The sequence below is a fragment of the Chiloscyllium punctatum genome, chromosome 26, assembly GCF_047496795.1.
Source record: "Chiloscyllium punctatum isolate Juve2018m chromosome 26, sChiPun1.3, whole genome shotgun sequence".
NCBI lineage: Eukaryota > Metazoa > Chordata > Chondrichthyes > Orectolobiformes > Hemiscylliidae > Chiloscyllium > Chiloscyllium punctatum.
The window spans coordinates 915,835-1,043,234 of NC_092764.1; the positions used below are offsets into that span (position 1 = coordinate 915,835).

At 54.2% G+C, this 127,400-nt stretch overlaps 2 protein-coding genes across 2 annotated transcripts; one reads left to right on the forward strand and one right to left on the reverse strand.

Annotated features, from left to right (window-relative positions):
- Positions 1–34,499: 34,499 nt before the first annotated feature.
- LOC140496231 (CCAAT/enhancer-binding protein gamma-like) lies at positions 34,500–40,968 on the reverse strand. Its single transcript, XM_072595730.1, has 2 exons — positions 40,919–40,968; positions 34,500–39,737 (listed from the first exon to the last, which is right to left on the reverse strand). Exon 2 carries the CDS (start codon positions 39,643–39,645, stop codon positions 39,172–39,174), a length of 474 nt encoding a protein of 157 aa, XP_072451831.1. The 5' UTR covers positions 39,646–39,737; positions 40,919–40,968; the 3' UTR covers positions 34,500–39,171.
- Positions 40,969–41,961: 993 nt separating this feature from the next.
- On the forward strand, positions 41,962–117,114 carry LOC140453227 (uncharacterized). Its single transcript, XM_072547803.1, has 16 exons — positions 41,962–41,988; positions 68,390–69,034; positions 69,144–69,320; positions 69,368–69,548; positions 69,634–69,726; positions 69,894–70,018; positions 70,688–71,317; positions 71,475–71,999; positions 72,311–72,375; positions 78,329–78,421; positions 78,479–78,746; positions 79,207–79,287; positions 79,671–79,733; positions 82,591–82,641; positions 91,427–91,552; positions 116,998–117,114. The coding sequence occupies exons 1-16, from the start codon at positions 41,962–41,964 to the stop codon at positions 117,112–117,114; spliced, it is 3,267 nt and encodes a 1,088-aa protein (XP_072403904.1).
- Positions 117,115–127,400: the final 10,286 nt, after the last annotated feature.

Sequence of the window (127,400 nt, forward strand, 5' to 3'; positions counted from 1 at the left end):
GTACATGCATGTGTGAAAGTGATCTGTTATACTGTACACGCGTGTGTGAAAGTGACCTGTTATACTGTACACTCATGTGAAAGTGACCTGTTATACTGTACACGCGTGTGAAAGTGATCTGTTATACTGTACACGCGTGTGTGAAAGTGACCTGTTATACTGTATACGCGTGTGTGAAAGTGACCTGTTATACTGTACACGCGTGTGAAAGTGACCTGTTATACTGTACATGCGTGTGTGAAAGTGATCTGTTATACTGTATACGCGTGTGAAATGGACCTGTTATACTGTACACGCCTGTGTGAAAGTGATCTGTTCTACTGTACACGCGTGTGTGAAAGTGAGAAGTTATACTGTACACGTGTGTGAAAGTAATCTGTTATACTGTACACACGTGTGTGAAAGTGATCTGTTATACTGTACACACGTGTGTGAAAGTGATCTGTTATACTGTACACGCATGTGAAAGTGACCTGTTATACTGTACATGCATGTGAAAGTGACCTGTTATACTGTACACGCATGTGAAAGTGACCTGTTATACTTTACACGCGTGTGAAGGTGATCTGCTATACTGTACACGCGTGTGAAAGTGACCTGTTATACTGTACATGCGTGTGTGAAAGTGACCTGTTATACTGTACACGCGTGTGAAAGTGATCTGTTATACTGTACATGCGTGTGTGAAAGTGACTTGTTATACTGTACATGCATGTGTGAAAGTGACCTGTTATACTGTACATGCAAGTGTGAAAGTGACCTGTTATACTGTACACGCGTGTGTGAAAGTGATCTGTTATACTGTACATGCTTGTGAAAGTGACCTGTTATACTGTACACGCGTGCGAAAGTGACCTGTTATTACTGTACATGCGTGTGTGTGATCTGTTATATTGTACACGCGTGTGAAAGTGACCTGTTATACTGTACACGCGTGTGAAAGTGATCTGTTATACTGTACACGCGTGTGTGAAAGTGACCTGTTATACTGTATACGCGTGTGTGAAAGTGACCTGTTATACTGTACACGCATGTGAAAGTGACCTGTTATACTGTACATGCGTGTGTAAAAGTGATCTGTTATACTGTACACGCGTTTGTGAAGGTGACTTGTTATACTGTACACATATGTGTCAAAGTGATCTGTTATACTGTACATGCGTGTGTGAAAGTGACCTGTTATACTGTACAAGCGTGTGTGAAAGTGACCTGTTATACTGTACACGCGTGTGTGAAAGTGACCTGTTATACTGTACACGCGTGTGAAAGTGATCTGTTATACTGTACACGCGTGTGTGAAAGTGATCTGTTATACTGTACACGCGTGTGTGAAAGTGACCTGTTATACTGTACATGCGTGTGTGAAAGTGACCTGTTATACTGTACATGCATGTGTGAAGGTGACTTGTTATACTGTACACATATGTGTCAAAGTGATCTGTTATACTGTACTCGCGTGTGAAAGTGACCTGTTATTACTGTACATACGTGTGTGTGATCTGTTATACTGTACACGCGTGTGAAAGTGACCTGTTATACTGTATACGCGTGTGTGAAAGTGACCTGTTATACTGTATACGCGTGTGTGAAAGTGACCTGTTATACTATACACGCATGTGAAAGTGACCTGTTATACTGTACATGCGTGTGTGAAAGTGATCTGTTATACTGTACACGCGTGTGTGAAGGTGACTTGTTATACTGTACACATATGTGTCAGTGATCTGTTATACTGTACACGCGTGTGTGAAAGTGATCTGTTATACTGTACACGCATGTGAAAGTGACCTGTTGTACTGTACATGCGTGTGTGAAAGTGACCTGTTATACTGTACAAGCGTGTGTGAAAGTGACCTGTTATACTGTACACGCGTGTGTGAAAGTGACCTGTTATACTGTACACGCCTGTGTGAAAGTGACCTGTTATACTGTACATGCGTGTGTGAAAGTGATCTGTTATACTGTACATGCGTGTGAAAGTGACCTGTTATACTGTACACGCGTGTGAAAGTGACCTGTTATACTGTACATGCCTGTGTGAAAGTGACCTGTTATACTGTTCACGCCTGTGTGAAAGTGACCTGTTATACTGTACACGCGTGTGAAAGTGACCTGTTATACTGTACACGCGTGTGTGAAAGTGATCTGTTATACTGTACACGCGTGTGTGAAAGTGATCTGTTATACTGTCCATGCGTGTAAAAGTGACCTGTTATACTGTACATGCGTGTGTGAAAGTGACCAGTTATACTGTACACGCGTGTGTGAAAGTGATCTGTTATACTGTACATGCATGTGTGAAAGTGATCTGTGATACTGTACACGCGTGTGTGAAAGTGACCTGTTATACTGTACACGCATGTGTGAAAGTGGCCTGTTATACTGTACATGCATGTGTGAAAGTGACCTGTTATATTGTACACGCGTGTGTGAAAGTGACCTGTTATACTGTACACGCGTGTGTGAATGTGACCTGTTATACTGTACACGTGTGTGAAAGTGACCTGTTATACTGTACACGCGTGTGTGAAAGTGACCTGTTATACTGTACACACGTGTGAAAGTGACCTGTTATACTGTACATGCATGTGTGAAAGTGATCTGTTATACTGTACATGCGTGTGAAAGTGACCTGTTATACTGTACACGCGTGTCAAAGTGACCTGTTATTCAGTACATGAGTGTGTGAAAGTGATCTGTTATACTGTACACGCGTGTGAAAGTGACCTGTTATACTGTACATGTGTGTGTGAAAGTGATCTGTTATACTGTACACGCGTGTGAAAGTGACCTGTTATACTGTACACGCGTGTGTGAAAGTGATCTGTTATACTGTACACGCGTGTGTGAAAGTGATCTGTTATACTGTCCATGCGTGTAAAAGTGACCTGTTATACTGTACATGCGTGTGTGAAAGTGACCAGTTATACTGTACACGCGTGTGTGAAAGTGATCTGTTATACTGTACATGCATGTGTGAAAGTGATCTGTTATACTGTACACGCGTGTGTGAAAGTGACCTGTTATACTGTACACTCATGTGAAAGTGACCTGTTATACTGTACACGCGTGTGAAAGTGATCTGTTATACTGTACACGCGTGTGTGAAAGTGACCTGTTATACTGTATACGCGTGTGTGAAAGTGACCTGTTATACTGTACACGCGTGTGAAAGTGACCTGTTATACTGTACATGCGTGTGTGAAAGTGATCTGTTATACTGTATACGCGTGTGTGAAGGTGGCTTGTTATACTGTACACATATGTGTCAAAGTGATGTTTTATACTGTACACACGTGTGTGAAAGTGATCTGTTATACTGTACACGCGTGTGAAATGGACCTGTTATACTGTACACGCCTGTGTGAAAGTGATCTGTTCTACTGTACACGCGTGTGTGAAAGTGAGAAGTTATACTGTACACGTGTGTGAAAGTAATCTGTTATACTGTACACACGTGTGTGAAAGTGATCTGTTATACTGTACACACGTGTGTGAAAGTGATCTGTTATACTGTACACGCATGTGAAAGTGACCTGTTATACTGTACATGCATGTGAAAGTGACCTGTTATACTGTACACGCATGTGAAAGTGACCTGTTATACTTTACACGCGTGTGAAGGTGATCTGCTATACTGTACACGCGTGTGAAAGTGACCTGTTATACTGTACATGCGTGTGTGAAAGTGACCTGTTATACTGTACACGCGTGTGAAAGTGATCTGTTATACTGTACATGCGTGTGTGAAAGTGACTTGTTATACTGTACATGCATGTGTGAAAGTGACCTGTTATACTGTACATGCAAGTGTGAAAGTGACCTGTTATACTGTACACGCGTGTGTGAAAGTGATCTGTTATACTGTACATGCTTGTGAAAGTGACCTGTTATACTGTACACGCGTGCGAAAGTGACCTGTTATTACTGTACATGCGTGTGTGTGATCTGTTATACTGTACACGCGTGTCAAAGTGACCTGTTATTCAGTACATGAGTGTGTGAAAGTGATCTGTTATACTGTACACGCGTGTGAAAGTGACCTGTTATACTGTACATTTGTGTGTGAAAGTGATCTGTTATACTGTACACGCGTGTGAAAGTGACCTGTTATACTGTACACGCGTGTGTGAAAGTGATCTGTTATACTGTACACGCGTGTGTGAAAGTGATCTGTTATACTGTCCATGCGTGTAAAAGTGACCTGTTATACTGTACATGCGTGTGTGAAAGTGACCAGTTATACTGTACACGCGTGTGTGAAAGTGATCTGTTATACTGTACATGCATGTGTGAAAGTGATCTGTTATACTGTACACGCGTGTGTGAAAGTGACCTGTTATACTGTACACTCATGTGAAAGTGACCTGTTATACTGTACACGCGTGTGAAAGTGATCTGTTATACTGTACACGCGTGTGTGAAAGTGACCTGTTATACTGTATACGCGTGTGTGAAAGTGACCTGTTATACTGTACACGCGTGTGAAAGTGACCTGTTATACTGTACATGCGTGTGTGAAAGTGATCTGTTATACTGTATACGCGTGTGAAATGGACCTGTTATACTGTACACGCCTGTGTGAAAGTGATCTGTTCTACTGTACACGCGTGTGTGAAAGTGAGAAGTTATACTGTACACGTGTGTGAAAGTAATCTGTTATACTGTACACACGTGTGTGAAAGTGATCTGTTATACTGTACACACGTGTGTGAAAGTGATCTGTTATACTGTACACGCATGTGAAAGTGACCTGTTATACTGTACATGCATGTGAAAGTGACCTGTTATACTGTACACGCATGTGAAAGTGACCTGTTATACTTTACACGCGTGTGAAGGTGATCTGCTATACTGTACACGCGTGTGAAAGTGACCTGTTATACTGTACATGCGTGTGTGAAAGTGACCTGTTATACTGTACACGCGTGTGAAAGTGATCTGTTATACTGTACATGCGTGTGTGAAAGTGACTTGTTATACTGTACATGCATGTGTGAAAGTGACCTGTTATACTGTACATGCAAGTGTGAAAGTGACCTGTTATACTGTACACGCGTGTGTGAAAGTGATCTGTTATACTGTACATGCTTGTGAAAGTGACCTGTTATACTGTACACGCGTGCGAAAGTGACCTGTTATTACTGTACATGCGTGTGTGTGATCTGTTATACTGTACACGCGTGTGAAAGTGACCTGTTATACTGTACACGCGTGTGAAAGTGATCTGTTATACTGTACACGCGTGTGTCAAAGTGACCTGTTATACTGTATACGCGTGTGTGAAAGTGACCTGTTATACTGTACACGCATGTGAAAGTGACCTGTTATACTGTACATGCGTGTGTAAAAGTGATCTGTTATACTGTACACGCGTTTGTGAAGGTGACTTGTTATACTGTACACATATGTGTCAAAGTGATCTGTTATACTGTACATGCGTGTGTGAAAGTGACCTGTTATACTGTACAAGCGTGTGTGAAAGTGACCTGTTATACTGTACACGCGTGTGTGAAAGTGACCTGTTATACTGTACACGCGTGTGAAAGTGATCTGTTATACTGTACACGCGTGTGTGAAAGTGATCTGTTATACTGTACACGCGTGTGTGAAAGTGACCTGTTATACTGTACATGCGTGTGTGAAAGTGACCTGTTATACTGTACATGCATGTGTGAAGGTGACTTGTTATACTGTACACATATGTGTCAAAGTGATCTGTTATACTGTACTCGCGTGTGAAAGTGACCTGTTATTACTGTACATACGTGTGTGATCTGTTATACTGTACACGCGTGTGAAAGTGACCTGTTATACTGTATACGCGTGTGTGAAAGTGACCTGTTATACTGTATACGCGTGTGTGAAAGTGACCTGTTATACTATACACGCATGTGAAAGTGACCTGTTATACTGTACATGCGTGTGTGAAAGTGATCTGTTATACTGTACACGCGTGTGTGAAGGTGACTTGTTATACTGTACACATATGTGTCAGTGATCTGTTATACTGTACACGCGTGTGTGAAAGTGATCTGTTATACTGTACACGCATGTGAAAGTGACCTGTTGTACTGTACATGCGTGTGTGAAAGTGACCTGTTATACTGTACAAGCGTGTGTGAAAGTGACCTGTTATACTGTACACGCGTGTGTGAAAGTGACCTGTTATACTGTACACGCCTGTGTGAAAGTGACCTGTTATACTGTACATGCGTGTGTGAAAGTGATCTGTTATACTGTACATGCGTGTGAAAGTGACCTGTTATACTGTACACGCGTGTGAAAGTGACCTGTTATACTGTACATGCCTGTGTGAAAGTGACCTGTTATACTGTTCACGCCTGTGTGAAAGTGACCTGTTATACTGTACACGCGTGTGTGAAAGTGACCTGTTATACTGTACACGCATGTGTGAAAGTGACCTGTTATACTGTACATGCATGTGTGAAAGTGATCTGTTATACTGTACATGCGTGTGAAAGTGACCTGTTATACTGTACACGCGTGTCAAAGTGACCTGTTATTCAGTACATGTGTGTGTGAAAGTGATCTGTTATACTGTACACGCGTGTGAAAGTGACCTGTTATACTGTACATGTGTGTGTGAAAGTGATCTGTTATACTGTACACGCGTGTGAAAGTGACCTGTTATACTGTACACGCGTGTGTGAAAGTGATCTGTTATACTGTACACCCGTGTGTGAAAGTGATCTGTTATACTGTCCATGCGTGTGAAAGTGACCTGTTATACTGTACATGCGTGTGTGAAAGTGACCAGTTATACTGTACACGCGTGTGTGAAAGTGATCTGTTATACTGTACATGCATGTGTGAAAGTGATCTGTTATACTGTACACGCGTGTGTGAAAGTGACCTGTTATACTGTACACTCATGTGAAAGTGACCTGTTATACTGTACACGCGTGTGAAAGTGATCTGTTATACTGTACACGCGTGTGTGAAAGTGACCTGTTATACTGTATACGCGTGTGTGAAAGTGACCTGTTATACTGTACACGCGTGTGAAAGTGACCTGTTATACTGTACACGCGTGTGTGAAAGTGATCTGTTATACTGTACACGCGTGTGTGAAGGTGGCTTGTTATACTGTACACATATGTGTCAAAGTGATGTGTTATACTGTACACGCGTGTGTGAAAGTGATCTGTTATACTGTACACGCGTGTGAAATGGACCTGTTATACTGTACACGCCTGTGTGAAAGTGATCTGTTATACTGTACACGCGTGTGTGAAAGTGAGCAGTTATACTGTACACGTGTGTGAAACTGATCTGTTATACTGTACACACGTGTGTGAAAGTGATCTGTTATACTGTACACACGTGTGTGAAAGTGACCTGTTATACTGTACATGCATGTGAAAGTGACCTGTTATACTGTACACGCATGTGAAAGTGACCTGTTATACTTTACACGCGTGTGAAGGTGATCTGCTATACTGTACACGCGTGTGAAAGTGACCTGTTATACTGTACATGCGTGTGTGAAAGTGACCTGTTGTACTGTACACGCGTGTGAAAGTGATCTGTTATACTGTACACGTGTGTGAAAGTGACCTGTTATACTGTACATGTGTGTGTGAAAGTGATCTGTTATACTGTACACGCCTGTGTCAAAGTGACCTGTTATACTGTACATGCGTGTGAAAGTGACCTGTTATACTGTACATGCGTGTGTGAAAGTGATCTGTTATACTGTACACGCGTGTGAAAGTGACCTGTTATACTGTACATGCGTGTGTGAAAGTGACCAGTTATACTGTACACGTGTGTGAAAGTGATCTGTTATACTGTACACGCGTGTGTGAAAGTGATCTGTTATACTCTACACACATGTGTGAAAGCGATCTGTTATACTGTACACGCATGTGAACGTGACCTGTTATACTGTACACGCGTGTGAAAGTGACCTGTTATACTGTACATGTGTGTGTGAAAGTGATCTGTTATACTGTACACGCGTGTGAAAGTGACCTGTTATACTGTACACGCGTGTGTGAAAGTGATCTGTTATACTGTACACGCGTGTGTGAAAGTGACCTGTTATACTGTACACGCGTGTGTGAAAGTGATCTGTTATACTGTACACGCGTGTGTGAAAGTGACCTGTTATACTGTACACGCGTGTGTGAAAGTGATCTGTTATACTGTACACGCGTGTGTGAAAGTGACCTGTTATACTGTACACGCGTGTGTGAAAGTGATCTGTTATACTGTACACGCGTGTGTGAAAGTGATCTGTTATACTGTACATGCGTGTGTGAAAGTGATCTGTTATACTGTACACGCGTGTGTGAAAGTGACCTGTTATACTGTACACGCGTGTGAAAGTAACCTGTTATACTGTACACGCATGTGTGAAAGTGATCTGTAATACTGTACACGCATGTGAAAGTGACCTTTTATACTTAACATGCGTGTGTGAAAGTGACCTGTTATACTGTACACGCGTGTGTGAGTGATCTGTTATATTTTACATGCGTGTGTAAAAGTGACCTGTTATACTGTACACGCGTGTGTGAAGGTGACTTGTTATACTGTACACGCGTGTGTGAAAGTGACCTGTTATACTGTACACGCGTGTGAGTAATCTGTTATACTGTACACGCGTGTGTGAAAGTGACCTGTTATACTGTACAAGCGTGTGTGAAAGTGACCTGTTATACTGTACACGCGTGTGAGTGATCTGTTATACTGTACACACGTGTGAAAGTGACCTGTTATACTGTACATGCCTGTGTGAAAGTGACCTGTTATACTGTTCACGCCTGTGTGAAAGTGACCTGTTATACTTTAACACGCGTGTGTGAAAGTGACCTGTTATACTTTAACACGCGTGTGTGAAAGTGACCTGTTATACTGTACATGCGTGTGAAATTGACCTGTTATACTGTACATGCGTGTGTGAATGTGATCTGTTATACTGTACACACATGTGTGGAAGTGACCTGTTATACTGTACACGCGTGTGAAAGTGACCTGTTATACTGTAAAAGCATGTGAAAGTGACCTGTTATACTGTACACGTGTGTGAAAGTGATCTGTTATACTGTACATGCGTGTGTGAAAGTGATCTGTTATACTGTACACGCATGTGAAAGTGACCTGTTATACTGTACACGCGTGTGTGAAAGTGACCTGTTATACTGTACACGTGTGTGTGAAAGTGATCTGTTATACTGTACACGCGTATGTGAAAGTGACCTGTTATACTGTACACGCGTGTGAAAATGACCTGTTATAATGTACCTGCGTGTGTGAAAGTGATCTGTTATACTGTACACGCGTGTGTGAAAGTGACCTGTTATACTGTACACGCGTGTGAAAGTGACCTGTTATACTGTACACGCATGTGTGAAAGTGATCTGTAATACTGTACACGCATGTGAAAGTGACCTGTTATACTTAACATGCGTGTGTGAGTGACCTGTTATACTGTACACTCGTGTGAAAGTGACCTGTTATACTGTACACGCGTGTGAAAGTGATCTGTTATACTGTACACGCATGTGAAAGTGACCTGTTATACTGTACATGCGTGTGTGAAAGTGACCTGTTATACTGTACACGCGTGTGTGAGTAATCTGTTATACTGTACACGCGTGTGTGAAAGTGACCTGTCATACTGTACATGCGTGTGTGAAAGTGATCTGTTATACTGCACACGCGTGAGTGAAAGTGACCTGTTATACTGTACACGCGTGTGAAAGTGATCTGTTATACTGTACACACGTGTGAAAGTGACCTGTTATACTGTTCACGCCTGTGTGAAAGTGACCTGTTATACTTTAACACGCGTGTGTGAAAGTGACCTGTTATACTTTAACACGCGTGTGTGAAAGTGACCTGTTATACTGTACATGCGTGTGAAAGTGACCTGTTATACTGTACATGCGTGTGTGAAAGTGATCTGTTATACTGTACACACATGTGTGGAAGTGACCTGTTATACTGTACACGCGTGTGAAAGTGACCTGTTATACTGTACACGCATGTGAAAGTGACCTGTTATACTGTACACGTGTGTGAAAGTGATCTGTTATACTGTACATGCGTGTGTGAAAGTGATCTGTTATACTGTACACGCATGTGAAAGTGACCTGTTATACTGTACACGCGTGTGTGAAAGTGACCTGTTATACTGTACACGCGTGTGTGAAAGTGACCTGTTATACTGTACACGCGTGTGAAAGTGACCTGTTATACTGTACATGCGGGTGTCAAAGTGATCTGTTATTCTGTACACGCGTGTGTGAAAGTGACCTGTTATACTGTATACGGGTGTGAAAGTGATCTGTTATACTGTACACACATGTGTGAAAGTGATCTGTTATACTGTACACACATGTGTGAAAGTGATCTGTTATACTGTACACGCATGTGAAAGTGACCTGTTATACTGTACACACGTGTGAAAGTGACCTGTTATACTGTACACGCATGTGAAACTGATGTGTTATACTGTACACACGTGTGTGAAAGTGATCTGTTATACTGTACATGCGTGTGTGAAAGTGATCTGTTATACTGTACACGCATGTGAAAGTGACCTGTTATACTGTACACGCGTGTGTGAAAGCGACCTGTTATACTGTACACGCGTGTGTGAATGTGACCTGTTATACTGTACATGCGTGTGTGAAAGTGATCTGTTATACTGCACACGCGTGAGTGAAAGTGACCTGTTATACTGTACACGGGTGTGAAAGTGATCTGTTATACTGTACACACGTGTGTGAAAGTGACCTGTTATACTGTACACGCGTGTGAAAGTGACCTGTTATACTGTACACGCATGTGTGAAAGTGACCTGTTATACTGTACACGCGTGTGAAAGTGACCTGTTATACTGTACACGCGTGTGAGTGATCTGTTATACTGTACACGCATGTGAAAGTGACCTGTTATACTGTACATGCGTGTGTGAAAGTGATCTGTTATACTGCACACGCGTGAGTGAAAGTGACCTGTTATACTGTACACGCGTGTGTGAAAGTGACCTGTTATACTGTACACGCGTGTGTGAGTAATCTGTTATACTGTACATGCGTGTGTGAAAGTGACCTGTTATACTTAACATGCGTGTGTGAAAGTGACCTGTTATACTGTACATGCGTGTGTGAAAGTGACCTGTTATACTGTACACGCGTGTGTGAGTAATCTGTTATACTGTACACGCGTGTGTGAAAGTGACCTGTTATACTGTACATGCGTGTGTGAAAGTGATCTGTTATACTGCACACGCGTGTGTGAAAGTGATCTGTTATACTGTACACACATGTGTGAAAGTGATCTGTTATACTGTACACGCATGTGAAAGTGACCTGTTATACTGTACACACGTGAGAAAGTGACCTGTTATACTGTACACGCGTGTGTGAAAGTGATCTGTAATACTGTACACGCATGTGAAAGTGACCTGTTATACTTAACATGCGTGTGTGAAAGTGATCTGTTATACTGTACATGCGTGTGTGAAAGTGATCTGTTATACTGTACACGCATGTGAAAGTGACCTGTTATACTGTACACGCGTGTGAAAGTGACCTGTTATACTGTACACGCATGTGAAACTGATGTGTTATACTGTACACACGTGTGTGAAAGTGATCTGTTATACTGTACACGCGTGTGTGAAAGTGATCTGTTATACTGTACACGCATGTGAAAGTGACCTGTTATACTGTACACGCGTGTGTGAAAGCGACCTGTTATACTGTACACGCGTGTGTGAAAGTGACCTGTTATACTGTACACGCGTGTGAGAGTGACCTGTTATACTGTACATGCGTGTGTGAAAGTGACCAGTTATACTGTACACGGGTGTGAAAGTGATCTGTTATACTGTACACACGTGTGTGAAAGTGACCTGTTATACTGTACACGCGTGTGAAAGTGACCTGTTATACTGTACACGCATGTGTGAAAGTGATCTGTAATACTGTACACGCGTGTGTGAAAGTGACCTGTTATACTTAACATGCGTGTGTGAAAGTGACCTGTTATACTGTACACGCGTGTGAAAGTGACCTGTTATACTGTACACGCGTGTGAGTGATCTGTTATACTGTACACGCATGTGAAAGTGACCTGTTATACTGTACATGCGTGTGTGAAAGTGATCTGTTATACTGCACACGCGTGAGTGAAAGTGACCTGTTATACTGTACACGCGTGTGTGAAAGTGACCTGTTATACTGTACACGCGTGTGTGAGTAATCTGTTATACTGTACATGCGTGTGTGAAAGTGACCTGTTATACTTAACATGAGTGTGTGAAAGTGACCTGTTATACTGTACATGCGTGTGTGAAAGTGACCTGTTATACTGTACACGCGTGTGTGAGTAATCTGTTATACTGTACACGCGTGTGTGAAAGTGACCTGTTATACTGTACATGCGTGTGTGAATGTGATCTGTTATACTGCACACGCGTGAGTGAAAGTGACCTGTTATACTGTACACGCGTGTGTGAAAGTGACCTGTTATACTTTAACACGCGTCTGTGAAAGTGACCTGTTATACTGTACACGCGTGTGTGAAAGTGATCTGTTATACTGTACACGCGTGTGTGAAAGTGACGTGTTATACTGTACACGCTTGTGAAAGTGACCTGTTATACTTAACATGCGTGTGTGAAAGTGACCTGTTATACTGTACACGCGTGTGTGAGTGATCTGTTATATTTTACATGCGTGTGTAAAAGTGACCTGTTATACTGTACACGCGTGTGTGAAGGTGACTTGTTATACTGTACACGCGTGTGTGAAAGTGACCTGTTATACTGTACACGCGTGTGAGTAATCTGTTATACTGTACACGCGTGTGTGAAAGTGACCTGTTATACTGTACAAGCGTGTGTGAAAGTGACCTGTTATACTGTACACGCGTGTGAGTGATCTGTTATACTGTACACACGTGTGAAAGTGACCTGTTATACTGTACATGCCTGTGTGAAAGTGACCTGTTATACTGTTCACGCCTGTGTGAAAGTGACCTGTTATACTTTAACACGCGTGTGTGAAAGTGACCTGTTATACTTTAACACGCGTGTGTGAAAGTGACCTGTTATACTGTACATGCGTGTGAAATTGACCTGTTATACTGTACATGCGTGTGTGAATGTGATCTGTTATACTGTACACACATGTGTGGAAGTGACCTGTTATACTGTACACGCGTGTGAAAGTGACCTGTTATACTGTAAAAGCATGTGAAAGTGACCTGTTATACTGTACACGTGTGTGAAAGTGATCTGTTATACTGTACATGCGTGTGTGAAAGTGATCTGTTATACTGTACACGCATGTGAAAGTGACCTGTTATACTGTACACGCGTGTGTGAAAGTGATCTGTTATACTGTACACGCGTATGTGAAAGTGACCTGTTATACTGTACACGCGTGTGAAAATGACCTGTTATAATGTACCTGCGTGTGTGAAAGTGATCTGTTATACTGTACACGCGTGTGTGAAAGTGACCTGTTATACTGTACACGCGTGTGAAAGTGACCTGTTATACTGTACACGCATGTGTGAAAGTGATCTGTAATACTGTACACGCATGTGAAAGTGACCTGTTATACTTAACATGCGTGTGTGAGTGACCTGTTATACTGTACACTCGTGTGAAAGTGACCTGTTATACTGTACACGCGTGTGAAAGTGATCTGTTATACTGTACACGCATGTGAAAGTGACCTGTTATACTGTACATGCGTGTGTGAAAGTGACCTGTTATACTGTACACGCGTGTGTGAGTAATCTGTTATACTGTACACGCGTGTGTGAAAGTGACCTGTCATACTGTACATGCGTGTGTGAAAGTGATCTGTTATACTGCACACGCGTGAGTGAAAGTGACCTGTTATACTGTACACGCGTGTGAAAGTGATCTGTTATACTGTACACACGTGTGAAAGTGACCTGTTATACTGTTCACGCCTGTGTGAAAGTGACCTGTTATACTTTAACACGCGTGTGTGAAAGTGACCTGTTATACTTTAACACGCGTGTGTGAAAGTGACCTGTTATACTGTACATGCGTGTGAAAGTGACCTGTTATACTGTACATGCGTGTGTGAAAGTGATCTGTTATACTGTACACACATGTGTGGAAGTGACCTGTTATACTGTACACGCGTGTGAAAGTGACCTGTTATACTGTACACGCATGTGAAAGTGACCTGTTATACTGTACACGTGTGTGAAAGTGATCTGTTATACTGTACATGCGTGTGTGAAAGTGATCTGTTATACTGTACACGCATGTGAAAGTGACCTGTTATACTGTACACGCGTGTGTGAAAGTGACCTGTTATACTGTACACGCGTGTGTGAAAGTGACCTGTTATACTGTACACGCGTGTGAAAGTGACCTGTTATACTGTACATGCGGGTGTCAAAGTGATCTGTTATTCTGTACACGCGTGTGTGAAAGTGACCTGTTATACTGTATACGGGTGTGAAAGTGATCTGTTATACTGTACACACATGTGTGAAAGTGATCTGTTATACTGTACACACATGTGTGAAAGTGATCTGTTATACTGTACACGCATGTGAAAGTGACCTGTTATACTGTACACACGTGTGAAAGTGACCTGTTATACTGTACACGCATGTGAAACTGATGTGTTATACTGTACACACGTGTGTGAAAGTGATCTGTTATACTGTACATGCGTGTGTGAAAGTGATCTGTTATACTGTACACGCATGTGAAAGTGACCTGTTATACTGTACACGCGTGTGTGAAAGCGACCTGTTATACTGTACACGCGTGTGTGAATGTGACCTGTTATACTGTACATGCGTGTGTGAAAGTGATCTGTTATACTGCACACGCGTGAGTGAAAGTGACCTGTTATACTGTACACGGGTGTGAAAGTGATCTGTTATACTGTACACACGTGTGTGAAAGTGACCTGTTATACTGTACACACGTGTGAAAGTGACCTGTTATACTGTACACGCATGTGTGAAAGTGACCTGTTATACTGTACACGCGTGTGAAAGTGACCTGTTATACTGTACACGCGTGTGAGTGATCTGTTATACTGTACACGCATGTGAAAGTGACCTGTTATACTGTACATGCGTGTGTGAAAGTGATCTGTTATACTGCACACGCGTGAGTGAAAGTGACCTGTTATACTGTACACGCGTGTGTGAAAGTGACCTGTTATACTGTACACGCGTGTGTGAGTAATCTGTTATACTGTACATGCGTGTGTGAAAGTGACCTGTTATACTTAACATGCGTGTGTGAAAGTGACCTGTTATACTGTACATGCGTGTGTGAAAGTGACCTGTTATACTGTACACGCGTGTGTGAGTAATCTGTTATACTGTACACGCGTGTGTGAAAGTGACCTGTTATACTGTACATGCGTGTGTGAAAGTGATCTGTTATACTGCACACGCGTGTGTGAAAGTGATCTGTTATACTGTACACACATGTGTGAAAGTGATCTGTTATACTGTACACGCATGTGAAAGTGACCTGTTATACTGTACACACGTGAGAAAGTGACCTGTTATACTGTACACGCGTGTGTGAAAGTGATCTGTAATACTGTACACGCATGTGAAAGTGACCTGTTATACTTAACATGCGTGTGTGAAAGTGATCTGTTATACTGTACATGCGTGTGTGAAAGTGATCTGTTATACTGTACACGCATGTGAAAGTGACCTGTTATACTGTACACGCGTGTGAAAGTGACCTGTTATACTGTACACGCATGTGAAACTGATGTGTTATACTGTACACACGTGTGTGAAAGTGATCTGTTATACTGTACACGCGTGTGTGAAAGTGATCTGTTATACTGTACACGCATGTGAAAGTGACCTGTTATACTGTACACGCGTGTGTGAAAGCGACCTGTTATACTGTACACGCGTGTGTGAAAGTGACCTGTTATACTGTACACGCGTGTGAGAGTGACCTGTTATACTGTACATGCGTGTGTGAAAGTGACCAGTTATACTGTACACGGGTGTGAAAGTGATCTGTTATACTGTACACACGTGTGTGAAAGTGACCTGTTATACTGTACACGCGTGTGAAAGTGACCTGTTATACTGTACACGCATGTGTGAAAGTGATCTGTAATACTGTACACGCGTGTGTGAAAGTGACCTGTTATACTTAACATGCGTGTGTGAAAGTGACCTGTTATACTGTACACGCGTGTGAAAGTGACCTGTTATACTGTACACGCGTGTGAGTGATCTGTTATACTGTACACGCATGTGAAAGTGACCTGTTATACTGTACATGCGTGTGTGAAAGTGATCTGTTATACTGCACACGCGTGAGTGAAAGTGACCTGTTATACTGTACACGCGTGTGTGAAAGTGACCTGTTATACTGTACACGCGTGTGTGAGTAATCTGTTATACTGTACATGCGTGTGTGAAAGTGACCTGTTATACTTAACATGAGTGTGTGAAAGTGACCTGTTATACTGTACATGCGTGTGTGAAAGTGACCTGTTATACTGTACACGCGTGTGTGAGTAATCTGTTATACTGTACACGCGTGTGTGAAAGTGACCTGTTATACTGTACATGCGTGTGTGAATGTGATCTGTTATACTGCACACGCGTGAGTGAAAGTGACCTGTTATACTGTACACGCGTGTGTGAAAGTGACCTGTTATACTTTAACACGCGTCTGTGAAAGTGACCTGTTATACTGTACACGCGTGTGTGAAAGTGATCTGTTATACTGTACGCGCGTGTGTGAAAGTGATCTGTTATACTGTACACACATGTGTGAAAGTGACCTGTTATACTGTACACGCGTGTGTGAATGTGACCTGTTATACTGTACACGCGTGTGTGAAAGTGATCTGTTATACTGTACACACCTGTGTGAAAGTGATCTGTTATACTGTACACGCGTGTGTGAAAGTGACCTGTTATACTGTACACGCGTGTGTGAGTGATCTGTTATATTTTACATGCGTGTGTAAAAGTGACCTGTTATACTGTACACGCGTGTGTGAAGGTGACTTGTTATACTGTACACGCGTGTGTGAAAGTGACCTGTTATACTGTACACGCGTGTGTGAGTAATCTGTTATACTGTACACGCGTGTGTGAAAGTGACCTGTTATACTGTACAAGCGTGTGTGAAAGTGATCTGTTATACTGCACACGCGTGAGTGAAAGTGACCTGTTATACTGTACACGCGTGTGAAAGTGATCTGTTATACTGTACACACGTGTGAAAGTGACCTGTTATACTGTACATGCCTGTGTGAAAGTGACCTGTTATACTGTTCACGCCTGTGTGAAAGTGACCTGTTATACTTTAACACGCGTGTGTGAAAGTGACCTGTTATACTGTACATGCCTGTGTGAAAGTGACCTGTTATACTGTTCACGCCTGTGTGAAAGTGACCTGTTATACTTTAGCACGCGTGTGTGAAAGTGACCTGTTATACTTTAACACGCGTGTGTGAAAGTGACCTGTTATACTGTACATGCGTGTGAAATTGACCTGTTATACTGTACATGCGTGTGTGAAAGTGATCTGTTATACTGTACACACATGTGTGGAAGTGACCTGTTATACTGTACACGCGTGTGAAAGTGACCTGTTATACTGTACACGCATGTGAAAGTGACCTGTTATACTGTACACGCATGTGTGAAAGTGATCTGTTATACTGTACACGCATGTGAAAGTGACCTGTTATACTGTACACGCGTGTGTGAAAGTGATCTGTAATACTGTACACGCATGTGAAAGTGACCTTTTATACTTAACATGCGTGTGTGAAAGTGACCTGTTATACTGTACACGCGTGTGTGAAAGTGATCTGTTATACTGTACACGCATGTGAAAGTGACCTGTTATACTGTACAGGCGTGTGTGAAAGTGATCTGTAATACTGTACACGCATGTGAAAGTGACCTGTTATACTTAACATGCGTGTGTGATAGTGATCTGTTATACTGTACATGCGTGTGTGAAAGTGATCTGTTATACTGTACACGCATGTGAAAGTGACCTGTTATACTGTACACGCGTGTGTGAAAGTGACCTGTTATACTGTACACGCGTGTGAAAGTGACCTGTTATACTGTACATGCGTGTGTGAAAGTGACCAGTTATACTGTACACGGGTGTGAAAGTGATCTGTTATACTGTACACACGTGTGTGAAAGTGACCTGTTATACTGTACACGCGTGTGAAAGTGACCTGTTATACTGTACACGCATGTGTGAAAGTGACCTGTTATACTGTACACGCGTGTGAAAGTGACCTGTTATACTGTACACGCGTGTGAGTGATCTGTTATACTGTACACGCATGTGAAAGTGACCTGTTATACTGTACATGCGTGTGTGAAAGTGATCTGTTATACTGCACACGCGTGAGTGAAAGTGACCTGTTATACTGTACACGCGTGTGTGAAAGTGACCTGTTATACTGTACACGCGTGTGTGAGTAATCTGTTATACTGTACATGCGTGTGTGAAAGTGACCTGTTATACTTAACATGCGTGTGTGAAAGTGACCTGTTATACTGTACATGCGTGTGTGAAAGTGACCTGTTATACTGTACACACGTGTGTGAGTAATCTGTTATACTGTACACGCGTGTGTGAAAGTGATCTGTTATACTGTACACACATGTGTGAAAGTGATCTGTTATACTGTACACGCATGTGAAAGTGACCTGTTATACTGTACACACGTGAGAAAGTGACCTGTTATACTGTACACGCATGTGAAACTGATGTGTTATACTGTACACACGTGTGTGAAAGTGATCTGTTATACTGTACATGCGTGTGTGAAAGTGATCTGTTATACTGTACACGCATGTGAAAGTGACCTGTTATACTGTACACGCGTGTGTGAAAGCGACCTGTTATACTGTACACGCGTGTGTGAAAGTGACCTGTTATACTGTACACGCGTGTGAGAGTGACCTGTTATACTGTACATGCGTGTGTGAAAGTGACCAGTTATACTGTACACGGGTGTGAAAGTGATCTGTTATACTGTACACACGTGTGTGAAAGTGACCTGTTATACTGTACACGCGTGTGAAAGTGACCTGTTATACTGTACACGCGTGTGTGAAAGTGACCTGTTATACTGTACACGCCTGTGTGAAAGTGACCTGTTATACTGTACACGCATGTGAAAGTGACCTGTTATACTTAACATGCGTGTGTGAAAGTGACCTGTTATACTGTACACGCGTGTGAGTGATCTGTTATACTGTACACGCATGTGAAAGTGACCTGTTATACTGTACATGCGTGTGTGAAAGTGATCTGTTATACTGCACACGCGTGAGTGAAAGTGACCTGTTATACTGTACACGCGTGTGTGAGTAATCTGTTATACTGTACATGCGTGTGTGAAAGTGACCTGTTATACTTAACATGCGTGTGTGAAAGTGACCTGTTATACTGTACATGCGTGTGTGAAAGTGACCTGTTATACTGTACACGCGTGTATGAGTAATCTGTTATACTGTACACGCGTGTGTGAAAGTGACCTGTTATACTGTACATGCGTGTGTGAAAGTGATCTGTTATACTGCACACGCGTGAGTGAAAGTGACCTGTTATACTGTACACGCGTGTGTGAAAGTGACCTGTTATACTTTAACACGCGTCTGTGAAAGTGACCTGTTATACTGTACACGCGTGTGTGAAAGTGATCTGTTATACTGTACACACATGTGTGAAAGTGACCTGTTATATTGTACACGCGTGTGTGAAAGTGACCTGTTATACTGTACACGCGTGTGTGAAAGTGATCTGTTATACTGTACACACATGTGTGAATGTGACCTGTTATACTGCACACGCGTGTGTGAAAGTGACCTGTTATACTGTACACGTGTGTGTGAGTGATCTGTTATATTTTACATGCGTGTGAAAGTGATCTGTTCTACTGTACATGCATGTGTGAAAGTGACCTGTTATACTGTACACACATGTGAAAGTGACCGGTTATACTGTACACACATGTGTGAAAGTGATCCGTTATACTGTACATGCGTGTGTGAAAGTGATCTGTTATACTGTACACACGTGTGTGAAATTGATCTGTTATACTGTACACGCGTGTGTGAAAGCGATCTGTTATACTGTACACATATGTGTGAAAGTGATCTGTTATACTGTACACGCGTGTGAAAGTGACCTGTTATACTGTACACACATGTGTGAAAGTGATCTGTTATACTGTACTCGCGTGTGTGAAAGTGATCTGTTATACTGTACAGACGTGTGTGAAAGTGATCTGTTATACTGTACACGCGTGTGTGAAAGTGATCTGTTATACTGTACACGCATGTGTGAAAGTGACTGTTATACTGTTCACGCGTGTGAAAGTGATCTGTTATACTGTACAGGCGTGTGTGAAAGTGACCTGTTATACTGAACAGGCGTGTGTGAAAGTGATCTGTTATACTGTACACGCGTGTGTGAAAGTGACCTGTTATACTGTACACGCGTGTGTGAAAGTGACCTGTTATACTGTACACGCGTGTGTGAAAGTGACCTGTTATACTGTACACGCATGTGTGAAAGTGATCTGTTATACTGTACACGCGTGAGTGAAAGTGACCTGTTATACTGTACACGCGTGTGTGAAAGTGACCTGTTATACTGTACACGCGTGTGAAAGTGATCTGTTATACTGTACACGCGTGTGAACGTGATCTGTTATACTGTACACGTGTGTGTGAAAGTGACATGTTATACTATACACGCGTGTGTGAAAGTGATCTGTTATACAATACACGTGTGTGTGAAAGTGATCTGTTATACTGTACAAGCGTGTGTGAAAGTGATGTGTTATACTGTACACACGTGTGTGAAAGTGATCAGTTATACTGTACATGCGGGTGTGAAAGTGACCTGTTATACTGTACACGCGTGTGAAAGTGATCTGTTATACTGTACAGACATGTGTGAAAGTGATCTGTTATACTGAACATGTGTGTGTGAAAATGATCTGTTATACTGTACACACGTGTGTGAAAGTGATCTGTTATACTGTACACGCGTGTGTGAAAGTGATCTGTTATACTGTACACACGTGTGTGAAAGTGACCTGTTATACTGTACACGCGTGTGTGAAGGTGACTTGTTATACTGTACACGCGTGTGTGAAAGTGATCTGTTATACTGTACATGCGTGTGAAAGTGATCTGTTAACTGTACATGCGTGTGTGAAAGTGACCTGTTATACTGTACACGCGTGTGTGAAAGTGATCTGTTATACTGTACATGCATGTGTGAAAGTGATCTGTTATACTGTACATGCCTGTGTGAAAGTGACCTGTTATACTGTACACGCATGTGTGAACGTGATCTGTTGTACTATACACACGTGTGTGAAAGTGACCTGTTATACTGTACACGCGTGTGTGAAAGTGATCTGTTATACTGTACACATGTGTATGAAAGTGATCTGTTATACTGTACATGCGTGTGTGAAAGTGACCTGTTGTACTGTACACGCATGTGTGAAAGTGACCTGTTATACTTTACACACGTGTGTGAAAGTGACCTGTTATACTGTACACGCATGTGTGAAAGTGATCTGTTATACTGTACACACGTGTGTGAAAGTGACCTGTTATACTGTACACGCGTGTGTGAAAGTGATCTGTTATACTGTACATACGTGTGTGAAGGTGACTTGTTATACTGTACACATATGTGTCAAAGTGATCTGTTATACTGTACATGCGTGTGTGAAAAGTGACCTGTTATACTGTACACGCGTGTGTGAAAGTGATCTGTTATATTGTACATGCGTGTGTGAAAGTGACCTGTTATACTGTACACGCATGTGTGAAAGTGACCTGTTATACTGTACACGCGTGTGAAAGTGATCTGTTATATTGTACATGCATGTGTGAAAGTGACCTGTTATACTGTACACGCGTGTGTGAAAGTGACCTGTTATACTGTACACGCGTGTGTGAAAGTGATCTGTTATACTGTACACACGTGTGTGAAAGTGACCTGTTATACTGTACACGCGTGTGTGAAGGTGACTTGTTATACTGTACACGCGTATGTGAAAGTGATCTGTTATACTGTACATGCGTGTGAAAGTGATCTGTTAACTGTACATGCGTGTGTGAAAGTGACCTGTTATACTGTACACGCGTGTGTGAGTGATCTGTTATACTGTACATGCATGTGTGAAAGTGATCTGTTATACTGTACATGCCTGTCTGAAAGTGACCTGTTATACTTTACACACGTGTGTGAAAGTGACGTGTTATACTGTACACGCATGTGTGAAAGTGATCTGTTGTACTGTACACACATGTGTGAAAGTGATCTGTTATACTGTACACGCGTGTGTGAAAGTGACCTTTTATACTGTACACGCATGTGTGAAAGTGACCTGTTATACTTTACACACGTGTGTCAAAGTGACCTGTTATACTGTACACGCGTGTGTGAAAGTGACCTGTTATACTGTACACACATGTGTGAATGTGACCTGTTATACTGCACACGCGTGTGTGAAAGTGACCTGTTATACTGTACACGTGTGTGTGAGTGATCTGTTATATTTTACATGCGTGTGAAAGTGATCTGTTCTACTGTACATGCATGTGTGAAAGTGACCTGTTATACTGTACACACATGTGAAAGTGACCGGTTATACTGTACACACATGTGTGAAAGTGATCCGTTATACTGTACATGCGTGTGTGAAAGTGATCTGTTATACTGTACACACGTGTGTGAAATTGATCTGTTATACTGTACACGCGTGTGTGAAAGCGATCTGTTATACTGTACACATATGTGTGAAAGTGATCTGTTATACTGTACACGCGTGTGAAAGTGACCTGTTATACTGTACACACATGTGTGAAAGTGATCTGTTATACTGTACTCGCGTGTGTGAAAGTGATCTGTTATACTGTACAGACGTGTGTGAAAGTGATCTGTTATACTGTACACGCGTGTGTGAAAGTGATCTGTTATACTGTACACGCATGTGTGAAAGTGACTGTTATACTGTTCACGCGTGTGTGAAAGTGATCTGTTATACTGTACAGGCGTGTGTGAAAGTGACCTGTTATACTGAACAGGCGTGTGTGAAAGTGATCTGTTATACTGTACACGCGTGTGTGAAAGTGACCTGTTATACTGTACACGCGTGTGTGAAAGTGACCTGTTATACTGTACACGCGTGTGTGAAAGTGACCTGTTATACTGTACACGCATGTGTGAAAGTGATCTGTTATACTGTACACGCGTGAGTGAAAGTGACCTGTTATACTGTACACGCGTGTGTGAAAGTGACCTGTTATACTGTACACGCGTGTGAAAGTGATCTGTTATACTGTACACGCGTGTGAACGTGATCTGTTATACTGTACACGTGTGTGTGAAAGTGACATGTTATACTATACACGCGTGTGTGAAAGTGATCTGTTATACAATACACGTGTGTGTGAAAGTGATCTGTTATACTGTACAAGCGTGTGTGAAAGTGATGTGTTATACTGTACACACGTGTGTGAAAGTGATCAGTTATACTGTACATGCGGGTGTGAAAGTGACCTGTTATACTGTACACGCGTGTGAAAGTGATCTGTTATACTGTACAGACATGTGTGAAAGTGATCTGTTATACTGAACATGTGTGTGTGAAAATGATCTGTTATACTGTACACACGTGTGTGAAAGTGATCTGTTATACTGTACACGCGTGTGTGAAAGTGATCTGTTATACTGTACACACGTGTGTGAAAGTGACCTGTTATACTGTACACGCGTGTGTGAAGGTGACTTGTTATACTGTACACGCGTGTGTGAAAGTGATCTGTTATACTGTACATGCGTGTGAAAGTGATCTGTTAACTGTACATGCGTGTGTGAAAGTGACCTGTTATACTGTACACGCGTGTGTGAAAGTGATCTGTTATACTGTACATGCATGTGTGAAAGTGATCTGTTATACTGTACATGCCTGTGTGAAAGTGACCTGTTATACTGTACACGCATGTGTGAACGTGATCTGTTGTACTATACACACGTGTGTGAAAGTGACCTGTTATACTGTACACGCGTGTGTGAAAGTGATCTGTTATACTGTACACATGTGTATGAAAGTGATCTGTTATACTGTACATGCGTGTGTGAAAGTGACCTGTTGTACTGTACACGCGTGTGTGAAAGTGACCTGTTATACTTTACACACGTGTGTGAAAGTGACCTGTTATACTGTACACGCATGTGTGAAAGTGATCTGTTATACTGTACACACGTGTGTGAAAGTGACCTGTTATACTGTACACGCGTGTGTGAAAGTGATCTGTTATACTGTACATACGTGTGTGAAGGTGACTTGTTATACTGTACACATATGTGTCAAAGTGATCTGTTATACTGTACATGCGTGTGTGAAAAGTGACCTGTTATACTGTACACGCGTGTGTGAAAGTGATCTGTTATATTGTACATGCGTGTGTGAAAGTGACCTGTTATACTGTACACGCATGTGTGAAAGTGACCTGTTATACTGTACACGCGTGTGAAAGTGATCTGTTATATTGTACATGCATGTGTGAAAGTGACCTGTTATACTGTACACGCGTGTGTGAAAGTGACCTGTTATACTGTACACGCGTGTGTGAAAGTGATCTGTTATACTGTACACACGTGTGTGAAAGTGACCTGTTATACTGTACACGCGTGTGTGAAGGTGACTTGTTATACTGTACACGCGTATGTGAAAGTGATCTGTTATACTGTACATGCGTGTGAAAGTGATCTGTTAACTGTACATGCGTGTGTGAAAGTGACCTGTTATACTGTACACGCGTGTGTGAGTGATCTGTTATACTGTACATGCATGTGTGAAAGTGATCTGTTATACTGTACATGCCTGTCTGAAAGTGACCTGTTATACTTTACACACGTGTGTGAAAGTGACGTGTTATACTGTACACGCATGTGTGAAAGTGATCTGTTGTACTGTACACACGTGTGTGAAAGTGACCTGTTATACTGTACACGCGTGTGTGAAAGTGATCTGTTATACTGTACACACATGTGTGAAAGTGATCTGTTATACTGTACACGCGTGTGTGAAAGTGACCTTTTATACTGTACACGCATGTGTGAAAGTGACCTGTTATACTTTACACACGTGTGTCAAAGTGACCTGTTATACTGTACACGCGTGTGTGAAAGTGATCTGTTGTACTGTACACACGTGTGTGAAAGTGACCTGTTATACTGTACACGCGTGTGTGAAAGTGACCTGTTATACTGTACACGCTTGTATGAAGGTGACTTGTTGTACTGCACTTGTATGTATCTGTCTGAAGTTGAGAGTGTAGTGTTGGAAAGGCACAGCAGGTCAGACGTATGCCCGAAATGTCGATGTTCCTGCTCCTCGGATGCTGCCTGACCTGCTGTGCTTTGCCAGCACCACTCTCCCCACTCTGATCTCCAACATCTGGAGACCTCACTTCTGCCCTGTATCTGTCTGAAGCCGTTTAAACACAGTGGCTCCAAGAGCAGGTTAGGGGTTAGGAATACCGTGGGGAGTAACTCACCTCCTGACTCCCCAAATTCTGTCCACCATCTACAAGGCACAAGTCAGGAGTGTGATGGAATACTCCCCACTTACCCTGGATGGGGGCAGCTCCAACAACACTCGAGAAGCTCGACACCATCCAGGACAAAGCAGCCCCTGCTTGATTGGCACCACATCCATTAGTATCCCCTCCCTCCACCTCTGATGCTCAGTAACAGCAGTGTGTACTATCTACAAGATGTCCTGCAGAAATTCACCAAAGACCCTCAGACACCACCTTCCAAATCCTCAACCACTTCCATCTTGAAGGACAATGGCAGCAGATACATGGGAACATCACCCTCTGCAGGTTCCCCTCCAAGCCCCTCACCCTCCTGACTTGGAAATATATTGTTATTCCTTCAGTGTCACTGGGCCAGAATCCTGGGATTCCCTCCCTAAGGGACATTGTGGGTCAACCCACAGCACATGGACTGCAGCGGTTCAAGAAGGCAGCTCACCCCCACCTTCTCAAGGGGGCAACTAGGGATGGGTAATAAATACTAGACCCAGCCAGTGATGCCCACTTCCAACAGGCAAGTAAAACAAGATAATGGCCCAGTCACACCATCTCCTGGGTGAGACTTTCTGCTTTCCGAGTATAACTTCATGGAATTTCCCGTTTGAAGATTCTAAAGTGAATGCTCCCTTTCCCAGTTTGCTCCTGTTGTTGGTCCCACAATGCAGCGCTGACTGCTGCCTGTCCCCATCTCTCTGTCTCTGGGAGGAGCTGTGATCAGGCCTCAGCTGCTGTGTTATACCGGGAGGAGTCCCTGCAGCTTCATGTTGGGCAGGTGAGTTCCTGTTCTCATCTGGGTGGACTTGGCTGTAGGTGAAGGGTGCTAGAGACCATTTCCCATTCCTCTCAAACAGCAACATGTACTGAACCCCACTCTGTGCAGCAGCAACATTGAATCAGCGACTAATGTGTTTTTGAAGTGAGTTTCAGATCACCAGCAAAAGCTGAGCCTGAACCAGTTAATCCCTGTCCCCAATAAACCCTTCACTATGAAGATTAGTTTCCAGGGTGACTGTTCCCATGTACATTAAAGAACAAAGTTAATGATTAACCATTTTTACAAGCAGCAGACTTGGACTCTCAATGGAGTGAGCTCAGACTAAACTCTGACATTGAAGGGCTGTGTGGGGGAGGGAGGAGTCTCCCTGTCCCACTGGGTGCACAGCACCATCCAGGACCCCAGGTGGCCTACCTTTCCTTCCCCCCCCCCACCCCCCAACCCAGAGATTCCCCCATCAGGCCCTGGCACATGTAATTTCTTAATACCATAATTTTTGGAACCGCCACATTAGACTCAAACCATTAGCCCTGTTTCTCTCCTCACCCATTCTGCCCGACATGCTGAAGTTTCTCCAGTATTTTCTATTCCAGTTTAGTTAGTCCCCTCCTTTCAATTTACTCTCTTGAAAACAACTCTCAAAAATCTGGTTTAATATTCCAGGTTAGCTTACTGTTATTTTAGTTTTGTCTTTATCTGCTTTTTGGAGGCTCTCTCCTGACTTCTAAAGCACTTCCAGTTCTCAAACTTACGCCTGTAATTTGCAACATTATAAGCCCCTTCTGTTAACACGTTATTCTTAACCTCCCAAATAAGAAATGGGTGGATCTTTGGTTTTTTGTTTCAGATGGCAGGGAATCAGCTGCAGGGAATTTTCCATTTTTAAGCCCCATTCATACCTCCAGTACCATCTCACACAGTGTGGGTCGAGGTCTCTGAACTGGTTTCAAATTTGGGGTGCTGATCCCAAAGCCCAGTGTGCTCTTTTCCAAGAGTAATTTTCCATCAGAAATGAAATCCAATGCATTATTTTATCTGGTCCATAGCATCTGGAGGAGCTTGGATGCTGTAGATCTCAAAAGAAGATTAGGAACTTGTGTCCTGACATAATACAGAATACTCAATGGTTGCAAACTGCTTTTCTCTCCTACATTTGGGGTGAGAAAATTGAGAAATACCTTTATGAGACAGAGGGTACCTGTGTTGGGTTGCTGTGTTGGATACCTGTGGGTGAAAGTATAGACAAGAGGTCAAGGCAAACTCTGCAATCTGTTGGAGGATATGCAGAAAAGGATAAACAACTTGAATAGCAATGCCTATTGGATGATGAAGATCACAGTCAGCTACAGGATGTTACCATGTGTGGGTATGATAGTGAGTTAGTTGTTTGAATAAATCTGAATGTCAATTCTATGTTGTTGGAAAAACCCATTAAAGTCAATAGAAAACCATGTTTCCCTGAATAGTTCCACACAAGTGTCTCTTTGGATGATAGTAAAGTGAAGCAAAGTAACAAGGGAATATTTTTAAAATGTAACAAATATAAAATGGTTGACCTGTGACTATACTACGTAATACTTGGGAAATATCTACCAAACTGATAGATAGGGTCCATCTCTTTACTTAATAGCACAAGCTAAGAAAAAAGGCCAACATTCCATGTGCCAAATGTTCAAATACCTGGGTGAATTCTGGGCCATTAGCTGGTACCTCATTCTTGTAATGTTATTTTTAAAAGTTTTAATGCCCTCATCCATCAGGAGGTAATGGTGCCCAGTGACTAGCAACAAGTTCTGACAGGAAGCAGGCATTCTCTCCATAGTGTCAGCAGCAAAGGAAGGTGGCAGCCATGTTGGGACCCGATAATATCTTCCCAGGGAGTAAAGTGGACATCTGTCTGAGGCTATTTCACCCATTTAATTAATCTGATATTATTAAATTGGAAAAGGTGCAGAGATGATTTACCGAGATGTTACCTGGACTGGAGGGTTGAGTTATCAGGAGACTGCATAGGCTGGAACTTTTTTCTGTGGAGCGTAGAAGGATGAGGGGTGACCTGATAGAGGTTTATAAAATCATGAGGAACATAGATAAAAGGGCTTTTCCCAGGGTGGAGAGTTCAAAACTAGAGGGGCATAGGTTTAAGGTGTAAGACTTAAAAAGGACCTGAAGGGAAACTTTGTCACACAGAGAAGATTTATGTGTGGAATGAACTGCCAGAGAAAATGGGAGCTGTTGGTATAATTACAGCACTTAAAAGACATCTGGACAGGTGCATGAATGGGAAAGTTTTAGAGGGATATGGGCCAAATGCAGGCAAGTGGGACTGGTTTAGTTTGGGAACAGCATGGATAAGTTGGACCGAAGGGTCTGTTTGCATGCTGTATGACTGTCTGTTTGTTACTTACCACAAAATTCCTTAGTTCCACTGGACCATCAGTTTACTAATTACCTCCAAACTTCTTTTTGTATCTGTTACCATGAAAACAGATAGAACGTATTTGTTCAATGTCTTATTCCCTGTGAGAATTTCTCACAGGAGAAATGCCTGTAAATGACCTGTGTTTGGATAATTGATTCCTTTTACATACCTGTGCTCATTTTTATAACTAGCTGTGCAAAGTATAAACCTCTTGAAAACTAATTAGTATTGATTTTGATAGGACTCCCATAAAGCCCTTTGGACTCTGAACAATGGGACAAGAATAATCTTTGAGAGGGTGAATGCTGCCAGGACATTAGACTTGATTGAGTTCTGTATAAGCAACATGTACCTTAGCTCAGAACACTTTTTAAAACTGTCCAAGAGCTAAGCCTCAAGGAACAGAACTTTGTCTTTTGACAGACCTCTGCACAGAACATTAAATTCAGCAATTTAAAATGATAATTCCTGCCCCTGATTTTTATTCTCAGGAATTGGAGCACGCACAGGCCATTCTAGAACATGGTTGATCTTCCAACTCAGCACCATATTCCCATAACCCACCATGTCATCAGGAAACTATCAATAGCATTAACTCAACGACTGAGCTCCCACACCCACTGCATGTCTACACTCTCCATAAAAACGTAGACATACACATGGAGAGCAGTGAGTGGAGGGGGGCATAGATTAGGTTATTATATTTTACATTAGGATTAAATCTTAGCACAGCATCGTGGGCCAAAGGGCCTGTTTTGTGCTGTACTTTTCTATGTTCTATATCTGAAAAAGGGTCCCCACACCAACCCCAGGGGAATACCACATTGAACTCCTCTCCAATCTGAGAAATGCCCATCTTTACCTCCCCTCTGTTTCCGATCTTTTAGCCAATTTCTAATCCATGCTGCCAAAGAGCCATCAATCCCAAACGTTTCTCATTTGCTAACCAAGCTGCCATGTGGCACTGTATTAAATGCTTTCTGAGAGTCCAAATATACAGCATCCCCAGCACTACCCTCATCCACTGCCTGTGTCACCTCGTCAAAGAACTCAGTTAAATTTGTCAGACATGACCTGCCCTTGACAAAGTCATGTTGACTGTTTAGTATTAACTCATTTTTCTCTAAATGTATTTTAACTTCTCCTGTATTATGGCCTCCATCAGTTTCCCACAATTGGTGCTAAGCTGACAGGTCTGTAGTCTTCTGAGTTTATCCTTTGTCCCTTTCTTAAACAACGGTGTCATATTTGCAATCGTCCAGTCCTGGCCACCTTGACTAATCCTGATTTCAGAGCAGTCTGGAAAGGTTCTGTCAACAAGCTCCACAGTTTGCTCCCTTCCGTCTCTCAGCAATCTCGGACATATCCCACTCAGACCTGGTGACTTCTCTACCTGGAGTGTGCAGCATTTTTAACACCTCCTCTTTATCTACCACTGTGCTGCTCAGTTGCTCAACACCCACATTTTCAACTGAGCCACTGTCACCATCTTCAAATTTGGTAGAGACAGAAGCAAAATATTTATTTCGTACCTCTGCCGTACCATTTGCTTCAGTGAGTAGCTTACTATGCTTGTTCCTTATCCCATTCTATCTTTCACTTACCTTTTACTATGAATATGCTTCAGAATATTTTACTAGTTGTTTGTGTACAGCCTGCTATTCTTTCCCTTATTCCAGCCTTAGCCTCTCTCCTGCATTTCAGATTTGCTTCCGAATTTCTATTCCCATGTGCACCATAAGCCTCCTTTCTCTTCTGGATCTTTCTCATCAATATCCTTCGTCATCCAAGGCACTCTCACTTTGGATACTCAGTTATTTCTCATCAGTATGTGCTGAGCTTACAACCCATCCATCTCACTGTTGAAATTCTCCCATTTTCATTTGCTGCTTTATCCACCAAAATATGTTTCCAATCATGTTCCAGTTGAACTTGTAGACCTCTAAAAATCTGCCATTTTCCTGTCTAAGATCTTAATCATTGACTGAATTTTATCCTTCTCCAACTTAATATTAAACCTTATTACATTATGATCGCTATTTCCTAAATGCTCTGACATTCTCCACCTGGCCTGCCTCATTTCCAAGGATTAGATCCAGTACAGCCCCCTCTCTGGTTGGACTGGAAATGTATTGCTCCAGGAAGTTCTCCTGCACATATTGCAGAAATTGCTCCCTTTCCCTGATCCACATTCTACCTTTTCCCAGTCTACCCCAGGGCAATTGAAACCATCAACTATTATAATCCTACTTGTCCTGAAGATTTTCATAATCTGACTACAAATGCCTCTTCTATTTCTTCCCTTCTTGTTTCTAACCTTCAACCATATAGATTCTAACTCAGGAACTGTATCTCATTCAAGTGCATTTAACCAAAACAGCTGCACCTTTTACCCCTCCAGTTTCACCGAAAGCCTCATACCCCAGGATGGTAAGGATCCAGCTCTGTTCTGGTTTGAGCCATGTTTCTGTCAATGCTATCGTGTCACATCCTCCAAAGTAATCTCTGTTTCCAGTTCCCCAATTGTGTTCACTATACTCCGTGCATTTATTTATTCATTTCTTTGTTCACTGTCAACACTGAAGCCTTCCCTCACTTCCTCCTTCCCCATCTTTCCTCTTTTGCCTTGTCTGATACCTTTAAAACTAAGCTCACTTGTCAACTCACCCTCCATACCTTATAAATTTAAATCCACCCCTGCTCCACTATTTATTCTCTCAGCTGGGAGATTAGTTCCTTTTCAGCTCAGGTAAAATCCATCAGTTCTGAACATCTTTCTCCTTTTACAAACATGATGCCAATGTCCCTAAATTCTAAGCTTTCTACTCTACCCCTCAAGCCACACACACATTCACCTTCCTATGCTGCCTTTGCTTAAATGGCAGATTATTCCAGCTTTATCCATCCCCACATCCAACAGACTTAAGCAAGAGATCCAGACCTTTACAAAATCTTTAGCTTGATATCCCGTTCTGTATCACTGTTAACAGTATCCTAAACTCTTCTTTCCAATGTAAGTCAACCTTCAAATCACTCCACTCCCCTCCTGTCCTCTCAAACCCTTTCCTAAAATATCAGTCTCTTTCTCCAGTATTAGAGTCTCCTCAAACCTCACCACTTGACAGTCTCTTTGACCTCCTCCTCCATCTCTTACATTCCTTAGCTTCCTGCTTACTGTCCACATGTCTCTGGAATTTGTTGAAATGTTACCATATTGGACCAGTGCTGTTAAATTGCAAATCATTTTTTAAACACAATAGCAATGCAAGACAGACAGGCTTATCTCATGGATTGAATTCTTCACATTCTTCAGATTGTCCTTGGGTTTGTCCGAATGATGTTTGTGCTTTTAATATCCATGTTACAGACTTCACTGCATTGTAACCAAATCTAACATGTTGAGGATCACACTCCAGGATGCTTAATCTGCCAGCTCGATCATCTTGTGATGAAATAAACTAAGTCCCTTCAGAGGATTCATGAATCTGTAATCCTGAGATAAGGGAGGCTATACGTGATTTCTTGTCACTGAATTGCATACCTTGCCAGGGCTCATGAACTCAAATTCCAGCCTCACTAGCTGTGGGACAGAGTTCAGGCCTCCTTGTTGTCCAACGTCAGTGCCCATAAAGCTGCTCGATTGTTGGCTAAAAACCCAACTGGATCCTCAAAACCTCGACCTCAGCACCAGGCCAGGCAGTTGCAGTCCTGTTCCAAAGGAGTAAACCTGAAATTCCTCAAGGGAACTCAGCTGGGTAACATATGCTCACTCATCCACATTCCCCACCAAAAAAGTCCAATCAACTGCTTGCTGCTGGTGAGGCACTGGGTCACAGCTCCAAAAACCAGCAAACCAAATAGGGAGGGTCTACTTGGAGTTGAAGCAGGAATGGAATCTGGATCATGAGCACCCTCCAGGTCCCTGTAAACCCCATCTACCTCAGCCCAAGAACTGCAAGGGCAAGGCCAGGGATTCATAGAGAGGCTGCCATTTGGCCACCTCCACCTGGATTCTATCTGGGAAGAGGAGTCTTCCCACTCCACACCAACTATGGCAATGCCTAATGCCAGGCCTCCTGCCACTGCTGGGTGGTATTAACCCAGGTACAAGCAAAGGCTCACCACACAGAGTTCATCCATCAAGTGGGCCACTAGCATTTGGAAAGAAAATTCAGTGAGAGTCCTCCTTATGATCATCAACATTCAGTGCCTGGACCCAGGGGCCAGTGAGGACCACCTTCTAGTTGCAGCCACCATGTGGCACGATCGGAAATCACTTGACTCCAGGTGGTAGCCCTACAGGTTTATTTGAAATCACAAGTTTTTGGAGGGCTGCTCCTTCGTCAGATGAAGTCATCAGTGCTCCGAAAGCTTGTGATTTCAAATAAACCTGTTGGACTATAACCTGGTGTCAAGTGATTTCCGAGTTTGTCCACCCCATTCCAACACTGGCACCTCCATACCTTATGGCACTGAAGAATCTAGTCTTGGATTCACCAGCGGTCGGTAGGTAGTACAATCTCCATCCCCACGGCCCTGAATCCCAAGGGAAAGCCCCAGAACTGGCCTGTCATTACCTGAGTGGGAGTACATGGGACTTTCAAACATAAGAATCAGAAGCATAAGGCCAATCAGCCCCTCAATCCTGCCTCATATTCAATATGATCATAGCTGATCTCAATATTCCACAACCCCACCTTACACTCCTTTCTTCATCACAAACTATCAGAAAAATATCCAAAGCCATCACTTCCACCACCTCCTCTCAGAGACTCAAGGTTGGCTTTCCAGTCAGTGGTGGGACTACCATCACCTCCTTTAAATCCAAACCCCCTGATACAATACTCTCCTGGCCCAGCCTCCCACTCTCTAACTTGAGACCATTCAAAACTCTGCTGTCCCTAAGTCACACCAAATCCCATTCACCATTCACTCCTGTGTAACCTCCTCCAGTCAGACAGCCCTCAGAAGTCTCTGTGCTGACCTGTTTCCAGCTTCTTGTGAATGAATGACTGTGATTGTGCTGCTTCAGAAGATTGTGAAGGAGTTTGACAGGGTCAATGCTGAGAGGATGTTACCCCTTATGGGAGAGTCAAGGACCAGAGGGCACAGTCTCAGAATAAAGGGGCACCAATTGAAGACAGAGATGAGAAGGAATTTCTCCTCACAGAGGGTAGTGTCTGTGTGGAACTCCTTGCTACAGGGAGCTGTGGGGAGAGAGTCCTTGTGTATATTTAAGGCTGAGATAGAGATCCTGGGTCAGTCGGATTGGGAGAAAAGGGCAAAGCAAATGAAAGGAATGTGAGATTAGTCTGATTGGCCAGTTCCTGTTTCTATTTCTGATCATCTTTATTGGCCATACCTTCAGCTGCCTATGGCCTGGCTCTGCAACTCCCTCCCTGAACCTGTCGTTTTACACAGTTCTTAAAATCTACCTCCTTTGGCCAAGCACACGGGCAGCTTTGCCAATATCTCATCAACATAGAGACACATTTATATCTGTTAACACTCTTAGTACAATTTACTATTGCAACCTCTTACAATGATCATGGGTTTGGACTGCAGCACTGTGCATCATATTGCATTATTTTAGAACAATTCCACTGTAAATAATATTAAAGATGGAACAAAGAAAATACAATAAAGGAAGAATTAAAGTTTTAATTTCCATTTGTACGATTGAAGACTGCATTATTGGCTGTTAATGATTGCAGTGTATAAACAGTGTAGAGATTCAAATCTTTCAGCATGAAATATCCTGAGCATTTCATTCTGGTATGAAACATCACATCAACATCTGATTTTACTTTTAGTAACATCTACACAGAAAAGCTTTTGGTTCTAAGACAAGGTTTAAAACAACCCGCTATTAAAAAGGAGTATTTTCTGACATCATTAAATAGTCAAGGATACCAAACCTTATCCTCACAAAGGAAGGGACCATTATATAAAATATTATATACAGTTTTAAGGCAACACTGCCTCACAGACGGCTCCTGCACTGGGGTGAAAACATACAAACACTCAGGGAAATACTATCGAAACATGACAGTGTGAAATGGAACTACAACGGGGTAAGTGTCAGTTGGGCAGACGAAGCAGCTCAATATTCTAGCAATGTTTTTGGTGAAAGTGGAGTGGGGGGGGGAAGGGAAGACTCTGTGATGGGAAGGGGAATCGAGTCAACGAGAGGTGAAATGGTCCTGGGCTGTGCATGGATGTTCGATGGGTGACAGTGTCAGTGGTGAGCCTGCAGGAGGGATGGCAGGAGCAGCACGGCATCATTGTTCCTGTTCAATGGTGATTTTGAGAGAACATTCCAGGAATGCCTGAGGCCTCTCACTCCTGGGAGGAGTCTCCCTCAGTTTAAATCCAAAATGACCTACTGCCAAAAAAAAAAATTGACTCTTTAATATATCAGGACACATTCTCCTAGCCACCCCCCCTGGTTACGTCCTCCATCTCTGCTGTTAACATTATGCTGTGGTTGGCAGGTTTCGCCTGGATATCCCTTGGGATCTTCATACAACATAGCCCTGTTCTTAGCATGACCAAGTTGTCAGCATGGCCTGGTCCTTTCTGTTCATTGACCTAAATTAATGACGTCCATCCCTGGCTCCCAATATTCCTGCTGCAATCAGGGAGAGGAATGGCATCGAAAGGCTGCAAGTAGCATTCCAATTGTGACAAACCCATCATAATCCATATATCACCCTCTAAAGTGCCACATCCTCTGTGGTGTGAGCACACAGCCTGTCCTGTTATTTAAGATGTAAAATGAATTTTAGTATATTGATGGCTGTCACCTTGCAAACACCAGTGAATTCAGAGTGTCTCTTCTATATTTTGATTTTGCAATGAGAGTAAATAGTGTTTTTTTGGGAGTATATCTTTTTCCACCAGCTTCACTCTACCACAGTGATGATGGAGACAAATGTTTCCTTCACAAATAACCCAACAATGAACAGCACTGGGCTGTGCTCACTCTGCAACTGAAGACAAACCATCAGCAAGCTCAAAAAAGACAGGACATTTATAAAATGTACAATACGTATTCAACAATTGTCTTTACAAAATGTCATTCTCAACAACCTTAAGATTCCCCTTAATGCAGCAGAAAATGTACAGGGTTTATCTTTTCAACAAGACTTTTTAAAAACATTTCAAATATAGCAACGTCATTTTATCATAGGGCCCTATAGAGAGAAATGCAAATATTTCATCGATACATTATAGAACACATCTCCTCCCTCTTCTTATGGATAAAATGTGTCCAATCCTACAACTGGGTTTTTAAAAAAAATGCAATAGTTTTACTGGTAATTTCGTAACAGTCATTCACTCTATATGTATAAAAATACTGCGGCAGATTCAGCAAGGACACCACATTTAACCACTCAAATCTCCAATATTCTTCACTGCTTCGAATTACTGATTAAAAAATGATTCGTAAAGATCCTGGAAAATTAGGACACCATAGTTTTTTTTAATCTTACATTTTATAGAAAGGAGAAGTCATTCTATAATGAATATTTCTCATTATCTACGTTCTCTCAATTTGCCCCAATTATAATCTTCAAGCAGTGTTCTCCAATTGGGAACCATTCCTTTAGATCAGAAAAATTGCACAAGTCACTCTGCTATTTGGGAAATGAGAATGAAAACCAAGACATTCCAGGCCAGAGTTTGCTAACAGCAGCTGATGGGAAACCACTCAAATCTAGAATTCAAGGTAAGGTGATTAATTGTTCTTTGTAATTTCAATCAGACAGGACCAGCAAGGATTTGAAATAGTCCTCCATCTCCAACCTGAAGAGGTTGCTTGAAGAGGTCATTCTAAAGTAGTGAAAAGCTTAATGTCTATGGGCACAGTACATCTTGTATAGAAAGTGAGGACTGCAGATGCTGGAGATTAGAGTGGTACTGGAAAAGCTCAGCAGGTCAGGCAGCATCCGAGGAACAGGATCATGTTTCAGGCATAATGAAGGACTGATGCCCGAAACATCGACTCTCCTGCTCCTCAGATGCTGCCGAGCTTTTTCAGCAACACACTCTCAACACTGTACATCGTGCAGACATTTGATAAAAGTTCCCCAAAAGAAACTGAGCTAATATTGAAGCTCATGGAATTGAAGTTAATTTCTGGACCTGGTTGAGACAGCAGCCACAGAATAGGGGGAATGGACGTATGTGATAATTGGAAGGAGGCTGGTGAGACACTTCCCGCAGGGACTGTGGTTGTGGTCTCAATGGGATCTGAATGAGTTTGGTGATGGGCTAGAGGACCATGTCCTGGCAGCAGATTGACAATGGCACAAGGATAGGAAGCACTGGGAGCAGAGAGAGATTGGTCTGAATTGTCAACTCATCCACTTTGAAGCTAAAATGAAAAGAATTCTCAAAATGATGGACAGCTGAAAACAATGAGGAAGAGAGAGAGAGTTAGTGATCCAGGTGCATAAATCATTAAAATGTTATGAGCAGACAAAGAAAATATTGAAACAGGTGATTGAAATGCTGACTTTTATACCTTGAGATCAGAATACAAGGGTTAGATGTCACGCTACTGCTGTTCAGAGCCCAGCTCTGGGTTTGGGATAAATGGAGTGCACGTTTACCAGAATATTACTGTGTACTGAAGGAATGTGTTTGCTGCTGTCATCTTTTTAGACCATACCAGTTGCAAGTCTGAAAGGTGTAGATAAAATGTTACAATGGAGGCCTACCTTCTCAGTTACTGACGTGGAAGAATTCTCTGACATCATTTCACAGAAAACCAGGGAACTCTTGTCTCAACGAAGACAGCTTACTAACAGCATATTACTGAGCCCAATGTAGTTTAAAGAAATCACAATGGATGCATGAAATCTTCATTTTGAGACATTTGTGCAAATTCTTTTAGTGAGGGCTACACAGCAGGTAGTAAATGATAGCGCATGTGCAGGAGGATTATATTCTGAGACCTGCCTGTCTCTGGTGCAATTCAGCAGCCAGAATATCCTTAGAAACAAGAGGGGGCCAAGGGGAAAGGTGCAAAGAGCTGATACAGAGAATGTGGTGTCCATGTAACAGGTAGGAACACTCTTCAATGCAATCTCACAAACTGTGAGCTTAATGTAATGGGGTGTGGGGGTCAAGGTGCGAGCAGCTGGAAACAAGCACAGTGTTTATCAGCAACTACAGTACAGTGCCAGGTAACTGCACAAAAGGGACAGACGGCAATCCAATGGGATGTCACTTGCTGATGCATCATAGCCATGTATAAGAAGCCAGTGATGAGCAAGAACTGGGGGGGGAAGAAGAGGTGGGTGACAGCAATTCACAGTAACAAAAAGAACAGAGCTAGCACATGACAAACAGTGACAGATTGCTGAACAGGAGGCTGTGATCAAAAACTGCAATCCAGACTCTGGAATGTTAATCTGAATGGACGCAATTCAAGCAAATCCCAATGAGAGGCAACATTTAAATACTGTGAATTGGCTCATTATTACATCCCCTGTACTGTTACCTACTTTTTAAAGTTGAACTCAAATTCTGAAACAGCCCTGAGGAGACTCTCTGGGACAGAGTCAGTACACTCCTATAACGTAAGCAGCAGTTGCTGCTCATCTGAGACTGAAGGGAAAACCAAACAAGCAGCAGGGAGCAGACAGAAAAATAACAGCAAGGAGAGGGTTTCACTCACACCACCTCCCCACACCCCAAGACGGCAAAAACCCCACAAGTCTCAAACCCCTTCCAATCCTTGCAGACACTGATTGTGAGACAAATGGGTTACCCACAGTGGTAAAGTGCACCCTGGTGTCTGGTTCTGTCAGGATATTGCCATGAGCTGTTTAAAACAGCACCTCTCAAGGTCAGCAGACCCATGCTCAGTACCAGACCCTGACATTCCAGCTCTGTATTCCACCAGCCAGTGAAATAAACAGTGAAACTGCAGCTTAGCAAACTTGATACTAGAAACCCACAACCTTTTCTACAACATTACAGCTCAACTTGAACAAACACAGAGAATAATTGGGAGACAGGGGCAAAGGGGTTAGGGAAGAGACCCAGGAGCAAGATGGAACAATCCTGCATAGAGTGAGCACTGGTTGAGGGCACTGTTAGTTTCGGTGGAGTCCATTGTATAAATTGCTGTTTTTCCTCTGCTTTCAGAGCTCTGAATACTCTCCAAATACAGACTCATTGAATGTAATGCTCTTACCAACAGCAGAAACATATGCATTTTAAAAATTTAAATTAAAATAGACAATTCAAAGCAAACCCCCTTCCCACAAGATCTGGGTGTAGTTTACAGGCACCTCCCTGTTTACTGGCCCAGGGTGTTAGCCTCCTGCCCAGAGCCAGTGGATTCAGTGAAAGGTGGGTGCCCACTGTCAGAGAAACTATGGGCATGCTCAAGAAACAAATCCTTTAAAACACTCAGCTCCTTGCTGAGCAGCTTGATCTTTGCTTCCAGTCGCTCATTCTCCTCCTTCAGCTCATTGACTCGCTGCTGCGTGTCCTGAGCTTTCTGCTTGCTCTTTAACCGGCTCTTCCTCACAGCCATGTTGTTGCGTTCCCGGCGCTGTCGGTACTCTTCGCTCTCCTTGTTGTAGCTCACACTCTTCTTGCTCTGCTTGCTGGGTGCCATGGCCTTGCCAGCCCCCGAGGGGCTGACTGGATGGAGCTGTGGCACTTGCTGCACACTGCTGCCGTTACTGCCCTGGAGTGGCACTCTGCTCACTCCATTCTGAGCCACGTTCTCTTTGGGATGAGTGGAAATGACAGGCCGTGCACTCATTTGGGTCAACAATCCCTTTGATGACGTGGCCTCTCTTCACGTTGGGTTTCCAAGGTCTCTGGAGTAAGTGATTCACAGCAGGTCGACAAAACCTAGAATCAAAAGCAGGATATAAGTAACATCACAGAAACTGACAAAACTCCAAACGGAATTGAATTTCTAGAACACGTCCCACTTTTACTGATAATGTTTATAGTTTTTGCCATTGAAAAGCTTTGCAATCTTTTATTTAATTACTGTTACTATAAAATTGTTGTCATTTGGGAATGGCACGTGCCTGAGCTGGGGACGCTCGGGTCGGGGGCTCACCCCAGCTGGGGACGCTTGGGCAGGGTGGGTGGGGCGGGGGTAGGTTGATAGCAATAATAGAGACAGAGATAGAGTCATCTTAATTTCAATCCCATGTGTTTTGTAAGAAAATGATCTCTGTCCAAGGTTCTGTCTCGTGCTGGAGGATGCTGGGATTATCTAACTCAAGAAAAGCTCAACAACCAAAATGTTACCACCATTTTTCTCTTCACAAATAAACTGATTGTTTCTGAATCACTAGAGCTGCACGGTTGATGGTTACAGCAGATTGGGTGAAGACCAACTGGGGAAGCTTTGCACTGTGTCCACTTGTTGGCCAATGGACAGGAATATGAACGAGCACTGTCATACTGACCACAGCTGTGTTTTCAAACTGATTTCAGAACATGCTGGAGGAAGCTGGGAATAGAGTGAAGGCATGCACACATCAACAGATGATGAGAACAAGGGTCAAAAGACAGGAAGAACAGGACTGCTTCTTAGTGAAACAGTGTTCCCAATTTGTAATAAATCAGCGAAACTTTAACAATTCTTTCTCACATTTCCCCACGTCTCCTGCACAAAATCTTAATCTGTGTCCCCTGTAGTATAACAGCAATTCCTCATCTCTCTCAACTGAACTTGTTATAATCTCATAAAGAAAACACTTGCTACTTAACCTGTGCAGTGATGTCATGACTCATCCCTGGAGCAGGTGGGATTTGAACTCTGCTCTACTGCGTCTCAAGAATCTGGTTTCCTTCATCAAATCCCACTCCAACCTCCTGTGCTGCATGGAGAATAACCCCAGCTTCTCCAACCGAACCCGCTCCCAAACAGCCTCGCGTCTTTCTGAAAGTGCAGTGACCTGAACTAGGTGCAATATCCCAACTCGGACCTAACCAAACTTTTATAAAGATGCAGCAAAATGACCCCACTTTTGTACCCAACATTTCTACTTGAAGATCCCACTTGCTTTGCTCACCATCTCATTACATCCTGCCACCTTCAAAGATCAATCAAGGTGTGGGCTGTGTGAAAGACACAAAGAAAAACATCAGTGCAGAAAGTGCAGAATTGTTAAAAACTCAGCAAGTTAACTAATGTATTCAGGGATCTCCTGCCCAATCCAGGTTCTGGACAAGAGCTTCTGTTGTATCAAACACAGGGTATAAATCAGAGAAGATTTAAATCAAAACAATTATTTACGTAAAGGACGAGACGGATCACGGATCAGCTGAATCTTCGGTGGAAGTCACACCAGCCACTAACTGAACGCTGTTCTGAAGAACACACCCACCAGGGAGCACATCACAGAAGGAACACACATTAAAGGGACATCCTTGAGGGCACATCCAGCAAGGGCACACTGGCAGAACTCGGGAAAATGCAATCACTTGATGGGGTTATGCATAGGGAGAGGTGACGATATGTAGGCAGACTGTGGAAAGATGTAACAGACCGAGTTGTTGCAGTGGGTGATTTGACTATTGTCCTTAGTGCCAGGGACCTAGACAGGGCTGAATCCAGCAGGGTTTATTGTAATAATATGTAGATAGTCCAACTCCAGAAGGAGTCATACCAGGCTTTATATCGGGAAAGGTGCCTGGCCAGGTGATCAAAGTTTCAGTGGGGGAGCATTTTGGAAACAGTGATCATAATTCTGTAAGTTTTAAGATGGTTCTCGATAAGAACAAGACTGGTCCCTGGGGGAAGGTTAATTACAACAGTATCAGGCAGGAACTGGAGATGGGGGTGGGGGTGGGGTTGCAGTTTGAAGGTAAATTCACATCTGACATGTGGGAGTCTTTCAAAGACCAGGTGATCAGAGTTCAGGACTAGGATGTTCCTGTGAGGATGAAAGATAAGGGTGGCACAATTTGGGAATCCTGGATGACAAGAAATATTGCACTTTAGTCAAAAAGAAAAATGAAGTGTACATAAGGTTTAGGAGACTGAAATCAGACAAGGCATTTGAGGAAAATAAATACAGCAGGAAAGAACTTAGATAAAGAATTAGGACGGCTAATGGAGCTAAATCGGGACAAGTGGAAGGTAATGTGTTTTGGGAGGTCAAATGTAAGTGGGAAATATCCAGGTCATTCTGGTATAACACGTCTTCTGTCAACATGAATTCACTATAATACGGTTGACAAATTGTGGACACAGTTTGTATAATGTCAACTTTCTCCTGAACAAGTAAAGCGATTTTCTACAGTGATCTTCTACAGTGCGAGGTTGCAGAGCAATGTAACCATCACATTATTGCAGAACACACTGTATAGGAAATGGTAGAATCCTTAAGAAGCACTGATATACAGAGAGATCTTGGGGTGCAACTCCATAGCTCCCTTAAAATGGCAACACAAGTGGGTAAGGTGGTAAAGAAGGCATGTTTGTCATCATCAGACAGGGCACAGAGTATAAAGGTTGACACGTCACACTGCAGCTATATAAAACTTTAGTTCAGCTAGATTTAGAGTGTTGGGTGCAGTTCTGGTCACCATGCTATAGAAATGATGTGGAGATTTTAGACAGCATGCAAACAATTTCCCAGGGTGTGGCCTGTATTAGCCATAAGGAAAGGTTGGACAAACGGTGTGAAAACAGGGGCTGAGGAGCAACCTGATAGTAGTATACAAGATAGAGGCATGGATAGGCTGGATGGTCAGAGTCTTTTACCCCCTCCCCACTCCCAGAGTGGAATGGGAGGGTGGGGTACCATCGGTTTACAGTGAGAAGGAGGAAGTTTAAAGGACATATGCAAGGCAAGTTTTCCTTTTATACAGAGAGTGGTAGGTACCTGGAACGTGCTGCCAGTAGAGGTTTTAGAAGCAGAGAGGATAGTAATGTTTAAGAGGCATTTAGACAGACATGAACAGGCAGGGGGGAGAGAGAGATATGGACCATATGGAGGCAGATTGGATTAGTTTAGAATAACATCACAGTTGGTATAGTAATAACAACAACAAAAAAGTTACAGTCAATTGTCACTCTCCCAGTTAGATGTTTAACCAGGCAGCAGTGCCAGAACCAGTGATTCCAACATCTTTCCACAATGAAAGATCACTGTGTCAGGTCCTGCTTTCAATGACTGCGGACTGGGTCTGAGTTACCTGCCACGCTCACACCAGTGTCCTGTACCACTGATAGAGGGACAGCAAACAAGGCATTTTCCAAACTATGGCAACAGCCTCAGAGTTTGTACTGCTCTTCAATATCTGGGAAGGAATTTCTGCAATAAATCAAAACAACTCATTCCAAACCAGAGACTGGGAGCGACATCCAGCAATAAAGCAGGTCTCAACAAGAAGCAGATAGTTACAGTGAGGAGGAAGACAACGAATTACTAAATTAGACAAACAACCAGGAACAAACCCTCCTTCAAATTTACCCTGCTTCCTCATTCTCCTGCCAAGTTTTTTCCTACTCTGCTGCAAATGCCAAGTTACAATCGGGGCACCGATCATGCCTAGAGGGGTGCAATTCCACGCTGGGCAGTCATTGCCCACTGGCCTCAGTTATGGAGGAGAATATCCTACAGCTGACTTGGTTTGTGGGAGACTGGCTGGGGTGGTTTTGGAGGAATAGGAGCAACTTCACAGCTGGTTCACCACATATCACTGGATGATTAGTGCACAAACAGAACACTTAGTGAACCCAATTTTGCTAAGGCAATGGACAGTCACCAACTCTTGTCCAAACCCCCCCCCCCCCCCCCCCCCCGCCCAGGTTTGAACTTGGGATCCAGCTGCCTCTTTATGTAAAAGATTGTGTGTTCTTGTTCTATTTGAGCTTCTCACTGCAAACTCAAGGCTAGCATTTCCCAGGGCCCAGCCATTGAGGCAGCTCCACACTGTCTAGAGTGGCCATTGATTGGTTTAATATCTTGTCCAATCACCTACGTCTTTCTAAAAACTAAAAGACTGTGAATGCTGGAAATCAAAAACAAAATCAGAAATTGCTAGAAATCTCAGCAGGTCTGGCAGTATCTGTGAAGAGAAAGCAGAATTAACGTGTTGGGTCCAATGATGAAGGGCTTTTGCCCGAAGCGTCGATTTCGAAGCTCCTTGGATGCTGCCTGAACTGCTGTGCTCTTCCAGCACCACTAATCCAGAATCTGGTTTCCAGCCTCTGCAGTCGTTGTTTTTACCGCCTTCAGAACCAAACCAGTTCTGAGGAAGGGTCACTCCACCCAAAATGTCAACGCTGCTTTCTCTTCACAGATAATGCCAGACCTGCTGGGTTTTGTGCCAGAATTTGCTCCCCTGTATCCAGGCCAATATTTATCCCTTTACAAACACAAAACAATAAAACATAAGACCATAAGACTTTTCAGAATTAGGCACCTGGCCGATTGGGTTTGCCCTACTATTCATTCATGGCTGATAGGTTTCTCAATGCCACTCTCCTGCTTTCGCCCTGTAACCCTTGATTCCCTTCCTAAACAAGAACCTGTCGGTCTTAAATGCACAATGAATTGACCTCCACAGCCCTCTACAGCAATGAGGTCCACAAAGGAACCACCTTCTGGTTGAAGAAATTACTCATTTCAGTTCTAAAGGGTGGTCCCTGTGCTCTCAGGTGCTCATCTCTCCTACTAGGGAAAGCATCATCTCCACATTCACTCGATCTAGGCCTCTTCATTTTTTGTAAGTATCTATAAGAATCCCCCTCATCCTCTCAACTACTCCTTATAAGACAAGCCCTTCATTCCCAAGATCAATATTGCAAATCTTGCCTTGAACACCATGGGCTCTTATCTTATTCAGCAGCCTCCTACGTGGCACCTTGTCGAAGGCCTTTTGGAAATCCAAATGGATAATGTCCACTGGCTCTCCTTTATCTATCTCGATCATTACATCTCAAAGAATTCTAACAGATTTGTCAGACATGACCTCCCCTTGACGAATCCATGCTGGCTCAGCCCTATTTTACCATGCACTTCCAAGTACACTGTAATTAATAGACTCCAAGATTTTATCAATGACCAAGGTCAGGCTAACCAACATGCCTCTCGCCCTTCTTTAGCAGCCATTTTCCAGTCCTCTGGGACCCTCTTTACTCCAGTGATTCCTGAATGGTTCTCATTAATCCCATCGCTGGTTGGAGGAGGTTGTTGGCTACAAATTGTTGGCCACATTTCATACAATCCAACAGAACCGACATATCAAGAATATCTAGTGGACTGTCTCAGGGGTCGGTGCTGGGCCTATTACCATTTATCGATATCAATGATTTGGATGAGAATGTACAAAGCATGATTAACAAGTTTGCTGATGACACTAAAAGAGAGGGTATCGTGGACAGTAAGGAAGGTTATCAAAAATTGCAGCAGGACTTTGATCAGCTGGGGAAGTGGGCCGAGAAATGGCAAATGGAGTTTAATATAGATAAGTGTGAGCTCTTGCATTTAGGAAAACCAAATCAAGACAGGAGTTTCATGGTGAGTGGTAGGGCCTTGAGGAGTGTAGTGGAACAGAGGGACCTTGGGGCTCAGGTGCACGGTTCTCTGAGTCCCAGGTAGCCAGGGCAGTGAAGGAGGCTTTTGGCACACTGGCCTTCATCAGTCAGGGCATTGAGTATAGAGGTTGGGAAGTTATGTTGCAGTTGTACAGGACATTGGTGAGGCCACACTAAGACTGCTGTGTTCAGGTTTGGTCACCTTGCTATAGGAAGGATGTTATTAAACTGGAAAGAGTGCAGAAAAAAATTTACAAGGCTGTTGCCTGGACTCAATGGTCTGAGTTATAGGGAAAGGTTGGACAAGCTAGGACTTTTTTCTTTAGAGCATAGGAGACTGAAAGGGGATCTTATAGAGATGTAGAAGATCATGAGAGGCATGGATAGGGTGAATTTGGGAAATCAAGGACTAGAGGGCATCAGGTTAAGGTTAGAGGGAAAGAATAAAAGGGAACTTGGGGCAACTTTTTTTTAAACAGAAAGGGTGGCACACATATGGAATGAGCCAGGGGAAATTCCTAATGAAAAGCTGATGCTCGAAATGTCGACTCTCCTGCTCTTAGATGCTGCTGACTGGCCGTACCTTTCCAGCACCACACTTTTTGATTCTGATATGGAATGAGCTGCCAGTGGAAGTGATTGAGGTGGGTACATTAACAATATTTAAAATGTATTTGTACAAATACATGGATAGGAAAGGATTAGAAGCATATGGGCCAAGTGCAGGGAAATAGGGTTAGTGTGGATGGACATTGGTCAGCATAGACCACTTTGGACTAAACAGTCTGTCTCTGTGCTGTAGGACTCTTGACTCGATCTCAGCTATAAACCCTCTCTAGGACAACCTGATGTTGAGCAAGGTGCTAGAGAAATGTGTGTATCCTAACGTCCAAATAGAATAGGTCATGGTGATCAGTGTTGTGAAGACACCATTTACACTGTGTTAGTCTTATTCCCTTATATTAATGCTACTCTGCCTGCCAGGTTTCAAGTTCACCACCTACATTAATTTCCAGCCTGTATAACCGTGTGATGTCGAAATCAACACTCCAACTTGTTCCTTCCCAGGACCTCAAACTGCTCCTCTCCCTCAGGCAACCGTCCCCTCCCACCGTCTAGAAGCTTCAAAACCTCAAGCTTGGCGCCACCTCATCAACTTCTCCCCATTTCTATCAATCACTTTCCCTTCAACTCTTGTCAATCTCAGTGCTGCAGTGTCAGCCTCAACCTGATCAGCACAAACCAATCAAAACACTGTACTGGGTAAAATATAGGGCTTTCCTGATGAAGGGCTTTTGCCCGAAACGCCAACTCTCCTGCCCCTCAGATGCTGCCTGACCGACTGTGCTTTTCCAGCACCACACTCTTGACTCTGATCTCCAGCATCTGCAGTCCTTTCTCCTGGGTGAAATAGAGACTGGTACAGCAAAGTTTGAAAGCACAAGCGCCAACCAGAACCAGTCCATGTCAGCAGCCACCCCCAAACATCATGTTGCTGACTGGAACTTCATCGTCTAGCTCCTTCAGCTCCCTAAAACCTCGCCACATCCCCACCAAGACGCTACTTTGAATGTGCCATGCTGACCAAGCAACCTGCCCTAGCAATTCTGGGCAGGAGTGAAAGGAACAGGGTAGTCATTATGGGGGACTTTAACTTCCCCAACATTGACTGGAAATGCAGTAACTCTAGTACGTCAGATGGATCAGTTTGTCCAATGTGTACACGAGGGTTTCCTGACACGGTATGTTGAAAGACCAACAAGAGGGGAGGCCACACTGGATCTGGTGCTCTATAATGAACCAGGCCAGGTGTTTGATTTAGTGGTTGGTGAGCACTTTGGAGAGAGTGACCATAATTTGGTTACGTTTAGTTTAGCGATGGAATAGCATAGGTACACGCCACAAGGCAAGAGTCATGGATGGTGGAAGGGCAATTATAATGCAATTAGACAAGACTTAGAAGGCATAGAATGGGGTAGCAAAATGCAGGGGATGGGGACAATCGAAATGTGGAGCTGGTTTAAGGAACAGATGTTGCGTGTCCTTGATAGGTATGTCCCTGTCAGGCAGGGAGGAAGTGATAAGGTAAGGCAACTGCGGGTTTACTACAGAAATTATTCCTCTTGTAAAGCAGAAGAGGAAGGCTTATGTGACATTGAGGCGATGGAGAGCTGGGACGGATTTAAAGAGAGAGTTAAGAAGAGCAAGGAGGGGACATGAGCAGTCTTTATTCTACTGCTAAAGGAGAATCCTAAAGCTTTCTATAGGCATGTGAGGAATAAGGTAGGAATAGGACCAAAGATAGAAGTGAGAAGTTGTGTGTGGACCTTGTCGAGATTGGAGAGGTGCTAAACAAATATTTCTCATCCACTTTCACTCAGGACAAGGAGAATACTGTAGAGGAGAAGACTGAGATTTGGGCTATTAGACTTCACAGGATTGAGGTTAGTAAGGAAGGGGTGTTATCAATTCAAGAAGGTGTGAAAGTAGATAAGTTCCCTAGACCGGATGGGATTTAACCGAGGCTTCTCTGGGGGAAGCTAGGGAGGAGATGGTAGAGCCTTTGGCCTTGATCTTTCTGAGTCGTCATTGTCTACAGGTTTATAAGCATGTAGCAAGCAACAATTTGATTTCAGATAGTCAACATGGTTTCGTTAAGGGCAGGTCATGTCTCACAAACCCCTGGAGTGTTTTGAGAAGGTGACCAAACATGTAGATGAGGGTAGGGCAGTTGACTTCAGTAAAGCCTTTGATAAGGTTCCACATGGTAGGCTATTGGAGAAAATGCAGAGGCATGGGATTGAGGGTGATTTAGTAGTTTGGATTCGAAACTGGCTTTCTGTAGGAAGGCAGCGAGTGGTGGTTGATGGAAAATATTCAGCCTGGAGTCCGGTTACTAGTGGTGTGCCACAAGGATCTGTTTTGGGACCACTGCTGTTTGTCAGTTTTATAAATGACTTAGACACAGGCACAGGTGGATGGGTTAGTAAATTTGCAGACGACACTAAAGTCGGTGGAGTAGTGGACAGTGCGGAAGAATGTATAGGTTGCAGGGGGACTTGAATAAACTGCAGAATTGGGCTGAGAGGTGGCAAATGGAGGTCAATGCAGCTAAATGTGAGATGATGCACTTTGGGATGGATAACAGGAAGGCAGAGTATTGGGTCAATGGATAGATTCTCAGTAGTGTGGATGTGCAGAGGGACCTTGGAGTCCAGGTGGACAGTGCTGTGAGGGATTGAGTTCCGGAACCGCAATATCATGCTGCAACTATACAAAACGCTGGTGCGGCCACACTTGGAATATTGTGTACAGTTCTGGTCACCCCATTACAGGAAGGATGTGGAAGCATTGGAAAAGGTGCAGAGGAGATTTACCAGGATGTTGCCTGGTCTGGAGGGAAGGCTGAGAGACTTGGGTCTGTTCTCATTGGCAAGAAGAAGGCTAAGAGGTGATTTAATAGAGACATACAAGATGATCAGAGGATTAGATAGGGTAGACAGTGAAAGTCTTTTTCCTAGGTTGATGACGTCAGTGTGTACGAGGGGACATAACTACAAATTGAGGGGTGATAGATTTAAGACAGATGTCAGAGGCAGGTTCTTTCCTCAGAGAGTGGTAAGGGTGTGGAATGCCCTACCTGCCAATGTAGTTAACTCAGTCACATTAGGGAGATTGAAACAAATCCTTAGATAAGCTCACGGATGATGATGATGGGATAGTGTAGGGGGATGGGCTTAGATTAGTTCACAGGTGGGTGCAACACTGAGGGCCAAAGGGCCTGTTCTGCGTTGTATTGTTCTTTGTTCTGCAAGTGGTTCAAAGAATAAATACCTTTTTCTTGTGGTAATGTTCAAGCACCTATGAATGTTTAATGAGATTCAAGGCATTATATTATATAACTGGGAATACAGGAAAGGGAAGATTAAAAACATCTTAAAAGAAACAATATTTCAGTTTGAGAGTACATTTCCCAATTGGAAAGCAGTCATGCAGCTTCAGCAGTGCCTCAGCCCCAGACCAGGGTAACTGCACAGTGCAAAGGAGGCTGGAAAGTCCATACAATCAGTACTGCACCACGCTGCGCTATTGTATTTTATGACAATCCCTGGTGTAACCTCTTATTGTGCATGGATTTGAATTCCAAGGATGAGAATCTTACAAATGAGCACAGCACTGCACATGCCTTGAGATTGCTTTTAAACTGGCATTTTTTTAAATGGAGTTTTTAAATCTCTACAGCCCCCGTATTTAAAACAAATAGTTATTCTTGCAATGACAGGTTATTACTGCGTGAAAAGGGAAAACAAACTTGCATTTGCATTGCCCCTTGAATAGGGTAAATCACCCTAAAGCTTTTTACAGACAAGACTATCAGACAATTACTTCACAAAGATTCCCAAGGACAGCAATGAGATAAATAAGTAGTTAATCTGTTTTTGGTGAAGAAGAATTGAAGGGTAGATATTGGTCAAACAGCTGGGATAATCCCAGCTTCATTTTCAAAGTTAGAATGGAAACTCCCAATGTTCACCAAGGTGCCAGACGGAGCCTCATTATCTGTCACACCCAGAACTGGTTTGTTTCCTGGTGTCACTCTTGTCAGGCATATCACCATCACGTAAATCTAAGTCACCATCGTTGTGCTCACTGGAAAGATGTTGGTTTTTAATCTGTGAACATGGTAGAATTCTCAGCAATCTTTCTCTGTTATAGGAAACTACACAACAACCACCACCCTCAAAAAGCCAACAGTCGCAAATAAAAACTCAAACCTTTCCTGCTTCAGCACCTACCTGAACTTGGCCATGTTAGAGACAAGTTGTCAGGGTCTGAATGTTTCACTGCATTCTCAACAGCATCAATTTATTTTAATTTACTCCTGATTGCAATGCATTACAATACCAGCTTATATATACACTTCCTGTCAACAGCTCAGTTGGCTGGCTTGTGATACAGATTCCTGCAATGCCTCAGATTACCATGAAGTTATGATGAGAAAGCTGTACAGTCATACAGAATGGACTATCCAGACATAGGTATCCATACAGAATGGACTATCCAGACATAGGTATCTATACAGAATGGACTATACAGGTATAGGTATCCATACAGAATGGACTATCCAGGTATAGGTATCTATACAGAATGGACTATCCAGGCATAGGTATCTATACAGAATGGACTATCCAGGTATAGGTATCTATACAGAATGGACTATCCAGGTATAGGTATCCATACAGAATGGACTATCCAGGTATAGGTATCTATACAGAATGGACTATCCAGGTATAGGTATCCATACAGAATGGACTATCCAGGCATAGGTATCTATACAGAATGGACTATCCAGACATAGGTATCTATACAGAATGGACTATCCAGGCATAGGTATCTATACAGAATGGACTATCCAGGCATAGGTATCTATACAGAATGGACTATCCAGGCATAGGTATCTATACAGAATGGACTATACAGACATAGGTATCTATACAGAATGGACTATCCAGGCATAGGTATCTATACAGAATGGACTATACAGGTATAGGTATCTATACAGAATGGACTATCCAGACATAGGTATCTATACAGAATGGACTATCCAGGTATAGGTATCTATACAGAATGGACTATCCAGGCATAGGTATCTATACAGAATGGACTATCCAGGCATAGGTATCTATACAGAATGGACTATCCAGGCATAGGTATCTATACAGAATGGACTATCCAGGAATAGGTATCTATACAGAATGGACTATCCAGGCATAGGTATCTATACAGAATGGACTATCCAGACATAGGTATCTATACAGAATGGACTATCCAGGTATAGGTATCCATACAGAATGGACTATACAGGTATAGGTATCCATACAGAATGGACTATCCAGGTATAGGTATCTATACAGAATGGACTATCAGACATAGGTATCTATACAGAATGGACTATCCAGACATAGGTATCTATACAGAATGGACTATCAGACATAGGTATCTATACAGAATGGACTATACAGACATAGGTATCTATACAGAATGGACTATCCAGGTATAGGTATCTATACAGAATGGACTATCCAGACATAGGTATCTATACAGAATGGACTATCCAGACATAGGTATCTATACAGAATGGACTATCCAGACATAGGTATCTATACAGAATGGACTATCAGACATAGGTATCTATACAGAATGGACTATACAGGTATAGGTATCTATACAGAATGGACTATCCAGACATAGGTATCTATACAGAATGGACTATACAGGTATAGGTATCTATACAGAATGGACTATCCAGACATAGGTATCTATACAGAATGGACTATCCAGACATAGGTATCTATACAGAATGGACTATACAGGTATAGGTATCTATACAGAATGGACTATCCAGACATAGGTATCTATACAGAATGGACTATCCAGGTATAGGTATCTATACAGAATGGACTATCCAGACATAGGTATCTATACAGAATGGACTATACAGGTATAGGTATCTATACAGAATGGACTATACAGGCATAGGTATCTATACAGAATGGACTATACAGGTATAGGTATCTATACAGAATGGACTATCCAGACATAGGTATCTATACAGAATGGACTATCCAGGTATAGGTATCTATACAGAATGGACTATCCAGACATAGGTATCTATACAGAATGGACTATACAGGTATAGGTATCTATACAGAATGGACTATACAGGCATAGGTATCTATACAGAATGGACTATACAGGTATAGGTATCTATACAGAATGGACTATACAGACATAGGTATCTTGAGCAGAGACGGCAGCCCTCGAGGTCTCTGGTGACCTCACTTACTTGCACCAATACAAGGCAGGGCAATCTTTTTCCAGGGATTTATATACTACAGGCACATTAGAAATAGATAAAAATGTAAAATATAAAGATTAGATGACACACATTCAGTCTGCTTTTCAACTATTCTTGTGTATGTTTTGATGCTGGCTTGTGGTGTTGGTGGATATTAAATGTATATTACTCCAATTCCCTTGTGAGTTGCCATCTGAACACAAGAACATAAAAAGGGACAGGAGTAAACCATTTGGCACACTGAGCTTCAACACCACTTTCCCAGACCCCTTATCACTGATTCCAAGATCCCTAAACCCTGTCTATCTTGGCCTTGAACATATTTAATAATACCCCTCTGGGGTAGAGTTCCACAGATTGGCAAAAGCTTTCGGGAGAATTTCTCCTTATCTCAGCCCATTATCTGGAGCCTGCTTTCCTCCCTATCCCCCAGTTCGAGATTCCTTGGGCCATGGAATGGAACTAAATACTGTTAATGTGAGAAAGCTCTCTCACTCCTGCTCTTATACCAGAAGGAAAAGCATTAATGAAGCAGCTGGAGCAAGTTGGGTTGAGAAGACTGTTTGCATACCCTCAGAAACTGCTGTCCGTTGGGTGAAAGGGTAATAGAAACAGAGCCAGAAGTGGAAAATGGGATTTGGCTGAATGGCTACTTGTCAGTTGGTACGTACGTGATGGACTGAGTGGCCTGTTGTTGTGCTGCTAATTCCTACAACGCCAGACTGCCCACAGCCCAATCACTACTCCTGTAGCCAGTGCAGGCAGGGAGCTCCTTTGTACTTGATCTCAGACAGTGCCTCAGTGTGAGACACAGTTACTGTCCCCTCCTCACCCCAGGCCATCTTCCCAAAGTGAGAAAGGTACTTTCAGGGTTTCCTGACTAGCAACTCCTTCCAGCTGATAATGGGGAAGAGTTGACTGGGTATAGTTGGAGTGTTCCTACCTCTGATCCAGCTTCAAGTCCCGCCTGGCCTGTATCATATCACATCCAAATAGATCGATTGCCTAGGTATGTTTTACATTCTTTCAATCTTCCACAGATGCTAATACCACTACTGATTTCTAATGGTTTGGAAATGGGAACAGTTTAGATTGGTTCTATCACCACCAGAATGTCCACCACTGAGGCCAATGCATTCACAGCTACTTCCTCATGGTGACAGTGAGTCAGTGTGGCTGGGCACTGACATCTCCAATCTGTTATGTATAGAAATCTCAAACTGGTTAGTCAGCTGAGAAAGCTGCACCCACCACTTCACTATCGTGTAACAGCTTTAAAAACACTCTCTAGACAGCCCACACTTGCAGTGGATAGGATGGAGAATGACACTGCAGGGGAGGTTAATAAAATTCACTGGCAATGTACAAACATATTGTAGTTCCACAACTCTGTACCAGGGAAACTCCAGGGACAACATGGACAACACAATTTCTCCATCGCCCCATGTCCCAGAATGCTATTGTTGGAATGTTTTACAATATCTTGATAGTTTGACAGGATTAGACATTTTCTTAGCTAGATTAATGATGCTCTGAAGAAAACCACAAGACATAGGATAGAAGCAGTCCGCTCAGCTCACTGAGACTGCTCCACCATTCAGCCGACATTACCACGAGACCGGGATTCCAATTACAACATGGAAATTAAATTTAAATAAAAATCCGGAATTAAAGAGTCTAATGATGAATCCATTGCTCTTTCCCTGACAATCAGGTTCACTAATGTCCTTTAGGGCAGTAATCTGGTGTCCATCCCTGGTCTGGCCTACAGAAATGTGGTTGACTCTGAACTGCCCTCTGGAGCAATGAGGGATGGGTAATAAATGCTGGCCTGGTCAGTGACACCCGTGTCCCATGAATGAATAAAAACATTCTTTCAATCAGATCTTTACCAAAAACAAAATGCTGCAAAAATTCACTTTTTGTAGCAGCTTTTTTGTTTCTGATTTCTAGCTTCTGCAGTTCTTTTGGTTTTTGTTCAATAAAATTAAGAGACACTCCCCAATTCCATTTTTTGGTCTTTTCCCCCAAAGCCCTCGATTCCCTCACTGATTAAAAACGTGTCTATCTCAGCCTCGAACATAGGTAATGACCCAGCCTCAACAGCCTTTGGGAGCAAAGGATCCTACCAATTCATCACCTCCTCAAACAAGGCAATCCTCAGCTCAGGCGAGGCAAACCCTGCTTCTGTGATTGTGTCCTCTGATCCCAAACACCCCACAAGGAAGGCATGAAGATTACTCTGAGACATTACACCTGACAGAGCGCGACAGACTGACAGAGCGTGACAGAGAGTGCGAGAGAGAGAGCACGACAGACAGAGAGAGAGAGCGCGACAGAGAGAGAGGGGGCGCGACAGAGAGAGAGGGCGCGACAGAGAGAGAGAGGGCGCGACAGAGAGAGAGGGGGCGCAACAAGAGAGAGGGGGCGCGACAGAGAGAGAGAGAGAGGGGCGCGACAAGAGAGAGGGGGCGCGACAGAGAGAGGGGGCGCGACAGAGAGAGGGGGCGCGACAGAGAGAGGGGGCGCGACAGAGAGAGGGGGCGCGACAGAGAGAGGGGGCGCGACAGAGAGAGGGGGCGCGACAGAGAGAGGGGGCGCGACAGAGAGAGGGGGCGCGACAGAGAGAGGGGGCGCGACAGAGAGAGGGGGCGCGACAGAGAGAGGGGGCGCGACAGAGAGAGGGGGCGCGACAGAGAGAGGGGGCGCGACAGAGAGAGGGGGCGCGACAGAGAGAGGGGGCGCGACAGAGAGAGGGGGCGCGACAGAGAGAGGGGGCGCGACAGAGAGAGGGGGCGCGACAGAGAGAGGGGGCGCGACAGAGAGAGGGGGCGCGACAGAGAGAGGGGGCGCGACAGAGAGAGGGGGCGCGACAGAGAGAGGGGGCGCGACAGAGAGAGGGGGCGCGACAGAGAGAGGGGGCGCGACAGAGAGAGGGGGCGCGACAGAGAGAGGGGGCGCGACAGAGAGAGGGGGCGCGACAGAGAGAGGGGGCGCGACAGAGAGAGGGGGCGCGACAGAGAGAGGGGGCGCGACAGAGAGAGGGGGCGCGACAGAGAGAGGGGGCGCGACAGAGAGAGAGCGCGACTGAAAGCGAGCGTGACAGAGAGAGAGCGAGCGCGACAGAGAGAGAGAGAGCGCGACAGAGAGAGAGCGCGACAGAGAGAGAGCGCGACAGAGAGAGAGAGAGAGAGAGCGCGACAGAGAGAGAGCGCGACAGAGAGCGAGCGCGACAGAGAGCGAGAGAGAGTGCGACAGAGAGAGTGAGCGCACGACAGAGAGAGAGAGAGAGCACGACAGAGAGCGAGAGAGAGTGCGACAGAGAGCGAGCGTGACAGAGAGAGAGCGAGCGCGACAGAGAGAGAGAGCGCGACAGAGAGAGAGCGCGACAGAGAGAGAGAGAGAGAGAGCGCGACAGAGAGAGAGCGCGACAGAGAGCGAGCGCGACAGAGAGCGAGAGAGAGTGCGACAGAGAGAGTGAGCGCACGACAGAGAGAGAGAGAGAGCACGACAGAGAGCGAGAGAGAGTGCGACAGAGAGCGAGCGTGACAGAGAGAGAGCGCGCGCGACAGAGAGAAAGAGAGCACGACAGAGAGAGAGCGCGCGCGACAGAGAGAGAGCGCGACAGAGAGAGAGCGCGACAGAGAGAGAGAGAGAGTGCGACAGAGAGCGAGCGTGACAGAGAGAGAGCGTGACAGAGAGAGAGCACGACAGAGAGCGAGAGAGAGTGCGACAGAGAGCGAGCGTGACAGAGAGAGAGCGCGCGCGACAGAGAGAGAGAGAGCGCGACAGAGTGAGAGCGCGACAGAGAGAGAGCGTGACAGAGAGAGCGCACGACAGAGAGCGAGAGAGAGTGCGACAGAGAGCGAGCGTGACAGAGAGAGAGCGCGCGCGACAGAGAAAGAGAGCGCGACAGAGAGAGAGCGAGAGCGACAGAGAGAGAGAGCGACAGAGAGAGAGAGCGACAGAGAGAGAGAGCGACAGAGAGAGAGAGCGACAGAGAGAGAGCGCGACAGAGAGAGAGCGCGACAGAGAGAGAGCGCGACAGAGAGAGAGCGCGACAGAGAGAGAGCGCGACAGAGAGAGAGCGCGACAGAGAGAGAGCGCGACAGAGAGAGAGCGCGACAGAGAGAGAGCGCGACAGAGAGAGAGCGCGACAGAGAGAGAGCGCGACAGAGAGAGAGCGCGACAGAGAGAGAGCGCGACAGAGAGAGAGCGCGACAGAGAGAGCGCGCGACAGAGAGAGCGCGCGACAGAGAGAGCGCGCGACAGAGAGAGCGCGCGACAGAGAGAGCGCGCGACAGAGAGAGCGCGCGACAGAGAGAGCGCGCGACAGAGAGAGAGAGAGCGCGAGAGAGAGAGAGCGCGAGAGAGAGAGAGAGCGCGACAGAGAGAGAGCGCGACAGAGAGAGAGCGCGACAGAGAGAGAGAGAGCGCGACAGAGAGAGAGCACGACAGAGAGAGAGCGCGACAGAGAGAGAGCGCGACAGAGAGAGAGCGCGACAGAGAGAGAGCGACAGAGAGAGAGCGCGACAGAGAGCGAGCGAGAGCGACAGAGAGAGAGCGAGAGCGACAGAGAGAGAGAGAGCGCGACAGAGAGAGAGAGAACGCGACAGAGAGACAGCGCGACAGAGAGCGAGAGAGAGCGCGACAGAGAGCGAGAGAGAGCGCGACAGAGAGAGAGAGAGCGCGACAGAGAGCGAGAGAGAGTGCGACAGAGAGAGTGAGCGCGACAGAGAGAGAGCGCGACTGAGAGCGAGCGTGACAGAGAGAGAGCGAGCGCGACAGAAAGAGAGCGCGACAGAGAGAGCGCGACAGAGAGAGAGCGAGCGCGACAGAGAGAGAGAGAGAGCGCGACAGAGAGAGAGAGCGCGACAGAGAGCGAGAGAGCACGACAGAGAGAGAGAGCGCGCGACAGAGAGAGAGAGCGCGACAGAGAGAGAGCGAGCGCGACAGAGAGAGAGCGAGCACGACAGAGAGAGAGAGAGCACGACAGAGAGAGAGAGAGCACGACAGAGAGAGACAGCGCGCGACAGAGAGAGCGTGCGAGAGAGAGAGAGAGCACGACAGAGAGAGAGAGCGCGCGACAGAGAGAGAGAGCGCGCGACAGAGAGAGAGCGAGCGCGACAGAGAGCGAGAGAGAGCGCGACTGAGAGCGAGCGTGACAGAGAGAGAGAGCGCGACTGAGAGAGAGAGCGTGTGACAGAGAGAGAGCATGACTGAGAGCGAGCGTGACAGAGAGAGAGCGAGCGCGACAGAGAGAGAGCGAGCGTGACAGAGAGAGAGAGCGCGACAGAGAGAGAGAGCGTGTGACAGAGAGAGAGCGCGACAGAGAGAGAGAGCGTGTGACAGAGAGAGAGCGCGACAGAGAGAGAGCGCGACAGAGAGAGAGCGAGCGCGACAGATAGCGAGCGTGACAGAGAGAGAGCGCGACAGAGAGAGAGCGACAGAGAGAGAGAGAGCGACAGAGAGAGAGCGCGACAGAGAGAGAGCGCGACAGAGAGAGAGCGCGACAGAGAGAGAGCGCGACAGAGAGAGAGCGCGACAGAGAGAGAGAGCGCGCGACAGAGAGAGAGCGAGCGCGACAGAGAGCGAGAGAGAGCGCGACTGAGAGCGAGCGTGACAGAGAGAGAGCGCGACTGAGAGAGAGAGCGTGTGACAGAGAGAGAGCGTGACTGAGAGCGAGCGTGACAGAGAGAGAGCGAGCGCGACAGAGAGAGAGCGAGCGTGACAGAGAGAGAGAGCGCGACAGAGAGAGAGAGCGTGTGACAGAGAGAGAGCGCGACAGAGAGAGAGAGCGTGTGACAGAGAGAGAGCGAGCGTGACAGAGAGAGAGAGCGCGACAGAGAGAGAGCGCGACAGAGAGAGAGCGCGACAGAGAGCGCGACAGAGAAAGAGCGCGACAGAGAGAGAGCGCGACAGAGAGAGAGCGCGACAGAGAGAGATCGCGACAGAGAGAGAGCGCGACAGAGAGAGAGCGCGACGGAGAGAGAGCGCGACAGAGAGAGAGCGCGACAGAGAGAGAGCGCGACAGAGAGAGAGCGCGACAGAGAGAGAGCGCGACAGAGAGAGAGCGCGACAGAGAGAGAGCGCGACAGAGAGAGAGCGCGACAGAGAGAGAGCGCGACAGAGAGAGAGCGCGACAGAGAGAGAGCGCGACAGAGAGAGAGCGCGACAGAGAGAGAGCGCGACAGAGAGAGAGCGCGACAGAGAGAGAGCGCGACAGAGAGAGAGCGCGACAGATAGCGAGCGTTACAGAGAGAGAGCGCGACAGAGAGAGAGAGAGCGACAGAGAGAGAGAGAGCGACAGAGAGAGAGCGCAACAGAGAGAGAGCGAGCGCGACAGAGAGAGAGCGAGAGCGACAGAGAGAGAGCGCGACAGAGAGCGAGCGTGACAGAGAGAGAGCGAGAGCGACAGAGAGAGAGAGAGCGCGACAGAGAGAGAGAGCGCGACAGAGAGAGAGAGAGCGCGACAGAGAGCGAGAGAGAGTGCGACAGAGAGAGTGAGCGCGACAGAGAGAGAGCGCGACTGAGAGCGAGCGTGACAGAGAGAGAGCGAGCGCGACAGAGAGAGAGCGCGACAGAGAGAGCGCGACAGAGAGAGCGCGACAGAGAGAGCGCGACAGAGAGAGCGCGAGAGAGAGAGAGCGAGCGCGACAGAGAGAGAGAGAGAGCGCGACAGAGAGAGAGAGCGCGACAGAGAGCGAGAGAGCACGACAGAGAGAGAGCGCGCGACAGAGAGAGAGAGCGCGACAGAGAGAGAGAGCGCGACAGAGAGAGAGCGAGCGCGACAGAGAGAGAGAGAGCACGACAGAGAGAGAGTGAGAGCGACAGAGAGAGAGCGCGACAGAGAGCGAGCGCGACAGAGAGAGAGAGCGACAGAGAGAGAGAGCGACAGAGAGAGAGAGCGACAGAGAGAGAGAGCGACAGAGAGAGAGAGCGACAGAGAGAGAGAGCGACAGAGAGAGAGCGCGACAGAGAGAGCGCGACAGAGAGAGAGCGCGACAGAGAGAGAGCGCGACAGAGAGAGAGAGCGCGAGAGAGAGAGAGCGCGAGAGAGAGAGAGAGCGCGACAGAGAGAGAGCGCGACAGAGAGAGAGAGAGCGCGACAGAGAGAGAGCGCGACAGAGAGAGAGCGCGACAGAGAGAGAGCGAGAGCGACAGAGAGAGAGCGCGACAGAGAGCGAGCGAGAGCGACAGAGAGAGAGCGAGAGCGACAGAGAGAGAGAGAGCGCGACAGAGAGAGAGAGCGCGACAGAGAGACAGCGCGACAGAGAGCGCGACAGAGAGCGAGAGAGAGCGCGACAGAGAGAGAGAGAGCGCGACAGAGAGCGAGAGAGAGTGCGACAGAGAGAGAGCGCGACAGAGAGAGAGCGCGACAGAGAGCGCGACAGAGAAAGAGCGCGACAGAGAGAGAGCGCGACAGAGAGAGAGCGCGACAGAGAGAGAGCGCGACAGAGAGAGATCGCGACAGAGAGAGAGCGCGACAGAGAGAGAGCGCGACAGAGAGAGAGCGCGACAGAGAGAGAGCGCGACAGAGAGAGAGCGCGACAGAGAGAGAGCGCGACAGAGAGAGAGCGCGACAGAGAGAGAGCGCGACAGAGAGAGAGCGCGACAGAGAGAGAGCGCGACAGAGAGAGAGCGCGACAGAGAGAGAGCGCGACAGATAGCGAGCGTTACAGAGAGAGAGCGCGACAGAGAGAGAGAGAGCGACAGAGAGAGAGAGAGCGACAGAGAGAGAGCGCAACAGAGAGAGAGCGAGCGCGACAGAGAGAGAGCGAGAGCGACAGAGAGAGAGCGCGACAGAGAGCGAGCGTGACAGAGAGAGAGCGAGAGCGACAGAGAGAGAGAGAGCGCGACAGAGAGAGAGAGCGCGACAGAGAGAGAGAGAGCGCGACAGAGAGCGAGAGAGAGTGCGACAGAGAGAGTGAGCGCGACAGAGAGAGAGCGCGACTGAGAGCGAGCGTGACAGAGAGAGAGCGAGCGCGACAGAGAGAGAGCGCGACAGAGAGAGCGCGACAGAGAGAGCGCGACAGAGAGAGCGCGACAGAGAGAGCGCGAGAGAGAGAGAGCGAGCGCGACAGAGAGAGAGAGAGAGAGCGCGACAGAGAGAGAGAGCGCGACAGAGAGCGAGAGAGCACGACAGAGAGAGAGCGCGCGACAGAGAGAGAGAGCGCGACAGAGAGAGAGCGAGCGCGACAGAGAGAGAGAGAGCACGACAGAGAGAGAGTGAGAGCGACAGAGAGAGAGCGCGACAGAGAGCGAGCGCGACAGAGAGAGAGAGAGCGCGACAGAGAGAGAGCGCGACAGAGAGAGAGAGAGCGCGACAGAGAGAGAGCGCGACAGAGAGAGAGCGCGACAGAGAGAGAGCGCGACAGAGAGAGAGCGAGAGCGACAGAGAGAGAGCGCGACAGAGAGCGAGCGAGAGCGACAGAGAGAGAGCGAGAGCGACAGAGAGAGAGAGAGCGCGACAGAGAGAGAGAGCGCGACAGAGAGACAGCGCGACAGAGAGCGAGAGAGAGCGCGACAGAGAGCGAGAGAGAGCGCGACAGAGAGAGAGAGAGCGCGACAGAGAGAGAGAGAGCGCGACAGAGAGCGAGAGAAAGTGCGACAGAGAGAGTGAGCGCGACAGAGAGAGAGCGCGACAGAGAGAGAGCGCGACTGAGAGCGAGCGTGACAGAGAGAGAGAGAGCGCGACAGAGAGAGCGCGACAGAGAGAGAGCGAGCGCGACAGAGAGAGAGAGAGAGCGCGACAGAGAGAGAGACCGCGACAGAGAGCGAGAGAGCACGACAGAGAGAGAGAGCGCGCGACAGAGAGAGAGAGCGCGACAGAGAGAGAGCGAGCGCGACAGAGAGAGAGAGAGCACGACAGAGAGAGAGAGAGCACGACAGAGAGAGACAGCGCGCGACAGAGAGAGCGTGCGACAGAGAGAGAGAGAGCACGACAGAGAGAGAGAGCGCGCGACAGAGAGAGAGCGAGAGAGAGCGCGACTGAGAGCGAGCGTGACAGAGAGAGAGCGCGACTGAGAGAGAGAGCGTGTGACAGAGAGAGAGCGTGACTGAGAGCGAGCGTGACAGAGATAGAGCGAGCGCGACAGAGAGAGAGCGAGCGTGACAGAGAGAGAGAGCGCGACAGAGAGAGAGAGCGTGTGACAGAGAGAGAGCGCGACAGAGAGAGAGAGCGTGTGACAGAGAGAGAGCGCGACAGAGAGAGAGCGCGACAGAGAGAGAGCGCGACAGAGAGAGAGCGAGCCCGACAGATAGCGAGCGTTACAGAGAGAGAGCGCGACAGAGAGAGAGAGAGCGACAGAGAGAGAGAGAGCGACAGAGAGAGAGCGCGACAGAGAGAGAACGCGACAGAGAGAGAGCGCGACAGAGAGAGAGCGAGCGCGACAGAGAGAGAGCGAGAGCGACAGAGAGAGAGCGCGACAGAGAGCGAGCGTGACAGAGAGAGAGCGAGAGCGACAGAGAGAGAGAGAGCGCGACAGAGAGAGAGAGCGCGACAGAGAGAGAGAGCGCGAGAGAGAGAGAGCGAGCGCGACAGAGAGAGAGCGAGAGCGAGAGAGAGAGAGAGAGCGCGACAGAGAGAGAGCGCGAGAGAGAGAGAGCGCGAGAGAGAGAGAGCGCGAGAGAGAGAGAGAGCGCGACAGAGAGAGAGCGCGACAGAGAGAGAGCGCGACAGAGAGAGAGAGAGCGCGACAGAGAGGGAGCGCGACAGAGAGGGAGCGCGACAGAGAGGGAGCGCGACAGAGAGAGAGCGCGACAGAGAGAGAGCGCGACAGAGAGAGAGCGCGACAGAGAGAGAGCGCGACAGAGAGAGAGCGCGACAGAGAGAGAGCGCGACAGAGAGAGCGCGACAGAGAGAGAGCGCGACAGAGAGAGAGCGCGACAGAGAGAAAGCGCGACAGAGAGCGCGACAGAGAGAGAGCGCGACAGAGAGAGAGCGCGACAGAGAGAGAGCGCGACAGAGAGAGAGCGCGACAGAGAGAGAGCGCGACAGAGAGAGAGCGCGACAGAGAGAGAGCGCGACAGAGAGAGAGAGCGCGACAGAGAGAGAGAGCGACAGAGAGAGAGAGCGACAGAGAGAGAGAGCGACAGAGAGAGAGCGACAGAGAGAGAGCGCGACAGAGAGAGAGCGCGACAGAGAGAGAGCGCGACAGAGAGAGAGCGCGACAGAGAGAGAGAGAGCGCGACAGAGAGCGAGAGAGAGTGCGACAGAGAGAGTGAGCGCGACAGAGAGAGAGCGCGACTGAGAGCGAGCGTGACAGAGAGAGAGCGAGCGCGACAGAGAGAGAGCGCGACAGAGAGAGCGCGACAGAGAGAGCGCGACAGAGAGAGCGCGACAGAGAGAGCGCGACAGAGAGAGCGCGACAGAGAGAGCGCGACAGAGAGAGCGCGACAGAGAGAGCGCGACAGAGAGAGCGCGACAGAGAGAGCGCGACAGAGAGAGCGCGACAGAGAGAGCGCGACAGAGAGAGCGCGACAGAGAGAGCGCGACAGAGAGAGCGCGACAGAGAGAGCGCGACAGAGAGAGAGCGACAGAGAGAGAGCGACAGAGAGAGAGCGCGACAGAGAGAGAGCGCGACAGAGAGAGAGCGCGACAGAGAGAGAGAGAGCGCGACAGAGAGGGAGCGCGACAGAGAGAGAGCGAGAGCGACAGAGAGAGAGAGAGCGCGACAGAGAGAGAGAGCGCGACAGAGAGAGAGAGCGCGAGAGAGAGAGAGCGAGCGCGACAGAGAGAGAGCGAGAGCGAGAGAGAGAGAGAGAGCGCGACAGAGAGAGAGCGCGAGAGAGAGAGAGCGCGAGAGAGAGAGAGCGCGAGAGAGAGAGAGAGCGCGACAGAGAGAGAGCGCGACAGAGAGAGAGCGCGACAGAGAGAGAGAGAGCGCGACAGAGAGGGAGCGCGACAGAGAGGGAGCGCGACAGAGAGAGAGCGCGACAGAGAGAGAGCGCGACAGAGAGAGAGCGCGACAGAGAGAGAGCGCGACAGAGAGAGAGCGCGACAGAGAGAGAGCGCGACAGAGAGAGAGCGCGACAGAGAGAGAGCGCGACAGAGAGAGAGCGCGACAGAGAGAGCGCGACAGAGAGAGAGCGCGACAGAGAGAGAGCGCGACAGAGAGAAAGCGCGACAGAGAGCGCGACAGAGAGAGAGCGCGACAGAGAGAGAGCGCGACAGAGAGAGAGCGCGACAGAGAGAGAGCGCGACAGAGAGAGAGCGCGACAGAGAGAGAGCGCGACAGAGAGAGAGCGCGACAGAGAGAGAGAGCGCGACAGAGAGAGAGAGCGCGACAGAGAGAGAGCGCGACAGAGAGAGAGCGCGACAGAGAGAGAGCGCGACAGAGAGAGAGCGCGACAGAGAGAGAGAGCGACAGAGAGAGAGAGCGACAGAGAGAGAGAGCGACAGAGAGAGAGAGCGACAGAGAGAGAGCGACAGAGAGAGAGAGCGACAGAGAGAGAGAGCGACAGAGAGAGAGAGCGACAGAGAGAGAGCGCGACAGAGAGAGAGCGCGACAGAGAGAGAGCGCGACAGAGAGAGAGCGAGCGTGACAGAGAGAGAGAGCGTGTGACAGAGAGAGAGAGCGTGTGACAGAGAGAGAGCGTGACTGAGAGCGAGCGTGCGTGACAGAGAGAGCGTGTGACAGAGAGAGAGCGTGACTGAGAGCGTGCGTGACAGAGAGAGAGCGAGCGTGACAGAGAGAGAGAGCGCGACAGAGAGAGAGCGAGCGCGACAGAGAGAGAGAGCGCGACAGAGAGAGAGAGCGTGTGACAGAGAGAGAGCGCGACAGAGAGAGAGAGCGTGTGACAGAGAGAGAGCGCGACAGAGAGAGAGCGCGACAGAGAGAGAGCGCGACAGAGAGAGAGAGAGCGCGACAGAGAGAGAGCGCGACAGAGAGAGAGCGCGACAGAGAGAGCGTGTGACAGAGAGAGAGCGCGACAGAGAGAGAGTGCGACAGAGAGAGAGCGAGCGCGACAGAGAGCGAGCGCGACAGAGAGAGAGAGAGCGACAGAGAGAGAACGCGACAGAGAGAGAACGCGACAGAGAGAGAACGCGACAGAGAGTGAGCGAGCGCGACAGAGAGAGAGCGAGCGCGACAGAGAGAGAGCGAGAGCGACAGAGAGAGAGCGCGACAGAGAGCGAGCGTGACAGAGAGAGAGCGAGAGCGACAGAGAGAGAGAGAGCGCGACAGAGAGAGAGAGCGCGACAGAGAGAGAGAGCGCGACAGAGAGAGAGAGCGCGAGAGAGAGCGAGAGAGAGTGCGACAGAGAGAGTGAGCGCGACAGAGAGAGAGAGAGAGCACGACAGAGAGCGAGCGCGACAGAGAGAGCGCGACAGAGACAGAGAGAGCGCGACAGAGAGAGAGCGAGCGCGACAGAGAGAGAGCGAGCGCGACAGAGAGAGAGCGAGCGCGACAGAGAGAGAGCGAGCGCGACAGAGAGAGAGCGAGCGCGACAGAGAGAGAGCGAGCGCGACAGAGAGAGCGAGCGCGACAGAGAGAGAGCGAGCGCGACAGAGAGAGAGCGAGCGCGACAGAGAGAGAGCGAGCGCGACAGTGAGAGAGAGAGAGCGCGACAGAGAGAGAGAGAGCACGACAGAGAGAGACAGCGCGCGACAGAGAGAGAGAGAGAGAGTGCGCGACAGAGAGAGAGAGAGCGCGACAGAGAGAGAGAGCGCGACAGAGAGAGAGAGCGCGAGAGAGAGAGAGCGAGCGCGACAGAGAGAGAGCGAGAGCGAGAGAGAGAGAGAGAGCGCGACAGAGAGAGAGCGCGAGAGAGAGAGAGCGCGAGAGAGAGAGAGCGCGAGAGAGAGAGAGAGCGCGACAGAGAGAGAGCGCGACAGAGAGAGAGCGCGACAGAGAGAGAGAGAGCGCGACAGAGAGGGAGCGCGACAGAGAGAGAGCGAGAGCGACAGAGAGAGAGAGAGCGCGACAGAGAGAGAGAGCGCGACAGAGAGAGAGAGCGCGAGAGAGAGAGAGCGAGCGCGACAGAGAGAGAGCGAGAGCGAGAGAGAGAGAGAGAGCGCGACAGAGAGAGAGCGCGAGAGAGAGAGAGCGCGAGAGAGAGAGAGCGCGAGAGAGAGAGAGAGCGCGACAGAGAGAGAGCGCGACAGAGAGAGAGCGCGACAGAGAGAGAGAGAGCGCGACAGAGAGGGAGCGCGACAGAGAGGGAGCGCGACAGAGAGAGAGCGCGACAGAGAGAGAGCGCGACAGAGAGAGAGCGCGACAGAGAGAGAGCGCGACAGAGAGAGAGCGCGACAGAGAGAGAGCGCGACAGAGAGAGAGCGCGACAGAGAGAGAGCGAGAGCGAGAGAGAGAGAGAGAGCGCGACAGAGAGAGAGCGCGAGAGAGAGAGAGCGCGAGAGAGAGAGAGCGCGAGAGAGAGAGAGAGCGCGACAGAGAGAGAGCGCGACAGAGAGAGAGCGCGACAGAGAGAGAGAGAGCGCGACAGAGAGGGAGCGCGACAGAGAGAGAGCGAGAGCGACAGAGAGAGAGAGAGCGCGACAGAGAGAGAGAGCGCGACAGAGAGAGAGAGCGCGAGAGAGAGAGAGCGAGCGCGACAGAGAGAGAGCGAGAGCGAGAGAGAGAGAGAGAGCGCGACAGAGAGAGAGCGCGAGAGAGAGAGAGCGCGAGAGAGAGAGAGCGCGAGAGAGAGAGAGAGCGCGACAGAGAGAGAGCGCGACAGAGAGAGAGCGCGACAGAGAGAGAGAGAGCGCGACAGAGAGGGAGCGCGACAGAGAGGGAGCGCGACAGAGAGAGAGCGCGACAGAGAGAGAGCGCGACAGAGAGAGAGCGCGACAGAGAGAGAGCGCGACAGAGAGAGAGCGCGACAGAGAGAGAGCGCGACAGAGAGAGAGCGCGACAGAGAGAGAGCGCGACAGAGAGAGCGCGACAGAGAGAGAGCGCGACAGAGAGAGAGCGCGACAGAGAGAAAGCGCGACAGAGAGAGAGCGCGACAGAGAGAGAGCGCGACAGAGAGAGAGCGCGACAGAGAGAGAGCGCGACAGAGAGAGAGCGCGACAGAGAGAGAGCGCGACAGAGAGAGAGCGCGACAGAGAGAGAGAGCGCGACAGAGAGAGAGAGCGCGACAGAGAGAGAGAGCGCGAGAGAGAGAGAGCGAGCGCGACAGAGAGAGAGCGAGAGCGAGAGAGAGAGAGAGAGCGCGACAGAGAGAGAGCGCGAGAGAGAGAGAGCGCGAGAGAGAGAGAGCGCGAGAGAGAGAGAGAGCGCGACAGAGAGAGAGCGCGACAGAGAGAGAGAGAGCGCGACAGAGAGGGAGCGCGACAGAGAGGGAGCGCGACAGAGAGAGAGCGCGACAGAGAGAGAGCGCGACAGAGAGAGAGCGCGACAGAGAGAGAGCGCGACAGAGAGAGAGCGCGACAGAGAGAGAGCGCGACAGAGAGAGAGCGCGACAGAGAGAGCGCGACAGAGAGAGAGCGCGACAGAGAGAGAGCGCGACAGAGAGAAAGCGCGACAGAGAGCGCGACAGAGAGAGAGCGCGACAGAGAGAGAGCGCGACAGAGAGAGAGCGCGACAGAGAGAGAGCGCGACAGAGAGAGAGCGCGACAGAGAGAGTGCGCGACAGAGAGAGTGCGCGACAGAGAGAGAGCGCGACAGAGAGAGAGCGCGACAGAGAGCGAGCGCGACAGAGAGCGAGCGCGACAGAGAGAGAGAGCGTGACTGAGAGCGAGCGTGACAGAGAGAGAGCGCGACAGAGAGAGAGAGCGCGACAGAGAGCGAGTGCGACAGAGAGAGAGAGCGCGACTGAGAGCGAGCGTGACAGAGAGAGCGAGCGTGACAGAGAGAGAGAGCGTGACTGAGAGCGAGCGTGACAGAGAGAGAGCGAGCGTGACAGAGAGAGAGAGCGCGACAGAGAGAGAGAGCGTGTGACAGAGAGAGAGCGCGACAGAGAGAGAGCGCGACAGAGAGAGAGAGCGCGACAGAGAGCGAGAGCGCGACAGAGAGCGAGAGCGCGACAGAGAGAGAGAGCGCGACAGAGAGAGAGAGCGCGACAGAGAGAGAGCGCGACAGAGAGAGAGCGCGACAGAGAGAGAGCGCGACAGAGAGAGAGCGCGACAGAGAGAGAGCGCGACAGAGAGAGAGAGCGACAGAGAGAGAGAGCGACAGAGAGAGAGAGCGACAGAGAGAGAGAGCGACAGAGAGAGAGCGACAGAGAGAGAGAGCGACAGAGAGAGAGAGCGACAGAGAGAGAGAGCGACAGAGAGAGAGCGCGACAGAGAGAGAGCGCGACAGAGAGAGAGCGCGACAGAGAGAGAGAGAGCGTGTGACAGAGAGAGAGAGCGTGTGACAGAGAGAGAGAGCGTGTGACAGAGAGAGAGCGTGACTGAGAGCGAGCGTGCGTGACAGAGAGAGCGTGTGACAGAGAGAGAGCGTGACTGAGAGCGTGCGTGACAGAGAGAGAGCGAGCGTGACAGAGAGAGAGAGCGCGACAGAGAGAGAGCGAGCGCGACAGAGAGAGAGAGCGCGACAGAGAGAGAGAGCGTGTGACAGAGAGAGAGCGCGACAGAGAGAGAGAGCGTGTGACAGAGAGAGAGCGCGACAGAGAGAGAGCGCGACAGAGAGAGAGCGCGACAGAGAGAGAGCGCGACAGAGAGAGCGTGTGACAGAGAGAGAGCGCGACAGAGAGAGAGTGCGACAGAGAGAGAGCGAGCGCGACAGAGAGCGAGCGCGACAGAGAGAGAGAGAGCGACAGAGAGAGAACGCGACAGAGAGAGAACGCGACAGAGAGAGAACGCGACAGAGAGTGAGCGAGCGCGACAGAGAGAGAGCGAGCGCGACAGAGAGAGAGCGAGAGCGACAGAGAGAGAGCGCGACAGAGAGCGAGCGTGACAGAGAGAGAGCGAGAGCGACAGAGAGAGAGAGAGCGCGACAGAGAGAGAGAGCGCGACAGAGAGAGAGAGCGCGACAGAGAGAGAGAGCGCGAGAGAGAGCGAGAGAGAGTGCGACAGAGAGAGTGAGCGCGACAGAGAGAGAGAGAGAGCACGACAGAGAGCGAGCGCGACAGAGAGAGCGCGACAGAGACAGAGAGAGCGCGACAGAGAGAGAGCGAGCGCGACAGAGAGAGAGCGAGCGCGACAGAGAGAGAGCGAGCGCGACAGAGAGAGAGCGAGCGCGACAGAGAGAGAGCGAGCGCGACAGAGAGAGCGAGCGCGACAGAGAGAGAGCGAGCGCGACAGAGAGAGAGCGAGCGCGACAGAGAGAGAGCGAGCGCGACAGTGAGAGAGAGAGAGCGCGACAGAGAGAGAGAGAGCACGACAGAGAGAGACAGCGCGCGACAGAGAGAGAGAGAGAGAGTGCGCGACAGAGAGAGAGAGAGCGCGACAGAGAGAGAGAGCGCGACAGAGAGAGAGAGCGCGAGAGAGAGAGAGCGAGCGCGACAGAGAGAGAGCGAGAGCGAGAGAGAGAGAGAGAGCGCGACAGAGAGAGAGCGCGAGAGAGAGAGAGCGCGAGAGAGAGAGAGCGCGAGAGAGAGAGAGAGCGCGACAGAGAGAGAGCGCGACAGAGAGAGAGCGCGACAGAGAGAGAGAGAGCGCGACAGAGAGGGAGCGCGACAGAGAGAGAGCGAGAGCGACAGAGAGAGAGAGAGCGCGACAGAGAGAGAGAGCGCGACAGAGAGAGAGAGCGCGAGAGAGAGAGAGCGAGCGCGACAGAGAGAGAGCGAGAGCGAGAGAGAGAGAGAGAGCGCGACAGAGAGAGAGCGCGAGAGAGAGAGAGCGCGAGAGAGAGAGAGCGCGAGAGAGAGAGAGAGCGCGACAGAGAGAGAGCGCGACAGAGAGAGAGCGCGACAGAGAGAGAGAGAGCGCGACAGAGAGGGAGCGCGACAGAGAGGGAGCGCGACAGAGAGAGAGCGCGACAGAGAGAGAGCGCGACAGAGAGAGAGCGCGACAGAGAGAGAGCGCGACAGAGAGAGAGCGCGACAGAGAGAGAGCGCGACAGAGAGAGAGCGCGACAGAGAGAGAGCGCGACAGAGAGAGCGCGACAGAGAGAGAGCGCGACAGAGAGAGAGCGCGACAGAGAGAAAGCGCGACAGAGAGCGCGACAGAGAGAGAGCGCGACAGAGAGAGAGCGCGACAGAGAGAGAGCGCGACAGAGAGAGAGCGCGACAGAGAGAGAGCGCGACAGAGAGAGAGAGCGCGACAGAGAGAGAGAGCGACAGAGAGAGAGAGCGACAGAGAGAGAGAGCGACAGAGAGAGAGCGACAGAGAGAGAGCGCGACAGAGAGAGAGCGCGACAGAGAGAGAGCGCGACAGAGAGAGAGCGCGACAGAGAGAGAGAGAGCGCGACAGAGAGCGAGAGAGAGTGCGACAGAGAGAGTGAGCGCGACAGAGAGAGAGCGCGACTGAGAGCGAGCGTGACAGAGAGAGAGCGAGCGCGACAGAGAGAGAGCGCGACAGAGAGAGCGCGACAGAGAGAGCGCGACAGAGAGAGCGCGACAGAGAGAGCGCGACAGAGAGAGCGCGACAGAGAGAGCGCGACAGAGAGAGCGCGACAGAGAGAGCGCGACAGAGAGAGCGCGACAGAGAGAGCGCGACAGAGAGAGCGCGACAGAGAGAGCGCGACAGAGAGAGCGCGACAGAGAGAGCGCGACAGAGAGAGAGCGACAGAGAGAGAGCGACAGAGAGAGAGCGAGCGCGACAGAGAGAGAGAGAGAGAGCGCGACAGAGAGAGAGAGAGAGAGCGAGAGAGAGAGAGAGAGCGCGACAGAGAGAGAGAGAGCGCGACAGAGAGAGAGCGCGACAGAGAAAGAGCGCGACAGAGAGAGAGCGCGACAGAGAGAGAGCGCGACAGAGAGAGAGCGCGACAGAGAGAGAGCGCGACAGAGAGAGAGCGCGACAGAGAGAGAGCGCGACAGAGAGAGAGCGCGACAGAGAGAGAGCGCGACAGAGAGAGAGCGCGACAGAGAGAGAGCGCGACAGAGAGAGAGCGCGACAGAGAGAGAGCGCGACAGAGAGAGAGCGCGACAGAGAGAGAGCGCGACAGAGAGAGAGCGCGACAGAGAGAGAGCGCGACAGAGAGAGAGAGCGACAGAGAGAGAGAGCGACAGAGAGAGCGACAGAGAGCGAGAGCGACAGAGAGAGAGAGCGACAGAGAGAGAGAGCGCGACAGAGAGAGAGCGCGACAGAGAGAGAGCGCGACAGAGAGAGAGCGCGACAGAGAGAGAGCGCGACAGAGAGAGAGAGCGCGACAGAGAGAGAGAGCGCGACAGAGAGAGAGAGCGCGAGAGAGAGCGAGAGAGAGTGCGACAGAGAGAGTGAGCGCGACAGAGAGAGAGAGAGAGCACGACAGAGAGCGAGCGCGACAGAGAGAGCGCGACAGAGACAGAGAGAGCGCGACAGAGAGAGAGCGAGCGCGACAGAGAGAGAGCGAGCGCGACAGAGAGAGAGCGAGCGCGACAGAGAGAGAGCGAGCGCGACAGAGAGAGAGCGAGCGCGACAGAGAGAGCGAGCGCGACAGAGAGAGAGCGAGCGCGACAGAGAGAGAGCGAGCGCGACAGAGAGAGAGCGAGCGCGACAGTGAGAGAGAGAGAGCGCGACAGAGAGAGAGAGAGCACGACAGAGAGAGACAGCGCGCGACAGAGAGAGAGAGAGAGAGTGCGCGACAGAGAGAGAGAGAGCGCGACAGAGAGAGAGAGCGCGACAGAGAGAGAGAGCGCGAGAGAGAGAGAGCGAGCGCGACAGAGAGAGAGCGAGAGCGAGAGAGAGAGAGAGAGCGCGACAGAGAGAGAGCGCGAGAGAGAGAGAGCGCGAGAGAGAGAGAGCGCGAGAGAGAGAGAGAGCGCGACAGAGAGAGAGCGCGACAGAGAGAGAGCGCGACAGAGAGAGAGAGAGCGCGACAGAGAGGGAGCGCGACAGAGAGAGAGCGAGAGCGACAGAGAGAGAGAGAGCGCGACAGAGAGAGAGAGCGCGACAGAGAGAGAGAGCGCAGAGAGAGAGAGAGCGAGCGCGACAGAGAGAGAGCGAGAGCGAGAGAGAGAGAGAGAGCGCGACAGAGAGAGAGCGCGAGAGAGAGAGAGCGCGAGAGAGAGAGAGCGCGAGAGAGAGAGAGAGCGCGACAGAGAGAGAGCGCGACAGAGAGAGAGCGCGACAGAGAGAGAGAGAGCGCGACAGAGAGGGAGCGCGACAGAGAGGGAGCGCGACAGAGAGAGAGCGCGACAGAGAGAGAGCGCGACAGAGAGAGAGCGCGACAGAGAGAGAGCGCGACAGAGAGAGAGCGCGACAGAGAGAGAGCGCGACAGAGAGAGAGCGCGACAGAGAGAGAGCGCGACAGAGAGAGAGCGCGACAGAGAGAGAGCGCGACAGAGAGAGAGCGCGACAGAGAGAGAGCGCGACAGAGAGAGCGCGACAGAGAGAGAGCGCGACAGAGAGAGAGCGCGACAGAGAGAAAGCGCGACAGAGAGCGCGACAGAGAGAGAGCGCGACAGAGAGAGAGCGCGACAGAGAGAGAGCGCGACAGAGAGAGAGCGCGACAGAGAGAGAGCGCGACAGAGAGAGAGCGCGACAGAGAGAGAGCGCGACAGAGAGAGAGAGCGCGACAGAGAGAGAGAGCGACAGAGAGAGAGAGCGACAGAGAGAGAGAGCGACAGAGAGAGAGCGACAGAGAGAGAGCGCGACAGAGAGAGAGCGCGACAGAGAGAGAGCGCGACAGAGAGAGAGCGCGACAGAGAGAGAGAGAGCGCGACAGAGAGCGAGAGAGAGTGCGACAGAGAGAGTGAGCGCGACAGAGAGAGAGCGCGACTGAGAGCGAGCGTGACAGAGAGAGAGCGAGCGCGACAGAGAGAGAGCGCGACAGAGAGAGCGCGACAGAGAGAGCGCGACAGAGAGAGCGCGACAGAGAGAGCGCGACAGAGAGAGCGCGACAGAGAGAGCGCGACAGAGAGAGCGCGACAGAGAGAGCGCGACAGAGAGAGCGCGACAGAGAGAGCGCGACAGAGAGAGCGCGACAGAGAGAGCGCGACAGAGAGAGCGCGACAGAGAGAGCGCGACAGAGAGAGCGCGACAGAGAGAGAGCGACAGAGAGAGAGCGACAGAGAGAGAGCGAGCGCGACAGAGAGAGAGAGAGAGAGCGCGACAGAGAGAGAGAGAGAGAGCGAGAGAGAGAGAGAGAGCGCGACAGAGAGAGAGAGAGCGCGACAGAGAGAGAGAGAGCGCGACAGAGAAAGAGCGCGACAGAGAGAGAGCGCGACAGAGAGAGAGCGCGACAGAGAGAGAGCGCGACAGAGAGAGAGCGCGACAGAGAGAGAGCGCGACAGAGAGAGAGCGCGACAGAGAGAGAGCGCGACAGAGAGAGAGCGCGACAGAGAGAGAGCGCGACAGAGAGAGAGCGCGACAGAGAGAGAGCGCGACAGAGAGAGAGCGCGACAGAGAGAGAGCGCGACAGAGAGAGAGCGCGACAGAGAGAGAGCGCGACAGAGAGAGAGAGCGACAGAGAGAGAGAGCGACAGAGAGAGCGACAGAGAGCGAGAGCGACAGAGAGAGAGAGCGACAGAGAGAGAGAGCGCGACAGAGAGAGAGCGCGACAGAGAGAGAGCGCGACAGAGAGAGAGCGCGACAGAGAGAGAGCGCGACAGAGAGAGAGCGCGACAGAGAGAGAGCGCGACAGAGAGAGAGCGCGACAGAGAGAGAGCGCGACAGAGAGAGAGCGCGACAGAGAGAGAGCGCGACAGAGAGAGAGCGCGACAGAGAGAGAGTGCGACAGAGAGAGAGCGAGAGCGACAGAGAGAGAGCGCGACAGAGAGCGAGCGAGAGCGACAGAGAGAGAGCGAGAGCGACAGAGAGAGAGAGAGAGAGCGAGCGAGAGAGAGAGAGCGCGAGAGAGAGGGAGAGCGCGACAGAGAGAGAGCGCGACAGAGAGAGCGCGCGACAGAGAGAGAGCGCGACAGAGAGAGAGCGCGACAGAGAGAGAGCGCGACAGAGAGAGAGCGCGACAGAGAGAGAGCGCGACAGAGAGAGAGCGCGACAGAGAGAGAGCGCGACAGAGAGAGAGCGCGACAGAGAGCGAGAGCGACAGAGAGAGAGCGCGACAGAGAGCGAGCGAGAGCGACAGAGAGAGAGCGACAGAGAGAGAGAGAGCGCGACAGAGAGAGAGCGCGACAGAGAGCGAGAGAGAGCGCGACAGAGAGCGAGAGAGAGAGAGAGCGCGACAGAGAGCGAGAGAGAGTGCGACAGAGAGAGTGAGCGCGACAGAGAGAGAGCGCGACTGAGAGCGAGCGTGACAGAGAGAGAGCGAGCGCGACAGAGAGAGAGCGCGACAGAGAGAGCGCGACAGAGAGAGCGCGACAGAGAGAGCGCGACAGAGAGAGCGCGACAGAGAGAGCGCGACAGAGAGAGCGCGACAGAGAGAGCGCGACAGAGAGAGCGTGACAGAGAGAGAGCGAGCGCGACAGAGAGAGAGAGAGAGAGCGCGACAGAGAGAGAGAGCGCGACAGAGAGCGAGAGAGCACGACAGAGAGAGAGAGCGCGCGACAGAGAGAGAGAGCGCGACAGAGAGAGAGCGAGCGCGACAGAGAGAGAGAGAGCACGACAGAGAGAGAGAGAGAGCACGACAGAGAGAGAGAGAGAGCACGACAGAGAGAGACAGCGCGCGACAGAGAGAGAGAGAGAGCGCGCGACAGAGAGAGAGAGAGCACGACAGAGAGAGAGAGCGCGCGACAGAGAGAGAGAGAGAGCGCGACAGAGAGAGAGAGAGAGCGCGACAGAGAGCGAGAGAGAGCGCGACTGAGAGCGAGCGTGACAGAGAGAGAGAGCGCGACTGAGAGAGAGAGCGTGTGACAGAGAGAGAGCGTGACTGAGAGCGAGCGTGACAGAGAGAGAGCGAGCGCGACAGAGAGAGAGCGAGCATGACAGAGAGAGAGAGCGCGACAGAGAGAGAGAGCGTGTGACAGAGAGAGAGCGCGACAGAGAGAGAGAGCGTGTGACAGAGAGAGAGCAAGCGCGACAGATAGCGAGCGTGACAGAGAGAGAGCGCGACAGAGAGAGAGAGAGCGACAGAGAGAGAGAGAGCGACAGAGAGAGAGCGCGACAGAGAGAGAGCGTGACAGAGAGAGAGCGCGACAGAGAGAGAGCGAGCGCGACAGAGAGAGAGCGAGAGCGACAGAGAGAGAGCGCGACAGAGAGCGAGCGTGACAGAGAGAGAGCGAGAGCGACAGAGAGAGAGAGAGCGCAACAGAGAGAGAGAGCGCGACAGAGAGAGAGAGCGCGACAGAGAGAGAGCGAGCACGAGAGAGAGAGAGCGAGCGCGAGAGAGAGAGAGCGAGAGCGACAGAGAGAGAGAGAGCGCGACAGAGAGAGAGAGCGCGACAGAGAGAGCGCGAGAGAGAGAGAGAGCGCGAGAGAGAGAGAGCGCGACAGAGAGAGAGCGCGACAGAGAGAGAGCGCGACAGAGAGAGAGCGCGACAGAGAGAGAGCGCGACAGAGAGAGAGCGCGACAGAGAGAGAGCGCGACAGAGAGAGAGCGCGACAGAGAGAGAGCGCGACAGAGAGAGAGCGCGACAGAGAGAGAGCGCGACAGAGAGAGAGCGAGAGCGACAGAGAGAGCGTGCGACAGAGAGCGAGCGAGAGCGACAGAGAGAGAGCGAGAGCGACAGAGAGAGAGAGAGAGAGCGAGAGCGACAGAGAGAGAGAGCGCGACAGAGAGAGAGCGCGACAGAGAGAGAGCGCGACAGAGAGCGAGAGAGAGCGCGACAGAGAGCGAGAGAGAGCGCGACAGAGAGAGAGAGAGCGAGAGAGAGTGCGACAGAGAGAGTGAGCGCGACAGAGAGAGAGCGCGACTGAGAGCGAGCGTGACAGAGAGAGAGCGAGAGCGACAGAGAGAGAGAGAGTGCGACAGAGAGAGAGAGCGCGACAGAGAGAGAGAGCGCGAGAGAGAGAGAGAGCGCGACAGAGAGAGAGCGCGACAGAGAGAGAGCGCGACAGAGAGAGAGCGCGACAGAGAGAGAGCGCGACAGAGAGAGAGCGCGACAGAGAGAGAGCGCGACAGAGAGAGAGCGCGACAGAGAGAGAGCGCGACAGAGAGAGAGCGCGACAGAGAGAGAGCGCGACAGAGAGAGAGAGCGACAGAGAGAGAGAGAGCGAGAGAGAGAGAGAGCACGACAGAGAGAGAGCGCGACAGAAAGAGAGCGCGACAGAGAGAGAGCGCGACAGAGAGAGAGCGCGACAGAGAGAGAGCGCGACAGAGAGAGCGCGCGACAGAGAAAGAGAGCGCGAGAGAGAGAGAGAGCGCGACAGAGAGAGAGAGCGCGACAGAGAGAGAGCGCGACACAGAGAGAGCGCGACAGAGAGAGAGAGAGCGCGACAGAGAGAGAGCGCGACAGAGAGAGAGCGCGACAGAGAGAGAGCGAGAGCGACAGAGAGAGAGCGCGACAGAGAGCGAGCGAGAGCGACAGAGAGAGAGAGAGCGCGACAGAGAGAGAGAGAGCGCGACAGAGAGAGAGCGCGACAGAGAGCGAGAGAGAGCGCGACAGAGAGAGAGCGAGCGCGACAGAGAGAGAGAGAGAGAGCGCGACAGAGAGAGAGCGCGACAGAGAGAGCGCGCGACAGAGAGAGAGAGAGCACGACAGAGAGAGAGAGAGCACGACAGAGAGAGACAGCGCGCGACAGAGAGAGAGAGAGAGCGCGCGACAGAGAGAGAGAGAGCACGACAGAGAGAGAGAGCGCGCGACAGAGAGAGAGCGAGCGCGACAGAGAGCGAGAGAGAGCGCGACTGAGAGCGAGAGAGAGCGCGACTGAGAGCGAGCGTGACAGAGAGAGAGAGCGCGACTGAGAGAGAGAGCGTGTGACAGAGAGAGAGCGTGACTGAGAGCGAGCGTGACAGAGAGAGAGCGAGCGTGACAGAGAGAGAGCGAGCGCGACAGAGAGAGAGCGAGCGTGACAGAGAGAGAGAGCGCGACAGAGAGAGAGAGCGCGACAGAGAGAGAGAGCGTGTGACAGAGAGAAAGCGCGACAGAGAGAGAGAGCGTGTGACAGAGAGAGAGCACGACAGAGAGAGAGCGCGACAGAGAGAGAGCGCGACAGAGAGAGAGCGAGCGCGACAGAGAGAGAGCGCGACAGAGAGAGAGCGCGACAGAGAGAGAGAGAGCGACAGAGAGAGAGAGAGCGACAGAGAGAGAGAGAGCGACAGAGAGAGAGAGAGCGACAGAGAGAGAGCGCGACAGAGAGAGAGCGTGACAGAGAGAGAGCGCGACAGAGAGCGAGCGTGACAGAGAGAGAGCGAGAGCGACAGAGAGAGAGAGCGCGACAGAGAGAGAGAGAGCGCGACAGAGAGAGAGCGCGACAGAGAGAGAGAGAGCGCGAGAGAGAGAGAGCGAGCGCGACAGAGAGAGAGCGAGAGCGACAGAGAGAGAGAGAGCGCGACAGAGAGAGAGAGAGCGCGACAGAGAGAGAGCGCGAGAGAGAGAGAGAGCGCGACAGAGAGAGAGCGCGACAGAGAGAGAGCGCGAGAGAGAGAGAGCGCGACAGAGAGAGAGCGCGACAGAGAGAGAGCGCGACAGAGAGAGAGCGCGACAGAGAGAGAGCGCGACAGAGAGAGAGCGCGACAGAGAGAGAGCGCGACAGAGAGAGAGCGCGACAGAGAGAGAGCGCGACAGAGAGAGAGCGCGACAGAGAGAGAGTGCGACAGAGAGAGAGCGCGACAGAGAGAGAGCGAGAGCGACAGAGAGCGCGACAGAGAGCGAGCGAGAGCGACAGAGAGAGAGCGAGAGCGACAGAGAGAGAGAGAGCGCGACAGAGAGAGAGCGCGACAGAGAGCGAGAGAGAGCGCGACAGAGAGAGAGAGCGCGACAGAGAGAGAGAGAGCGCGACAGAGAGCGAGAGAGAGTGCGACAGAGAGAGTGAGCGCGACAGAGAGAGAGCGCGACTGAGAGCGAGCGTGACAGAGAGAGAGCGAGAGCGACAGAGAGAGAGCGCGACAGAGAGCGAGCGAGAGCGACAGAGAGCGAGAGCGACAGAGAGAGAGAGAGCGCGACAGAGAGAGAGCGCGACAGAGAGCGAGAGAGAGCGCGACAGAGAGAGAGAGAGCGCGACAGAGAGCAAGAGAGAGTGCGACAGAGAGCGAGCGCGACTGAGAGCGAGCGCGACTGAGAGAGAGCGAGAGCGCGACAGAGAGAGAGCGAGCGCGACAGAGAGAGAGAGAGCACGACAGAGAGAGACAGCGCGCGACAGAGAGAGAGAGAGAGCGCGCGACAGAGAGAGAGAGAGCACGACAGAGAGAGAGAGCGCGCGACAGAGAGAGAGAGAGCACGACAGAGAGCGAGAGAGAGTGCGACAGAGAGAGAGCACGACTGAGAGCGAGCGTGACAGAGAGAGAGCGCGCGCGACAGAGAGCGCGCGCGACAGAGAGCGCGCGCGACAGAGAGCGCGCGCGACAGAGAGCGCGCGCGACAGAGAGAGAGCGCGACAGAGAGAGAGCGCGACAGAGAGAGAGCGCGACAGAGAGAGAGCGCGACAGAGAGAGAGCGCGACAGAGAGAGAGCGCGACAGAGAGAGAGCGCGACAGAGAGAGAGCGCGACAGAGAGAGAGCGCGACAGAGAGAGAGCGCGACAGAGAGAGAGCGCGACAGAGAGAGAGCGCGACAGAGAGAGAGCGCGACAGAGAGAGAGCGCGACAGAGAGAGAGCGCGACAGAGAGAGAGCGCGACAGAGAGAGAGCGCGACAGAGAGAGAGCGCGACAGACAGAGAGCGCGACAGACAGAGAGCGCGACAGAGAGAGAGCGCGAGAGAGAGAGAGAGCACGACAGAGAGAGAGCGCGACAGAGAGAGAGCGCGACAGAGAGAGAGCGAGCGTGACAGAGAGAGAGAGAGCGCGACAGAGAGAGAGAGAGCGCGACAGAGAGAGAGAGAGAGTGCGACAGAGAGAGAGAGAGCGCGACAGAGAGCGAGAGAGAGTGCGACAGAGAGAGAGAGAGCGCGACAGAGAGCGAGAGAGAGTGCGACAGAGAGAGAGAGAGCGCGACAGAGAGAGAGAGAGCGCGACAGAGAGCGAGCGCGACAGAGAGAGAGAGAGCGCGACAGAGAGCGAGCGCGACAGAGAGAGAGCGCGACAGAGAGAGAGACAGCGCGACAGAGAGAGAGAGAGCGCGACAGAGAGAGAGAGAGCGCGACAGAGAGAGAGAGAGCGCGACAGAGAGAGAGAGAGCGCGACAGAGAGCGAGAGAGAGTGCGACAGAGAGAGAGCGCGACAGAGAGAGAGCGAGCGCGACAGAGAGAGAGAGAGAGTGCAACAGAGAGAGAGCGCGACAGAGAGAGAGCGAGCGCGACAGAGAGAGAGAGAGCGCGACAGAGAGAGAGAGAGCGCGACAGAGAGCGAGAGAGAGCGCGACAGAGAGCGAGAGAGCGCGACAGAGAGAGAGAGAGCGCGACAGAGAGAGAGAGAGCGCGACAGAGAGCAAGCGCGACAGAGAGCGAGCGCGACAGAGAGCGAGCGCGACAGAGAGCGAGCGCGACAGAGAGAGAGCGCGACAGAGAGAGAGCGCGACAGAGAGAGAGCGCGACAGAGAGAGAGCGCGACAGAGAGAGTGCGCGACAGAGAGAGTGCGCGACAGAGAGAGAGCGCGACAGAGAGAGAGCGCGACAGAGAGCGAGCGCGACAGAGAGCGAGCGCGACAGAGAGAGAGAGCGTGACTGAGAGCGAGCGTGACAGAGAGAGAGCGCGACAGAGAGAGAGAGCGCGACAGAGAGCGAGTGCGACAGAGAGAGAGAGCGCGACTGAGAGCGAGCGTGACAGAGAGAGCGAGCGTGACAGAGAGAGAGAGCGTGACTGAGAGCGAGCGTGACAGAGAGAGAGCGAGCGTGACAGAGAGAGAGAGCGCGACAGAGAGAGAGAGCGTGTGACAGAGAGAGAGCGCGACAGAGAGAGAGCGCGACAGAGAGAGAGAGCGCGACAGAGAGCGAGAGCGCGACAGAGAGCGAGAGCGCGACAGAGAGAGAGAGCGCGACAGAGAGAGAGAGCGCGACAGAGAGAGAGCGCGACAGAGAGAGAGCGCGACAGAGAGAGAGCGCGACAGAGAGAGAGCGCGACAGAGAGAGAGAGCGACAGAGAGAGAGAGCGACAGAGAGAGAGAGCGACAGAGAGAGAGAGCGACAGAGAGAGAGCGACAGAGAGAGAGAGCGACAGAGAGAGAGAGCGACAGAGAGAGAGAGCGACAGAGAGAGAGCGCGACAGAGAGAGAGCGCGACAGAGAGAGAGCGCGACAGAGAGAGAGCGAGCGTGACAGAGAGAGAGAGCGTGTGACAGAGAGAGAGAGCGTGTGACAGAGAGAGAGCGTGACTGAGAGCGAGCGTGCGTGACAGAGAGAGCGTGTGACAGAGAGAGAGCGTGACTGAGAGCGTGCGTGACAGAGAGAGAGCGAGCGTGACAGAGAGAGAGAGCGCGACAGAGAGAGAGCGAGCGCGACAGAGAGAGAGAGCGCGACAGAGAGAGAGAGCGTGTGACAGAGAGAGAGCGCGACAGAGAGAGAGAGCGTGTGACAGAGAGAGAGCGCGACAGAGAGAGAGCGCGACAGAGAGAGAGAGAGCGCGACAGAGAGAGAGCGCGACAGAGAGAGCGTGTGACAGAGAGAGAGCGCGACAGAGAGAGAGTGCGACAGAGAGAGAGCGAGCGCGACAGAGAGCGAGCGCGACAGAGAGAGAGAGAGCGACAGAGAGAGAACGCGACAGAGAGAGAACGCGACAGAGAGAGAACGCGACAGAGAGTGAGCGAGCGCGACAGAGAGAGAGCGAGCGCGACAGAGAGAGAGCGAGAGCGACAGAGAGAGAGCGCGACAGAGAGCGAGCGTGACAGAGAGAGAGCGAGAGCGACAGAGAGAGAGAGAGCGCGACAGAGAGAGAGAGCGCGACAGAGAGAGAGAGCGCGACAGAGAGAGAGAGCGCGAGAGAGAGCGAGAGAGAGTGCGACAGAGAGAGTGAGCGCGACAGAGAGAGAGAGAGAGCACGACAGAGAGCGAGCGCGACAGAGAGAGCGCGACAGAGACAGAGAGAGCGCGACAGAGAGAGAGCGAGCGCGACAGAGAGAGAGCGAGCGCGACAGAGAGAGAGCGAGCGCGACAGAGAGAGAGCGAGCGCGACAGAGAGAGAGCGAGCGCGACAGAGAGAGCGAGCGCGACAGAGAGAGAGCGAGCGCGACAGAGAGAGAGCGAGCGCGACAGAGAGAGAGCGAGCGCGACAGTGAGAGAGAGAGAGCGCGACAGAGAGAGAGAGAGCGCGACAGAGAGAGACAGCGCGCGACAGAGAGAGAGAGAGAGAGTGCGCGACAGAGAGAGAGAGAGCGCGACAGAGAGAGAGAGCGCGCGACAGAGAGAGAGAGCGCGCGACAGAGAGAGAGCGAGCGCGACAGAGAGAGAGCGAGCGCGACAGAGAGAGAGCGAGCGCGACAGAGAGAGAGAGAGCGCGACAGAGAGAGAGAACGAGCGCGACAGAGAGAGAACGAGCGCGACAGAGAGAGAACGAGCGCGACAGAGAGAGAACGTGCGCGACAGAGAGAGAACGAGCGCGACAGAGAGAGAACGAGCGCGACAGAGAGAGAGCGCGACAGAGAGAGAGCGCGACAGAGAGAGAGCGAGCGCGACAGAGAGCGAGCGCGACAGAGAGCGAGCGCGACAGAGAGCGAGCGCGACAGAGAGCGAGCGCGACAGAGAGCGAGCGCGACAGAGAGCGAGCGCGACAGAGAGCGAGCGCGACAGAGAGCGAGCGCGACAGAGAGCGAGCGCGACAGAGAGCGAGCGCGACAGAGAGAGAGCGCGACAGAGAGAGAGCGCGACAGAGAGAGAGCGCGACAGAGAGAGAGCGCGACAGAGAGAGAGCGAGCGCGACAGAGAGCGAGCGCGACAGAGAGAGAGCGAGCGCGACAGAGAGAGAGCGAGCGCGACAGAGAGAGAGCGAGCGCGACAGAGAGAGAGCGCGACAGAGAGAGAGCGCGACAGAGAGAGAGCGCGACAGAGAGAGAGCGCGACAGAGAGAAAGCGCGACAGAGAGAAAGCGCGACAGAGAGAAAGCGCGACAGAGAGAAAGCGCGACAGAGAGAGAGCGCGACAGAGAGAGAGCGCGACAGAGAGAGAGCGCGACAGAGAGAGAGCGCGACAGAGAGAGAGCGCGACAGAGAGAGAGCGCGACAGAGAGAGAGCGCGACAGAGAGAGAGCGCGACAGAGAGAGAGCGCGACAGAGAGAAATCGCGACAGAGAGCGAGCGCGACAGAGAGAGAGCGAGCGCGACAGAGAGAGAGCGCAACAGAGAGAGAGAGCGCGACAGAGAGAGAGCGCGACAGAGAGAGAGCGCGACAGAGAGAGAGCGCGACAGAGAGAGAGCGCGACAGAGAGAGAGCGCGACAGAGAGAGAGCGCGACAGAGAGAGAGCGCGACAGAGAGAGAGCGCGACAGAGAGAGAGAGAGCGCGACAGAGAGAGAGCGCGACAGAGAGAGAGCGAGCGCGACAGAGAGAGAGCGCGACAGAGAGAGAACGAGCGCGACAGAGAGAGAACGAGCGCGACAGAGAGAGAACGAGCGCGACAGAGAGAGAACGAGCGCGACAGAGAGAGAACGAGCGCGACAGAGAGAGAACGAGCGCGACAGAGAGAGAGCGCGACAGAGAGAGAGCGCGACAGAGAGAGAGCGCGACAGAGAGAGAGCGCGACAGAGAGAGAGCGAGCGCGACAGAGAGAGAGCGGCGACAGAGAGCGAGCGCGACAGATAGAGAGCGAGAGCGACAGAGAGCGAGCGCGACAGAGAGAGAGCGGCGACAGAGAGCGAGCGCGACAGAGAGCGAGCGCGACAGAGAGCGAGCGGCGACAGAGAGAGAGCGGCGACAGAGAGAGAGCGGCGACAGAGAGAGAGCGCGACAGAGAGAGAGCGCGACAGAGAGAGAGCGCGACAGAGAGAGAGCGAGCGCGACAGAGAGAGAGCGGCGACAGAGAGCGCGAGAGAGAGCGCGACAGAGAGCGCGACAGAGAGCGCGACAGAGAGCGCGAGAGAGAGCGCGAGAGGGAGCGCGAGAGGGAGCGCGAGAGGGAGCGCGAGAGGGAGCGCGAGAGGGAGCGCGAGAGGGAGCGCGAGAGGGAGCGCGAGAGAGCGCACGACAGAGAGCGCGACAGAGAGCGAGAGCGCGCGACAGAGAGCGAGAGCGCGCGACAGAGAGCGAGAGCGCGCGACAGAGAGCGAGAGCGCGCGACAGAGAGCGAGAGCGCGCGACAGAGAGCGAGAGCGCGCGACAGAGAGCGAGAGCGCGCGACAGAGAGCGAGAGCGCGCGACAGAGAGAGAGAGCGCGCGACAGAGAGAGAGAGAGCGCGACAGAGAGAGAGAGAGCCCGACATAGAGAAAGCGCGACAGAGAGAGAAAGCGCGACAGAGAGAGAGAGCGAGAGAGCGGCGACAGGGAGCGAGAGAGCGGCGACAGAGAGCGCGAGAGAACGCACGACAGAGAGCGCGAGAGGGAGCGCGAGAGGGAGCGCGAGAGGGAGCGCGAGAGGGAGCGCGAGAGGGAGCGCGAGAGGGAGCGCGATGGAGAGCGCGACAGAGCGAGAGAGCGCGCGACAGAGAGCGAGAGAGCGCGCGACAGGGAGCGAGAGAGAGTGCGACAGAGAGAGTGAGCGCGACAGAGAGAGAGCGCGACAGAGAGAGAGCGCGACAGAGAGAGAGCGAGCGCGACAGAGAGAGAGCGAGCGCGACAGAGAGAGAGCGAGCGCGACAGAGAGAGAGCGAGCGCGACAGAGAGCGCGACAGAGAGAGAGAGAGCGCGACAGAGAGAGAGCGCGACAGAGAGAAAACGCGACAGAGAGAAAACGCGACAGAGAGAAAGCGCGACAGAGAGAAAGCGCGACAGAGAGAAAGCGCGACAGAGAGAAAGCGCGACAGAGAGAAAGCGCGACAGAGAGAAAGCGCGACAGAGAGAAAGCGCGACAGAGAGAAAGCGCGACAGAGAGAGAGCGTGACAGAGAGAGAGCGCGACAGAGAGAAATCGCGACAGAGAGAGAGCGAGCGCGACAGAGAGAGAGCGAGCGCGACAGAGAGAGAGCGAGCGCGACAGAGAGAGAGCGAGCGCGACAGAGAGAGAGCGAGCGCGACAGAGAGAGAGCGCGACAGAGAGAGAGAGCGCGACAGAGAGAGAGCGCGACAGAGAGAGAGCGAGCGCGACAGAGAGAGAGCGCGACAGAGAGAGAGCGCGACAGAGAGAGAGCGCGACAGAGAGAGTGCGCGACAGAGAGAGTGCGCGACAGAGAGAGTGCGCGACAGAGAGAGTGCGCGACAGAGAGTGCGCGACAGAGAGAGAGCGCGACAGAGAGAGAGCGCGACAGAGAGAGAGCGCGACAGAGAGAGAGCGCGACAGAGAGAGAGCGCGACAGAGAGAGAGCGCGACAGAGAGAGAGCGCGACAGAGAGAGAACGCGACAGAGAGAGAGCGCGACAGAGAGAGAGCGCGGCAGAGAGAGAGCGCGGCAGAGAGAGAGCGCGGCAGAGAGAGAGCGCGGCAGAGAGAGAGCGCGACAGAGAGAAAGCGCGACAGAGAGAAAGCGAGCGTGGCAGAGAGAGAGAGCGCGACAGAGAGAGAGAGCGCGACAGAGAGAAAGCGCGACAGAGAGAAAGCGAGCGTGGCAGAGAGAGAGAGCGCGACAGAGAGAGAGAGCGCGACAGAGAGAGAGCGAGCGTGGCAGAGAGAGAGCGAGCGCGACAGAGACAGAGAGCGAGTGCGACAGAGAGAGAAAGAGCGCGTGACAGACAGAGAGAGCGTGACAGAAAGAGAAAGAGCGCGACAGAGAGAGAAAGAGCACGTGACAGAGAGAGCGCAACAGAGAAAGAGAGAGAGCGCGACAGAGAGAGAGCGCGACAGAGAGCGAGAGAGAGTGCGACAGAGAGAGAGCGCGACAGAGAGAGTGAGCGCGACAGAGAGAGAGCGCGACTGAGAGCGAGCGTGACAGAGAGAGAGAGCGCGTGACTGAGAGAGAGAGCGCGTGACTGAGAGAGAGAGCGCGTGACTGAGAGCGAGCGTGACAGAGAGAGAGCGAGCGTGACAGAGAGAGAGAGCGCGACAGAGAGCGAGCGCGACAGAGAGAGAGCGCGACAGAGAGCGAGCGCGACAGAGAGAGAGCGAGCGCGACAGAGAGAGAGCGAGCGCGACAGAGAGAGAGCGAGCGCGACAGAGAGAGAGCGAGCGTGACAGAGAGAGAGAGCGCGACAGAGAGAGAGCGCGACAGAGAGAGAGCGCGACAGAGAGAGAGCGCGACAGAGAGAGAGCGAGCGCGACAGAGAGAGAGCGGCGACAGAGAGAGAGCGCGACAGAGAGAGAGCGAGCGCGACAGAGAGAGAGCGAGCGCGACAGAGAGAGAGCGAGCGCGACAGAGAGAGCGGCGACAGAGAGCGCGACAGAGAGAGAGAGAGCGCGACAGAGAGAGAGCGCGACAGAGAGAGAGCGCGACAGAGAGAGAGCGCGACAGAGAGAGAGCGCGACAGAGAGAGAGCGCGACAGAGAGAGAGCGCGACAGAGAGAGAGCGCGACAGAGAGAGAGCGCGACAGAGAGAGAGCGCGACAGAGAGAGAGCGCGACAGAGAGAGAGCGCGACAGAGAGAGAGCGCGACAGAGAGAGAGCGCGACAGAGAGAGAGCGCGACAGAGAGAGAGCGCGACAGAGAGAGAGCGCGACAGAGAGAGAGCGCGACAGAGAGAGAGCGCGACAGAGAGAGAGCGCGACAGAGAGAGAGCGAGCGCGACAGAGAGAGAGCGGCGACAGAGAGCGAGCGCGACAGAGAGAGAGCGAGAGCGACAGAGAGCGAGCGCGACAGAGAGCGAGCGCGACAGAGAGCGAGCGCGACAGAGAGAGAGCGGCGACAGAGAGCGAGCGCGACAGAGAGCGAGCGCGACAGAGAGAGAGCGGCGACAGAGAGAGAGCGGCGACAGAGAGAGAGCGGCGACAGAGAGAGAGCGGCGACAGAGAGAGAGCGGCGACAGAGAGAGAGCGGCGACAGAGAGAGAGCGCGACAGAGAGAGAGCGCGACAGAGAGAGAGCGAGCGCGACAGAGAGCGGCGACAGAGAACGCGACAGAGAGCGCGAGAGAGAGCGCGAGAGGGAGCGCGAGAGGGAGCGCGAGAGGGAGCGCGAGAGGGAGCGCGAGAGGGAGCGCGAGAGGGAGCGCGAGAGGGAGCGCGAGAGAGAGCGCGAGACAGAGAGCGAGAGAGAGCGCGAGACAGAGAGCGAGATAGAGCGCGCGACAGAGAGCGAGAGAGAGCACGAGAGAGCGTGCGACAGAGAGGGAGAGAGCGCGCGACAGAGAGCGAGAGAGAGCGCGAGAAAGAGCGCGAGAAAGAGCGCGAGAGAGAGCGCGACAGAGAGCGCGAGAGAGAGCGCGACAGAGAGCGCGACAGAGAGCGCGACAGAGAGCGCGACAGAGAGCGCGACAGAGAGCGCGACAGAGAGCGCGACAGAGAGCGCGACAGAGAGCGCGACAGAGAGCGCGACAGAGAGCGCGACAGAGAGCGCGACAGAGAGGGAGAGAGCGCGCGACAGGGAGCGAGAGAGCGCGCGACAGGGAGCGAGAGAGCGCGCGACAGGGAGCGAGAGAGCGCGCGACAGGGAGCGAGAGAGCGCGCGACAGGGAGCGAGAGAGCGCGCGACAGGGAGCGAGAGAGCGCGCGACAGGGAGCGAGAGAGCGCGCGACAGGGAGCGAGAGAGCGCGCGACAGGGAGCGAGAGAGCGCGCGACAGGGAGCGAGAGAGCGCGCGACAGGGAGCGAGAGAGCGCGCGACAGGGAGCGAGAGAGCGGCGACAGAGAGCGCGAGAGAGCGGCGACAGAGAGCGCGAGAGAGCGCATGACAGAGAGCGCGAGAGAGAGCGCGAGAGAGAGCGCGAGTGGGAGCGCGAGAGGGAGCGCGAGAGGGAGCGCGATAGAGAGCGCGACAGGGAGCGCGATAGAGAGCGCGACAGGGAGCCAGAGAGCGCGCGACAGGGAGCCAGAGAGCGCGCGACAGGGAGCCAGAGAGCGCGCGACAGGGAGCCAGAGAGCGCGCGACAGGGAGCCAGAGAGCGCGCGACAGGGAGCCAGAGAGCGCGCGACAGGGAGCCAGAGAGCGCGCGACAGGGAGCCAGAGAGCGCGCGACAGGGAGCCAGAGAGCGCGCGACAGGGAGCCAGAGAGCGCGCGACAGGGAGCCAGAGAGCGCGCGACAGGGAGCCAGAGAGCGCGCGACAGGGAGCCAGAGAGCGCGCGACAGGGAGCCAGAGAGCGCGCGACAGGGAGCCAGAGAGCGCGCGACAGGGAGCCAGAGAGCGCGCGACAGGGAGCCAGAGAGCGCGCGACAGGGAGCCAGAGAGCGCGCGACAGGGAGCCAGAGAGCGCGCGACAGGGAGCCAGAGAGCGCGCGACAGGGAGCCAGAGAGCGCGCGACAGGGAGCCAGAGAGCGCGCGACAGGGAGCCAGAGAGCGCGCGACAGGGAGCCAGAGAGCGCGCGACAGGGAGCCAGAGAGCGCGCGACAGGGAGCCAGAGAGCGCGCGACATGGAGCGAGAGAGCGCGCGACAGGGAGCGAGAGAGCGCGCGACAGGGAGCGAGAGAGCGCGCGACAGGGTGCGAGAGAGCGCGCGACAGGGTGCGAGAGAGCGCGCGACAGGGAGCGAGAGAGCGGCGACAGAGAGCGCGAGAGAGAGCGCGAGAGTGAGCGCGAGAGAGCGCACGACAGAGAGCGCGACAGAGAGCGCGAGAGAGAGCGCGAGAGAGAGCGCGAGAGAGAGCGCGATAGAGAGCGCGATAGAGAGCGCGATAGAGAGCGCGATAGAGAGCGCGCGACAGAGAGCGAGAGAGCGCGCGACAGAGAGCGCGACAGAGAGCTAGAGAGCGCGCGACAGAGAGCGAGAGAGCGCGCGACAGAGAGCGAGAGAGAGCGCGCGACAGAGAGGGAGAGAGAGCGCGAGAGAGCGCGAGACAGAGAGCGAGAGAGAGCGCGCGACAGAGAGCGCGAGAGAGCGCGAGAGAGAGCGCGAGAGAGAGCGCGAGAGAGCGCGAGAGAGCGCGAGAGAGCGCGAGAGAGCGCGAGAGAGCGCGAGATAGAGAGCGAGATAGAGCGCGCGACAGAGAGCGAGAGAGAGCACGAGAGAGCGTGCGACAGAGAGGGAGAGAGCGCGCGACAGAGAGCGAGAGAGAGCGCGCGACAGAGCGCGCGACAGAGAGCGAGAGAGAGCGCGAGAGAGAGCGAGAGAGCGCGAGACAGAGAGCGCGAGACAGAGAGCGAGATAGAGCGCGCGACAGAGAGCGAGAGAGAGCACGAGAGAGCGTGCGACAGAGAGGGAGAGAGAGCGCGTGACAGAGAGGGAGAGAGAGCGCGAGAAAGAGCGCGAGAAAGAGCGCGACAGAGAGCGCGACAGGGAGCGCGACAGAGAGCGCGACAGAGAGCGCGACAGGGAGCGCGACAGGGAGCGCGACAGGGAGCGCGACAGGGAGCGCGACAGGGAGCGCGACAGGGAGCGCGACAGGGAGCGCGACAGGGAGCGCGACAGGGAGCGAGAGAGCGCGCGACAGGGAGCGAGAGAGCGCGCGACAGGGAGCGAGAGAGCGCGCGACAGGGAGCGAGAGAGCGCGCGACAGGGAGCGAGAGAGCGCGCGACAGGGAGCGAGAGAGCGCGCGACAGGGAGCGAGAGAGCGCGCGACAGGGAGCGAGAGAGCGCGCGACAGGGAGCGAGAGAGCGCGCGACAGGGAGCGAGAGAGCGCGCGACAGGGAGCGAGAGAGCGCGCGACAGGGAGCGAGAGAGCGGCAACAGAGAGCGAGAGAGCGCACGACAGAGAGCGCGAGATCGCACGACAGAGAGCGCGAGAGTGCGCACGACAGAGAGCGCGAGAGAGCGCACGACAGAGAGCGCGAGAGAGCGCACGACAGAGAGCGCGAGAGAGCGCACGACAGAGAGCGCGAGAGAGCGCACGACAGAGAGCGCGAGAGAGCGCACGACAGAGAGCGCGAGAGAGCGCACGACAGAGAGCGCGAGAGAGCGCACGACAGAGAGCGCGAGAGAGCGCAAGACAGAGAGCGCGAGAGAGCGCGCGAGAGGGAGCGCGAGAGGGAGCGCGATAGAGAGCGCGCGACAGAGAGCGAGAGAGCGCGCGACAGAGAGAGAGAGCGCGCGACAGAGAGAGAGAGCGCGCGACAGAGAGAGAGAGCGCGCGACAGAGAGAGAGAGCGCGACAGAGAGAGAGAGCCCCACATAGAGAAAGCGCGACAGAGAGAGAAAGCGCGACAGAGAGAGCGCGAGCACAAGAGAGAGCGCGAGCACAAGAGAGAGCGCGAGCACAAGAGAGCGTGACAGAGAGAGAGCGCGACAGAGAGAGCACGAGAGAGAGAGAGAGCGCGTGACAGAGAGAGAGCGCGACAGAGAGAGAGAGAGAGCGCGACAGAGAGAGCACGAGAGAGAGAGAGATAGCGTGACAGAGAGATAGCGTGACAGAGAGATAGCGTGACAGAGAGAGAGCGCGACAGAGAGAGCGCGCGACAGAGAGAGAGCGCGACAGAGAGAGCGCGCGACAGAGAGAGAGAGCGCGACAGACAGAGAGCGCGACAGACAGAGAGCGCGACAGACAGAGAGCGCGACAGACAGAGAGCGCGACAGACAGAGAGCGCGACAGACAGAGAGCGCGACAGACAGAGAGCGCGACAGACAGAGAGCGCGACAGACAGAGAGCGCGACAGACAGAGAGCGCGACAGACAGAGAGCGCGACAGACAGAGAGCGCGACAGACAGAGAGCGCGACAGACAGAGAGCGCGACAGACAGAGAGCGCGACAGACAGAGAGCGCGACAGACAGAGAGCGCGACAGACAGAGAGCGCGACAGACAGAGAGCGCGACAGACAGAGAGCGCGACAGACAGAGAGCGCGACAGACAGAGAGCGCGACAGACAGAGAGCGCGACAGACAGAGAGCGCGACAGACAGAGAGCGCGACAGACAGAGAGCGCGACAGACAGAGAGCGCGACAGACAGAGAGCGCGACAGACAGAGAGCGCGACAGACAGAGAGCGCGACAGACAGAGAGCGCGACAGACAGAGAGCGCGACAGACAGAGAGCGCGACAGACAGAGAGCGCGACAGACAGAGAGCGCGACAGACAGAGAGCGCGACAGACAGAGAGCGCGACAGACAGAGAGCGCGACAGACAGAGAGCGCGACAGACAGAGAGCGCGACAGACAGAGAGCGCGACAGAGAGAGAGCGCGACAGAGAGAGAGCGCGACAGACAGAGAGAGAGAGAGAGCGCGACAGACAGATAGAGAGCGCAACAGAGAGAGAGAGATTAAGCGCGAGAGAGAAAGCGCGAGAGAGAAAAAGCGCGACAGAGAGAGAGAAAGCGCGACAGAGAGAGCGCGTGACAGAGAGAGCGCGCGACAGCGAGAGAGCGACAGTGAGAGAGCGCGACAGTGGGAGAGCGCGACAGTGGGAGAGCGCGACAGTGGGAGAGAGACAGACAGAGAGAGAGAGAGCGTGATAGAGAGAGAGAGCGCGACAGAGAGAGAGAGCGCGACAGAGAGAGAGAGAGCGCGACAGAGAGAGAGAGCGCGACAGAGAGAGAGAGAGCGCGACAGAGAGAGAGAGAGCGCGACAGAGAGAGAGAGCGCGACAGAGAGAGAGCGCGACAGAGAGAGAGCGCGACAGACAGAGAGCGCGACAGAGAGAGAGCGCGACAGAGAAAGAGAGGGCGCGCGACAGAGAAAGAGAGGGCGCGCGACAGAGAAAGAGAGGGCGCGCGACAGAGAAAGAGAGGGCGCGCGACAGAGAAAGAGAGGGCGCGCGACAGAGAAAGAGAGGGCGCGCGACAGAGAAAGAGAGGGCGCGCGACAGAGAAAGAGAGGGCGCGCGACAGAGAAAGAGAGGGCGCGCGACAGAGAAAGAGAGGGCGCGCGACAGAGAGAGAGGGCGCGCGACAGAGAGAGAGGGCGCGCGACAGAGAGAGAGGGCGCGCGACAGAGAAAGAGGGCGCGCGACAGAGAAAGAGGGCGCGCGACAGAGAAAGAGGGCGCGCGACAGAGAGAGGGCGCGCGACAGAGAGAGAGGGCGCGCGACAGAGAGAGAGGGCGCGCGACAGAGAAAGAGGGCGCGCGACAGAGAAAGAGGGCGCGCGACAGAGAAAGAGGGCGCGCGACAGAGAAAGAGGGCGCGCGACAGAGAAAGAGGGCGCGCGACAGAGAAAGAGGGCGCGCGACATAGAAAGAGGGCGCGCGACAGAGAAAGAGGGCGCGCGACAGAGAAAGAGGGCGCGCGACAGAGAAAGAGGGCGCGCGACAGAGAAAGAGGGCGCGCGACAGAGAAAGAGGGCGCGCGTCAGAGAAAGAGGGCGCGCGACAGAGAAAGAGGGCGCGCGACAGAGAAAGAGGGCGCGCGACAGAGAAAGAGAGCGCGCGACAGAGAAAGAGAGCGCGCGACAGAGAGAGAGAGCGGGCGACAGAGAGAGAGAGCGCGCGACAGAGAGAGAGAGCGCGCGACAGAGAGAGAGAGCGCGCGACAGAGAGAGAGAGCGCGCGACAGAGAGAGAGAGCGCGCGACAGAGAGAGAGAGCGCGCGACAGAGAGAGAGTGCGCGCGACAGAGAGAGAGAGCGCGCGACAGAGAGAGAGCGCGCGACATAGAGAGAGAGCGCGCGACAGAGAGAGAGAGCGCGCGACAGAGAGAGAGAGCGCGCGACAGAGAGAGAGAGCGCGCGACAGAGAGAGCGCGACAGAGAGAGAGAGCGCGACAGAGAGAGCCCCACATAGAGAAAGCGCGACAGAGAGAGAAAGCGCGACAGAGAGAGCGCGAGCACAAGAGAGAGCGCGAGCACAAGAGAGAGCGCGAGCACAAGAGAGAGCGCGAGCACAAGAGAGAGCGTGACAGAGAGAGAGAGAGCGCGACAGAGAGAGCACGAGAGAGAGAGAGAGCGCGTGACAGAGAGAGCGCGTGACAGAGAGAGAGCGCGACAGAGAGAGAGAGAGAGCGCGACAGAGAGAGCACGAGAGAGAGAGAGATAGCGTGACAGAGAGAGAGCGCGACAGAGAGAGAGAGCGCGACAGAGAGAGAGAGAGAGCGCGACAGAGAGAGAGAGAGAGCGCGACAGAGAGAGCACGAGAGAGAGAGAGATAGCGTGACAGAGAGAGAGCGCGACAGAGAGAGAGAGCGCGACAGAGAGAGAGAGCGCGACAGAGAGAGAGAGCGCGACAGAGAGAGAGAGCGCGACAGAGAGAGAGAGCGCGACAGAGAGAGAGAGCGCGACAGAGAGAGAGAGCGCGACAGAGAGAGAGAGCGCGACAGAGAGAGAGAGAGCGCGACAGAGAGAGAGAGCGCGACAGAGAGAGAGAGAGCGCGACAGAGAGAGAGAGAGCGCGACAGAGAGAGAGAGCGCGACAGAGAGAGAGCGCGACAGAGAGAGAGCGCGACAGAGAGAGAGCGCGACAGAGAGAGAGCGCGACAGAGAGAGAGCGCGACAGAGAGAGAGCGCGACAGAGAGAGAGCGCGACAGAGAGAGAGCGCGACAGACAGAGAGCGCGACAGACAGAGAGCGCGACAGACAGAGAGCGCGACCGACAGAGAGCGCGACCGACAGAGAGCGCGACCGACAGAGAGCGCGACCGACAGAGAGCGCGACCGACAGAGAGCGCGACCGACAGAGAGCGCGACCGACAGAGAGCGCGACCGACAGAGAGCGCGACCGACAGAGAGCGCGACCGACAGAGAGCGCGACCGACAGAGAGCGCGACCGACAGAGAGCGCGACCGACAGAGAGCGCGACCGACAGAGAGCGCGACCGACAGAGAGCGCGACCGACAGAGAGCGCGACCGACAGAGAGCGCGACCGACAGAGAGCGCGACCGACAGAGAGCGCGACCGACAGAGAGCGCGACCGACAGAGAGCGCGACCGACAGAGAGCGCGACCGACAGAGAGCGCGACCGACAGAGAGCGCGACCGACAGAGAGCGCGACCGACAGAGAGCGCGACCGACAGAGAGCGCGACCGACAGAGAGCGCGACCGACAGAGAGCGCGACCGACAGAGAGCGCGACCGACAGAGAGCGCGACCGACAGAGAGCGCGACCGACAGAGAGCGCGACCGACAGAGAGCGCGACCGACAGAGAGCGCGACCGACAGAGAGCGCGACCGACAGAGAGCGCGACCGACAGAGAGCGCGACCGACAGAGAGCGCGACCGACAGAGAGCGCGACCGACAGAGAGCGCGACCGACAGAGAGCGCGACCGACAGAGAGCGCGACCGACAGAGAGCGCGACCGACAGAGAGCGCGACCGACAGAGAGCGCGACCGACAGAGAGCGCGACCGACAGAGAGCGCGACCGACAGAGAGCGCGACCGACAGAGAGCGCGACCGACAGAGAGCGCGACCGACAGAGAGCGCGACCGACAGAGAGCGCGACCGACAGAGAGCGCGACCGACAGAGAGCGCGACCGACAGAGAGCGCGACCGACAGAGAGCGCGACCGACAGAGAGCGCGACCGACAGAGAGCGCGACCGACAGAGAGCGCGACCGACAGAGAGCGCGACCGACAGAGAGCGCGACCGACAGAGAGCGCGACCGACAGAGAGCGCGACCGACAGAGAGCGCGACCGACAGAGAGCGCGACCGACAGAGAGCGCGACCGACAGAGAGCGCGACCGACAGAGAGCGCGACAGACAGAGAGCGCGACAGACAGAGAGCGCGACAGACAGAGAGCGCGACAGACAGAGAGCGCGACAGACAGAGAGCGCGACAGACAGAGAGCGCGACAGACAGAGAGCGCGACAGACAGAGAGCGCGACAGACAGAGAGAGAGAGAGAGCGCGACAGACAGATAGAGATCGCAACAGAGAGAGAGAGAGAAAGCGCGAGAGAGAAAGCGCGAGAGAGAGAAAGCGCGACAGAGAGAGCGCGTGACAGAGAGAGCGCGTGACAGAGAGAGCGCGTGACAGAGAGAGCGCGCGACAGCGAGAGCGACAGTGAGAGAGCGCGACAGTGGGAGAGCGCGACAGTGGGAGAGCGCGACAGTGGGAGAGAGAGAGAGAGAGAGAGAGCGCGATAGAGAGAGAGAGAGAGAAAGAAAGAGCGCGACAAAGAGAGCGCGCGCGACAGAGGAAGAGAGGGCGCGACAGAGGAAGAGAGGGCGCGACAGAGGAAGAGAGGGCGCGACAGAGGAAGAGAGGGCGCGCGACAGAGAAAGAGGGCGCGCGACAGAGAAAGAGGGCGCGCGACAGAGAATGAGGGCGCGCGACAGAGAATGAGGGCGCGCGACAGAGAAAGAGGGCGCGCGACAGAGAAAGAGGGCGCGCGACAGAGAAAGAGGGCGCGCGACAGAGAAAGAGGGCGCGCGACAGAGAAAGAGGGCGCGCGACAGAGAAAGAGGGCGCGCGACAGAGAAAGAGGGCGCGCGACAGAGAAAGAGGGCGCGCGACAGAGAAAGAGGGCGCGCGACAGAGAAAGAGGGCGCGCGACAGAGAAAGAGGGCGCGCGACAGAGAAAGAGGGCGCGCGACAGAGAAAGAGGGCGCGCGACAGAGAAAGAGGGCGCGCGACAGAGAAAGAGGGCGCGCGACAGAGAAAGAGGGCGCGCGACAGAGAAAGAGGGCGCGCGACAGAGAAAGAGGGCGCGCGACAGAGAAAGAGGGCGCGCGACAGAGAAAGAGGGCGCGCGACAGAGAAAGAGAGCGCGCGACAGAGAAAGAGAGCGCGTGACAGAGAGAGAGTGCGCGACAGAGAGAGAGAGTGAGAGCGACAGAGAAAGAGGCCGCGCGACAGAGAAAGAGGCCGCGCGACAGAGAAAGAGGGCGCGCGACAGAGAGAGAGTGCGCGCGACAGAGAGAGAGTGCGCGCGACAGAGAGAGAGAGCGCGCGACAGAGAAAGAGGCCGCGCGACAGAGAAAGAGGGCGCGCGACAGAGAAAGAGGGCGCGCGACAGAGAGAGAGAGCGCGTGACAGAGAGAGAGAGCGCGCGACAGAGAAAGAGAGCGCGCGACAGAGAAAGAGAGCGCGCGACAGAGAAAGAGAGCGCGCGACAGAGAAAGAGAGCGCGCGACAGAGAAAGAGAGCGCGCGACAGAGGAAGAAAGAAAGAGCGCGACAGAGAGAGAGTGCGCGACAGAGAGAGAGAGAGAGCGACAGAGAGAGAGAGTGACAGAGAGAGAGAGAGAGCAACATAGAGAGAGCGCGCGACAGAGAGAGAGAGCGCGCGACAGAGAGAGAGAGCGCGCGACAGAGAGAGAGAGCGCGCGACAGAGAGAGAGAGCGCGCGACAGAGAAAGAGAGCGCGCGACAGAGAAAGAGAGCGCGCGACAGAGAAAGAGAGCGCGCGACAGAGAAAGAGAGCGCGCGACAGAGAAAGAGAGCGCGCGACAGAGAAAGAGAGCGCGCGACAGAGAAAGAGAGCGCGCGACAGAGGAAGAAAGAAAGAGCGCGACAGAGAGAGAGTGCGCGACAGAGAGAGAGAGAGAGCGACAGAGAGAGAGAGTGACAGAGAGAGAGAGAGAGCAACATAGAGAGAGCGCGCGACAGAGAGAGAGAGCGCGCGACAGAGAGAGAGAGCGCGCGACAGAGAGAGAGAGCGCGCGACAGAGAGAGCGCGCGACAGAGAGAGAGAGCGCGCGACAGAGAGAGAGAGAGCGCGCGACAGAGAAAGCGCGCGACAGAAAGAGCGAGCGCGCGACAGAGAGAGACAGCGCGCGACAGAGAGAGACAGCGCGCGACAGAGAGAGACAGCGCGCGACAGAGAGAGACAGCGCGCGACAGAGAGAGACAGCGCGCGACAGAGAGAGACAGCGCGCGACAGAGAGAGACAGCGCGCGACAGAGAGAGAGAGCGCGCGACAGAGAGAGAGAGCGCGCGACAGAGAGAGAGGAGAGAGAGAGCGCGCGACAGAGAGAGAGCGCGCGACAGAGAGAGAGAGCGCGCGACAGAGAAAGAGAGCGCGCGACAGAGAGAAAAGCGTGACAGATGAAGAAAGCGCGACAGAGAGAGCGTGACAGAGAGTGCGCGACAGAGAGAGAGTGCGTGACAGAGAGAGAGTGCGACAGAGAGAGAGAGCGACAGAGAGAGAGAGCGACAGAGAGAGAGAGCGACAGAGAGAGAGAGCGACAGAGAGAGAGAGCGACAGAGAGAGAACGACAGAGAGAGCGCGACAGAGAGAGAGAGAGCGCGCGACAGAGAGAGAGCGCGCGACAGAGAGAGAGAGAGCGCGCGAGAGAGAGCGCGCGACAGAGAGAGAGAGAGAGATAGAGCGCGCGACAGAGAGAGGGCGCGCGCGACAGAGAGAGGGCGCGCGCGACAGAGAGGGCGCGCGCGACAGAGAGAGGGCGCGCGCGACAGAGAGAGGGCGCGCGCGACAGAGAGAGGGCGCGCGCGACAGAGAGAGGGCGCGCGCGACAGAGAGAGGGCGCGCGCGACAGAGAGAGGGCGCGCGCGACAGAGAGAGAGAGAGCGCGACAGAGAGAGAGAGAGCGCGACAGAGAGAGAGAGAGCGCGACAGAGAGAGAGCGCGACAGAGAGAGAGAGAGAGAGAGCGCAACAGAGAGAGAGAGAGCGCGACAGAGAGAGGGCGCGCGACAGAGAGAGAGCGCGCGAGACAGAGAGCACGACAGAGAAAAGAGCGCGTGACAGAGAAAAGAGTGCGACAGAGAGAAGAGCGCGACAGAGAGAAGAGCGCGACAGAGAGAGAGAGCGCGCGACAGAGAGAGAGAGCGGGCGACAGAGAGAGAGAGCGCGCGACAGAGAGAGAGAGCGCGCGACAGAGAGAGAGAGCGCGTGACAGAGAGAGAGAGCGCGCGACAGAGAAAGCGCGCGACAGAGAGAGCGAGCGCGCGACAGAGACAGCGCGCGACAGAGAGAGAGAGCTCGCGACAGAGAGAGAGAGCGCGCGACAGAGAGAGAGAGCGCGCGACAGAGAGAGAGAGCGCGCGACAGAGAGAGAGGAGAGAGAGAGCGCGCGACAGAGAGAGAGCGCGCGACAGAGAGAGAAAGCGCGCGACAGAGAAAGAGAGCGCGCGACAGAGAGAAAAGCGTGACAGATGAAGAAAGAAAGCGCGACAGAGAGAGCGCGACAGAGAGAGCGCGACAGAGAGAGAGTGCGCGACAGAGAGAGAGAGCGACAGAGAGAGAGAGCGACAGAGAGAGAGAGCGACAGAGAGAGAGAGCGACAGAGAGAGAGAGCGACAGAGAGAGAACGACAGAGAGAGAGAGAGAGCGCGACAGAGAGAGAGAGAGAGCGCGACAGAGAGAGAGAGAGCGCGCGACAGAGAGAGAGAGAGCGCGCGACAGAGAGAGAGAGAGCGCGCGACAGAGAGCGAGAGAGAGAGCGCGCGACAGAGAGAGAGAGAGAGAGATAGAGCGCGCGACAGAGAGAGAGAGAGAGAGAGCCCGCGACAGAGAGAGGGCGCGCGCGACAGAGAGAGGGCGCGCGCGACAGAGAGAGGGCGCGCGCGACAGAGAGAGGGCGCGCGCGACAGAGAGAGAGAGAGAGCGCGACAGAGAAAGAGAGAGCGCGACAGAGAGAGAGAGAGCGCGACAGAGAGAGAGAGAGCGCGACAGAGAGAGAGAGAGCGCGACAGAGAGAGAGAGAGCGCGACAGAGAGAGAGAGAGCGCGACAGAGAGAGAGAGAGCGCGACAGAGAGAGAGCGCGCGAGACAGAGAGAGAGAGCGCGCGACAGAGAGAGAGAGCGCGCGACAGAGAAAAGAGTGCGACAGAGGAAGAAAGAAAGAGTGCGACAGAGAGAGAGCGCGCGACAGAGAGAGAGAGCGCGCGACAGAGAGAGAGAGCGCGCGACAGAGAGAGAGAGCGCGCGACAGAGAGGGAGAGCGCGCGACAGAGAGGGAGAGCGCGCGAAAGAGAGAGAGAGCGCGCGACAGAGAGAGAGAGCGCGCGACAGAGAGAGAGAGCGCGCGACAGAGAGAGAGAGCGCGCGACAGAGAGAGAGAGCGCGCGACAGAGAGAGAGAGCGCGCGACAGAGAGAGAGAGCGCGCGACAGAGAGAGAGAGCGCGCGACAGAGAGAGAGAGCGCGCGACAGAGAGAGAGAGCGCGCGACAGAGAGAGAGAGCGCGCGACAGAGAGAGAGAGCGCGCGACAGAGAGAGAGAGCGCGCGACAGAGAGAGAGAGCGCGCGACAGAGAGAGAGAGCGCGCGACAGAGAGAGAGCACGTGAGACAGAGAGCACGACAGAGAAGAGCGCGACAGAGAAGAGCGCGACAGAGAGAAGAGCGCGACAGAGAGAAGAGCGCGACAGAGAGAAGAGCGCGACAGAGAGAAGAGCGCGACAGAGAGAAGAGCGCGACAGAGAGAAGAGCGCGACAGAGAGAAGAGCGCGACAGAGAGAAGAGCGCGACAGAGAGAAGAGCGCGACAGAGAGAAGAGCGCGACAGAGAGAAGAGCGCGACAGAGAGAAGAGCGCGACAGAGAGAAGAGCGCGACAGAGAGAAGAGCGCGACAGAGAGAAGAGCGCGACAGAGAGAAGAGCGCGACAGAGAGAAGAGCGCGACAGAGAGAAGAGCGCGACAGAGAGAAGAGCGCGACAGAGAGAAGAGCGCGACAGAGAGAAGAGCGCGACAGAGAGAAGAGCGCGACAGAGAGAAGAGCGCGACAGAGAGAAGAGCGCGACAGAGAGAAGAGCGCGACAGAGAGAAGAGCGCGACAGAGAGAAGAGCGCGACAGAGAGAAGAGCGCGACAGAGAGAAGAGCGCGACAGAGAGAAGTGCGCGACAGAGAGAAGTGCGCGACAGAGAGAAGTGCGCGACAGAGAGAGTGCGCGACAGAGAGAGTGCGCGACAGAGAGAGTGCGCGACAGAGAGAGTGCGCGACAGAGAGAGTGCGCGACAGAGAGAGTGCGCGACAGAGAGAGTGCGCGACAGAGAGAGAGAGCGCGCGACAGAGAGAGAGCGCGCGACAGAGAGAGAGAGCGCGCGACAGAGAGAGAGAGCGCGCGACAGAGAGAGAGAGCGCCCGACAGAGAGAGAGCGCGCGACAGAGAGAGAGCGCGCGACAGAGAGAGAGAGAGCGCGCGACAGAGAGAGAGCGCGCGACAGAGAGAGAGCGCGCGACAGAGAGAGAGCGCGCGACAGAGAGAGAGCGCGCGTCAGAGAGAGCGCGCGTCAGAGAGAGAGCGCGCGACAGAGAGCGCGCGACAGAGAGTGAGCGCGCGACAGAGAGAGAGCGCGCGACAGAGAGAGAGCGCGCGACAGAGAGAGAGCGCGCGACAGAGAGAGAGCGCGCGACAGAGAGAGAGCGCGCGACAGAGAGAGAGCGCGCGACAGAGAGAGAGCGCGCGACAGAGAGAGAGCGCGCGACAGAGAGAGAGCGCGCGACAGAGAGAGAGCGCGCGACAGAGAGAGAGCGCGCGACAGAGAGAGAGCGCGCGACAGAGAGCGCGCGACAGAGAGAGAGCGCGCGAGACAGAGAGCACGACAGAGAAAAGAGCGCGCGACAGAGAGAAGAGCGCGACAGAGGAAGAAAGAAAGCGCGACAGAGAGAGAGCGTGCGACAGAGAGAGAGAGAGAGCGCGCGACAGAGAGAGAGAGCGCGCGACAGAGAGAGAGAGCGCGCGACAGAGAGAGAGAGCGCGCGACAGAGAGAGAGAGCGCGCGACAGAGAGAGAGAGCGCGCGACAGAGAGAGAGCGCGCGACAGAGAGAGATCGCGCGACAGAGAGAGAGCGCGCGAGACAGAGAGCACGACAGAGAAAAGAGCGCGCGACAGAGAGAAGACCGCGACAGAGGAAGAAAGAAAGCGCGACAGAGAGAGAGCGTGCGACAGAGAGAGAGAGAGAGCGTGCGACAGAGAGAGAGAGAGAGCGCGCGACAGAGAGAGAGAGCGCGCGACAGAGAGAGAGAGCGCGCGACAGAGAGAGAGAGCGCGCGACAGAGAGAGAGAGCGCGCGACAGAGAGAGAGAGCGCGCGACAGAGAGAGAGAGAGCGCGACAGAGAGAGAGAGAGCGCGACAGAGAGAGGGCGCGCGACAGAGAGAGAGCGCGCGAGACAGAGAGCACGACAGAGAAAAGAGCGCGTGACAGAGAAAAGAGTGCGACAGAGGAAGAAAGAAAGAGTGCGACAGAGAGAGAGCGCGCGACAGAGAGAGAGAGCGCGCGACAGAGAGAGAGAGCGCGCGACAGAGAGGGAGAGCGCGCGACAGAGAGAGAGAGAGCGCGCGACAGAGAGAGAGAGCGCGCGACAGAGAGAGAGAGCGCGCGACAGAGAGAGAGAGCGCGCGACAGAGAGAGAGAGCGCGCGACAGAGAGAGAGAGCGCGCGACAGAGAGAGAGCGCGCGACAGAGAGAGAGCACGTGAGACAGAGAGCACGACAGAGAAGAGCGCGACAGAGAGAAGAGCGCGACAGAGAGAGTGCGCGACAGAGAGAGAGAGCGCGCGACAGAGAGAGAGAGCGCGCGACAGAGAGAGAGAGCGCGCGACAGAGAGAGAGCGCGCGACAGAGAGAGAGCGCGCGACAGAGAGAGAGAGAGCGCGCGACAGAGAGAGAGAGAGCGCGCGACAGAGAGAGAGAGAGAGAGAGCGCGCGACAGAGAGAGAGCGCGCGACAGAGAGAGAGCGCGCGTCAGAGAGAGCGCGCGTCAGAGAGAGAGCGCGCGACTGAGAGAGAGCGCGCGACAGAGAGAGAGCGCGCGACAGAGAGCGCGCGACAGAGAGAGAGCGCGCGACAGAGAGAGAGCGCGCGACAGAGAGAGAGCGCGCGACAGAGAGAGAGCGCGCGACAGAGAGCGCGCGACAGAGAGCGCGCGACAGAGAGAGAGCGCGCGAGACAGAGAGCACGACAGAGAAAAGAGCGCGCGACAGAGAGAAGAGCGCGACAGAGGAAGAAAGAAAGCGCGACAGAGAGAGAGCGTGCGACAGAGAGAGAGAGAGAGCGCGCGACAGAGAGAGAGAGCGCGCGACAGAGAGAGAGAGCGCGCGACAGAGAGAGAGAGCGCGCGACAGAGAGAGAGCGCGCGACAGAGAGAGAGCGCGCGACAGAGAGAGATCGCGCGACAGAGAGAGAGCGCGCGAGACAGAGAGCACGACAGAGAAAAGAGCGCGCGACAGAGAGAAGACCGCGACAGAGGAAGAAAGAAAGCGCGACAGAGAGAGAGCGTGCGACAGAGAGAGAGAGAGAGCGCGCGACAGAGAGAGAGAGCGCGCGACAGAGAGAGAGAGCGCGCGACAGAGAGAGAGAGCGCGCAAGAGAGAGAGAGAGCGCGCGAGAGAGAGAGAGAGCGCGCGAGAGAGAGAGAGAGCGCGCGAGAGAGAGAGAGAGCGCGCGAGAGAGAGAGAGAGCGCGCGACAGAGAGAGAGAGCGCGCGACAGAGAGAGAGAGCGCGCGACAGAGAGAGAGAGCGCGACACAGAGAGAGAGCGCGCGACACAGAGAGAGAGCGCGCGACAGAGAGAGAGAGCGCGACAGAGAGAGAGAGCGCGCGACAGAGAGAGAGAGCGCGCGACGGAGAGAGAGAGAGCGCGCGACAGAGAGAGCACGCGACAGAGAGAGAGAGAGCACGCGACAGAGAGAGAGAGAGCGCGCGACAGAGAGAGAGCGCGCGACAGAGAGAGAGAGCGCGACAGAGAGAGAGAGCGCGACAGAGAGAGAGAGCGCGCAACGGAGAGAGAGAGAGAGCGCGCAACGGAGAGAGAGAGAGCGCGCAACGGAGAGAGAGAGAGCGCGCAACGGAGAGAGAGAGAGCACGCAACGGAGAGAGAGAGAGCGCGCAACGGAGAGAGAGAGAGAGCACGCGACAGAGAGAGAGAGAGCACGCGACAGAGAGAGAGAGCGCGCAACAGAGAGAGAGCGCGCGACAGAGAGAGAGAGCGCGACGGAGAGAGAGAGCGCGACGGAGAGAGAGAGCGCGCGACGGAGAGAGAGAGCGCGCGACGGAGAGAGAGAGAGCGCGCGACGGAGAGAGAGAGAGCGCGCGACGGAGAGAGAGAGAGTGCATGCGACAGAGAGAGAGAGAGCGCGCGACAGACAGAGAGCGCGCGACAGAGAGAGCGCGCGACAGAGAGAGAGCGCGCGACAGAGAGAGAGCGCGAGACAGAGAGCGCGACAGAGAAAAGAGTGCGCGACAGAGAGAAGAGCGCGACAGAGAGAAGAGCGCGACAGAGAGAAGAGCGCGACAGAGAGAAGAGCGCGACAGAGAGAAGAGCGCGACAGAGAGAAGAGCGCGACAGAGAGAAGAGCGCGACAGAGAGAAGAGCGCGACAGAGAGAAGAGCGCGACAGAGAGAAGAGCGCGACAGAGAGAAGAGCGCGACAGAGAGAAGAGCGCGACAGAGAGAAGAGCGCGACAGAGAGAAGAGCGCGACAGAGAGAAGAGCGCGACAGAGAGAAGAGCGCGACAGAGAGAAGAGCGCGACAGAGAGAAGAGCGCGACAGAGAGAAGATCGCGACAGAGAGAAGAGCGCGACAGAGGAAGAAAGAAAGAGCATGACAGAGAGAGAGCGTGCGTGACAGAGAGAGAGCACACGCGCGACAGAGAGTGCGAGCGCGCGACAGAGAGAGTGCGAGCGCGCGACAGAGAGAGTGCGAGCGCGCGACAGAGAGAGTGCGAGCGCGCGACAGAGAGAGTGCGAGCGCGCGACAGAGAGAGTGCGAGCGCGCGACAGAGAGAGTGCGAGCGCGCGACAGAGAGAGTGCGAGCGCGCGACAGAGAGAGTGCGAGCGCGCGACAGAGAGAGTGCGAGCGCGCGACAGAGAGAGTGCGAGCGCGCGACAGAGAGAGTGCGAGCGCGCGACAGAGAGAGTGCGAGCGCGCGACAGAGAGAGTGCGAGCGCGCGACAGAGAGAGTGCGAGCGCGCGACAGAGAGAGAGCGAGCGCGCGACAGAGAGAGAGCGAGCGCGCGACAGAGAGAGAGCGAGCGCGCGACAGAGAGAGAGCGAGCGCGCGACAGAGAGAGAGCGAGCGCGCGACAGAGAGAGAGCGAGCGCGCGACAGAGAGAGAGCGAGCGCGCGACAGAGAGCGAGCGCGCGACAGAGAGAGAGAGCGCGTGACAGAGAGAGCGCGCGACAGAGAGAGAGAGCGCGCACGACAGAGAGAGAGAGCGCGCGACAGAGAGAGAGAGAGCGCGACAGAGAGAGAGAGAGCGCGACAGAGAGAGAGAGAGCGCGACAGAGAGAGAGAGAGCGCGACAGAGAGAGAGAGAGCGCGACAGAGAGAGAAAAAGCGCAACAGAGAGAGAAAGAGCGCGACAGAGAGAGAAAGAGCGCGACAGAGAGAGAAAGAGCGCGACAGAGAGAGAAAGAGCGCGACAGAGAGAGAAAGAGCGCGACAGAGAGAGAAAAAGAGCACGACAGAGAGAGAGCGCGACAGAGAGAGAGAGAGCGACAGAGAGAGAGAGCGACAGAGAGAGAGAGCGCGACAGAGAGAGAGAGCGCGACAGAGAGAGAGAGAGAGAGAGCGCGCGACAGAGAGAGACAGAGCGAGCGACAGAGAGAGAGAGAGCGAGCGACAGAGAGAGAGAGAGCGAGCGAGCGACAGAGAGGGAGAAAAAGAGCATGACAGAGAGAGAGAGAGCGAGCGAGAGAGAGAGAGAGAGAAAGAGCGTGACAGAGAGAGAAAAAGAGCACGACAGAGAGAGAGCGCAACAGAGAGAGCGCGAGCGACAGAGAGAGAGCGACAGAGAGAGATCGAGCGAGCGAGCGACAGAGAGAGAGAGAAAGAGCGCGACAGAGAGAGAGAGAGAGAGAGAGACAGAGCGTGACAGAGAGAGAGAGAGAGAGACAGAGAAAGAGCGAGAGAAAGAGCACGAGAGAGAGCGAGAAAGAGCGCGACAGACAGAGACAGAGACAGACAGCTGTCTATATAGGGTTCTTAAAAAATTGGAGATTAAACAAAGGAAAGGTCAAGGTTGGTCACTGGAGGTGCTTCAGCAGTGACACTGCCATACAGAGATAGCAAAGGACACGTCATTGCTACCATCACGTAGATTATTGGAATGATTACAGTATTTATCCTTCAGTGCCATGGTCAGCAGATAGCAGCCTGGCAAACTGATGTCAAGCACTAATACTTGCAGTTACCATACAGTCAAAACAGCAGTAGCTCCCGGTCGAAATGGAACATTAAGCATACCCAGAGTCCTGGAGGCTTTGAACATGCAGGGTAGGATATAATCAGAGACCTTTGATTAGGCTACCACCTGCACATCTTTCAAAGTCTGCACCATTGATTATCGGTGGTACCAGAACAAAGTATTCACATAGGCTGGATGGCCTCGAGATATTATTGCTAGAGTATGCATGCAGAGTGTCAGGTAAATGTTCTGGGCACCAGGGTTCAAATCCCATCATAGCACATGGTGGAATTTAAATTCAATAAAAATCTGGAATTAAGAAGCTGCTGCCGATTATTGGAAAAACTTACCACTTCACTAATGCCCTTTCGAGACACAGAATGTGGCCTGTCACCCTGGCTCTCAGCAATATGGTTCACTACTGGACTAACCAGTGATACCTGAAATAACTCCACAGAGACCAGTATCCTGTCACCAAGCCATCCTTTATAGTACTAGACTCTGGTCGGCTTCCTCACAGCCATCTCTCTCAGAGTGAACAGAGCCCCTGTTTGTATCTATCAGCCAAGGTTCCCTGAATGGGGCTGTTTACCTGATCCAATCAGGGAACTCACTGTATGAGGTCCACCTGGCTATTGTTACCAGGTCTGTCTGTCTCTCGGGACGTTTTTGCAGAGTCTCGTTCATCCAACTCAGCCTTGAAACAGGCAGCACGTACTGGACTGCGGCTTGCCACTTATGACCAGAGTGACTCGGAAGAAATCCATTGTGTTCTTCAGGCAGTAAAGGTGAAGTCGCATCATCTGCCACGTCCACCTTAGACTCTGAGCTTTCTCTGACACAAGACGAAGGGGAGAACCCCTGGTTTCTAGCAGCTTTTCCAGCTGCTCTAAGGGGCTAGGTATGTTTTGCTCCTGCCCCATTTACAAATTTGCAACTATCGCAGAGTCCATGTGCTTGTTCAGGACTGTCTCACTTACCCAAACTTTGTACGTCACGGGACCTGCCCTTATGTCAACCATGCCTCTTACCCATGTCGGGTCATTTATGTGGTTTTGCACTAATCTTCCTCCCCTGAAGTAAACAGTCTCTTCATTTAAAGGAATCATGTCCAGCATCAGCGTTCCTGATACTGTTTCACCCTGTTGGAGTTCAACCAGACCTTTGCTTGGGACAATCACTCTTGTCCCCATAAGAAAATGCCATCCTCTACTGCAACTTGGTCTCGCTAGGTCCAGAAAGGTTTCAATTCAGGATGTGATGTCCCTGTATTTTCACCCTCGCTACCAACTGTTTCAGTTTTGCCAGGACTAGTGTATCTGTTGGTGGGAAGCAGCTGCATTTGCCCCTTGTCCTCCCAGGACGGTGTTCCAGCCTGTAATCGTACACACTCAGAATAAGAAGCCACCGCTGAAATCAACCTGAAGCTACAGGCAGCACACCCCTGTCCTAGAGCAGCCCCTCCAACAGGGGTTTGTGATCAGTCACTATTACAAATTTATGTCCTACAGGTATCGGTGGAATTTCCTCACATCAAAGATGATTGCCAAACCTCCTTTCTCTATCTGGACACGTTCGCTCTGCATCAATCGAAGTCCAGGAAGCACACACTACAGAGGAACCTCCATTTGGAGATCTCAAGGTCCCACTGAAAACATTATCTCAAAGACGTGTTTCCAACAGCGATCCTGTATTTTGTTTACAGGGATTAAAAGTGAACGTGGCTTACTGAAATGCTCATGAGAAACATCCTGGACATCGATTGGAGATGGTGTCTGGCCTCTGAATGACTGACCTCCCGCCCATCCCCTCTCCCCACACTTGCCCTGGAGTTCTACACAGGGGTGTACCCTAAAACCCCCATCCCCAGATAATCTCTCCAGCATTGTCCACTACAGGGGAAAGGTGAAACCTGTCAAAAGGTTGCAGGTAAAAGGTGTACATCTGTGTGTGTTTTGCTGTGTGCACGCAAGCTATTTTGGGGGGGCAGCAGTCTTGTTGTTGCTGTCCAGTCCGGCTGCTCCAGACAGGCGGACAGGGGGGGGAAGTGGGCAGTGTAGGCCGGGGTGAGGGCAGGGTGGGGCGGTGTGCAACGGGGTTGGGGGGGGCAGGGTGGGGGCGGTGTGCGACGGGATTGGGGGGGCAGGGTGGGGGCGGTGTGCGACGGGGTTGGGGGGGGGCAGGGTGGGGGCGGTGTGCGACGGGGTTGGGGGGGGGCAGGGTGGGGGCGGTGTGCGACGGGGTTGGGGGGGGCAGGGTGGGGGCGGTGTGCGACGGGGTTGGGGGGGCAGGGTGGGGGCGGTGTGCGACGGGGTTGGGGGGGGCAGGGTGGGGGCGGTGTGCGACGGGGTTGGGGGGGGCAGGGTGGGGGCGGTGTGCGACGGGGTTGGGGGGGGCAGGGTGGGGGCGGTGTGCGACGGGGTTGGGGGGGGCAGGGTGGGGGCGGTGTGCGACGGGGTTGGGGGGGGCAGGGTGGGGGCGGTGTGCGACGGGGTTGGGGGGGCAGGGTGGGGCGGTGTGCGACGGGGTTGGGGGTGGTAGGGTGGGAGCAGTGTTGGACGGTGTGGGGGAGGGCAGGGTCGGAGCAGTGTTGGACGGTGTGGGGGGCGCAGGGTGGGAGCAGTGTTGGACGGTGTGAGGGGGGCAGGGTGGGAGCAGTGTTGGACGGTGTGGGGGGCGCAGGGTGGGAGCAGTGTTGGACGGTGTGGGGGGGGCAGGGTGGGAGCATTGTTGGACGTTGTGGGGGGGGCAGGGTGGGAGCAGTGTTGGACGGTGTGGGGGGGGCAGGGTGGGTGCAGTGTTGGACAGAGTTGGGGCGGGCAGGGTGGGAGCAGTGTTGGACGGTGTGGGGGGGGCAGGGTGGGTGCAGTGTTGGACGGTGTAGGGGGTGCAGGGTGGGAGCAGTGTTGGACGGGGTTGGGGGGGCAGGGTGGGAGCAGTGTTGGACAGCGTTAGGGGAGCCGGGTTTGACGGCGTGGGGGGGCAGGGTGGGAGCAGTGTTGGACGGGGTTAAGGGGCAGGGTGGGAGCAATGTTGGACGGGCGTTGGGGGCAGGGTGGGAGCAGTGTTGGACAGCGTGGGGGGGGCAGGGTGGGTGCAATGTTGGACGGGCGTTGGGGGGGCAGTGTGGGAGCAGGGGTTGGACGGGGTTGGGGGTGGCAGGGTGGGAGCAGGATTGGACGGGGTTGGACGGGGGGGGGTGCAGGGTGGGAGCAGTGTTGGACGGTGTGGGGGGAGCAGGGTGAGTGCAGTGTTGGACAGAGTTGGGGGGGGCAGGGTGGAAGCAGTGTTGGACGGGGTTGGGGGCAGGATGGGAGCAGTGTTGGACAGCGTTGGGGGGGCGGGGTGGGAGCAGGGTTGGACAGGCTTGGGGGCAGGGTGGGAGCAGGGTTGGACAGAGTGGGGGGGTCCAGGTGGGAGCAGGGTTGGGGGGCGGAAGGATGGGAGCAGGGTTGGACGGCAGGATGGGAGCAGTGTTGGACAGCGTTGGGGGGGGCGGGGTGGGAGCAGGGTTGGACAGGGTTGGGGGCAGGGTGGGAGCAGGGTTGGGGGCAGGGTGGGGAGCAGGGTTGGACAGATTGGGGGGGTCCAGGTGGGAGCAGGGTTGGGGGGGCGGAAGGATGGGAGCAGTGTTGGACGGGGTTGGGGGGGGCAGGGTGTGAGCAGGGTTGGACGGCGTTGGGTGGGCAGGGTGGGAGCAGGGTTGGACGGTGTAGGGGGTGCAGGGTGGGAGCAGTGTTGGACGGGGTTGGGGGGGCAGGATGGGAGCAGGGTTGGACAGCATTAGGGGAGCCGGGTTTGACGGCGTGGGGGGGGCAGGGTGGGATCAGTGTTGGACGGGGTTAAGGGGACAGGGTGGGAGCAATGTTGGATGGGCGTTGGCGTCAGGGTGGGAGCAGTGTTGGACGGCACGGGAGGGCAGGGTGGGAGCAGTGTTGGACAGCGTGGGGGGGGGGGCAGGGTGGGAGCAATGTTGGACGGGCGTTAGCGTCAGGGTGGGAGCAGTGTTGGACAGCATGGGGGGGGCAGGGTGGGAGCAGCGGTGGACAGGGTGGGGGGGGTAGGGTGGGAGCAGCGGTGGACAGGGTGGGGGGGGTAGGGTGGGAGCAGCGGTGGACAGGGTGGGGGGGGGTAGGGGGGAGCAGCGGTGGACAGGGTGGGGGGGTAGGGGGGGAGCAGTGTTGGACGGGGTGGGGTGGGAGCAGTGTTGGACGGGGTGGGGGGGGTAGGGTGGGAGCAGTGTTGGACGGGGTGGGGTGGGGGGGGGTAGGGTGGGAGCAGTGTTGGACGGCGTGGGAGGGCCGGGTGGGAGCAGTGTTGGACAGCACGGGGGGGGCAGGGTGGGAGCAGCGGTGGACAGGGTTGGGAGAGCAAGGTGGGAGCAGGGTTGGACGGGGTTGGGGGGGCAGGGTTGGACGGGGTTGGGGGGGCAGGGTTGGACGGGGTTGGGGGGGCAGGGTGGGAGCAGTGTCGGACGGTGTAGGGGGTGCAGGGTGGGTGCAGTGTTGGACAGAGTTGGGGGGGGCAGGGTGGGAGCAGTGTTGGACAGCGTTAGGGGAGCCGGGTTTGACGGCGTGGGGGGGGCAGGGTGGGAGCAGTGTTGGACGGGGTTAAGGGGGCAGGGTGGGAGCAATGTTGGACGGGCGTTGGGGGCAGGGTGGGAGCAGTGTTGGACGGCGTGGGGGGGGGCAGGGTGGGTGCAATGTTGGACGGGCGTTGGGGGGGCAGTGTGGGAGCAGGGTTGGACGGGGTTGGGGGTGGCAGGGTGGGAGCAGGATTGGACGGGGTTGGACGGGGGGGGGTGCAGGGTGGGAGCAGTGTTGGACGGTGTGGGGGGAGCAGGGTGAGTGCAGTGTTGGACAGAGTTGGGGGGGGGCAGGGTGGAAGCAGTGTTGGACGGGGTTGGGGGCAGGATGGGAGCAGTGTTGGACAGCGTTGGGGGGGCGGGGTGGGAGCAGGGTTGGACAGGCTTGGGGGCAGGGTGGGAGCAGGGTTGGACAGAGTGGGGGGGTCCAGGTGGGAGCAGGGTTGGGGGGCGGAAGGATGGGAGCAGGGTTGGACGGCAGGATGGGAGCAGTGTTGGACAGCGTTGGGGGGGGGCGGGGTGGGAGCAGGGTTGGACAGGGTTGGGGGCAGGGTGGGAGCAGGGTTGGGGGCAGGGTGGGAGCAGGGTTGGACAGATTGGGGGGGTCCAGGTGGGAGCAGGGTTGGGGGGGCGGAAGGATGGGAGCAGTGTTGGACGGGGTTGGGGGGGCAGGGTGTGAGCAGGGTTGGACGGCGTTGGGTGGGCAGGGTGGGAGCAGGGTTGGACGGTGTAGGGGGTGCAGGGTGGGAGCAGTGTTGGACGGGGTTGGGGGGGCAGGATGGGAGCAGGGTTGGACAGCATTAGGGGAGCCGGGTTTGACGGCGTGGGGGGGGCAGGGTGGGATCAGTGTTGGACGGGGTTAAGGGGACAGGGTGGGAGCAATGTTGGATGGGCGTTGGCGTCAGGGTGGGAGCAGTGTTGGACGGCACGGGAGGGCAGGGTGGGAGCAGTGTTGGACAGCGTGGGGGGGGGGCAGGGTGGGAGCAATGTTGGACGGGCGTTAGCGTCAGGGTGGGAGCAGTGTTGGACGGCACGGGAGGGCTGGGTGGGAGCAGTGTTGGACAGCATGGGGGGGCAGGGTGGGAGCAGCGGTGGACAGGGTGGGGGGGGTAGGGTGGGAGCAGCGGTGGACAGGGTGGGGGGGGGTAGGGGGGAGCAGCGGTGGACAGGGTGGGGGGTAGGGGGGGAGCAGTGTTGGACGGGGTGGGGTGGGAGCAGTGTTGGACGGGGTGGGGGGGGTAGGGTGGGAGCAGTGTTGGACGGGGTGGGGTGGGGGGGGGGTAGGGTGGGAGCAGTGTTGGACGGCGTGGGAGGGCCGGGTGGGAGCAGTGTTGGACAGCACGGGGGGGGCAGGGTGGGAGCAGCGGTGGACAGGGTTGGGAGAGCAAGGTGGGAGCAGGGTTGGACGGGGTTGGGGGGGCAGGGTTGGACGGGGTTGGGGGGGCAGGGTTGGACGGGGTTGGGGGGGCAGGGTGGGAGCAGTGTCGGACGGTGTAGGGGGTGCAGGGTGGGTGCAGTGTTGGACAGAGTTGGGGGGGGCAGGGTGGGAGCAGTGTTGGACAGCGTTAGGGGAGCCGGGTTTGACGGCGTGGGGGGGCAGGGTGGGAGCAGTGTTGGACGGGGTTAAGGGGGCAGGGTGGGAGCAATGTTGGACGGGCGTTGGGGGCAGGGTGGGAGCAGTGTTGGACAGCGTGGGGGGGGGCAGGGTGGGTGCAATGTTGGACGGGCGTTGGGGGGGCAGTGTGGGAGCAGGGTTGGACGGGGTTGGGGGTGGCAGGGTGGGAGCAGGATTGGACGGGGTTGGACGGGGGGGGGTGCAGGGTGGGAGCAGTGTTGGACGGTGTGGGGGGAGCAGGGTGAGTGCAGTGTTGGACAGAGTTGGGGGGGGCAGGGTGGAAGCAGTGTTGGACGGGGTTGGGGGCAGGATGGGAGCAGTGTTGGACAGCGTTGGGGGGGCGGGGTGGGAGCAGGGTTGGACAGGCTTGGGGGCAGGGTGGGAGCAGGGTTGGACAGAGTGGGGGGGTCCAGGTGGGAGCAGGGTTGGGGGGCGGAAGGATGGGAGCAGGGTTGGACGGCAGGATGGGAGCAGTGTTGGACAGCGTTGGGGGGGGCGGGGTGGGAGCAGGGTTGGACAGGGTTGGGGGCAGGGTGGGAGCAGGGTTGGGGGCAGGGTGGGAGCAGGGTTGGGGGCAGGGTGGGGGGGTCCAGGTGGGAGCAGGGTTGGGGGGGCGGAAGGATGGGAGCAGTGTTGGACGGGGTTGGGGGGGCAGGGTGTGAGCAGGGTTGGACGGCGTTGGGTGGGCAGGGTGGGAGCAGGGTTGGACGGTGTAGGGGGTGCAGGGTGGGAGCAGTGTTGGACGGGGTTGGGGGGGCAGGATGGGAGCAGGGTTGGACAGCATTAGGGGAGCCGGGTTTGACGGCGTGGGGGGGGCAGGGTGGGATCAGTGTTGGACGGGGTTAAGGGGACAGGGTGGGAGCAATGTTGGATGGGCGTTGGCGTCAGGGTGGGAGCAGTGTTGGACGGCACGGGAGGGCAGGGTGGGAGCAGTGTTGGACAGCGTGGGGGGGGGGCAGGGTGGGAGCAATGTTGGACGGGCGTTAGCGTCAGGGTGGGAGCAGTGTTGGACGGCACGGGAGGGCTGGGTGGGAGCAGTGTTGGACAGCATGGGGGGGCAGGGTGGGAGCAGCGGTGGACAGGGTGGGGGGGGTAGGGTGGGAGCAGCGGTGGACAGGGTGGGGGGGGGTAGGGGGGAGCAGCGGTGGACAGGGTGGGGGGGTAGGGGGGGAGCAGTGTTGGACGGGGTGGGGTGGGAGCAGTGTTGGACGGGGTGGGGGGGGTAGGGTGGGAGCAGTGTTGGACGGGGTGGGGTGGGGGGGGGTAGGGTGGGAGCAGTGTTGGACGGCGTGGGAGGGCCGGGTGGGAGCAGTGTTGGACAGCACGGGGGGGGCAGGGTGGGAGCAGCGGTGGACAGGGTTGGGAGAGCAAGGTGGGAGCAGGGTTGGACGGGGTTGGGGGGGCAGGGTTGGACGGGGTTGGGGGGGCAGGGTGGGAGCAGTGTCGGACGGTGTAGGGGGTGCAGGGTGGGTGCAGTGTTGGACAGAGTTGGGGGGGGCAGGGTGGGAGCAGTGTTGGACGGGGTTGGGGGGGGCAGGATGGGAGCAGTGTTGGACAGCGTTGGGGGGGCGGGGTGGGAGCAGGGTTGGACAGCGTTAGGGGAGCCGGGTTTGACGGCGTGGGGGGGCAGGGTGGGAGCAGTGTTGGACGGGGTTGGGGGGGCATGATGGGAGCAGTGTTGGACGGGCTTGGGGGGCAGGGTGGGAGCAGGGTTGGACAGGGTTGGGGGCAGGGTGGGAGCAGTGTTGGACAGGGTTGGGGGCAGAGTGGGAGCAGGGTTGGACAGCGTTAGGGGAGCCGGGTTTGACGGCGTGGGTGGGCAGGGTGGGAGCAGTGTTGGACGGGCGTTGGCGTCAGGGTGGGAGCAGTGTTGGACGGTATGGGAGGGCCGGGTGGGAGCAGTGGTGGACAGGGTTGAGGGGCAGGGTGGGAGCAGTGTTGGACAGGTTGGGGGGGGGTAGGGTGGGAGCAGTGTTGGACGGGGTGGGGGGGGTAGGGTGGGAGCAGTGTTGGACGGGTGTTGGGGGGCAGGGTGGGAGCAGTGTTGGACGGTATGGGAGGGCCGGGTGGGAGCAGTGGTGGACAGGGTTGAGGGGCAGGGTGGGAGCAGTGTTGGACAGGTTGGGGGGGGGTAGGGTGGGAGCAGTGTTGGACGGGGTGGGGGGGGTAGGGTGGGAGCAGTGTTGGACGGGGTGGGGGGGGCAGGGTGGGAGCAGTGTTGGACGGGGTGGGGGGGGTAGGGTGGGAGCAGTGTTGGACGGGGTGGGGGGGGTAGGGTGGGAGCAGTGTTGGACGGGGTGGGGGGGGGTAGGGTGGGAGCAGTGTTGGACGGGGTGGGGGGGGGTAGGGTGGGAGCAGTGTTGGACGGGGTGGGGGGGGTAGGGTGGGAGCAGTGTTGGACGGGGTGGGGGGGGGTAGGGTGGGAGCAGTGTTGGACGGGGTGGGGGGGGGTAGGGTGGGAGCAGTGTTGGACGGGGTGGGGGGGGTAGGGTGGGAGCAGTGTTGGACGGGGTGGGGGGGGGTAGGGTGGGAGCAGTGTTGGACAGGGTGGGGGGGGGGTAGGGTGGGAGCAGTGTTGGACGGCGTGGGAGGGCCGGGTGGGAGCAGCGGTGGACAGGGTTGGGGGAGCAAGGTTGGACGGGGTTGGGGGGGCAGGATGGGAGCAGGGTTGGACGGGGTGGGGGGGCAGGGTGGGAGCAGGATTGGACGGGGTTGGACGGGGGGGTGCAGGGTGGGAGCAGTGTTGGATGGCTTGGGGGGGGCAGGGTGGGAGCAGTGTTGGATGGCTTGGGGGGGGGGGCAGGGTGGGAGCAATGTTGGACTGCGTGGGAGGTGCAGGGTGGGAGCAGTGTTGGATGGCACTGGCAGGGGGCAGGGTGGGGGCAGGGTTGCACGGCGTTGAGGGGATAGGGTGGGAGCAGTGTTGGATGGCACTGGGGGGGCAGGGTGTGGGCAGGGTTGTACTGCGTTGGAGGTCAGGATGGGAGCAGGATGGACGGGGTTGGGGGGCAGGGTGGGAGCAGTGTTGGACGGGGTGGGGGGGGTAGGGTGGGAGCAGTGTTGGACGGGGTGGCGGGGGGTAGGGTGGGAGCAGTGTTGGACGGGGTGGGGGGGGGTAGGGTGGGAGCAGTGTTGGACGGGGTGGGGTGGGTAGGGTGGGAGCAGTGTTGGACGGGGTGGGGTGGGTAGGGTGGGAGCAGTGTTGGACGGGGTGGGGTGGGTAGGGTGGGAGCAGTGTTGGACGGGGTGGGGGGGGTAGGGTGGGAGCAGTGTTGGACGGGGTGGGGGGGGTAGGGTGGGAGCAGTGTTGGACGGGGTGGGGTGGGTAGGGTGGGAGCAGTGTTGGACGGGGTGGGGTGGGTAGGGTGGGAGCAGTGTTGGACGGGGTGGGGGGGGTAGGGTGGGAGCAGTGTTGGACGGGGTGGGGTGGGTAGGGTGGGAGCAGTGTTGGACGGGGTGGGGGGGCCGGGTGGAAGCAGTGTTGGACGGGGTGGGGGGAGTAGGGTGGGAGCAGTGTTGGACGGGGTGGGGGGGCCGGGTGGAAGCAGTGTTGGACGGGGTGGGGGGGGTAGGGTGGGAGCAGTGTTGGACGGGGTGGGGGGGGTAGGGTGGGAGCAGTGTTGGACGGGGTGGGGGGGTAGGGTGGGAGCAGTGTTGGACAGCATGAGGGGGGCAGGATGGGAGCAGCAGTGGACAGGGTTGGGGGAGCAAGGTTGGATGGGGTTGGGGGGGCAGGATGGGAGTAGGGTTGGACGGGGTGGGGGGGGGCAGGGTGGGAGCAGGGTTGGATGGGTCAGGGTGGGACAGGGTTGGGAGGACAGGGTGGGAGCAGGGTTGGATGGGGTTGGGGGGGTAGGGTGGGAGCAGGGTTGGACGGGGTTGGGGGGGCAGGGTGGGAGCAGGATTGGACAGGGGGGGTGCAGGGTGGGAGCAGTGTTGGACGGTGTGGGGGGGGCAGGGTGGGAGCAGTGTTGGACGGTGTGGGGGGGGCAGGGTGGGAGCAGTGTTGGACGGTGTGGGGGGGGCAGGGTGGGAGCAGTGTTGGACGGTGTGGGGGAGCAGGGTGGGTGCAGTGTTCGACAGAGTTGGGGGGCAGGGTGGGAGCAGTGTTGGACGGGGTTGGGGGGGCATGATGGGAGCAGTGTTGGACGGGGTTGGGGGGGCATGATGGGAGCAGTGTTGGACGGGGTTGGGGGGGCATGATGGGAGCAGTGTTGGACGGGGTTGGGGGGGCATGATGGGAGCAGTGTTGGACAGCGTTGGGGGGGCGGGGTGGGAGCAGTGTTGGACAGGTTGGGGGGGGTAGGGTGGGAGCAGTGTTGGATGGCGTGGGAGGGCCGGGTGGGAGCAGCGGTGGACAGGGTTGGGGGATCAAGGTTGGACGGGGTTGGGGGGGCAGGATGGGAGCAGGGTTGGACGGGGTGGGGGGGCAGGGTGGGAGCAGGATTGGACGGGTTGGACGGGGGGGTGCAGGGTGGGAGCAGTGTTGGATGGCTTGGGGGGGGCAGGGTGGGAGCAGTGTTGGATGGCTTGGGGGGGGCAGGGTGGGAGCAATGTTGGACTGCGTGGGAGGTGCAGGGTGGGAGCAGTGTTGGATGGCACTGGCAGGGGGCAGGGTGGGGGCAGGGTTGTACTGCGTTGAGGGGATAGGGTGGGAGCAGTGTTGGATGGCACTGGGGGGGCAGGGTGGGGGCAGGGTTGTACTGCGTTGGAGGTCAGGATGGGAGCAGGATGGACGGGGTTGGGGGGCAGGGTGGGAGCAGTGTTGGACGGGGTGGGTGGGGTAGGGTGGGAGCAGTGTTGGACGGGGTGGGGGGGGTAGGGTGGGAGCAGTGTTGGACGGGGTGGGGGGGCCGGGTGGGAGCAGTGTTTGACAGCATGGGGGGGGCAGGGTGGGAGCAGCGGTGGGCAGGGTGGGAGCAGGGTTGGACGGGGTGGGGGGGCAGGGTGGGAGCAGGGTTGGACGGGGTGGGGGGGCAGGGTGGGAGCAGGGTTGGACTGGGACAGGGTTGGGAGGACAGGGTGGGAGCAGGGTTGGATGGGGTTGGGGGGGCAGGGTGGGAGCAGGGTTGGACGGGGTTGGGGGGGCAGGGTGGGAGCAGGATTGGACGGGAGGGGTGCAGGGTGGGAGCAGTGTTCGTCAGAGTTGGGGGGGGGCAGGGTGGGAGCAGTGTTGGACGGGGTTGGGGGTGCAGGATGGGAGCAGTGTTGGACAGCGTTGGGGGGGCGGGGGTGGGAGCAGGGTTGGACAGGGTTGGGGGCAGGGTGGGAGCAGGGTTGGACAGAGTGGGGGGGTCCAGGTGGGAGCAGGGTTGGGGGGCGGAAGGATGGGAGCAGGGTTGGACGGGGTTGGGGGGGCAGGGTGGGAGCAGGGTTGGACAGCGTTAGGGGAGCCGGGTTTGACGGCGTGGGGGGGCAGGGTGGGAGCAGTGTTGGATGGGGTTAAGGGGGCAGGGTGGGAGCAATGTTGGACGGGCGTTGGGGGACAGGGTGGGAGCAGTGTTAGACGGGCGTTGGCGTCAGGGTGGGAGCAGTGTTGGACGGCATGGGAGGGCCGGGTGGGAGCAGTGTTGGACAGCATGGGGGGGCAGGGTGGGAGCAGCGGTGGACAGGGTTGGGGGGCAGGGTGGGAGCAGTGTTGGTCGGTGTGGGGGAGCAGGGTGGGTGCAGTGTTCGACAGAGTTGGGGGGGGGCAGGGTGGGAGCAGTGTTGGACGGGGTTGGGGGGGGCAGAATGGGAGCAGTGTTGGACAGCGTTGGGGGGGCGGGGTGGGAGCAGGGTTGGACAGGGTTGGGGGCAGGGTGGGAGCAGGGTTGGACAGAGTGGGGGGGTCCAGGTGGGAGCAGGATTGGGGGGCCGGAAGAATGGGAAGCAGGGTTGGACGGGGTTGGGGGGGCAGGGGTGGGAGCAGGGTTGGACGGGGTTGGGGGGGCAGGGTGGGAGCAGGGTTGGACAGCGTTAGGGGAGCCAGGTTTGACGGCGTGGGGGGGCAGGGTGGGAGCAGTGTTGGACGGGCGTTGGCGTCAGGGTGGGAGCAGTGTTGGACGGCATGGGAGGGCCGGGTGGGAGCAGTGTTGGACAGCATGGGGGGGCAGGGTGGGAGCAGCGGTGGACAGGGTTGGGGGGCAGGGTGGGAGCAGGGTTGGACGGGGTGGGGGGGGGGTAGTGTGGGAGCAGTGTTGGACGGCGTGGGAGGGCCGGGTGGGAGCAGTGTTGGACAGCAGGAGGGGGGCAGGGTGGGAGCAGCGGTGGACAGGGTTGGGGGAGCAAGGTTGGACGGGGTTGGGGGGGGCAGGATGGGAGCAGGGTTGGACAGGGTGGGGGGGCAGGGTTGGACGGGGTTGTGGGGGTCAGGGTCGGACAGGGTTGGGAGGACAGGGTGGGACGGGGTTGGGGGGCAGGGTGGGAGCAGGGTTGGACGGGGTTGGGGGGGGCAGGGTGGGAGCAGGATTGGACGGGGTTGGACGGGGGGGGTGCAGTGTTGGATGGCTTGGGGGGGGGCAGAGTGGGAGCAGTGTTGGACTGCGTGGGAGGGGCAGGGGTGGGAGCAGTGTTGGATGGCACTGGCGGGGGGCAGGGTGGGGGCAGGGTTGTATGGCGTTGAGGGGGTAGGGTGGGAGCAGTGTTGGATGGCACTGGGGGGGCAGGGTGGGGGGCAGGGTTGTACGGCGTTGGAGGTCAGGGTGGGAGCAGGATGGACGGGGTTGGGGGGGCAAGGTGGGAGCAGGGCTGTATGGCGTTTGGGGGGCAGGGTGGGAGCAGTTCAGGCCCAGTGGGATCCTTTTGCTATCTTGAGTCTACTGCAATTACAATGGCTTACTAGCCCAGTTGCTGAAGAAACTTTAAACTGTTTGGCTTTGTTTTGGGATTTTACTGTGGGCTGACCTAGAGTCGCTCTGTTCAGGATACGTCCCGAATGAAGTTATACAACTGCTTTCATTCAGGCTCAGTCAGAGTGTCAAGGATCTCCACTTCCATCGGCATACCCTGCAGTGCATCTGTTCCACTTGCCACATTTCCCAGGATAAAGCTGGTTGTAGTATCTGTCTGAAGTCTAGTTGGACATCAGCTGGTCGGCGCTTTTGCATGGTTGCATCATTAATCCCACACACCAAAGAAACAAGATCTCTCAACATCTCATGAAGGGTTAAACCAAAGTCACAGCCTCTGCCAGTCATTTTAACTTAGTCAAAAATCCAGATAAGGATTCCCTGTTCTCGAGATGCTGAGTAAAACTGATAGCATCTCAGAATTAGGGAAGACTTGGGGTCGTAATATTCCTTAACTAAATCCATCAACTCTTGAAAGGTTTTAGTATCTGGTGTCTCAGGGAAAGTTAGGCTCCTAGTAACTGCAGGAACTGCGGGTCCACAAGCTGTCAGGAGAATTACACATTGCTATTCATCTGCCCCAATGTCAGATGCCCAGAAAGAATTGCACATTCTTTCCACGTACTGGGCCCAGACTTGGACAGCAGGATCAAACTTCCCAAAGACCAGCATGATGCCAGAAATGTTTAGCTCAACTTAAAGACAACTGCTGCGAGTGGATTTCTTCATGAGAGTGTATTTATTTTTCTAGTTGCCACTGAAATATCTCCAGAGAGGCCAGGCTCCAGTCACCTTGTCACCCCCTTTAGTTACACTTGCACAGGACTTTACACTGGTCCGGCTTCCTCACAACCAGCTCTCAGAGTGAACAGAGATGCTCCTGTTTATATCTGTCAGCCAGGGCTCCCTGACTGGAAAAGATTGACAGCCCCAATCTGAAAACTCATTCTATAATGTCCACCTGGCTGACCTCATTACAATCATTACACTGACCACATCCTGTGAAGAATTTTTTTTAAAAATTCCATTCTATCCAATAAAACTGTTCAGAACAATTAGATTATGCTTTTCAACTCCAGTTGCTTTATGAAAGAACGTTTTGAATTTTTCACCTGTAGTATTGCAATCAATAAGATTCAGGGAGGAGCCAACAACAAAAAATAAATCCCACTAAACCAAGTCAGATCCTGAGCCCATCACCTTGGTTGCAGCATGGAGGCTGTGTGGTGTCCATGGTTTGGTGATATTTTGCAGGTGAATCTTAAACCATGGAATTACAATGAGCTTTATTGTTACATGTACTCCTGATTACAGCAAAATGTTTATAGTTGTCACTTACTGCGCTACCTTGGGTGCAAATGTACCTAGGTACCGATTCTTAGGTAAAAAATTTGAAAAGTAAAGAAATAAAAAGTCCAGCATTATAAACCTTCATGTCATCTTTGGTACCAAGGTTATGAGCTCAGGATCGAGGTGGCCAATGAAACCACACTTTCCTGTTTCAAAGGGGGAAGACACCTCAGAAATGGTGATGCTGCTTACACCTGTGTCATTGCTGCTGGGAGCAAGCTGAAGTAATACAAGCTGTACACAACACAAAATTACGTCAAAACAAAGGTATGGAGGTAGCAAACTGAGTGAGCACATTGATAGCATCATGTTGTCCTCCAACCACTAGCCAGGTAGCTATGAGCAACACAATTTCCTCACTGAACATTCAGTAATGATGCAACACCCAACTACTGTTTCCATCAGCAAGCATCAAGGATACAGACAGCAGTATCAGTTCACAGATATCCTCACCCTTCAACTCGCCATTCCTCTGCTCTGAGCACAACACTAAGCACTTCAAGGCTCCAGCCTAATCTCAGGACAAATTAAGAAATGTAATATCATTCTCAAGAATTTGATGTCATTTGATCTTCAAATCCACAGCAGGCTTGAATCACTCTTCCTCTCTGGATTAGATCTGGACACTGCACTGTTTCTGATTTCTCATATAATGTCAGTAAATCACAACAACCAAATTGTCCCAGTTTGTTAGAGACAGCCTCTAGTGAATTGGGCAATACTTGTACTGCTCAGTCTTGATGCATACATTGGGACAACACCGGGCTCAATTTCACACACTGATTAACTCAAACTACAAGAACTAGGTTTTAGCCACGATCATCCTCATCTAGATTTTAGCTTGTAACCTTGTGTCTATCTTTCTTTAGGTAAAGGGACCAAAATTACAAAATATCTAGAAAGTGTAATGAAACGATCAGACAGCTGGAGAAGAACCAGATTGCTGAAAAGGATGAGAAGGAGCATGAACAGAAGGAGGTGGAAAACAATCCGCAATTCCATTGTCACAAAGCTGTACTGGGCTGGGGAGGGGTGGCTTTCCTGGTGCTGGCAGTGCTCCCTCTGGGGCAGGAGCATCATCTGGTGCAACAATTCAGGAAATTGATTAAATAGGTCTATTGGTCACTGGTGCTGAACACCTGAACATCAATCTAATACTTGTCAGCCTTAATAAAACTTACAGCCTGAAGTCATGATTTGGAGATGCGGGTGTTGGACTGGGGTGGACAAAGTTACAAATCACACAACACCAGGTTAGAGTCCAACAGGTATATCCGAAATGCTAGCTTTCAGAGCGCTGCTCCTTCATCAGGTGGTTGTGCCCTGAAAGCTAGTGCTTCCAATTAAACCTGTTGCACTATAACCTGGTGTTGTGTGATTTGTAACTTTGTACAGCCAGAAGAAAACTCATTTCAGAATTGCAGCAAGACCTCCTTACTTTTACACACCAAACACCTTGTAATTACAGCAATGATTCCACTTTCCTTCCAAATCACTTGCTGCACCTGTGTGGATAGGCTATGGTGTACTAATAGGAGAAAGTGAGAACTGCAGATGCTGGAGATCAGAGCTGAAAAATGTGTTGCTGGAAAAGCGCAGCAGGTCAGGCAGCATCCAAGGAGCAGGAGAATCGACGTTTCGGGAGATTCCTGAAGAAGGGCTGATGCCCGAAACGTCGATTCTCCTACTCCTTGGATGCTGCCTGACCTGCTGCGCTTTTCCAGCAACACATTTTCAGCTATGGTGTACTAATGCTGGTTTAGTAATCCAGAGACAGGGGATCTGCGTTTGAATCCCTGACAGCAAACAATGAATTCAGTTTTTAAAAAAACCTGGAACTAAACGTCTAATGACCATGAAACCACTGTCAAATGGTACTTGACTGAAGGCCTTCAGGGAGGGATGTCATTCTTACCTGGTCATGTGACTTCAGACTAACAGTTACATAGCTGACTCAAATCCAATCATTAGAAAATCTCAAAAATGGAATGAAACCAGATGGACTACCTGGCACAGGAAACAACTGATACCTCTGCAAAGTCCTCTCTAACACATCAGGGGGCTAGTGATAAAATTGGGAGGGCTGTCCCACAAATTAGTCAACCAACAGCCTGACATCATCTTTAAGTTACGATTCTGACAGTATGACGATGTCCCAGGCACCATCATCACTGGTTATGAGCTGCCCCACCTGCAGGACATACCCAGCACAGTGGTATATAGTCAGCTTAATGCCCTTGGAGTCCTCAGACTGACTCTGGACTCCATAAAGTCTCATGGCATCCCTTTAAATGTGACAAGTACCATCCTCCCTCCACTGCTGAATCAGTAGTCTTCCATGTTGAACAGCACCTGGAGGAAGCACGGAGGGTGCAAAAATTACTCTGGGTGGGGGATTTCAATATTCACCACAAAGTTGCTCAACAGCAGCACTACTGATGGAGCTGATCAAGTCCTAAGGGACAGAGCTGCTAGACACGGTCTGTGGCAGGTGGTAAGGGGAAACAAGGAGGAATACTCAAAACCCCATCTTCACATTGAGAATACCTTACGGTGTGTTGCACAGTGCTGTCACTTTGCAAAACAGAATAGATTTTGAACTGGTGCTCAGTAGCAGTGTGTGTACCATCTACAAGGTGCACTGCAGAAATTCACCAAAGATCCTTAAACAGCACCTTCCAAACCTATGGCCACTTCATCAAGAATGATAAGGGCAACAGATACATGGGGAATACCACCCCCTGCAAATTCCCCTCCAAGGCACTCACTATCCTGACTTGGAAATATACTGCTGTTCCTTCAATGTCACTGGATCAAACTCCTGGAAGTCCCTCCCTAACAGTATTATTGGTCAACTTACAGCACACAGACTGTAGTAGCTGTTCCAGAAAGTAGCTCGCCACCAACTTCTCAAGGAGAACAAATGCTGGCCCAGCCAGTGACACTCAATCCCAGGAATGGCCAAATTACACAGAACAGCATTTGTGACAACTGCTTCACTTCTTTAAAAATTCCCATTTACCACTTTTTCCACAAAAGAGAACATAGAACATTACAGCACAGTACAGGCCCTTCAGCCCTCGATGATGTCTATGGAACCAACCTGAAGCCCATCTAACCTACACTATTCCATTCTCATCCATATGCCTATCCAATGACTATTTAAATGCCCTTATATTTGGTAAGTCTACTCCTGTTGCAGGCAGTGCATACCACACCTCTACTACTCGAGGTAGTAAAGAAACTACCTCTGACATCTGATCTATATTTATCACCCCTCAATTTAAAGCCACGTGCCCTTGTGCTAGCCATCACCATTCGGGGAAAAAGGCTCTCACTGTCCACACTATCTAACCCTCTGATTATCTGATATGTCCTCAATTAAGTCACCTCTCAACCTTTGTCTTTCTAACAGCCTCAAGTCCCTCAGCCTTTCCTCCTAAGACCTTCCCTCCATACCAGGCAAGATCGTAGTAAATCTCCTCTGCACCCTTTCCAAAGCTTCCACATCCTTCCTATAATGCAGTGACCAGAACTGTATGCAATATTCCAAGTGCGGCAGCACCAGAGTTTTGCACAGCCGCGTGACTTCATGGTTCTGAAACTCAATCCCTCTACCAATGAAAGCTAACACACCATACGCCTTCTGAATTTCACACTTTCATTTTAACAAGGGAAGCAGTTGATCGGTAAGTTGGCAAATGATACTAGTCTTTAAAGTCAAAGTCTTCAGTTCATGTTCAGGTCTCTAGATCTTTTCCATTTAGAGGTCATTTCCCCTTATGGGACAGTTTAGGACTAGAGGGCATAATCTCAGAATAACGGGTCACACATTGCAGACAGACATGAGGAGGAATTTCTTCTCAGAGAATATTAAAATCAGTGAAATTCTTTACTTTAAAGGGCTGTTGAGATTGGGTTGTATAGTTTATTACTCACTTTCTCAACCTGTCCAACAAAATTTAAAATCTGAAATGTTTAACCACAAAGTCGGGGGAATAACTTTAAAAAATAAGAAGCCAGGTTCTTTGAAGGTGGGTGTGGGTGGGGGTGTGGGGGGAGGGTGTGTGTGTGTGGAGGGGGGGTGTGCGAGGGGAGGGGTGTGCGAGGGGAGGGGTGTGCGAGGGGAGGGGGTGTGCGAGGGGAGGGGTGTGCGAGGGGAGGGGTGTGCGAGGGGAGGGGTGTGCGAGGGGAGGGGTGTGCGAGGGGACGGAGTGCGAGGGTGGTCTGTGGGGGGGGGGTGTGTGGGGGGGGGTGTGTGGGGGGGGGGTGTGTGGGGGGGGGGTGTGTGGGGGGGGGGGTGTGGGGGGGGTGGGGGGGGGTGTGTGTGTGTGGGGTGTGTGTGTGGGGTGTGTGTGTGGGGTGTGTGTGTGGGGTGTGTGTGTGGGGGGGGTGTGGGGGGGGGTGCGTGAGGGGGGGGGTGCGTGAGGGGGGGTGCGTGAGGGGGGGGGGTGCTTGAGGGGGGGTGCGTGAGGGGGGGGTGCGTGATGGGGGGGGTGCGTGAGGGGGGGGTGCGTGAGGGGGGGGGGTGCGTGAGGGGGGGGGGTGTGCGTGAGGGGGGGGTGCGTGAGGGGGGGGTGCGTGAGGGGGGGGGTGCGTGAGGGGGGGTGCGTGAGGGGGGGGTGCGTGAGGGGGGGGTGCGTGAGGGGGGGGTGCGTGAGGGGGGGGTGCGTGAGGGGGGGGGTGCGTGAGGGGGGGGTGCGTGAGGGGGGGGTGCGTGAGGGGGGGGTGCGTGAGGGGGGGGTGCGTGAGGGGGGGGGTGCGTGAGGGGGGGGTGCGTGAGGGGGGGGTGCGTGAGGGGGGGGTGCGTGAGGGGGGGGTGCGTGAGGGGGGGGTGCGTGAGGGGGGGGTGCGTGAGGGGGGGGTGCGTGAGGGGGGGGTGCGTGAGGGGGGGGGTGCGTGAGGGGGGGGGTGCGTGAGGGGGGGGTGCGTGAGGGGGTGGTGCGTGAGGGGGGGGTGAGTGGGGTGGGGGTGAGTGGGCTGTGTGAGAGGGGGGGTGTGTGAGAGGGGGGTGTGTGAGAGGGGGGGTGTGTGAGAGGGGGGGTGTGTGAGAGGGGGGGTGGTGTGAGGGGGGGGTGTGAGGGGGGGGGGGTGTGAGGGGGGGGGGTGTGAGGGGGGGGGGGTGTGAGGGGGGGGTGTGAGAGGGGGGTGTGAGAGGGGGGGGTGTGAGAGGGGGGGTGTGTGAGAAGGGGGGTGTGTGAGAGGGGGGGTGTGTGAGAGGGGGGGGTGTGTGAGAGGGGGGTGTGTGAGAGGGGGGGTGTGTGAGAGGGGGGGTGTGTGAGAGGGGGGGTGTGTGAGAGGGGGGGTGTGTGAGAGGGGGGGTGTGTGAGAGGGGGGGTGGTGTGAGAGGGGGGGTGTGTGAGAGGGGGGGTGTGTGAGAGGGGGGGTGTGTGAGAGGGGGGGGTGTGTGAGAGGGGGGGTGTGTGTGAGAGGGGGGGTGTGTGAGAGGGGGGGTGTGTGAGAGGGGGGGTGTGTGAGAGGGGGGGGTGTGTGAGAGGGGGGGTGTGTGAGAGGGGGGGTGTGTGAGAGGGGGGGTGTGTGAGAGGGGGGGTGTGTGAGAGGGGGGGTGTGTGAGAGGGGGGGTGTGTGAGAGGGGGGGGTGTGTGAGAGGGGGGGTGTGTGAGAGGGGGGGTGTGTGAGAGGGGGGGTGTGTGAGAGGGGGGGGTGTGTGAGAGGGGGGGTGTGTGAGAGGGGGGGTGTGTGAGAGGGGGGGGTGTGTGAGGGGGGGGTGTGTGAGAGGGGGGGTGTGTGAGAGGGGGGGTGTGTGAGAGGGGGGGTGTGTGAGAGGGGGGGTGTGTGAGAGGGGGGGTGTGTGAGAGGGGGGTGTGTGTGAGAGGGGGGGTGTGTGAGAGGGGGGGTGTGTGAGAGGGGGGGTGTGTGAGAGGGGGGGTGTGTGAGAGGGGGGGGTGTGGAGAGGGGGGGTGTGTGAGAGGGGGGGTGTGTGAGAGGGGGGTGTGTGAGAGGGGGGGTGTGTGAGAGGGGGGGGTGTGTGAGAGGGGGGGTGTGTGAGAGGGGGGGTGTGTGAGAGGGGGGGTGTGTGAGAGGGGGGGTGTGTGAGAGGGGGGTGTGTGAGAGGGGGGGTGTGTGAGAGGGGGGGTGTGTGAGAGGGGGGGTGTGTGAGAGGGGGGGTGTGTGAGAGGGGGGGTGTGTGAGAGGGGGGGTGTGTGAGAGGGGGGGTGTGTGAGAGGGGGGGGTGTGTGAGAGGGGGGGTGTGTGAGAGGGGGGGTGTGTGAGAGGGGGGGTGTGTGAGAGGGGGGGTGTGTGAGAGGGGGGGTGTGTGAGAGGGGGGGTGTGTGAGAGGGGGGTGTGTGAGAGGGGGGGTGTGTGAGAGGGGGGGTGTGTGAGAGGGGGGGGTGTGAGAGGGGGGGGTGTGTGAGAGGGGGGGGGTGTGAGAGGGGGGGGTGTGAGAGGGGGGGGGTGTGAGAGGGGGGGGGTGTGAGAGGGGGGGGGTGTGAGAGGGGGGGGGGGTGTGAGAGGGGGGGGGGTGTGAGAGGGGGGGGTGTGAGAGGGGGGGGTGTGAGAGGGGGGGGGTGTGTGAGAGGGGGGTGGTGTGAGAGGGGGGGGGTGTGAGAGGGGGGAGGGTGTGAGAGGGGGGGGGGTGTGGAGGGGGGGGTGTGAGAGGGGGGGTGTGTGAGAGGGGGGGTGTGTGAGAGGGGGGGTGTGTGGAGGGGGGGTGTGTGAGAGGGGGGGGTGTGTGAGAGGGGGGGGTGTGTGAGAGGGGGGGTGTGTGAGAGGGGGGGTGTGTGAGAGGGGGGGTGTGTGAGGGGGGGTGTGTGAGAGGGGGGGTGTGTGAGAGGGGGGGTGTGTGAGAGGGGGGGTGTGTGAGAGGGGGGGGTGTGTGAGAGGGGGGGTGTGTGAGGAGGGGGGGTGTGTGAGAGGGGGGGTGTGTGAGAGGGGGGGTGTGTGAGAGGGGGGGTGTGTGAGAGGGGGGTGTGTGAGAGGGGGGGTGTGTGAGAGGGGGGGGTGTGTGAGAGGGGGGGTGTGTGAGAGGGGGGGTGTGTGAGAGGGGGGGTGTGTGAGAGGGGGGGGTGTGTGAGAGGGGGGGTGTGTGAGAGGGGGGGTGTGTGGGGGGGGTGTGTGAGAGGGGGGGTGTGTGAGGGGGGGGTGTGTGAGAGGGGGGTGTGTGAGAGGGGGGGTGTGTGAGAGGGGGGGTGTGTGGAGGGGGGGTGTGAGAGGGGGGGTGTGTGAGAGGGGGGGGTGTGTGAGAGGGGGGGGTGTGGTGAGAGGGGGGGTGTGGGGGGGGGTGTGTGAGGGGGGGGTGTGTGTGAGGGGGGGGTGTGTGAGGGGGGGGGTGTGGGGGGGGTGTGTGAGGGGGGGGTGTGGGGGGGGGTGTGTGAGAGGGGGGGTGTGTGAGAGGGGGGGTGTGTGAGAGGGGGGGGTGTGTGAGAGGGGGGGTGTGTGAGAGGGGGGGTGTGTGAGGGGGGGGGGGTGTGAGAGGGGGGGTGTGTGAGAGGGGGGGTGTGTGAGAGGGGGGGTGTGTGAAGGGGGGGGTGTGTGAGGGGGGGGGTGTGTGGAGGGGGGGGTGTGTGAGGGGGGGGTGTGTGAGGGGGGGGTTGTGTGGGGGGGGGGGGTGTGTGAGGGGGGGTGTGTGAGAGGGGGGGTGTGTGAGAGGGGGGGGTGTGGGGGGGGTGTGTGAGAGGGGGGGTGTGTGAGGGGGGGTGTGTGAGGGGGGGGGTGTGTGAGGGGGGGGTGTGTGAGGGGGGGTGTGTGAGAGGGGGGGTGTGTGAGAGGGGGGGTGTGTGAGAGGGGGGGTGTGTGTGAGGGGGGGTGTGTGTGAGGGGGGGTGTGAGTGGGGGGTGTGAGTGAGGGGGGGTGTGAGTGGGGGGGGGTGTGAGTGAGGGGGGGGTGAGTGGGGGGGTGTGAGTGAGGGGGGGTGTGAGTGGGAGGGGGGGGGTGTGAGAGGGGGGTGTGAGAGCGGGGGGGTGAGAGCGGGGGTGTGAGAGCGGGGGTGTGAGAGCGGGGGTGTGAGAGCGGGGGTGTGTGAGAGCGGGGGTGTGAGAGCGGGGGTGTGAGAGCGGGGGTGTGAGAGCGGGGGTGTGAGAGCGGGGGTGTGAGAGCGGGGGTGTGAGAGCGGGGGTGTGAGAGCGGGGGTGTGAGAGCGGGGGTGTGAGAGCGGGGGTGTGAGAGGGGGGGGTGTGAGAGGGGGGGGTGTGAGAGGGGGGGTGTGAGAGGGGGGGTGTGAGAGGGGGGTGTGAGAGGGGGGGTGTGAGGGGGGGGTGTGTGAGGGGGGGTGTGTGAGGGGGGGTGTGTGAGGGGGGGTGTGTGAGGGGGGGTGTGTGAGGGGGGGTGTGTGAGGGGGGGTGTGTGAGGGGTGGGTGTGTGAGTGGTGGGTGTGAGGGGGGATGTGAGAGGGGGTGTGTGAGTGGGTGTGAGGGGGGGGCGTGAGGGGGGGGGTGAGCGGGGGTGTGAGAGCGGGGGGGGGCGGAGAGCGGGGGGGGTGAGAGCGGGGGGGTGAGAGCGGGGGTGTGAGAGCGGGGGGGTGTGTGAGGGGTGGGTGTGAGGGGGGGATGTGAGAGGGGGTGTGAGGGGGGGATGTGTGAGGGGGGTGTGAGGGGGGGATGTGAGAGGGGATGTGACAGGGGGTGTGAGGGGGGGTGTGGGGGGGTGGGGTGAGGGGGTGTGAGGGGGGGATGTGAGAGGGGATGTGACAGGGGGTGTGAGGGGGGGTGTGTGAGGGGTGGGGTGTGTGAGGGGGGGGTGTGAGAGCGGGGGGTGTGAGAGCGGGGGGTGTGTGAGGGCGTGGGTGTGAGGGGGGGATGTGAGAGGGGGTGTGAGGGGGGGGATGTGTGAGGGGTGTGAGGGGGGGATGTGAGAGGGGATGTGACAGGGGGGGTGTGTGAGAGGGGGGGTGTGTGAGAGGGGGGGTGTGTGAGAGGGGGGGTGTGTGAGAGGGGGGGTGTGTGAGAGGGGGGTGTGGTGAGAGGGGGGGGGGTGTGAGAGGGGGGGGGTGTGAGAGGGGGGGGGTGTGAGAGGGGGGGTGTGGGAGGGGGGGGTGTGAGAGGGGGGGGTGGGTGAGAGGGGGGGTGGGGTGAGGGGGGGGGTGGTGAGGAGGGGGGGGTGGTGGAGAGGGGGGTGGGGTGAGGGGGGGTGTGTGGAGGGGGGGGTGGGTGAGAGGGGGGGTGGTGGAGGGGGGGGGTGGGGAGGGGGGGGTGGTGGGGGGGGGGTGTGGGGGGGGGGGTGGTGGAGGGGGGGGGGAGGGAGGGGGGGGGGGTGAGGGGGGGGGTGGGAGGGGGGGTGGGGGGGGGGGGGTGGGAGGGAGGGGGGGGGGGAGGGAGGGGGGGTGTGTGAGGGGGGGTGGGAGTGGGGGGGGTGGTGAGGGGGGGGTGGAGAGCGGGGGGGGGGGAGAGCGGGGGGTGTGAGGAGCGGGGGGGGTGAGAGCGGGGGGTGTGAGAGCGGGGGGGGTGGAGGGGGGTGGGAGGGGGGGTGTGAGGGGGGGGTGGGTGAGGGGGGGGTGGGGGGAGGGGGTGGGGGTGGTGAGTGGGGGGGGTGAGGGGGGATGGGAGAGGGGGGGTGTGAGTGGGGGGTGAGGGGGGGGCGTGAGGGGGGGGGTGAGGGCGGGGGTGTGAGAGCGGGGGGGGCGAGAGCGGGGGGGGGGAGGAGCGGGGGGTGAGAGCGGGGGGTGGGAGAGCGGGGGTGTGGAGAGGGGGGGGGTGTGAGAGGGGGGGGTGGGAGGGGGGGGTGTGGAGGGGGGGGGGAGAGCGGGGGGTGTGAGAGCGGGGGGGTGTGAGAGCGGGGGGTGTGAGAGCGGGGGGGGGTGGGTGGGGGTGGGTGTGAGGGGGGGGATGTGAGAGGGGGTGTGAGGGG

What these genes read in the sequence shown, in the direction of transcription:
- LOC140496231 (XM_072595730.1), bottom strand. Translation starts at nt 39,645, where the DNA reads ATGAGTGCACGGCCTGTCATTTCCACTCATCCCAAAGAGAACGTGGCT.
- LOC140453227 (XM_072547803.1), top strand. Translation starts at nt 41,962, where the DNA reads ATGGAGCTAAATCGGGACAAGTGGAAG. An exon ending in GAGAGCGCGACAGAGAAAGA is followed by an intron (nt 70,019 to 70,687) that starts GCGCGACAGAGA and finishes CGAGCGCGACAG; the next exon opens with AGAGAGAGCGAGCGCGACAG. An exon ending in CGACAGGGAGCGAGAGAGCG is followed by an intron (nt 82,642 to 91,426) that starts GCGACAGAGAGC and finishes GAGAGAGAGCGC; the next exon opens with GACAGAGAGAGAGAGCGCGA.